The 109765-nt window shown below is 45.9% G+C and overlaps 2 protein-coding genes across 2 annotated transcripts; both read right to left on the bottom strand.

Moving 5' to 3' along the window:
• Nucleotides 1-27785: 27785 nt before the first annotated feature.
• On the bottom strand, nucleotides 27786-68493 carry LOC116978720 (E3 ubiquitin-protein ligase TRIM39-like). The gene is made up of 6 exons (XM_033030042.1): nucleotides 67811-68493; nucleotides 47058-47153; nucleotides 43225-43455; nucleotides 37841-37863; nucleotides 35717-35835; nucleotides 27786-29267 (listed from the first exon to the last, which is right to left on the bottom strand). The coding sequence occupies exons 1-6, from the start codon at nucleotides 68285-68287 to the stop codon at nucleotides 28744-28746; spliced, it is 1470 nt and encodes a 489-aa protein (XP_032885933.1). The 5' UTR covers nucleotides 68288-68493; the 3' UTR covers nucleotides 27786-28743.
• A 3676-nt stretch (nucleotides 68494-72169) lies between these two features.
• On the bottom strand, nucleotides 72170-102640 carry LOC116978719 (zinc-binding protein A33-like). Its single transcript, XM_033030041.1, has 7 exons — nucleotides 102522-102640; nucleotides 95012-95465; nucleotides 85224-85319; nucleotides 81474-81707; nucleotides 77579-77601; nucleotides 75089-75204; nucleotides 72170-73189 (listed from the first exon to the last, which is right to left on the bottom strand). The coding sequence occupies exons 2-7, from the start codon at nucleotides 95423-95425 to the stop codon at nucleotides 72657-72659; spliced, it is 1416 nt and encodes a 471-aa protein (XP_032885932.1). The 5' UTR covers nucleotides 95426-95465; nucleotides 102522-102640; the 3' UTR covers nucleotides 72170-72656.
• Nucleotides 102641-109765: the final 7125 nt, after the last annotated feature.

The raw sequence follows: 109765 nt of genomic DNA, 5'->3' as shown, positions 1-109765 counted from the left end.
AACATAGAAACTGGATTGGATTGGGTGGATATGAAGATGACGTTTCCACGAGTGGGAATAAGTGCAGATGCACAGCCTCGGACTAAAAGACATACCTTTAGTTAGGAAATGAAGAGGAATTTCTTTATTCAGAGGATGCTGTATCTGTGGAATTCAATACCGCAGACGGCTGTGGAGGCCAAGTCATCGGATATTATTGAGGCGGAGATTGACAGATTTTTGATTAGTTTTGATGGTAACGTTATAGGGAGAAGGCAGGAGAATTGGTTCGTGAGAGAAAGATAGGTGAAATATGATTGAATGGCGGAGTACACTCGTAGTGCTGAATTGCCTAATTCTACTTTCATTAATTAGTAATGTATGAATCGATGAACGCACAACCATATACTCACACGAATCTACACACACGCACACACACTCACACATTTACTCACACACGCGCGCACACAACACCGCATAACCATACATATACACGAAACTACGCACACACATTCTCTCTCACACACATACACACGCGCGCGCACACACACATACGCGGGGGGGGGGGGTAGGTGGAAAAAGTGTCAGTGTCGGCGCGATGTGTGTGTGTGGGGGGGGGGGGGTAAGTGGCTAAAATGTCAGTGTCGGCGCGGTGTGTGTGGGGGGGGGGGGGTAAGTGGCTAAAGTGTCGGCGCGGTGTGTGTGGGGGGCGGGGGGGGGGGGAAGTGGCTAAAGTGTCAGTGTCGGCGCGTTGTGTGTGTGTGGGGCGGGGGGGGGGTAAGTGGCTAAAGTGTCAGTGTCGGCGGGGTGTGTGGGGTGGGGGGGGGGTAAGTAGCTAAAGTGTCAGTGTCGGCGCGGTGTGTGTGTGTGGGGCGGGGGGGGGGGGTAAATGGCTAAAGTGTCAGTGTCGGCGCGGTGTGTGTGTGGGGGGGGGGGGGGGGGGGGTAAGTGGCTAAAGTGTCAGTGTCGGCGCGGTGTGCGGGTGGTATTTGATGATATTTGCTTCTTTCAATTCCTGTTGTATCCTAGTTGGGTATTCTGTTGTAAAGTTGTTAACGTGAAACTTTTAAGACGATGCTGTGGCCTCGAGTAAAAATCAAACTGCTGGATGAACTCATGATAGACACAAAAGCTGAAGTAACTCAGCGGGACATGCAGCATCTATGGAGACAAGGAATGGATGACGTTTCGGGTCGAGACCCTTCTTCAATACTTTCAACGTGAAAGCTAATTTCTCTCTACACACGATGCCCAATACGATGTATATTTCTGGGCATTCTCTGGTTTTTAGGTCAAACGTACAATCAAACTTTGATCATTTGAACCAAAATGGATCATCTGTACATAGTTTACAGATATAAAGCTGCTTTTAACGGGAGGCTACATAGAAACATGGAAAATAGGTGCAGGAGTAGGCCCTTCGGCCCTTCGAGCCACCGCCATTCAATATGATCATGGCTGATCATCCACAATCAGTACATTGTTGTTTTTTCCCCATATCCTACTAATTCTGTTAGCCCTATGAGTTCTCTCTAACTATCTCTTGAATACGCTACATTGGTCTAGAGGAATACATTTGCGACTATATTTGCATTACACCCACCCTGTGTGTTTCATCCACTGATTCCCTGAATTCCGATACTGATGGTTCACCTTTGAATTGGAAATGCAGGTTAAGCAAACCATTTTATTATGTCAAATTCCGTTTTCTGTCGATATAAATGCAATAAATGGCGGGTTATATTTGGAATTTGATTGTAGCGAGAGAGAGAGAGAGAGAGAGATCAATGAGCCCGCAGCCTCTTTCACTTTTTACGTCAAACATCCCCCACCAAGGGATAAGTGAAATTACTTCACTGTGCGGAAAGTAACGAGTTTGTTCAAGAGAGTGTGACTAATATTAGGGTTCCGTCATTCTGCGGTCCCCACTGGGGAGTTGGTGCGAGTATTAATGAACATCCGAACTGCGCTATCGTTCCATTGTGTTCCTGACCTTAACTGGGACTATCAGATGGAACGGGCCCCAATTCTGTACGTCAATGAAATTGCCTATCCGATCCTGGCTGCGTTTGGTATCCCTGGTAAGCTGTGATGAGATTGTTTAATGCGTTGTGTTTAAGAAGGAACTGCAGATGCTGGAAAATCGAAGGTACACAAAAATGCTGGAGAAACGAAGGAAATAGGCAATGTTTCGGGCCGAAACCCTTCTTCAGACTAAATTGTTTAATGCGTTGTTGCTTTGTTTCCTGCTGACAGACCGTGAGTATTCTGGCAGCCTGTTCCACCATCTCCCGCACTTTACAGTGATCCGATGTGCGATCAACACAGAAAATGCACCTTCATACGCATTGCATCCGCGTCACCGTGCATAAACGGATAGACGGGGAATATAGGAGATATGTGGACAGATGTCCAAAGCTTGGACAACACGTGGATTTAATGAAGCGTTTTTAAAGGAGGAATGAAAACGCGAATTCGAGTTTCAAGAGCTCATTATTTTGGAATAATTAATTTGATGAGTTTCTGAAGAATGCAGAATTGAAGGAGAATTGGGATCTCGGGTCTGTGGGCTGGATGCTGAGATAGAGATTTTATGAGGCAAACTTAAAGACGGGCTTGGAATGAGAAGTAGGACATTACATTGGGAAACAAAATACGGAAAGCAAAGGGGTCACGCAGCATCTCTGGAGGACACGGATAAGCGTCACCTCGAGCGGTACAATTCCACACTCCCGTCGGCGCAGTATTATTCCAGCACTTTGTGTTCGACAAACTAGAAACTTAACATTTCCACGTCTTCCGTGGAAGCTGCTTGACCCGTTGACTTACAAGAGGCTGCTTGACCCGTTGACTTACAAGAGCACATTGTGTCCTCCGCTTAATTTCAGAACCTACAGTTCTCTTTGTCTCCAACATGACATTGTTTCGAGTTTAACCTGCACGCAAGGGATGGGGGTGGGGGCTGACTGAGGCTGAACGGATCTTAATCGGCCTGAACGTGCAAATAAAACGAGGTGAATTATGATCTTCATCACCTCCCCATTCTATGTACTTCTCTCCCAGCCTGTGCATCCGCCAATAACAAACTTTTACCCTCAACTACCCAACATATGAACCCTCGGTATATTCGACCTCCCCTGTTGTTTGTCCCAGCAGGCACGACTTTGTTCTCTCGCAGGTCATCCCATTTCGCTGCATCATAAAACAGTGAAGTGTTAAATCTGCTTTCCGTGCGTAGATGCAGCCCGAATGGCCGCGTATCCTCCGCACTAATTGATCCAATTTCAGATCCCAAAGTTTTCCCTTTTCTCTACTTTTTGATTGTTTGCCAATCCAAAAAGAGAAATCGCCGCGCGGTGCAAGAAATAGAGTCGGAGCTGCAAGTGCTCTAGCATTAAAACCGAACTTTTGTCAAGTACCACCTGACTTACGGCGGTTTTCCTCAATGTTGTTTTTATGTTATTGATGTCGGGTAAAGAAACAGGGTTAAGGATCAGGTCCACGAGTATTTTGGGATTTACGAATGACAAAAGTTATTTTTAATAGTTGTAATGCAACCCGTCACCAGCGTAAAGTGCTATTGAACGTCATGTGATAATTGCTCTAAAATGAGCCTCGCATCCTTAAGGGCTGCCGCGCTACGCAACATTCAATCGTAAAAAAATGAAACTCCACTTAAATATTAATTTCACTGTACTTTGCTATTCCCCCAGCGAACGTGCTGACGGCTGCGATCCTGTACCGGGGAAAGTGCGGGCTCTCTAAAGGAATCACCCGGTACATGGTGGCGATGGCAATCTCCAACCTGCTCGTTCTCATCGTTCACGTATTAATTCGGGAAATCTACATGTACTACACCGCTAACTCCATCCTCTCCCTCAGCGCAATTTGTCCATCCAACATATACCTACGGGTCGTTACTCTGGATTTTTCAGTCTGGTTAACCATGTCGTTCACCTTTGACCGTTTTGTCAGCATTTGCTGCCCGAAGCTGAGACTCGCCTATTGCACGGATAGGACGGCCGTCACGGTCATTGTGTCATTATGGGCGCTCAGTTGCTTAAAGTATATCCCCTTTAACTTCATGTACGTGCCACGCCTCACCGTGGACAATGTGAAATGGGGGTGCCGACCCAAACGTGCCTACTTCATTTCCGGGTGGTGGTTGGTGTTTTCGTGGATGTGTTCAATCTCTCTCCCCTTCCTACCCTTCCTAATAATTCTATTGTTCAACGGACTGACGGTCAAGAACATCATAGCGGCCAACAGAGTCCGTCGTCGCCTGAAGGCACTGGATGGCAAGGACACTGAGGCGGAGAATCGGCGGAGGTCCATCGTTTTACTGTTCACAGTGTCCGGCGCCTTCATCCTGCTTTGGACAACGGTGGCTGTCAACTTCACCTGCACTCGTGTCGCTGTGAATTTCTTGGGCGGGGATCACACAAGCCCATCTTACATCGCCAATGACGTTGGGGTCTTGCTCATGCACGTCAGCTCCTGCGCCAACACGTGTATCTACGGGATGACACAGAGGAAGTTTAGGCAGGAGGTGAAGAACGCGTTTACACATTTAACTAGTATTGTTCAATCCATGACACCGGCGCGGCAGTTGCCTGGAACTTGAGTTGGCGAATGACGCCGCCCTTCAATCTACTCTTTCATATGATCACGCTATTCCGTGAATTTGGTTCCACCCAGAGCGGGCATGCTACGAAGGGCTCTTCGTGGAATTACATTTTATACTAATGTTCAGTGTATTGTAACTTGCTAACCCCTGTACATTTCCCATGTAGCGCGCTCGCAAAACCTACTCAGGCCGAGTTGATACGTGACCTCGTTGTTCTTCTAGCATCAATATCCACAACATCCCTTTTGCCCCAAATCCATATGATCTGCAACTTTAGGATCAATCTACATGCTGCCCCCTCTCTTTGTTGTACACTACGTGAACGCGCATTCATTTCCTCCTCCCCTTCAAACCCGTGCCCTCTCCATCCCTCCCCCTTCCCGTTTTTCCGATCAGGCTGACTGTCCCCGATTACATCATCTCTTTTTGCTTTTTTTCAGCTTCTCCTAGCGAACAATGATGCATTCCCTTTGATGTCCCGTCCTCACACCTTACACGTCCTTATCTCTGTGTCTCCATCTCCCATGACCTTAAGAAGGGTCTCGACCCGAAACCTCACCCATTCCTTCTATGCCGAGATTCTGCCTCTCCCGCTGAGTTACCACACCATTTTGTGTCTATCTCGGTGTAAACCAGCATCTGCAGTTCCTTCCTATACATTTCCTCTGGCTTCATATGTTTATGCCTCCTGTATCCTTCGCTCTCTCTCTCTCACACACATTTTCTCTTTTAATCTCTGGCATTTGCACCCATCCGACATTCCTTGTTCCTGCATTTACCGTGGCAGGACGGACAACACGGCCGTTGCGTCCTGCTACGCATTGCTCGGGGTCACTAACGGTTCTGGGCAACAGGTGTCTGTATCATTTACCCTCGATCCTTTTTGTTACACTTCTCGGTTTAAATGTACGCTGTAGTGAAATAGAACGATTAACATTGATTAATCTTTGCATTGACATCGATATTTTGAGAGAAAATTTGTATTGTATTAAAATCACTGTATCTGTAAACCTGCCATATTTATTCCCGAATCATATTACAGGTGAGTAATGGCTAAGTTTAAAGTTTACAGTAGATGTGCGGGCAAGTGCGGAAGTGTAGTTTGAATAAGGATAGGTCCGGATGTTGGCGTAATGTACTTAATTGAGGCACAGGCCCATAGATGACGTGTCGAAATCAAAACGCCTTCTGATCAAAGTGCAGGATCAGCAATTACCAGTGAAGAGGATAGATAAGGATGGCAATCTACAAGGTCAGTGGATGTCGGATGGTGCTGTAAAAGCTCACGAAGGGGAAGGATGTCAGGTTTAAGAAGGAGGCATCGGACGCGGCTTTGGAGGAATATCAAGCGAGTCGGAAACTCAAGCGGACAATTATAGGGGCCAGAGGGGAGCAAGAAATGTCCGGTGAGGCAAATTAAGGAACGTCCCGTGATTTCTTATAGGTCCGTTAGAACTAAGAGAATGGCAGGGGTAAACATAGGAACATTCAAAGATCAAGGAGGGATTTATGTGTCGGGTTGGATAATGTAGGTGAGTAACTAAAGGAGTAACTACGTTGGATCTGTATTCACACCGGAGAAGGGCTTGGAGGAGTAATATCAGTGTAGAGAATACACATATACGAAGGCAGTTTATGATCGAGAAGGCGGTGGTACGTAAGATCTTGAAGAACATTAAGGAGGTTAAGGCACCAAAGGTTTGACGGGATCTATCCTAGATTATTGAGAGAGATAGGAGAGGAGATTGCGTTCTATGTTTATTCTCTAGCCCGGTCAGATCCCGGAGGAGCGGACAGTGGTCACTGTTGTTGCTTTGTTTAAGAACTATGTAGTGAAACCCCAGGGAACTCGGTTTTCCGGACCGTTGACCTTCACGTAAATGGTGGGAAAATTATTTGTGGGAATTCTTCGAGATAGGAATTACTCTTATTTGAAAGACAATGGGCTAATTAAGGTTAGTCAGCACGACTTTGTGCGTGGCAGGACGTCTCTTATTGGTTGTGTTTTTCGAGGCGATGACAAAGGAGATTTTTGACGATAGGGAGGCGGATGTTGTATAGATGGACTTTCGTCAGGCTTTTATTAAGGCCCCCATGTAAGTCTGATCTAGCAGGTGTACGGGATTCTAGATGACATGATCTTACGGATTGGGAACTGTCTTATTCAGAGGAAACATAGGGATATGGTGGTTGGTACCCAGTACTCGGTGCAGTAATGCCGATTTTTGCGCATTTAGGAGCTTGATTACCATTTCTACTCTCAATGCGTCTGTGTGACATCAATTCATCCCATTGCGCTGTGTGCCTTCCACTGCCCAGTGCCAGAGGAACACGCACATACATACACACACATTCACTAACACGAAAATTGGGGATAGACTGATTCTGATGCAACTTGCGACTTCCAAATGTTGAATGGGAGGGGCATTTAAAAATGAGAAAGGGAGAGTTCAGGGTGAGCAAATTGCTGTTAATGCCCTCCAGTTCATCTGAGGTCGGCAGTCCGAGAGAACTCTGGCTGACGAGGGACATTGAAGCTCTGGTCAGGAGGTGAAGAGGATACGTGTCAGGTATCGGCAGCTGGTATCAATTGAATGCCCTGAGAGTTACGGAACAGGCCAGGATTGGTGCATCTGTGATGCAAATACGGGGAGCAAAAGGAGAAATGAGATATTCCAGGCAGATATGGTAAAGCGAAGTCCCAAAGGATTCTGTGAGCAATTTACGAACAAAGGGTTCCAACGTACGAGCTAAAAGTGTGGTGATCTGTGTATACAACCGCGGGAGATGGCAAATGTCCAAAATAATTGGGAAAACACAAGTGCTGATCGGTTAAAGTCAGCATGGCCCTCTTAAATAGGCCCAGCAGTTACCGAAACTCGTCCAGTGATAGTTGATCCCGGTTTCCTCTACCTGTCCCTTCCCTCCTTCGTTTGCCTCACCCGAGCCTCAATTACGTTCGTCGTCCAAGCTCCGTTATTCCCACCTGCTTTGCATCTCATTCTAACAGGAACATGCACGTCATCAACTCTAGTCACCACACTTCTAACAACACTCCACTTACCCCAATGTTCCTTTGCCGGGAAACAACCTGGTCCAATCAACTTTACAAGTTATTGTCTAATACCATCAAAGTTAGCCTTGTCCCTGTTCACAATTTTAAATGGTCAGTTCAACCTGTCTCGATCAAAAACTATCCGAAAGCCAATAGCACAGCGATCGCTAAAAGGTTTGGCCAACAACACTTTCGTTACTTACCCTTCCCAAGCTCCAAAGTGTAGATCTAACTATAATAAATGAACAATGTAATTAAGCTAGAGAGGATTTGGAAATATGCAGGAGCACTTATCATAGAAACTACACCTCGTTGACTAGAAACACGCTTCTGAAGAAATATTTCACAAACACGTTTCAGAAAGTTCGTACGCTGGTGTCGCTTAACCTCGAGAAGGACATTCAGGGTAGAAAACATCCAATTGTACGCGCTAAACTCCCTTTGGCGTCGGACGTCGGTCACATACGTCTTGCCTTCTCCCCTTAGAATCCTGCTCTCAAAGTCAACACTTGAAGTCTCCCACTGTAAATGCTTCGATTGTCATCACGTTCTATCTTTCTGCTGCCTGGTAAAAACGCAACAACAAGCTTTTCACTGCACTTCAGTACACGTGACAATGAACTAAACTGAGGTGAACTGAACTGAACTGAACATCTGTACATCTAAGCCGTTTCCAGTATTGTTCAGTATTGTTCAGAATCACCAGCATTCTTATTTGTTGGTTTGGAGAGATAGCACGGGGACAGAGCGCCCCCCTCCACCCCAACATGGAGAAAGTACAGGACCGTTCTACAGCTTCGAAAGTTTTCAACTTGAAATCTCATCTCACTTTGTCGACTGTGCCCGATCATCGAAATATTTTTGTCATTCTCTGCTTTTATTTCAAACCTCCAACAAACGTAGCATGTTTCATTTGCTTTTGAACTAAACTCTGACCTCTAGACAGTGACCTGGAACCAGATTTGGATGTGACACCGCCGTTCACTTTAGTCTTTCACAAGATCGTGCTATTCTGTGCTGTCGATTCCACCCAGAGTAAAGGTGTGTAATGGGAATCTCCACGTTAGTACATTTTACCCATTGTCCAATGTATTCTTATATGCTGGCCCGTATATTTTTCCCAAGCAGCGCGCCTAGCACCTGTTTAAAGTAATCTTCTGGTTCTTACACGTTATTAACAATGACACTTGTATACCGCCTACATCTTATTTACCAGAAACCACATGCTCTATTACTTCCCACTCAATCAACATGCTTTCGGGTCTCTTACCTGCACTCCACCTTTAATGCGCACACATATCTCCTTTTCCCCATCCCACCCCATTCCTCAGTCCCTTTCACCTAAATTCCATCACTTGCTTTTTCACAATTCTACCATTAATATCTCTTTGTGTCACATGTCCTATTGCCCTTTCATCTCTGGCCTTTGTCCACCCATGTCCAAAACACCCATCACCTCCATTCACCGGTCACATACCAGACTTTTCCCACCACACCTCTCGTCCTGCCTTCTCGACCTCGTTCAATTAGACTGAGGAAGGATCGCAACTAGAAACGTCGCCTATCCATGTTCGCCAGAGGTCCAGCCTGACCTGCGGACGTATTCCAGTACTTTGTTTGTCTTTCAATCCGATATCCGAAGTTAGTTGAGGCCGGTTCATTGGCTATATTTAAGAGGGAGTTAGATGTGGCTAAAGGGAATCGGGGGGTACAGGATACTGAGTTGGATGGTCAGCCATGATCATATTGAATGACGGCGCAGGCTCGAAGGGCCGAATGGCCTACTCCTGCACCTATTTTCTATATATCTATTCGTCTCTCCCCGTGTCTACACAATTTACCTGCTTCTGTTTTACGTTATATTCCTTGAGTTTTTATCGTTTCGAGATAAAACACGGAAACTGGCTCTACCGCCCAACGAATCCGCGCCGACCAATGATCACTCCGAATAGTAGCACTAACCTACTGACTGGGGACAATTTACAATGCCATCGAAGTCAATTAACCGACAAACCTGTATGTGCTTCGAGTGTGAACGGAAACCTTTCTTCAGACTGGTGTGATGGGGGGGGGGGGGGGGAGAAGAAATGAAGAGGAGGAGCCAAAGGGCTGAGGGAGAAATGAGAAGGGGTGAGGGAGAACTGAGAAGTGGAGGAGACAGTAAGAATTACCTGAAATTAGAGAAGTCAATGTTCATATCGCTGGGGTACAAACTGCCCAAGTGAAATATGAGGTGCTGCTCCTTCAATTTCCGGTGGGCCTCACTCTGGCCATGGAGGAGGCCCAGGACAGATAGATCGGATTCGGAATGGGAGGGGGAGTTGAAGTGCTGAGTCACCGGGAGATCAGGTTGGTTTTTGCGAACCAAGCGGAGGTGTTGGGCGAAACGATCGCCAAGCCTACGCTTGGTCTCACCGATGTAGATCAGCTGACATCTAGAGCAGCGGATGCAGCAGATGAGGTTGGAGGAGATGCAGATGAACCTCTGTCGCACCTGGAACGACTGCGTGGGTCGAAAAGAACTGGAGTCGAGGGGGGAGGTAAAGCGACAAGTGTAGCATTTCTTGCGGTTGCAAGGGAAAGTGCCCGGGGAGGGGGTGGTGGAGGAGGGAATGGACGATTTGACCAGGGAGTTACGGAGGGGGCGGCCTTTGCGGAAGGCAGACATGGGGGGAGATGGGAAGATGTGGCGAGTGGTGGGGTCATGTTGGAGGTGGCGAAACTGACGGAGGATTATTTGCTGTATGTGACGGTGGAAGGTGAGGACTAGGGGGATTCTGCGCTTGTTACGAGTGGGGGGATGGGGAGAGAGAGCAGTGTTGCGGGGTATGGAAGAGACCCTGGTGCGAGCCTCATATATGGTAGAGGAGGGGAACCCCCGTTCCCTGAAGAATGAGGACAACTCCGATGCCCTGGTGTGGATCACATCATCGTGGGAGCAGATGCGGCGTAGACGGAGGAATTGGGAGTAGGGGATGGAGTCCTTACAGGACGCAGGGTGGGAAGAAGTGTAGTCCAGATAGCCATGGGTCATCATGTCCTTCATGTTGTAGTGTTTCCCGGGGTCGTAATGATTCTACTCGAGTGTCTGCAGTCCGCTCGCCACAAGCATTTAAGTCATATTTCTTAGTTCTGAATGTACGCTGATGTGAAATAAAACTATTAACAATAATTAAATTCGGTATTGACATCGATATATTGAGAGAGAAAAGACATTAGAATGAAATGACTGAATCTGAATACCTACCCCAGTTCTTTTCGATTCACGTCATATCTAACAAATTTTCAGCGTATGAACTTCTTCTTATCGAGTCCACACACAAGAATAGAAGTTGTTCAGCCACAGCAGAACACACTTCTCTGCATACAATGGTGAATATCTTACGATTGGAGGGGCTGCAAGAGAACCTCTGCCTCATCTGCAAAGACTGTCGGGGTTGTTAGACGAAATCATTCGGCAGGAGTCAGGGAGGGTAGATTGTGACCCGTTGTTATTGGGTAAAGGCAAATATGTCACGTGATAGAATATGAAAAGTCATCTGATCAAAGTGCAGGGTCGGCATGTTCCGGTAAGGAACAGGGATCAGGATGGCAATCTGAGGGAATCGTGGTTGACCAAGGAGGTCGTTCACTACGGTTGGAAGAGAAGAAAGCTTATGTCCAGTTTAAGACGGTGGCATCAGACGGTACTTACCAGGAATATAAAGCGAGTAGGTCAGAGATCAAGCCGGCAATTAGAAGGGCCGGAAGGGACCACGAAATGTCATGTACACTTAGGCGTATTGAATACAATCCCAAAGCATCTACGCGTACGTTAAAAATAAGAGGGTGACAATGAAAATGGTGGGATACAACAAAAACAAGGGAGGGAATCTATGTGTGTAGGGGAATCTGTGCGTGTAGGTGAAGTTCTTAATGAATACCTTGCATCTGTATTCGCCGAGGGCTTGAAGGAAAGTGATATCAGTATAGAGCAACAAATATGCTGAGGCAGTTTGAGATTGAGATGGAGGTGGTGCTGAGGCTCTTGAAGAACTTTATGGTGAATACCGTCCCATGCCTGACTGGACCATTCCCTGGTTATTGAGTAAGGCAAGAGAGGACATTGCGGAGCCCTGGTGAGGATGTGTGTTTATTCTTTAGCAGCAGGCGATGCCCCGGAGGACTGGAGAGTCGCCAATGTTTTTCATTCATTAATTGGGGTTTTTTTGAGGAGGTGACAAAAGAGATTGATGAAGGTCCGGCGGTGAATTTTGCAAACATGAATTTTAGTAAGACTTTTGATAAAGCCCCTCGTCTTAGGCTGATCCAGAAAATGTAGAATATATATAAATGTAGATGGGTTGGTGAGTCAGTTTGCTGCCAACACCATCGTTGGAGGAGTTTCGGACAGCAGGCAAGGCTGTCAGAAGTTACAGCGGGATATCATGTCCGGCACAAACATTATACGTCCCAGAGCCCGTTCCCGCTCTCAGTTCTATGAAGACTGAAACGAGCTGCCTAGGGTGGGGGCAGAAAAGATACGATGGTGGCATTTAAGTTGTTCTTAGATATACATCGCGATAAGGAGGAATGGAGGCATGTGGGACACGTGAAGGCTGAAGAGGTTAATTTAACGGCATTGTGTTCGGCAAGGACATCGTGGACGGGGGCCTACTCCTGCATTTACCACGATTATATTAATTTTAACATAGTAATGAAAGATGAACTCATCCACGTTAAAGACGAAAATTGGAGAAGGGCTAATTCAGATGGCTTTACACCAGCGACCTGCGAATGTTGACTGATGGAGGAATTTTAGAGCGAGTTAGAGAGAATTCGTGGTCAGTAAGTTCCTATTCGTGTGCTACATCGTAAGATGAGGTATTCTGGACGCGAGAACACTGGCTGACGTGGCATAGTGAAGCTGTGGTCAAGATACGAAGCAAATATATGTCACGTAACGGCAGCTGGCATCACGTCAATCCCTTGAGAGTTACGCGGGACATAGGATCGCATTAAAGGTGGAAATTCCGCGAGCCAAAAAGGGCACATGGAATATTCCTGGCAGATGAGGTGCAGTAAAACCCTAAGTGATTCAGTAAATAAATTAGGATGAAATGTTTGCAGTGGACGTAACAAACGTGTGCTGATACGTGTATGGAGCCGCGGAATAAGTCCTAGCTCCTAAACAATTATTATTTGTCCCTGTGTAGTTTGCAGGTCATGGAAGCTAGGAGATTCATGGAAGAGACTGAGGATGTCTTGAAATTATTGTTATTACCGGAGAGGAGATTTTTACCGTCTTGAGAAGTATAAGTATGCACAGATCCCCGGGCCTGGCCAAGTGCATTCTCTGGCATTTTGGGAAGCAAGTAAAGCAATTCCGTGTGTTCTGGCTGAGATTTGGTTGCCTTGCTTGGTCGTGCTGAATTACGGGGGAAATTGGAAGATTATGTCATAATTTAAGAACAGCTGCAAGGATAATCCAGTGATCCATATGCTAGTGATCGACAGCCGTTGTGTTACTGTTACATGTGACCTAAGTGCATTTGGAACGACAAGGTCTGATTAGGGTAGTTAACATGGCCTACTGAAGTATGCCCCACGTTTCTCAAAACTCCTCAAGTGGGATATTGTTGGTCCGTTTACCTAGCTCCTTCTTTTTCTCGACCTGAGACTCACCCTCTCTTGAATCCAAGCGTCCACATTCCCATCTGTTTATCCATCAATCTACCAGGATGGTGAATATCCTGAACTCTTTCCACTACAGATTTCAGAACATCCCGCTTACCTGCCGTTCTATTGACGACAAATGGGCCACTTGAACAATGCATAGTTTAATACCATCAGCATTAACTTTGCCATTGTTGCAAAGGTTAACCCGTGGGCCCACACTGTCTTTCTTTATCAATATTGTGAATACATTAGAACAGTGATCGCTCCTCCCAAAAGGTTTGCTCACCAACATTTCAGTCAGTTGCACTTCCCAATATCATGAGTAGGTCCAGCCATAACACAAGAATGATGAAATTAAGGCAGAGAAGATGTGGAAATATTCACGAGGATTTATCCGGGATTGGAGGGCTTGAGTTATAAGTAGAGTGTTGATTACTGGTTTTCCCTTGAACGAACGAGGCTGAGGGAAGATCTTATTGAGGTGTTTGCAATCACGAAATGAAAACAGGTTTATTGTAGACAGTGAAATGGTTATCAGAAATGACAGCAGGCTCTTGATCATTTGGGCAATCGGGTTGAGGAATGTTTAATGGAAATTGATGCACCCACAAGAAAATGTTGCAAATTCCTTGTATGTGAATATACTTGGCCAATAAACATTTTAATTCATCCATCCATCCATCCATTCATTCATTCATTCATTCATTCATTCATTCATTCATTCATTCATTCATTCATTCATTCATTCATCCATTCATCCATCCATTCATTCATTCATTCATTCATTCATTCATTCATTCATTCATTCATTCATTCATTCGTTCGTTCGTTCGTTCGTTCGTTCGTTCATTCATTCATTCATCCATCCATCCATTCATTCGTTCGTTCGTTCGTTCGTTCGTTCGTTCATTCATTCATTCGTTCGTTCGTTCGTTCGTTCATTCATTCATTCAATCATTCATTCAAGCATTCATGCATCCATTCATTCATCCATTCATTCATTCATCCATTCAGGTAGTGTGAGGAGTTGCAGTTTGGGATGTCCAAAAGCCATTCACAACAAATGTGGGGCCTTGGGTGTATTGTCGAACAGGGGGGTCTTGAGCGCTTGTACACGGTTCGCTGAAAGTGGCTTCACAAGTAGACTGCATGGGAAAGCCTATGGTGCGTTTGGCCTTAATCGGCATAAAGAGTAAAGAATTTGGGACGTTATCTTACAGATGAAGAAAACGGTGGTGAGGCAGCATTTGGGAGACAGCAATACCGATAGGGGGAGATAGCCGTCTCTGACATTATTCCTTGGACAGCTGATGACTGATGGTTGATCTCATAGAGGCTTGAGTGATCTCTTGAAGGCTTTCCATTGTTCGATTCCTATTTCGCACGTCAAGCTTGCATTCCAATTTACCCTAGTCGCACCTATTTTCACTGCATTGAAATCGGCATGTTTCCAAATTGCCCCAGAAAGATGCAACGTAGATGCGATGACCGATTTACCCCCATTCTGCGATGCAGCCATTGCCTGACTTTATTATCTTCTTTTTTGTAGTTCGCTATCGCATGCTCTTTTCCGTCACCATATGATACGCCTTTGCAATTTGCCCTCTCTATCCACATGTTCCAGCGACCCGACCTCGTTGACCAGAAACACACCACCGAAGAATGATTTCCTAAACATAGAAACATGGAAAATAGGTGCAGGAGGAGGCCATTCGGCCCTTCGAGCCAGCACCGCCATCATTGTTATCAAGGCTGATCGTCCCCAATCAATAACCCGTGCCTGCCTTGCCCCATATCCCTTGATTCCACCTGCCCCTAGAGCTCTATCTAACTCTCTCTTAAATCCATCCAATGATTTGGCCTCCACTGCCCTCTGTGGCAGGGAATTCCATAAATTCATAACTCTCTGGGTGAAAAAGTTTATTCTCACCTCAGTTTTAAATGGCCTCCCCTTTATTCTAAGACTGTGGCCCCTGGTTCTGGACACGACCAACATTGGGAACATTTTTCCTGTATCTAGCTAGTCCAGTCCTTTTATAATTTATATGTTTCTATAAGATACCCCGTCATCCTTCTGAACTCCAATGAACACAAGCCTAGTCTTTTCAATCTTTCCTCATATGACAGCCCCGCCGTCCCAGGGATCAATCTCGTGAACCTACGCTACATTGCCTCAATCACAAGGATGCCCTTCCTCAAATTAGGAGACCAAAACTGTATACAACACTCCAGATGTGGTCTTACCAGAGCCATATATAACTGCAGAAAAAACTCTTTACTCCTATACTGAAATCCTCTTGTTATGAAGGCCAACATTCCATTAGCTTTCTTCACTGCCTGCTGTACCTGCACGCCAACTTTCAGTGACTGGTGTACAAGGACGCCCAGGTCTCGCTGTACCTCTCCCTTACCTAACCTAACCCCATTGAGATAATAATCTGCCCCCTTGTTTTTGCCGCCAATGTGGAGACCCTCACATTTATTTATATCATACTACAACTGCCAAGCATCCGCCCATTCACTCAACCTGTCCAGGTTACCCTGCAACCTCCTAACATCCTGTTTACAGTTCACATCGCCACCCAGCTTTGTGTCATCCGCAAACTTGCTAGTGTTGCTCCTAATTCCCTCTTCTAAATCAATAATATATATGGTAAACAGCTGCGACCCCAACACCGAGCCTTGCGGCACCCCACTCGCCACTGCCTGCCATTCTGAAAAGGACCTGTTCACTCCTACTCTTTGCTTCCGGTCTGCCAACCAATTTTCTATCCACGTCAACACCCTACCCAATACCATGTGCTCTAATTTTAGTCACCAGTCTCCCGTGCGGGACCTTATCAAAGGCTTTCTGAAAGTCTAGATACACTACATCCACTGGCACCCCTTCATCCATTTTACTTGTCACATCCTCAAAACATTTTTCACAAACTTCGTCAACTAGGGCCGCTTAACCATGAGCAGAAGACTCTGATCAGAACACTTTCAAATACGCGTGCTTAACTCCCTTCGTCGTCGAAGGCGTCATATAGTCGACGTACCTTCGGCCCATACTTTCCTGCTCTCCAAGTCAATGCCTCCCCCCCCCCCCCCATAACCTATGTACATCTCAGCAGCTTCCCTCCAAACATGCACAGCGGAAAGTTTCCCGCTAACTGGAGGCCAAGAGATTGGTTCCTCGAGTGAATCACGACAGTATTATATTTTGTTTGTTTGGAAATACAGCATGGAAATGGAGAATGTTCGGTACCCTTCTACAGAATGAAAAATTTCAACATGAAATCTCATCTCGCTCTGTAGACGGTGCCCGATCAGCTGAATATGTTTTAGTCATTCTGATTTAATTTCTAACCTACCACGGTGTGTTTGTTTTGCTTTTGAACTAAAATGTGTCCCCTTTCCTTGATATGGACAACACACAGATTTAATGAGGCGATGTTACCTGGAACAATAAATATATTGGCGACTGTGACACGTCTCGAAGTCGGACTTGGATTTGGTCGGCATTACTCCCACCGCGTGACTTTCATGGTCTGAATCGTCGAACTCCAATACTGATTATTTACTTTTTGAATTAGTAATACAATTTAAACAAACCATTGTCTTTTATCCCTTTCCCTTTTCTGTGGATTCTGTGCGATAAATGGCGGGTTATATTTCGGATTGAATTGTGCTAACGGTCTCCCACTTCAGCCGCGTGAACCAAGTCAACTGGTCAGTGGTCAACTGACCCGCCAAAAGTCCTTCAAGTTGTAACTTAAGTCGAGAGCGATACATTGATCTACACTTCTACATCAGGCATTCCTCCACCCCGGGATGTGAAATGACTTCATATTGTGTGGATAGAAACGTGTTTGTTCAAGAGAGTGTGACTAATATTTGTGTTCCGTCATTCCCCGGACCCCACTGGAGAGTTGGCGGGAATATTAATGAACACCAGAACCGCGCTGTAGCTCAATTGTGCTCCCCGGATAACGCCGACACTGGGACTCTTCGAGATGGGACAGGCAGCAATTCTGTACGTCAATGAAATCATCTATCCGATCCTGGCGGCGTTTGGTATCCCTGGTAAGCTGTGATTGTGTCTGTTAATGCGTTGCTGGTCTGATTCAACTCTACAGGGCGTGAGTACTTTTTCGTAATCCCCTGCACAACAATAAATTGTACTCCGATCAGAACAGCCAAATCATCCGAATACGCATCGCCGTAGAGTCGCGACGCACAATCAAATGGACAGGGAACAGAATAGAAGATATTCCGATAGACGTAGAACGGTTGGACAGCGGGTTGAATGAATGCAGCTTCGTAAATGGGGGTAAACAGGAACTTGACTCTCCGATGAACGGAATATTGGAATAACTAAACTGATGAGTTTTTCAAGAGGTCAGAATTCAAGGATGGTGGGGTTCACGGATCCGTAGCGCCGGAGAAGGAGACATTGATAAGGAAGTGTTTGTAAAAGACCGACAACATTACATTGGATCCTAATGTACAGGAGTAAGTCAGCGGGTCATGCGACATCTCTGGCGGACATGGATAGCCGACGTTTCGGGTCGGGATCTTTCTTCAAATCCTATGACCGGGTGAGCTACTCCAGCGTGTGCAGTTATTCGTGCTTCCAACATATTGGAGTTGAGAGTTAACTAGTAGGCGAGTGGTGGGTGTGGGGTACAAATTGGTAACCAAGTGAGACAAAAGGACAAAGTGGTGATGGTGCCGCTGATTGTAGGTGAAGGAATCTTAATCTGCCTTCTGTGTACTGTCCTCCTCCACTCTCACCAGCCAATAATAAACCTTCACCCTCGCCCACACAGCACAACTGCTTCCGTCGATTCGGGCTCCCTTGTCGGTTGTCAACGCAGGCACCACTTAAATCTCTCCAACGCCACCCTCTTCACTGCATCGTAAAACGAGTCCACCGAAATGTTGCACCTCGTCTCACACTCCGTCAGATGCAGCCCGAGTACTTTCAGCAATAACTTTCCCATTTCAGTTATCCAGATCCCTTAGTTTTCTCTCTGCTTGATTGATAACGAAACCAAAATGATTATAAAGAACAGAAGGAGAAAGGCTATTTCCAGATTGTTTAGGTTTTTTTTTCTTGTCGTGCAAAGATAGTTTTATTTTCAGATTGATTACCTTATATTGCAGTTTGGAGAGTATTTTGGGACTGGCGACATGATTTCACTGTTTTTTAAATGAAGCTGATAAAATCACTCTGCCGGTGCAAAGTGGTATTGATTGACGTGCGGCAACGAACGCTTTGAACTCCAATTGAGCACCTCTTGTGGTCCGTCTCATTGAGTGTCATCATTCGTAAAGTAATGCAGCACTGAAATAGAGCCTTCGGTCCAATTTGTTCATTCTGTCCAAGATGCCCCATCTACAGTCGTCCCATTGGCACGCTTTTAGCTCATATTTGTCGGAAGTTTTCCTATCTTCGAATTTGCCCAAATGCGTTTCAAGTGTTGTTTTCCTATCTACCTCAAATACCTCATCTGCCAGCCTCAAATACCTCACCTGCCTACATCCACCGGTAGGGAATGGTAAATCTTCATGTTAAGTACGTCCCTTGCTTACGCATATCAGCCCGTGTGCCAACGCGTGAATCTATAGGAGGACCCAGAGTACGTTCAGACAGGAAGTGAAGAACGCGCTTAAATATTTAACCGGGGTTATTAGTAAACACAAGAAACTGGCGCACCAGTGGCCTGGAACCAGACGTGGGATGTGACGCCGACTTCGCTTTATTCTTCCACAAGATCGTGCTGCTCTGTGCTCTCCATTCCACCCAGAACGGACTCGTGGAACAAGACTCCCCATTAAAATAACTCAAGAAATTTAGAGTAAGGAAACACCTCCTAATCCGATTCTACACAGCCATCATCCAAAGCATGCTCACTTCAGCAATTACAGTCTGGTTCAGCAGTTTAGACACTCACTCCCGTAATAAATTACAGCGCATAGTTAACAAAGCATCCAAAATCATCAGCACTCCCCTTCCATCAATAGAATCACTCCATCACAAACGGTCCGTGTCAAGGGTGAAGAAAATCATCTCTGATCCCTCCCACCCAGCTCACCACATCTTCCACCTGCTGCCATCAGGAAGGCGCTACAGCTCACTGCCCGCCAAGACATCTCGATTTAAAAACAGTTCTTACCCACACGCAATCCGAATTCTGAACACACTATGACAACAGCACATATCCTCCCCATGCATGTACTGTATATTGTATGATGTTGTGTTTTATGTTATGTTTGACGGGAATCAGCCTACCTTGTAACATCCTGTACTGAACCTGAATTACACCACCTTGACTGTGTGGTCATTAAATAATCTAATCTAATCTAATCTACTACATTGCCCCATTTATTCTCAACTCTAACTTGATATCACGTGGCTCTTGTCCATTCACCGTATCCGACCCCTCATGCTCTCTTGCAGCCCCCAAACATAATCTTAATTCCATTAAATGATGGTTCCATTGAAATATGAATTCCATTGCATTGTTGTTCTTCCTTCAGCGAACGTGCTGACGGCTGTGATCCTGCACCGGGGAAAGTGCGGGCTCTCCAGAGGAATCACCTGTTACATGGTGGCGATGGCAATCTCCGACCTTCTCGTTATAATCTTACACGTGTTACTCCGGGGAATCTACATTTACTACGTCCCTAATTCGTTCCTCCCCATCAGCGCAGTTTGTCCTTCTAATGTTTATCTGCGGATCGTCACCCTGGACTATTCCGTCTGGTTAACCGTGCCCTTCATCTTTGACCGTTTTGTCAGCATTTTCTGCCCGAAGCTGAGACTAATCTATTGCACGGATAGGACGGCCGCCGTGGTCATTGTGTCCATGTGCGCGCTGTGCTGCGTAAAGTACATCCCCTTTAACTTCATGTGCGCTTCACGCTTCATTGTAAACAGTGTCAAGTGCGGGTGCCGGCCTAAACCCGGCTACTTCACCTCCATCTGGTGGGTGGCTTTCTCGTAGATGTGCAGTATCTCTCCCTCCTTCCTCCCCTTCCTTCGAGTTCTATTGTTTAACGGGTTGACGGTCAGGAACATGGTTGCGGCCAGCAGAGTCCGCCGGCGCCTGAAGGCACTGGATGGCAAGGACACGGAGACAGAGAATTGGACAAAGTCCATAGTTTTGCTGTTCGCGGTGTCCGGCGCCTACATACAGCTGTGGACAACATCAACTGTCACCTACATTTCCACTCGAGTCACTGTGAATTTAGTGGGTGGGGATCACACAAGCCCCTCTGACATCGCCAATGATGTAGGCGTCTTGCTCATGCGCATCAGCTCGTGTGCCAACACTTGTATCTATGTGATGACCCAGAGTAGGTTCAGACAGGAAGTGAAAAACTCGGTTAAATATGTAACTGGGGTTATTAGTAAACCTATAAAACTGGCGCGGCAGTGGTCTGGAACCAGAGTTGAGATGTGACGCTGCCCTTCGCTTTATTCTTCCACAAGATCGTGCTGTTCTGTGACTTCGATTTCACCCAGAGCGGACTCGTGGAATAGGACTCTTCGTTATTTTAATGATTTTACCTCATGGCCCCATTATTCTCACTTGTTCAAAAGCAGCGCGCCTTTCACTTGTTTAAAACCATTCACGCATATAATCTTGGTACTTAGGCTTTGGTAAAAACGAAACACGGTGCCGTAGCGGTAAAGTTGCTGCTTTACCGCGCCACAGACCCGGGTTCGATCCTGACTACGGGTGCTGTCTGTGCGGAGTTTCTACGTTCTTTCAGTGACCTGCTTGGGTTTTCTCCGAGAACTCCAGTTGTCTCCCTCCCACACTTCAAAGATGTACAGGTTTGTGGGTTAATTGGCATCAATATAAATGTTTTCTTCAAAATGTCCCTTGGTTGTAGAGTATTGTGTAGAGTAGTGTTAATGTGCGGGGATCGCTGGTCGGTGCGGACTGAAAGGTCTGTTTCCGCGCTGTATCCCTAAACTAACGACCGCACGTTAGGTGCGTCTACCCGATCTATTCCTCTAATTATTTTATACACGTTTATAAGATCACCCCTCGTCCTGTGCGTTCAAAGGAATAGATTATCAACCTACTCAACCTTTCCCTATAGCTCAGACCCTCAAGTCCAGGCAACATCTTCGTAAGTCTTCTCTGTACTCATTGCAGCTTGACAACATCTTTCCTATAACACGGTGCCCAGAACTGAACACAATACTCTAAATGCTGCCTCATCAAGATCTTATACAACTGCAACATGTCCTCCCAACGTCTATACTCAATAATCTGATTGATAAAGGCCAATGTGCCAAAGGCCTTTTTGACCACCCTATCTACCCGCGAGTCCAACGTCAAGGAACCATGTACTCTCGCTCCTAGATCCCTCTGCTCTACAACACGCCCTATCATTCCTTATCTTCTAATGGTCACACATTTTTATCATTTTCATCTCTGGCCTTAGTCCAACCATTTCCAATCAAACTCTCGTTCACCTACCTCCGTCTATAATTTACCAGACTTTGGCCCGATCATCTCTTGTCCTGTCTTCTCGTAATAACCCTTTGCCTCCAGTACCATTATGCCTGGTGTTTGTTCCAATCATCTGCCTAACAACACCCACCCCCTTGCCGATATCGATCTATTGAAGGGGTGATCTTATAGACGTGTATAAAATAATTAGAGGAATAGATCAGGAGGGAAAAATAGGTACGAGATATTCTTGACAAATGTTAGAGACGACCCCCCAAGCGATTCTGTAAATAAATGATGGGGAAATGATTGCAATCAAGAAGCATTGCATTGCAATTGCAATGGCGCAAAATGATTCCCTTAAACACCAGTGTGGTCATCTGTGTATTGAGCTGCAGGAGTTGAGCGTGGACCCAAAGACATTCTTCTTGTTCCTGTTTAGTGTGGAGGTCACGGAAGCTTGGTATTATGGAAGAGAGCGATGAAGCCCTGAATTATATTGGTATAATGGAAGAGGAGGCGTTTATGGTCGTGAGATAAGCCCCCCCCCCCCCACCCGGAGCCTGACCTATGACGTTGTAGGGAAACAAGAAACAAATGTCGGTGCTCTGGCTGAGATGTCTCCGGTGTACTAGTGACCCCAGTCTGACGAAGAGTCTCGACCCGAAACGTCACCCATTCCTTTTCTCCAGAGATGCTGCTTGTCCCGCGGAGTTTCTCAAACATGTTGTGTATATCTTCCGTTTAAACCAGCATCCGCTGTTTCTTCCTGCACATACGGAAGTGGGCAGGTGCTTCGGTTCGTAGGGCAGCCGCAGAATATGAATGGAAGTAGGATATGGAGCAAAAATATTACACGTGGGGTAGGCCGCAGGCGGAATTCCGTGCGCATTCTGGTCGCCACGCTGAATGAAGATGCAGTTTTGGTGATTTACCAAGATGTTTGCCTCGAGTGAATTATCTCGACTCTGAGGGAAGTTGGATAAGCAGCGGCGTTTCCTTTGGAGTGGATTTTGGAAGGGGAAGCTGTTAGACCTATGTGAAATTGTAGCGGAGCGGGGGTATGAACAGAAGTGGCAGAGGACAGGGATGTATATTACTAGGGAGTAAAGGTTTATAGTGAGGTGTGGGACATTTAAAGGGGATTTGAGGATAATATTTTCAGGCATATAATGTGCAAAATCTGGATGCATTGTCTGAGGTGGTCGTGGATACAGATAGCATGACAACATTTCAGTGTTTCCATAAGCATTGCAAATGCCACGGATAAAACGACGGTAGTATTTGTCAGCTAGTGATATCACCCCACAGGGACAGTGACCCAGTTTCCATCCTGGCCTCCACCTGTCTCCATCAAGTTGGCACCTTCTCTATGTGACTGCGTGGGTTTTCCCAGGAGTTTCGCTTCCGTCCGTCCCTCACAACCTAGAGACATACGGATTAGTAAATTAACAGGCAAGATGTCCTTAGTGCGTGGTTGAATCTAGAGAGCGAATTGATTGTATTGAGGCAAGAATAAAGTGCGATTAGTTTCTAATTACAGATAGGTTCTTAGCGCCGGGAGGATGTTGGGTGAAAATAAAAGAACAAGTTACATGCGGTAAATATGAAATCTGAAATATAAAATATGACACAAAGGTGCCGACCAGGCTGCACCCGTGGGAAAGGAGACAGAACTAATATTTCCCGACATCCTTGCAACTTAATCGGATTCGTTGCCTTTTCCAAATTCTGGCGAACTGGTCTGTTGGTGCGTCCATCACTTCCTCGATGTTACTAGGTGGCGCGAATTAATGTAACTCTTCAATTGCCGCGATTAATATATGAAGAGATCTGAAATGTCAGCCGGCTAACATTGTACTCAACCCGAGAACTAATGGTCACTTCATCTGTTTCTCACAATCCTCCTACGATGCAGACATAATATCAAGCTTTAACTTCTGCAACTTTTATTGTATATTTACGGCATGTGCTGTGTTGATGCAATGATGGGTCTCGACTCTGGATCAGTCCATGTGGACGGGAGGGTAGCCAATGTAAATGCACTTTTCAAAAAGGCACAACAGAGGTACTTCCTACGGCAGCTGAGGAAGCACAATCTGCCACAGGCAATGATGGTCCAAATCTATAAGGCCATCATAGAGTCTGTCCTCATCTTCTCTATCATGGTCTGGTTTGGCTCAGCCACCAAGCACGACGTCCGGAGGCTGCAGCGAATCGTTCCATCAGCTGATAAGATTTCTGGCTGCAACCTTCCCTCCATTGACAAAATGTACACTGCAAGGGCCACGAAGCGAACGGGTAAAATAATCTCTGACCCCTCTCATCCTGGCTACAAACTCTTTGAATCACTTCCCTCTGAAGGCGACTCCGGACTGTCAATGCTCCCACAGTCAGATATAAAAACAGTTTTTTTCCCACGAGCAGTAGCTCTACTCAATAAGCAAAAATCTGCAGCATCCTTTTGCTATGGTATTTTATTTAATTCACATGTGTAATCGATAATGTTTTATTATTAATGTTTAATGTTTTATGTGTTATTCCTAACTGTTACTGTATGTCATGTTGCCACTTGCGGGCAGAGCACCAAGGCAAATTCCTTGTATGTGAATACTTGGCCAATAAACTTATTCATTCATTCATTCACTTTTTAAGAAAGATGGGAGAGAGAAAACGGGGAATTACAGACTACTTCACCTTACATTGGCAGTGGGAATCGATTATTAAAGATGTTATAGTAGCGCATTTGGAAAGCAGTGACGAGATCGGAAAGTCAGAATGGATTTATGAAGGGGAAATCGTGCTTGACTAATCTTTTGGAATTTTTTTGACGGTGTAACAAGTAGAATGGATAAGAGAGAGCCAGTGGATGTGGTGTATCTGGATTTCAAAAAAACTTTGACAAGGTCCCATACGAGAGATTAGTGTGCAAAATGAGAGAACATGGTTTTGGGGCTAGGGTATTGACATGGATAAAAAACTGGTTGGCAGACAGGAAGCAAAGAGTAGGAATTAACGGGTCCTTTTCAGAATGGCAGGTAGTGACCAGTGGGGTGCCGCAAGGCTCGGTGCTGGGACCCCAGTTGTTTACAATATATGTTAACGATTTAGACGAGCAAATTAATGTACCATTTCTAACTTTGCGGATGACACAAAGCTGGGTGGCAGTGTGAGGTGCGAGGAGGATGCTATGAGGCTGCAAGCTGACTTGGACAGGTTGGGTGAGTGGGTAGAAGCATGGCAGATGCAGCATCATGTGGATACATGTGAGGTAATCCACTTTGGTGGCAAGAACAGGAGGGCAGATTATTATCTGAATGGTGTCAGATTAGGAGAAGGGGAGGTACAACGAGACCATGTGTGCTTGTACATCAGTCACTGCAAGTAAGCATGCAGGTACAGCAGGCAGTGAAGAAAGCCAATTGCATGTTGGCCTTCATTGTGAAAGGATTTGAGTTTAGGACCAAGGAGGTCCTACTGCAGTTGTACACGACCCTGGTGAGACCACATCTGGAGTATTGTGTGCAGTTTTGATCTCCTAATTTGAGGAAGGACATCCTTGATATTGAAGCAGTGCAGCGTAGATTCATGAGGTTAATGCCCGGGATGGCGGGACTGTCATATGAAGAAAGATTGGAAAGAGTGGGATTGTATTCACTGGAATTTAGAAGGATGAGATGGGATCATATAGAAATGTATAAAATTATAACAGGACTGGATAAGCTGGATGCAGGAAAAATGTTCCCTATGATGGGGAAGTCCAGAACAAGGGGCCACAGTCCAAGAATAAACTGGAGGCCATTTAAAACTGACATGAGAAAAATACTTATTCACCCAGAGAGTTGTGAATTTGTGGAATTCTCTGCCACAGAAGGCAGTGTAGGTCAATTTACTGAATGAATTGAAGAGAGTTAGATAGAGCTCCAGGGGCTAGCGGAATCAAGGGATGTGGGGAGAAGGCAGGCACGGATTACTGATCGTGGATGATCAGCCATGATCAAAATAAAAGACGGTGCAGGCTCGAAGGGCCAAATGGCCTCCACCTGCACCTATGTCTATGTTTCTATGTCTAAAACGATTGTTCCCAAACTTGAAAACAACGAATGCAACTAATATTGTGCATTTATTGATAAAATCTGTTCATAGTTTACATGCAATTGATGTATTGTTCCTTCATATGCAGACATATGTTTTTTGAATGACAAATGAAATAGTCATGAGGCAAGATTCTCAGTTAATTTTGCACCAATCACCAAATTGGATAACATGAGCAAACGCAAAGAAGAAATTAATTTGTAGATTTATTTGCTGATGTCAAAATTCAAAGCCTTCCTTTGAAATTAATATGCTAAACTATGAGGAGGATTTTGTAACCAGTTTAAAGAGGACATCGGTAGGTTATCAGAATTAACTCAGAATTTACAAGTGAAATATGGAGAAATGTGATGTTTAGATTAGTTTAGAAATACAGCGTGTAAACAGTCCATACAGATCACCATCACCCATACACTAGTTCTATCCTACACACGACAGACTATTTAGAGGCCAATAATTCTACAAACCTGCATGTCATTGAGACGTGGAAGGAGACTGGAGCACCCGTGCGGTCACGGGGAGAATAGAAACATAGAAAATAGGTGCAGGAGTAGGCCATTCGGCACTTTGAGCCTGCACCGCCATTCAATATGATCATGGCTGATCATCCAACTCAGTATCCTGTACCTGCCTTCTCTCCATACCCCCTGATCCCTTTAGCCACAAGGGCCACATCTAACTCCCTCTTAAATATAGCCAATGAACTGGCCTCAACTACCTTCTGTGGCAGAGAATTCCAGAGATTCACCACTCTCTGTGTGAAATATGTTTTTCTCATCTCGGTCCTAAAAGATTTCCCCCTTATCTTTAAATTGTGACTCCTTGTTCTGGACTTCCCCAACATCGGGAACAATCTTCCTGCATCTAACCTGTCCAACCCCTTAAGAATTTTGTAAGTTTCTATAAGATCCCCCCTCAATCTTCCAAATTCTAGCGATTACAAGCCGAGTCTATCCAGTCTTTCTTCATATTAAAGTCCTGATATCCCTGGAATCAGTCTGGTGAACCTTCTCTGTACTCCCTCTATGGCAAGAATGTCTTTCCTCAGATTAGGAGACCAAAACTGTACGCAATACTCCAGGTGTGGTCTCACCAAGACCCTGTACAACTGCAGTAGAACCTCCCTGCTCCTATACGCAAATCCTTTTGCTATGAATGCTAACAAACTTTCTTCACTGCCTGCTGCACCTGCATGCCTACTTTCAATGACTGGTGTACCATGACACCCAGGTCTCATTGCATCTCCCCTTTTCCTAATCGGCCACCATTCAGATAATAGTCTATTTTCCTGTTTTTGCCACCAAAGTGTATAACCTCACATTTATCCACATTATACTGCATCTGCCATGCATTTGCCTACTCACCCAGCCTATCCCAAGTCACCTTGCAGCCTCCTAGCATCCTCCTCACAGCTAACACTGCCCCCCAGCTTCATGTCATCCGCAAACTTGGAGATGTTGCATTCAATTTCCTCGTCCAAATCATTAATATATATTGTAAATAGCTGTGGTCCCAGCACTGAGCCTTGCGGTACCCCACTAGTCACTGCCTGCCATTGTGAAAAGGACCCGTTTACTCCTACTCTTTGCTTCCTGTCTGCCAGCCAGTTCTCTATCCACATCAATACTGAACCCCCAATATCGTGTGCTTTAAGTTTGTAAACTAATCTCTTATGTGGGACCTTGTCGAAAGCCTTCTAAAAGTCCAGATATAACACACCCACAGGTTCTCCCTTATCCACTCTACTAGTTACATCTTCGAAAAATTCTATTTATCGAATATTCGAATGTACAAACTCCACACAGACAGCACCCATAGTCAGGATTAAACTTGGGTCTCTGGCGCTATAAAGCCGCAACTCTACCGCCGCGTCACTGTGCCGCCAATGATTCATTTGGACAAAACCTAGACTAAGTTGCAGATGATTTATTGAATTGAATTGAATGATACAGCACAGAAACAGGCCCTTCGGCCCATAGTTCATGCCGACTTGTGATCACCCGTACACACACGCTTATGAACATAGTAACCTCAATATCAGACATTCTAAAAGAGTTCTTCACATTAACTTTTTATAATTGGCTTCAAAGCCTTCTTTTAACTAGCCTATGAAGTCTCCTTCACGTTAACTTCTAATAATTAGCTTTGAAGCCTATAGATTTGCTGCTCTTTTATCTGCATTCCAGAATTTTGTGCATATTTAAGTTGAGAAAAATAGGCCTCCAATTTTTGGCCCACCTTATTCACCATTGTCCTGCGATGTAAATGAAACAAGTTTCATTCAGATTTATGTTATATTTTACAAGTTATTGACATTTTAAAATGTACAAAAAACACTTTACCACTTGCCCTGCCCATCAGCCGCGTTCGACGTCACAATGTGAACCCAATGGGTCCGTGCCTGCGCAGCTGGCCTGCCGCCATCTTGACATCCCAATTACTTCGTTCGCATTTGCCTGGCCTCACAACGGAGACCCAACGTCTCCACAAGTAAGTTTTGTTCTATTTTACAAGCTGCTCCACGGGTTCTCTATTCACTTTATTAACTTTAACTTAATTTCTGCCGTCAACGGCACAACTTTGAATGCAGCAGTCGCGCCTGCACAGTGCTGCCCGTCAGCCGTGCATGCGCAGTGTGGTGGAATATTGCGTTGGCGGAACGGGACTTTCGTGTGACAGGGACCCAATGGGTCCCCCGGCCATCTAGTAGATATATGGAGTTAAACACTATTAATAACAGTTTACAGGTAGAGATGGTGTTGGAACGACTTATCAGTGTTGGACTCACTGATTAACATTGATAACCGCTGGAAGTAGGCCCGTCCCAAGTGTCTCCCCATAAAGGTTGGTTCCATGTTCACCAATTAAACCTATATATGCAAGTGGACTATTTGCAATGAATCAATTTTGCAACCCGTTAAGAAGAAAGGATAGAGTTTCTCAGTGAATTTGTCCCTGAAAGTGTACAGATGTGACATGTCATCAACATTGTACAGTGTCACCTGGCCAGCCTCATAGTTCAGGTAGATGCCCAATCTCTGGGGTTTGACTGGAACAGGGAGGGCAGTACGTGGTGAAGACGTAGTGGTATATTCCTCTCCCAGACGCCACAATACCCAGGCACCAGATTTTGGTTCCGGTGTGAACTCCGCTTTCCTCAGTACCGATGCTTTTACCACTCCCACACTCCACATGGTGTTCCTTCCGACCTCGACCTCCCAGTAGTGGCTCCCAGTATTGAAGCCCTGAGATGCCAGGACACCGTGCCACTGCACAAATCGCTCTGGTTTGTCAGGGACCTTCTGTTTAGCACCAAGTCTGATGGCTGTCAGGTCACTGGACAGGATGAGTCTCGGATGCGCAGTGTCCGGATTCAGCTTCAGTTTGATTGGGACTGAAGAGGAGAAAAAAGTCTGGATGGTGAATCCACGCGATTTGCCAATCAAACATTTTGACACTTTCAGTGGTTGGTCAATATACATTCATGCACAGTAAATGAAAATGTAACAGGAAACTGCAGATGCTGGATATCTAAAATAAAAGTGGGAACTGTTAGAAGATGCTGTTTCCTTTTTACTCAGTTCTTAACACAGGCCAGCAGATCGGAAACATTATCTGTTTTCTCTTTAATTTAGTTTAGTTTGGAGATATGGCGCTGAAACAGGCCCTTCAGCCCATCGAGTCCACGTTGGCCAGCGATCCCCGCACATTAACACTATCCTACACACATTTGGAATAATTTTACACATACACAAAGCCAATTTACCTACAAACCTGGACATCTTTGGAGTGTGGGTGAAAACCGACAACCTCGGAGACAACCCACGCGGTCACGGGGAGAATGTACAAACTCCGTACAGACAGCACCCGTAGTCGGGATCGAACCTGGGTCTGTGGTGCTGCAAGCATTGTAAGGCAGCAACTCTACCACTGCGCCACCGTGCCGCGCCGAACATATTTAGAACATATCGCAGTACAGCACAAGAACTGTCTACTGTATTCATGCTGAACATGATGCCAAGTTAAACTAAGCTTCTCCGCCTACACGTTATCCATATCCCTACATATCCATGTGAACATCCAACACACCACCGTCAGATCTGTCTCCACCACTGCTAGCACCAGATTCCAGGTACCCACCACCCTCTGTGTAAAACATTTGGCCCACGCATCACCTTTAAATGTTGCCCCTCTCACCATTCAGTTACGCCCGCTGGCTGGAAGAGAGAGGTGGAATGGCACAAAGCCTAGCAAGTGATTTAGTTTAGTCTATTTTAGAGATACATCGTGGAAACAGGCCCTTCGGCTCAACGAGTCCACGCCAACCACTGGTCACCCGTACTGGTTCCATCCTACACACTAGGGACAATTTACACAATACAATTAAGCTACAAACCTGCACGTCTTTGTAATGTGGTTGGAAACCGGAGCACTTGCAGAAAACTCCACGCGGTCACAGGGAGAACGTACAAACTATATACAGACATCACCCGTAGTGAGGGTCGAACCCGGGACTCTGGAGCTGGAAGGCAGCAACTGTACTGCTGCGCCACCATGCAGCCCAGGTGATAGGTGGATATAGGTGAAGAGGGTGGGGTAGTGAGGCAGGGAGGGGGGTCACTACAGATACTTTCAAACTCTTTGATATTTTCACTCTGGTAAAGGTGCTGACTGTCTATCCTTTCTAATCCTAAACTATATGGATGTATAACTCTTCTATACTATCAGGAATAGCCATTATTTATCAGGCATTCCCGCCTGCCTCCCCACTTCCCTCTCTCGAGGCACAACACTTGGAGGTTGGGGAGGGCACTGATGTGACACTATCGCTCACTCACCGACTCACTGGCATAACCTTGCAACAGCATAGAGGTTAAAGAGATACAGCATGGAAATTGACCTTTGACCTGCCGCATCCATGCAGACCATCGATCACACGTTCACACTAATTCTAGTTATCCCACTTTTTCATCCACTCTCTACAAACTCATGGCAAGTTGTAGAGGTCAACGAGCCTACAAACCTACATGTCTTTGGGATGTGGGAGGAAACCTACCTAAAGTGGGTATGGATTCAAGTTTCTGGATCATTGGGACCTCTTTTGGGGAAGGTGCGACCTGTACAGAAAGGACGGGTTGCACTTGAACTCGAGGGGGACGAATATCCTGGCGGGGAGATTTGCAAAGGCTACTGGGGAGACTTTAAACTAGTATGGTTGGGGGGAGGGACTCGAATTGGGAAAGCTAGCAGTCAGTGTGTAAAGCAGGAGGCAGAGAATGGTAGCACTTTGACCCAAAATGTAGGGGAGAGAGAAGAAAAAGACAATAAACAGAGAATAAGAGATGGTGGGTTTCTTAAATGTGTATATTTTAATGCTAGGAGCATTGTAAGAAAGGTGGATGAACTTAGAGTCTGGATTGACACCTGGAAGTATGATGTTGTGGCGATCAGTGAAACATGGTTGCAGGAGGGCTGTGATTGGAAACTAAATATTCCAGGATTTCGTTGCTTCAGGTGTGATAGAATTGGAGGGGCAAGAGGTGGAGGTGTTGCATTGCTTATCAGGGAAGATATTACAGCAGTGCTTTGGCAGGATAGATTAGACGACTCGTCTAGGGAGGCTATTTGGGTGGAACTGAGAAATGGGAAAGGGGTAGCAACACTTATAGACCGTCAAATGGTGAGCGAGAATTGGAAGAGCAAATATGTAAGGAGATTGCAGATATTAGTAGTAAGCACAAGGTAGTGATTGTGGGAGATTTCAATTTTCCACACATAGACTGGGAAACACATTCTGTAAATGGGCTGGATGGGTTGGAGTTTGTAAAATGTGTGCAGGGTAGTTTTTTGCAGCAATACATAGAAGTACCTACTAGAGAAGGGGCGGTGCTGGACCTCCTGTTAGGAAATGAGACGGGTCAGGTGGCAGAGGTATGCGTTGGGGAACAGTTCGGGACCAGTGATCACAATACCATTAGTTTCAATATAATTATGGAGAGGGTCAGAACTGGACCTAGGGTTGAGATTTTTGATTGGAGAAAGGCTAACTTTGAGGAGATACGAAAGGATTTAAAAGGAGTAAATTGGGACAGTTTGTTTTATGGGAAAGATGTGGAAGAGAAATGGAGGACATTTAAAGGTGAAATTTTAAGTGCAGAATCTTTATATCCCTGTTCGGTCGAAAGGAAATAGTAAAAATTGGAAAGAGCCATGGTTTTCAAGGGAAATTAGACACGGTTCGGAAAAAGAGAGAGATCTACAATAATTATAGGCAGCATAGAGTAAATGAGGTGCTTGAGGAGTATAAAGAATGTAAAAAGAATCTTAAGAAAGAAATTAGAAAAGCTAAAAGAAGACATGAGGTTGCTTTGCAAGTAAGGTGAAAGTAAATCCAAAGGGTTTCTACAGCTATATTAATAGCAAAAGGATAACGAGGGATAAAATTGGTCCATTAGAGAGTCAGAGTGGACAGCTATCTGCAGAGCCAAAAGAGATGGGGGAGATATTGAACAATTTCTTTTCTTTGGTATTCACCAAGGAGAAGGATATTGAATTATGTGAGGTAAGGGAAACAAGTAGAGTAGCTATGGAAACTATGAGGATCAAAGAAGAGGAAGTACTGACACTTTTGAGAAATATAAAAGTGGATAAGTCTCCAGGTCCGGACAGGATATTCCCTAGGACATTGAGGGAAGTTAGTGTAGAAATAGCAGGGGCTATGACAGAAATATTTCAAATGTCATTAAAAACGGGAATAGTGCCGGAGGATTGGCGTACTGCGCATGTTGTTCCATTGTTTAAAAAGGGGTCTAAGAGTAAACCTAGCAATTATAGACCTGTTAGTTTGACGTCAGTGGTGGGCAAATTAATTGAAAGGATACTTAGAGATAATATATATAAGCATCTGGATAAACAGGGTCTGATTAGGAACAGTCAACATGGATTTGTGCCTGGAAGGTCATGTTTGACTAATCTTCTTGAATTTTTTGAAGAGGTTACTCGGGAAATTGATGAGGGTAAAGCAGTGGATGTTGTATATATGGACTTCAGTAAGGCCTTTGACAAGTTTGTTGGTTAAGAAGGTTCAATGGTTGGGTATTAATGGTGGAGTAGCAAGATGCATTCAACAGTGGCTGAATGGGAGATGCCAGAGAGTAATGGTGGATGGTTGTTTGTCAGGTTGGAGGCCAGTGACTAGTGGGGTGCCACAGGGATCTGTGTTGGGTCCACTGTTGTTTGTCATGTACATCAATGATCTGGATGATGGTGTGGTAAATTGGATTAGTAAGTATGCAGATGATACTAAGATAGGTGGAGTTGTGAATAATGAAGTAGATTTTCAAAGTCTACAGAGAGATTTATGTCAGTTGGAAGAGTGGGCTGAAAGATGGCAGATGGAGTTTAATGCTGATAAGTGTGAGGTGCTACATCTTGGCAGGACAAATCAAAATAGGACGTACATGGTAAATGGTAGGGAATTGAAGAATGCAGGTGAACAGAGGGATCTGGGAATAACTGTGCACAGTTCCCTGAAAGTGGAATCTCATGTAGATAGGGTGGTAAAGAAAGCTTTTGGTGTGCTGGCCTTTATAAATCAGAGCATTGAGTATAGAAGTTGGGATGTAATGTTAAAATTGTACAAGGCATTGGTGAGGCCAATTCTGGAGTATGGTGTACAATTTTGGTCGCCTAATTATAGGAAGGATGTCAACAAAATAGAGAGAGTACAGAGGAGATTTACTAGAATGTTGCCTGGGTTTCAGCAACTAAGTTACAGAGAAAGGTTGAACAAGTTAGGGCTTTATTCTTTGGAGCGCAGAAGGTTAAGGGGGGACTTGATAGAGGTCTTTAAAATGATGAGAGGGATAGACAGAGTTGACGTGGATAAGCTTTTCCCACTGAGAGTAGGGAAGATTCAAACAAGGGGACATGACTTGAGAATTAAGGGACAGAAGTTTAGGGGTAACATGAGGGGGAACTTCTTTACTCAGAGAGTGGTGGCTGTGTGGAATGAGCTTCCAGTGAAGGTGGTGGAGGCAGGTTCGCTTTTATCATTGAAAAATAAATTGGATAGTTATATGGACGGGAAAGGAATGGAGGGTTATGGTCTGAACGCAGGTGTATGGGACTAGGGGAGAATACGTGTTCGGCACGGACTAGAAGGGTCGAGATGGCCTGTTTCCATGCTGTAATTGGTTATATGGATTATAAACCAGCGCAGATGGAGGAAACGCATGTGGTCACAGGGAGAACGTGCAAACTCCACACAGACAGCAGCCGAGGACAGTGTCCAACCCGGGTCTCTGGCGCTGAGGCAGCTGCCTAAAAGCCCTGTCCCACGGTACAAGTTCATTCCAAGAGCTCTCCCGAGTTTTCCCTGATTCTAACTCGGAGATTTACGGTAATGGCCACTCGTCGGTACTCGGGGCTCTCGTGGACATTTTTCAACATGTTGAAAAATCTTCACAAGTCTTCCCGTGCATATCTGCCGTTAGCAAGTCTTCCCGAGTACCTGCCGTTAGCATTACGAGCCGCTAAGAGACATCCCGGAGCTCAGACGTACCCTCGACGTTCATTCTCCATGCTTACCACGAGTTTGATTTTTTTTAAACTCGGGAGAGCTCTTGGAATGAACTCGTACAGTGGGACAGGGCTATTACCAGCGGCAACAGCGTGAATGTCCACATCGCGGATTTCACCTAATCCGTCATTGCTGGTAAGGCCACATAGCATTTAGGAACCATCCAGACAAGGAACAGCAGATGCTAGAATGTTGACCTGAGCACAGAGTACTGGAGGAACTGAGCAGATGAGACAACATTAGTGAAGGGAATGGATGGGTGATGTTTCAGGAGTGAGAAACTTCTACAGACTGGTTGAATCAGTCTGAATCAGTCTGAAGAAGGGTCCTGACCAGAAACGTCACCTGTCCATTTCCTCCACAGCTGCCGCTGACCCACTGAGTTGCTGCTGCACTTTCTCATTTGAACCACAGTAGTCAGTCTGGCATCACAAAAGCTGGATAAGAATGGCAGATCTACTGTGCTGAGGAGCATGAATGAACCAGAAGGGATTTTAGCACAATCTGCATTTTTTTGTGGTCATCTTAAGTTGTTGCTAAATTCCAAATGATGACAGAATTTAAATTGCAGTTTCCATAGTGTGATTTGAAACTGGTAGCAATGCTTAAAATGATGGAAGGTAGAGAGAGGGTAGAAATTCATAACCTTTTTTCCCGCAGAGTAAAAATGTGGAGGACCACAGGACGTGGCTTTAAGGTGAGGGGGATGAAGTTAAAAATATGTTTGGGGCAAGTTGTGTTTAACACAGATGAAGCCTGGAACATGTTGCTGGGTGAGATGCTGGAGGCAGACACAATAGTGGGATTTAAGAGGCTTTGAGAGAGGCACATGATTATGCAGAGAATGGAGGTATAGGTTTCAGGCAGAGGAGATTAGTTTATCTTGGCTTCATTGACAGCATGGACATTGTGGGCCGAAGGGTCTGCTCCTGTACTGTACTGAACTCAGATCTTTAAACAGTTAGTTCAGGCCCCAGGATTACCAGCCGTGTTACATATCTGGTGTATCGCTATTGAACTGGCCCGGCCCAAATGTGTAGGATGGACCTTCAGGTACTAATTTACACTGAAGATAGACACAAGAAGCTGGAATAACTCAGCGGGTCAGGCAGCATCTCTGGATAAAAGGAATAGGTGACGTTTCAGGACAAAACCTTTCTTCAGACTCGACCAAATTTGTCAATTTTTCTCATACCTCTATCAAAATCTCTTCCATATTTCATTCACCATAATTCCTCGACGCTACCAGAAGATAAGTTTACCTGGATTAATTAGCTTCAGCATCCGTTTCCACAGGTTGAACTGAAAGGGGCCGCTGATATCATCTTGCCTGAGGTCAATGGAAACTATGGCGGCCTTCTGGAACTGCATGTTTTCACACCTGTGTTGGAAATAAAACGTATCGCTGAGATGTAAAAGTAGAATCTCACTTTATATACGTATCAGCACTGCCCACAACTTCTGACTCTTCACAGACTACTATCCAAGACTGAGGTCTGAGGGAAATACGAACAACATATATGATAAATATATAAATCAAGTTATTCTATGTGTTGATTGGGGATAGTTTTTGACCACGGTGTATCAAGGGGAATTTTAATAGTATTCTGCAAGGACTATCTCAGAAAGCAAATGGAGACCTCAACCAAAAATCAGCACTTCTGATAGTATTGTACTCGCTGTACTGCATCCCAAATCCTGGACACTCCACTTGTCACTTTAATTTCATGTTTTATGGATCTTGTGTTTTATGACTGTTGGCAGATCAATTTCCCTCCTGGGATGAGTAAAGTTCTATCGTATTGTATCATATCTCATCCCTTGCACATGAGACATTGGTTTTTGTTATCCATTGCTTCACTGCCACTAGCTATTAACCTTCTCCATGGGTAATGGATATGCCTTCTGAACTGTGTGTGTTAGAGGAATTAAGTGTGAAGATCCTGTTGAAGGTGTGGAAAAGATGTACAATAACAGTGCTTTGGTTACATTGATTAGAAGGACTGGAGCCTCAGGGGCTTTCCAGGTAACGGGCAGGATAGGAGAGAGAAGCAGCCTTTTCCAAGTCTTTCCCAGTGTTGACGAAGGATTATTGACCTGAAATGTTGTCCCTGTTTCCCCATCTTTGGATACTGCTTGATCTGTTGAGTTCTCTGAGCAGTTCTTGCTTCTCCAATTGAATTTTCCATCGTAGGTAATTACCCTCCCTGCTGCCTCCCTCTTCTCCATACCCAACCCAGTACATCCCATTTCTCCCCCCTATTCTTGGCAACACAAGTGGATAGAGTGGCAAACAATGCATATTATACGCTTGTTTTCATTGATCAACTCATTGTGCATGAGTCGTTGCATTTAGTTCATTATCACTTGTACTGAAGTTTAATGAAAAGTTTTTTTGCGTGCTAACTAGTCAGCAGAAAAATAATAGATGATTACAATCGAGCCATCCACAGTGTAGATAAATGATAATGGGAATAATGTTTAGTGCAAGATAAATTCCAGTCGTGACGTCATGATGCAGCTTTATTAGACATTCGTTAGGCCGCATATGGAGTATTGCATGCAGTTGCTCATCCCTTTAACCAGAGGATATGGAGGCTTTGGAAAGGTTTATCGGAATGATGCCTGGATTTGGTGGTATTGGCTATAGCCAAGATGTTTGACACACTTGGATTATTTTCTCTGGAACATCAGAGGTTAAGGGGAGACCTAATAGAATTATATAAAATTATGAGGAACATACATACGTTAGACAGCAAGAACCCTTTTCCCTGGATGTAAGTATTAAATACAGGAGGGCAGTTTTAAGGTGAGAGGGGCAAAGTTTAAAAGAGATCCGCGGGACAAGTTCTTTTTTTACACAGAGGGCGGTGAGTGCCTGGAAAATGCTGCCAGGGGCGGTGGTGGTCGCACATACGGTGGTGGTGTTGAAGAGACTTTTGGATATATAGGGAATGGAGGGATATGGATTATGTACAAGCAGATAAGGGCTTGTCTTGGCATCATGTATGGCATAGACATTGTGGGCTGAAATGCCTGTTCTTCCATCTAGATCCCTCACTTTTGCTTTGCATTTCACCCATCTTCTCTTCTTATCTGATACATGTTTGTTGCCTTTGTATCTCGAGCCCGTTTCGCTTATTCCACTGCCAATCAACCCCTCCCCCCACCCCAACTGTATCCACCTATCACTCACCAGGCTTTGTCCCGCACACTACTCCTTCTCAGCTTTCTTCCAGCCCCTAACGTTTTTTGCTCCAATTAACCAAGTATTCAGTCACTTTGCAGGCCATTAACAGCTTGCACAATGCAAAGGACTACAGGTGGAATGAGTTGTGCTACAGAATATATAATTGTCAGCCAAATATGGACAAGAAAGCACTTACCGGCCAAGAATATTATTAATATCCTGAAAGAGAGAAGACGTTTGTTTTAGTTTTAGTTTTTAGTTTAGAGATACAGCACAGAAACCGGCCCTTCGATCAACCTAGCCCGCACCGACCAGCGATCCCCGCACATTAACACTATCCTGCACACACTAGGGACAATTTACATTTAAACCAAGCCAATCATTTACAAAATTGTACGTCTTTTGGAGTGAGTGAGGAAACCGAGATCTCTGAGAAAACCCATGGAGGTCACGGGGAAAATGTACAAACTCCGTACAGCCAGTTCCTGCTGTCAGGATCGAACCCGGGTCTCTGGTGCTGTAAGGCAGCAACTCTATCGCTGCACCATGTCGCCCTTTATTACAACATTGCATTACAAAGATCTGTCAGAAAATTAAACAATGGTACAAATGCATTTCCAATTGCATTGTGTAAAAACTGCGATTTGATTTTCCACTGATTCCCAAGATTTGGACACAGAATACATTCAATGCCAAACTCATAATGCGAAATTCAATGGTAGCTCTCTCATCAGAAGCCTGTTTATACATTGCATAGATAGGTTTAGTTTAGCTTCGGTATACAACACGGAAACAGGCCCATTGCCCCACAAAGCCCATGCTAATCATCGATCACCCAATTGCATCAGTTCTAAGTTATTCCACTTTCCCATCCACTCCCTATACACTAATGGCAATTTTACAGAAACCAGTAAACCTACAAACCCCCACAACTTTGGCATGAGGGAGAAAACAGGAGCACCTGGAGAAAACCCACGTGGCCACAGAGAGAACATGCAATTCTCTGTTGGAATTCTCTCAATTGGAATTCTCTGCCTCAGAGGGTGGAGGTCGGTTCTCTGGATGCTTTCAAGAGAGAGCTGGATAGGGCTCTTAAAAATAGCGGAGTCAGGGGATATGGGGAAAAGGCAGGAACGGGGTACTGATTGGGGATGATCAGCCATGATCACATTGAATGGCGGTGCTGGCTCGAAGGGCCGAATGGCCTATTCCTGCACCTATTGTCTAGTGCCTATTTGTCAAAGTCTGCACAGACAGTGCCCAAGCTCAAACTGCGAAAGGAAAATGGACAAGCACATCTGGTCAGGCATCTGTGGCAAGAGCAACGCAGAGTTAATGTTTAGTTTAGAGATACAGTGTGGAAACAGGCCCTTCAGCCCACTGAGTCCGCACCGACCGGCGATCCCCACACACTAACACCTTCCTACTGGGGACAATTTACACTGATACCAAGCCAATTTGCAGGTTAATAATGTTAACTCTGTTTCATTCTTCAGCAATATTTTAGGCTTCTATTTTTGATTTTCTGCATTTGCTTGTCAACCACAGCTTGCCTCGTGTGAAGGGGGCACATGTTTTATTTTTACACAGTGGGTGGTGGGTACCTTGAACAGGCAGCAACAGGTGGTTTATTAGTTTAGTTTAGGGATACAATGTGGAAACAGGCCCTTCGGCCCACAGAGTCTACACCGACCAGCGATCGATCCCCGCACATTAACACTCCCCTACACACACTAGGAACAATTTGTGATTTTACCAAGCCAATTAACCTACAAACTGTGCGAGAGGAAACTGAAGATCTCAAAGAAACCCATGCAGGTCACGGAAGAACGTACAAAGTCCGTACAGATAGCACCCGTCTTCAGGATGGAACCCGGGTCTCTGGCGCTGTGAGGCAGTTGTGCTACCGCTGCGCCACCGTGCTGCCCTAGGTGGTGGCGCATGTCGATAAAATAGCAGCATTTACGTAGCGTTTAGATAGGCACATGGATATGCAGGGCATGGAGGGATATGGATCATGTACAGACTGAAGAGAATAGTTTAGCTTGGAATCATATTCAGCTGTGAGATTGTGGGTTGAAAGGTCTGTTCCTGTGCTATGTCCCAAGTTCTACGGTCTATTAACAGAAAAACCGACTGGTAAAATTGAAGCTGTGAGGAAATGGTTCTTTGATGCATAAACCTCTTTTATTTCATGCTCTGACTATTTGGAAATCCTGATACATCCAATTTGCCACATCACGTGCTGATTTCCCTGTTCCTTTTAATGCAACAGGATCTTAGTCACCTTTGATAGACACAAAATGCTGGAGTACCTCAGTGGGACAGGCAGCATCTCTGGGGAGAAGGAATGGGTGATGTTTTGGATCGTGACCCTTCTTCAGATTTAAAGTTAGGGGAGGGGGAGATACGGAATTGTAAGGTGTGAGAACGAGATATCAAAGGGGGTGAAGAGGCAAGAAAAATGTAGAATAGATCATTGTTAGCTAGGAGAAGGTAACAACAAAGCAAACAGAGATAAAATGCAATCAGGACAGTCAGACTGGTCGGAGTTCTGGGAAGGGGGAGGGGTGGAAAGAGAGGGAAAGCTAGGGTTACTTGAAGTTAGAGCAGTCAATCTTTGGTTTAAACTAGCATCTGCAGTTCCTTCCTACTCTTAGCTGCCATTCTTCCTTTAGCATTCTGGTGCTAAACTTCTGCACTCACAGAACAGCACAGCAAAATACTGGAGCAGGCCCTTTGGCCCACAATGTCTGCGCCAAACATGATGCCAAGATAGACTAATCTCATCTGCCAGCATGTGACCATGACGTGCCTGTCTAAACGCTCATACACACCAGTATTGGACCTGCATCCACCACCACCACCCCTGGTCGTGCATTCCAGGCACCAACCACCCTCGCTTGTCCTGCACATCTCCTTTACATTTTGTCTCCTCACCATAAAGCTATTCCCTCTAATCTTTCATACATCCACCACAGGAAAGGGTTGTGACTCTCTACTCTAGAGCTCTCTTAATTTTATATACTTCCATCCGGTCTCTCCTCAACCGGCAGTCCAGAGAAAACTATCCAAGTTTGTCCATCATCTTCGGATACTAATTCCCTGTAATCCAGGCATCATTCTAGTAAACATCTAGTGCATTCTCTCCAAGGCCTCTACATACTTCTTATATTGGGGTGCCCACAACTGCACACAATACTCCAAATGAGGTCTAACCAAAGTGCTAAAAATCAGCATCGTGTCTTCCCGACACTTCTACTCAATGCCCAACTAGTCTTTTCCTTTTCACTGGCTTGCATAACTTGGGTCTGACGTGATTCTGTGTGCTGATTGTGTCTATAAGCTTGTGATGGTGCAGGAATCAAAATTGTTATTGTATCTGTCCCTCACTCTACATATTCATATGACAATCAGCTCGACTTGACTTAACTAGTCTCCCTTAAAACTCACCTGGGGCCCACTCCCCATCCATGCTTCCTTGAAACTTGCTTCGTTCTGCTGCTAGTGCTCTGTTTAAATGTACCTGGTTAACTGAAATAGACACAACAATCTGGAGTAACTCAGCGGGCGAGGCTGCATCTCTGGAGAGAAGGAATAGGTTTTGGGTCGAGACCCTTCTTAAGACTGAGTGTCGGGGGAAAGGGAAACGGGAGATATGGAAGGTACATAGAAGAAATGAATGAAAGATCTGCAAAAAGCAATGACGATCAAGGAAAGGTGAAGCCCACAATGGTCCATTGTTGACTGTGGGATCGGTGATAATGAGCTAACTGGAATGTTTATTGTTATTCTACATATCATCTATAAACAATGATTTTAAAGAGGGGAAAACACAAAGTGCCTGAGGAATTCAGCAGATCATGCAGCATCTGTAGAGGGGGAAAGGATACATGACGAATTGGGTTGGGACCTCCTCTAGACTGAGTCAGACATAATTAGTGGACATAGTGCTGTTATAACTCAGCAGGTCAAGCAGCTTGTTTGATGGTGCTTGACCTGCTGAGCTATTCTAGAACTCTGTATCCTCTTGTGGAAACCAGCATCAGCAATTTCTTGTTTCGAAGTGTGTTGGAGTATGAATGAATATGATCTCCCATGGCTCGTCCAGACTGCGCTACCACATCTAGCAGGAAACCTCTGTAAGAAGAGGTTCCTGCAAGAAAACACAACCTGGTAAGTATTAAAAACTTACCTGTAGGTTTAAACTTACCGCTGGCAGGAGTGACTTGCCTGCCAGTCCGGTGCTTCGCCATGTGAATGACTATATGACACGCATGCGGACTGGTGGGGCTTCTTCACGGAATCACTCACGTGACTTCGAAGTAAAATGTGAGGTTATCCACTTTGGCGGCAAAAACAAGTGGGCAGATTATTATCTCAATGGGGTTAGGTTAGGTAAGGGGGAGATGCAGTGAGACCTGGGTGTCCTTGTACACCGGTCACTGAAAGTTGGCGTGCAGGTACAACAGGCAGTGAAGAAAGCTAAGAGAATGTTGGCCTTCATAACAAGAGGATTTCAGTATCGGAGTAAATGTATAGGGCTCTGGCAAGACCACATCTGAAGTATTGTGTACAGTTTTGGTCTCCTAATTTGAGGAAGGACAACCTTGTGATTGAGACAGTGCAGCAGAGGTTCACAAGATTGATCCCTGGGATGGTGGGACTGTCATATGAGAAAAGATTGAAAAGACTAGGCTTGTATTCACTGGAGTTTAGAAGGATGAGGGGAGGTTTTATGGAAACATATAAAATTATAAAAGGACTGGACAAGCTAGATGCAGGAAAAATGTTCCCAATGTTGGGCGAGTCCAGAACCAGGGGTCACAGTCTTAGAATAAAGGGGAGGCCATTTAAGACTGAGGTGAGAAAAAAAAATTTTCACCCAGAGTTGTGAATTTGTGGAATTCCCTGCCACAGAGAGTAGTGGAGGCCAAATCACTGGATGGATTTAAGAGAGTTAGATAGAGCTCTAGGGACTAGTGGAATCAAGGGATATGGGGAGAAGGCAGGCACGGGTTATTGATTTGGGATGATCAGCCATGATCACAATGAATGGCGGTGCTCGAAGGGCCGAATGGCCTCCTCCTGCACCTATTTTCTATGTTTCTATGATCCAAGAGTCTGGAAAAGCTGCTAGATTGGTTTAGAGTTTAGAGATACAGCAAGGGAAAAGGCCTTTCCGACCACTAAGTCTGCGCCGACCAGCGATCCTCGCAAATTGACACTACCCTACACACACTAGGGCCAATTTACATTTCTATGAAGCCAATTAACCTACAAACCTGCATGTCTTTGGAGTGTGGGAGGAAACCGAAGATCTCGAGATAACCCACGCGGTTACGGGGAGCACGTACAAACTCCGTACAGACAGCACCCATAGTCGGGATTGAACCTAGGTCTCTGGTGCTGTAAGTGCTGTAAAGCGGCAACAATACCCCTGCTCCACCGTGCCACCCATACTGGGACTGGTGCTGCCAAAGTTCTGAATATGGATTGATGGAGTTATCTACTGTATATTGGGTTTTACAATCTGAATGGTAATGGCATCATGTTTCCCATGTAAACAATAGACAATACCTGCATAAATTCTGCATCTTCTAGACTCAGTTTTCCTTGCATGTCTGAGATTGCTTGCTTAATTGACGCATGCTGTTCGGAGATTTTCTTTAGATTTTCATCTTTTTGTTGCAATATGGCATTTTCCTTTTGCTCCAGTTTTGTTTTCAGCGTTTTCTCTTCCTGGTGCAAAAACTGGTGCAATTCTTTGAACTTAAATTCAATGTCCTTCTGCAGAGCGGCAGATTCTTTCTGATGGAATAAACAACAGGTGCATTTACCCAGTACAAGGTGACAAGTGCATGAGTCGTGGAGCATAGAACCGAAAACAGTACCGCACAGGAACAGGCCCTTTGTTCCATAATGCCACAGCTGAACATTATACTAGGTTAAAACTGAAAGCACACACCTCTAGATTCAAGGACAGTTTCTTCCAGCTGGTATCCGGCAACTGAACCATCCTCTCACTACCAGAGAGCTGTTCTGAACAACCATCTACCTCATTGGAGACCCTTTAAACAATCTTTAATCGGACTTTATCTTTCTTTTTATTTTAGAGATACAGCGTTGAAACTGGGTCTTTGGTCGACCAAGTCTGTGACGACCAGTGGTCACCCATACATTAGCTCTACCCGACACACTGGGGACAATTTACAGAAGCCATTTAACCTACAAACCTGCACATCTTTGGAATGTGGGAGGAAACATCTTTAAGGTGAGAGGAACGAGTTTAAAGGAGATGTGCGGTGCAAGTATTTTTATTTACGCAAAGGCTGGTGAGTGCTTGCAATGTGTTGTTGTAAGGGGGGAGGGGGGGGGGGGGTGCTTGAGGCAGATACGTTAGTGGCATTTAAGAGGCTGTTGGGTAGGCAAGTGAACGGTGGGATATGGATAATGTGCAGGCAGATAAGAGTTGGTCCTGTCATTATATTTGGCTGACATTGTGGGCCAAAGGGCCTATTCCTATGTCCCATGTTCTAGGGTAGTGATGATTTGACACCGTGGTGCAGCTTCAGTCTCCTTGTTTACAGAAGGCAGTGTTGTAAAGGTTCATTAACTTGACTCATCATTAAAATTAGTTGTATTATATGGGAAGTGAATAAGATTCTGAGTGGAGTTGTTGACAGGATATGTTGTAGGAAGGAACTGCTGATGCTGGTTTAAACCAGATAGGCACAAAACACATTTCCTTATCTCTATATCTCCCTCTCCCCTGATTCAGTCTAAAGAAGGGTCTCTACCCGAAACGTCACCCATTCCTTCTATCCAGAGATGCTGCCTGTCCCACTGCGTTACTTCAGCATTTTATGTCTATCTTTTTTTATAACCATATAACCATATAACAATTACAGCACGGAAACAGGCCATCTCGGCCCTTCTAGTCCGTGCCGAACACGTATTCTCCCCTAGTCCCATATACCTGCGCTCAGACCATAACCCTCCATTCCTTTCCCGTCCATATAACTATCCAATTTATTTTTAAATGATAAAAACGAACCTGCCTCCACCACCTTCACTGGAAGCTCATTCCACACAGCCACCACTCTCTGAGTAAAGAAGTTCCCCCTCATGTTACCCCTAAACTTCTGTCCCTTAATTCTCAAGTCATGTCCCCTTGTTTGAATCTTCCCTACTCTCAGGGGGAAAAGCTTATCCGCGTCAACTCTGTCTATCCCTCTCATCATTTTAAAGACCTCTATCAAGTCCCCCCTTAACCTTCTGCGCTCCAAAGAATAAAGCCCTAACTTGTTCAACCTTTCTCTGTAACTTAGTTGCTGAAACCCAGGCAACATTCTAGTAAATCTCCGCTGTACTCTCTCTATTTTGTTGACGTCCTTCCTATAATTAGGCGACCAAAATTGTACACCATACTCCAGAATTGGCCTCACCAATGCCTTGTACAATTTTAACATTACATCCCAACTTCTATACTCAATGCTCTGATTTATAAAGGCCAGCACACCAAAAGCTTTCTTTACCACCCTATCTACATGAGATTCCACTTTCAGGGAACTGTGCACAGTTATTCCCAGATCCCTCTGTTCACCTGCATTCTTCAATTCCCTACCATTTACCATGTACATCCTATTTTGATTTGTCCTGCCAAGATGTAGCACCTCACACTTATCAGCATTAAACTCCATCTGCCATCTTTCAGCCCACTCTTCCAACTGGCATAAATCTCTCTGTAGACTTTGAAAATCTATTTCATTATCCACAACCCCACCTATCTTAGTATCATCTGCATACTTACTAATCCAATTTACCACACCATCATCCAGATCATTGATGTACATGACAAACAACAGTGGACCCAACACATATCCCTGTGGCACCCCACTAGTCACTGACCTCTAACCTGACAAACAACCATCCACCATTACTCTCTGGCATCTCCCATTCAGCCACTGTTGAATCCATCTTGCTACTCCACCATTAATACCCAACAATTGAACCTTCTTAACCAACCTTCCGTGAGGAACCTTGTCAAAGGCCTTACTGAAAGGCCTTACTAAAAGGCCTAACTTTTTGACAGGATACTTCCTCTGGTTGGGACCATCTAGAACAGGTATAGATTTGGCCAACGGCTTTACCTACTGAATGGAATGAAGAAATAAATCTGAGGAATGAGCCTGAAGAAATGTCCTGATCCGAAATGTCACCTATCCGTTTCCTCAACTGATGCTGCCTGATTCCCTGAGCTCCTCCAGCACTTTGTGTTTTGTTCAAGATTTCAGCATCTGCAGTTCCTTTTACCTCTAAGGGAAAGAGAAGGATTTTTGTTTGCTCAAAGGTTTGTGAGTCATCGATGAATTGATATAATAGTGAGGTGAACAGTTGTGACTAGAAAGGCAGGCAGGCTTGCTGGAGCACATGGAGTCCCAAGGAAATGCAGATGCTGGAATCTTGAGCAAAATACAAAGTGCTGTAGGAAGTATATGTCGCATGGGATCCAAAGACAGAAAGCTGAATGGATAGAGAAATGGTTTCATGGAAGGAGGAGAGGGTGATGGTGGAAGGTTGCTTTTCAGATTGGACACCTGTGACTAGTGGTGTGCCTTGGGGCTCGGTGCTGGACCCATTGCTGTTTGTCAGGTATAGCAAATATATGGACAAGAACATACATGCAGAGGGGAAAGATTTAATAGGAACCTGAGGAGTAACTTTTTTACACAACGGGTGGTCAGTGTATGGAACGAGTTGCTTGAGGACGTAGCTAGGGCAGGCACCATCACAACGTTTGAGAAACATTTAGACAGGTACATGGATCAGATAGGTTTAGAAGGATATGGGCCAAACACAGACTGGTGGGACTAGTATAGATGAGACATGTTGGTCCATGTAGGCAAGTTGTGTCGAAGGGCCTGTTTCCACACCATATGACTCTATGAACGAATCAGTTCAGGAGCACCCATGAACAGAATGGACAAACAGCCGGAAACATTGATTATCCATTCCCTCCAGTGATGCTGCCTGACCCACTGCATTACTCCAGCACTTTGTGTGTTTATGGAGCACTTGTCTGACTCCTGCTCCCTTCCCTACGCTTCTCATGTTGTGTGGTTGGAGAAAACATTGGGCCTATCAATGAAGGTGCAAGAAATTAAGGATGCTGGGTCCTTCAGCAAATGTTCATTGTGATTTTTGGCGTGGAATCGGAGGAAACAAAATATTACAACAGATCAATTATATAATGGAGTGAAAGGCACAAAAAAAAAATATTGACCTGGTGCTAGATTGAGTCCATGTCCCACATGCATGACATTGGACCACAACACTAGTTGTTACATTAACTGTTTGGTTTCCCATCTCAACTTTGCTTTGGTGTGGGACCTTCAAACAACTCTTCTTACCTTCAGTTTATTGACATCTTCCTCTTCTTCATCCTGACTTTTACAGATATCAACCATTTGTTCATTGAGGGACTCTATTTTTTTCCGTACCATTCCCTGGAACAGAGATATTCGCAAAAATAGTTACTTTGGTCTCCTGAAAATTATAACATTTTTAAAGTCTGTTGTCAATGATCTGGAAGATCAACAATAATAGTTTGGCTCAGCTGGTGGAGCAGCTTCACAGCTCCAGCGATCTAGTTTCAACCTGGTCCACAAGGTTTGTCCATGTGGCGTTCCCCTTGTGTGCATTACACCCATTTCATCATATTTTTTTCCATGTCCCATAAAACAGGCAATCTGGCATGTTTCCAATGGCTCTAACCATTTTCTACAGATGCATCCTAGAAAGCATCATATTAGAATGCATCACAGCTTGGTTTGGCAACTGCTCTGCCCAAAACTGCAAGAAATTGCCAAGAGTTGCGATGCAGCCCAGTCCATCATAAAAACCAGCCTCCCCCTCAACGACTCCATCGATACCCCATTTTCTCAAGAAAGCAGCCAACATAATCGAGGACAACCCTCCCCAGTCATTCTCTCTTCTCACCTGTTCCAACAGTCAGAAGATCCAAAATCTTGAAAGTGTGTATGACTTTCAGGAATAGCTGCTGTTATCAGACTATTTAACAGACTCTTATAAGCTAGTGGTATGGTCCCGATCACCCAATCTATCTTCCTGCAAAGTTTACATTTTTAGAAAATCTGCACTTTCTCTCTAACTGCAGCACTATACTCAACACTGTTTATTTTTCTCTTTGCACTACCTGGTATACTTGTCTATGGGTTATTGTACATAAATTGTATGACTTGATGGATGGCGGGCTGAGCAAATTTTTTCACTGTATCTCAGTACACCTGAGAATACAAAACCAATACCAAAGGTAATTGTGTTCTGTTTGGTAGTTGAAGAGGACACAGTAAATTGCCCCGAGCATACAGGTGAGCGACTGAATCTGGGTAAAGTTGATGGGAAAGTGGAAGGAATAGATTACAGGGAAAATTATTGGGAAATAAGGTCGCCCTCTATGCTGGCATACTCAGTGGGCTGAAATAGCCTTCACCTATATCACAAGGATAAACAGAATTGGAATTTGTGGTATAGGTTCATTAATGTTATGTGTACTCAGATGTAGTGAAAAACTTTTGTTTGTGTTCCATGCAAACAAATCAGGTAAAACTATACATGAATACAATCAAACAAGTACAATAGTAAGAGTGAAGAGCAAATACCAAAGTGCAGAATATAGTTCCCAGCAATGGAGCATAACAGTTCCATAGAAACAGTCCAATGTCAACCATGAGTTAAATTGGAGAATCGGGACTGTATTCTAGCTTAAGACAGGATCTTCCAGAAGTATGGTAACTATGACAGGGGAAGAAGCTGTTCCTGAGTCTCGCTTTACGGACTTTCAAGCTTCTGTATCTTCCGCCTGATGGGAGCGGGGAGAAGAGGGAATGACCAGGATGAAAAAGAACCTAGATTTTGTTGACTGTTATCCCGCAGTAACATCGATGGAGTGTCAGTCATAGAATCTTGCAGCGTGGAAACAGGCCATTCAGCCCATTTGCACTCACCAGCAAAAGTCGCACCTGCTTGCATTTGGCCCATATCCCTCTAAACCTGTCCTATCCATGTACCCGTCTAAATGTTTCTCAAACTTTGCGATAGTACCTGGATCAACAACCTCCTCTGGCAACTCATTTCATACACCTACTACCCATTGTGTGAAAAAGTTACCCTATTAAATCTTTCCCCCTCACTTTAAACCTATGTCCTCTGGTTCTCGATATCACCACTCTGGTCAAGAGACTCTGTGCATCTTCCCAATCTATTCCTCTCATGATTTTGTACACCTCTATAAAATCACCCCTCACCCTCCTGCTCTCGGAAAAAAATAGTCCTAGCCTGCTCAGCCTCTCCCTAAAGCTGAGGCCTTTGAGTCCTGCCAACATCTTCATCATACCTCTCCTCCATATTCACCGACCCCTGCCTAAACCACAGAACCCTCTTCTCCACAGTGGGCAACCTCCTCAAGCCTCGAGCCAACACTCTCCCTACCTCTACTCCGGATCTCTGCAACTCATTCCTCCACTTTTTCGCTGATAAAATCAGCACCATCTATCAATCTTTATCCCCTGTACCCTACTCCACCACCTACCAAGGCCCCTCCTTTCAACATCTCCACTGACCTCCTTACACCTCCTCCACACTGCTTCCTCTCCCAGTTTGACCTGGTCACCCCTACTGAAATCTCCAAACTCATCAGCTCTTCCAAACCCACTACCTGCTCCCTCGACCCTCTCCCCACTCCCCTGCTGAAGTCCTGCCTCCCCGTTCTCTGCCCCTACCCCACTAATCTCTTCAACTCCTCATTGTCCCAAGGAATTGTCCCCTCCGCTTTCAAAACTGCTGCTGTCACACCAATCTTAAAGAAACCTGGTCTTGATCCCTCCTCTCTCATTAACTACCGCCCAATCTCAAACCTCCCCTTTCTTTCAAAAACCCTGGAGCGTATCGTTGCGTCGCAACTTCATTCCCACCTCCTTGCGTATAACCTACTTGAATCCCTCCAATCTGGCTTTCGCCCCCTCCATAGCACATAAACTGCTCTCCTCAGAGTCCTCAACGACCTCCTCACCTCTGTTGACACTGGTTCCCTCAACATCCTCATCCTCCTCGACCTGAGCGCAGCCTTCGATACAGTGAACCATAACATCCTGCTCACCAGACTCAAGGTCCTCGGCATTGAAGGCTCTGCACTCAGCTGGCTCCGTTCCTACCTTTCCAACAGATCTCACTTCATCTCTCTCCACAACCACACCTCTGCTACAGCCACAGTCACTCAAGGCGTTCCCCAAGGCTCCGTACTCGGCCCCCTCCTCTTCATCATCTACATCCTCCCCCTTGCTCAGATACTCCGCCACTTCAACCTGGACTTCTACTGTTACGCCGATGACACCCAGATCTACCTCGGCACCAAATCCCCCCCTCTCCCATATCAACTCCTGTTTGTCAGCTATAAAAACCTGGATGCAACATAACTTCCTCAAACTCAACAGCGATAAGACAGAATTCCTCCTCATAGGCTCCAAAGCCACACTCAGCAAAATCAATAACCCCACTCTCACCATCGACGGCACCACTGTCTCCCCATCTCCCCAGGCCCGCAACCTTGGCGTGATCTTTGATTCCACCCTCTCCCTTGAGCCTCACATCCGCCATGTCATTAAAACCTCCTTCTTTCATCTCCGCAACATCGCCAAACTCAGACCCTCTCTCACACCTCCCGCTGCTGAAAGACCCATCCTTGCTTTCATCTCCTCCCGACTGGACTATTGCAACTCACTTCTCCTTGGCATCAGCTCCACCTACATCAACCGACTCCAACTGGTCCAGAACGCAGCCTCCCGACTCATCACCCACACCAAATCCTGGCATCACATCACTCCAGTCCTCAAACAACTTCACTGGCTTCCCATCTCCCACCGGATCACCTACAAAATCCTGATCCTCACCTACAAAGCCCTCCACCATCTGCCCCCCCCATATCTCACTGACCTCCTCTCCCCCTACCAACCCTCATGGTCCCTCAGATCCACATCAGCCAGTCTCCTCTCCATCCACAAGTCCAACCTCCGCAGTTTTGGGGACAGAGCCTTCTCCAGGGCAGCTCCCAGGCTCTGGAACTCCCTCCCCCAACTGATCCACAATTCCGTGTCCCTCACCATCTTCCAGTCCCGCCTCAAGACCCATCTCTTCACCTCTGCCTATCCTTAGCCCCACGTCCCCCTCCCTTTTCATCTGTGCATTAATTGCCTCATATTGTGTTTTGTCTTTACTTTGTGTACTAGTCATGTCTCTACTATTTATTTAATACCCCTTACATGTTTTTCCTCTACCTGCTAAATTTTTGTAAGGTGTCCTTGAGACTCTTGAAAGGCGCCCATAAATAAAATGTATTATTATTATTATTATCAATCTTCTCTGCACCCTTTCCAACTGTGTATGGTGGGGAATCTGGTCTGGATGATGGCCTGTGTGACGTCCACAACTCTGCAATTTCTTGCTGTTTCAGGCAGAGCTATTCCCAAACCAAGTAGCCATGCATCCTGAAAACCTGATTTCTGCAGTGCATCTGTAGAAGTTAGTAAGAACCCTTGGAGACATGCTGGATTCCTGAGGAAGTAGAGGCATTGGTGTGCTTTTGTGGCTGTAGCTTCAATGTACTTGATCAAGGACAGGATTTCCATTCATAATTATAATAACAATTAAAAAATGGGTGAAGAGAGATGGAAGGGATAATCTGAGAATATAAGAAATTGGGGCAGATTTTGATAACATGGCTCCCCGTGTCCTTCACCTGAGAACCACCCACTTCCCTTCCCGATTCTCATGATCCTCATCTCTCTTCGGGGCAAATTCTCTCTTGAACGCATTTAATGACGTTTACTCCACAACTCTCTGCAGTAGACTATTCCAAAGATTCACCATCCTCAGTGGTGAACCCCCGAAAAGCACCTGGACCTGATGGTATACCCGGTCGTGTTCTAAAAACCTGTGCGGACCAACTGGCTGGAGTTTTTACGGACATACGCCACAGTTGTTACAGACTTCGTAAAGAAATGTGTGGAGGCCTGCATCCCTACAAAAACCTTCCGAGTGTTTCCAAATCAGAAACCTTGGATGAACTTTGAGAAGTCTTCTGAAGTCCAGACACAGGGCATTCACTTCCAATGATACAGTGGCCTACATGAAGTCCAGATACGACCTTGGTAAGGCCATCAAAAAGGCCAAAAGGGACTTCTGCTCCAAACTGGAGGATGAGACAGATGTTCGGCAGCTGTGGCGGGGCCTGAATGCAATCACCTCCTACAAGGCGAAACCAGGAGGCAGCTCGAATGTTGGCTAAACATCACTCCCTGACGAGCTCAATGCGTTTTACGCACGCTTTGATAGGGAGAATACTGATGTGCCTTCCTGAGCCCCCATTCGCTGTGATGGCAGTTCAGTCTCAGTCACAGAGGCCGACGTCAGGAAATCCTTCAGAGGGGTGAACCCCCGAAAAGCACCTAGACCTGATGGTATACCCGGTCGTGTTCTAAAAACCTGTGCGGACCAACTGGCTGGAGTTTTTACGGACATTTTCAACCTCTCACTTCTGAGGTCTGAGGTCCCCACCTGCTTTAAAAGGGCATCTATTATACCAGTGCCCAAGAAGAGTAAGGTGACGTGCCTCAATGACTATCGACCAGTGGCACTAACGCCAGTGGTGGTGAAGTGCTTTGAGAGGCTGATCATGGAGCAAATCAACTCCTACCTCGACAAAAACCTGGACTCACTGCAGTTCGCTTACCGCCACAACAGATCAACGGTGGATGCGATCTCGCTGGCCCTCCACTCCGCTCTGGACCACTTGGACAACAAAAACTCATATGTCAGGCTGTTATTCATCGACTACAGCTCGGCATTTAACACAATCATCCCCTCCAAGCTGGTTACCAAACTCGCGGAACTGGGTCTCTGCGCATCCCTCTGCAATTGGATCCTCGACTTCCTCATTCACATACCACAGTCTGTTCGTATTGGTGGAAATGTGTCAGCCTCGATAACAATCAGCATGGGAGCACCTCAAAGCTGCGTGCTCAGGCCCCTGCTGTACTCACTCTATACTCATGACTGCGTAGCCAGTCACAGTGCGAACTCCATCATCAAGTTCGCTGACAACACCACTGTTGTGGGGCGTATCACTGATGGGGATGAGTCAGACTATAGGAGCGAGATCGAGCAACTGTCCATATGGTGCCAGCGCAATAACCTGGCCCTCAACACCAGCAAAACCAAGGTACTGATTGTGGACTTTGGAAGGAGTAGGAGGGGGACCCACATCCCCATTTATATCAACGGGTCGATGGTTGAAAGGGTCAAGACGTGCACATCTCTGAAGATCTTTCCTGGTCCGTGAACACTAATGCAATTATCAAGAAAGCTCATCAACGCTTCTACTTCCTGAGAAGATTACGGAGAGTCGGTTTGTCAAGGAAGACTCTCTCTAACTTCTACAGGTGCACAGTAGAGAGCATGCTGACTGGTTGCATCGTGGCTTGGTTCGGCAATTTGAGCGCCCTGGAGAGGAAAAGGCTACAAAAAGTAATAAACACTGCCCAGTCCATCATCGGCTCTGACCTTCCTTCCATTGAGGGGAATTATCGCAGTCGCTGCCTCAAAAAGGCTGGCAGTATCATCAAAGACCCACACCATCCTGGCCACACACTCATCTCCCTGCTTCCTTCAGGTAGAAGGTACAGGAGCCTGAAGACTGCAACAACCAGGATCAGGAATAGTTACTTCCCCACAGCCATCAGGCTATTAAACCTGGATCGGTCAAAACTTTTATTATTAATAATCCATTTTCTGTTATTTGTACTTTATCAGTTTATTTATTCATGTGTGTATATATTTATATTATGGTATATGGACACACTTATCTATTTTACTTCGGAGTCACGCGAGTGACTACGTGAAGAACCCGCTCAGTGCGCAGGCGCGGCATTACGCCAGCAGTGCAACAGCGGCAGCAGCGGAAGTCAAACAGCTCCCGCTGCAATTTCAAAGACGGACCGTCAGGTAAGTGAACAGAAGTCGGCTTTCCTTACCGAAGAAGAGCCGGCTGTCTTCTCTTGCAGAATGTCCACACTCAAGACAAGACTTTCGAAGAAATCTGCCCCCCGTCCAACTCCGCAAGAGGAGAAGGGGGGGCAGCAACAGGCGGTAGGAGCGCTATCCGGGCGCTCCGCTATCCCCGACACCGAGCCGAGTCCAGCTCCGCTAACGCCTGAACAGCGGGCTGGAGGCAAAGCCAAACGGAAGAGCAACCGGCCGGTGGCATCCGACTCGTCGGACGGGGACGTCTCTCCACCCAGGAGGGGGAGGGACAGCCATCTGAGCCGCATGGAGCGGCTCTTGGAGCAGGTGCTCCAGCAAGGTGCACCCCAGGAAGGGAGCTCTTGCAGAGGGAGGTCAGGCACTCCCTCTACAGTGCCTCCTGCACTGTCCATTGCATCCTCCTTTCCAGAGGATAGCTTTGGGGACCAGGACTGGGCTGGTCCAGAACAAGGGGTTATGGCTGAAGATTTCGGGAGTATGCAGGGGGTGCAGGAGCAGGAACAGCTGCTTGGTGTAGTGGGCCGCTACGTGTCAAAACCCCGTGCAGGGGAACCGTTAGAGGCCAAACTAGCGGCAAGTATCAATCACCTTTCCAACAGAGCTCTGCAGGAGCAGGTGATTAATGAAGCTTTAGATACCTATACGGCGCCGGAGAACTGTGCTAAAAGTACCAGCGGTGAACAGCCAAATCTGGGGACACATTGGGGCAACCATCCGGCACCACGAGCTAAAGCTGCAGCGGATACTCCGACTATTGACAGCAGGCATCACTTTGTTTGCTCGTTCTATAAACAACACCGAGATGACCACCAATCAACAGGATACACTCGCGTTGTTGTGTAACACGCAGTTTGAAATTAATAATCTGCGGAAAGAAATCATCAAACCTGCCATCAATCCTCGATTTGCCGGGCTGTGTAAAACACCAGCCGATGAGCCAGACAGGCTGCTCTTCGGGAAAGACCTACCTAAACGCATGAAGGACATGGCAAGGCCTCATGAAGGCAGGGTATAAAACGAGCAAACTGAAAACACACACCACCAAGTGGCAGCACCCCGCCGCATCCACCAGTAAACATCCGCCATTCAACACTGGTGAAAGCTCGGGGTCCGCTTACTTTCACCGTAAGTCTTTTTTAGACCAGGGCCCAGAGCGGACCCCATGGAAAATGCGCCAACCCCCAACAAACACGCCACATCAGACACCTCGCAAGCCTCGTCCGACCAAAGGGAATCAGAGGAAATACCCGTAACCATGGAGGTAGGTGGGTCTGGTTCCTATCAACTTTTGTGAGGTGGAGGCTTAATACTAACAGGAGGTAGATTGCACCAGTTTAAAGCAGCATGGGAGTCTATCACGAGTGATCAGTATATACTCAATGGCATTAGTGGATACAAAATACAGTTTATATCAGGTAACTTGCCACCAGTTCAGCATTTACCCCAAAGGGTATTCTCCCTCTCAGTAAAAGAGAGACGAGAAGGACAAGTTGAACTGATGAGACTATTTACAAAGGGTATCATTGAAAAAGCAAAACATGAACCCTTGGAATTTGAAAAAGGGTATTTCTCCCTCCGTCAAAGAGAACGTGAGGGACAAGCTGAACTGGTGAGACTTATCACAAAGGGGGTCATCGAAAAGACCAAACATGAACCTTTGGAATTTGTATCGAATATATTCACTAAAACCAAAAAAGATGGTGGCTGTCGCATCATCATTGACTTAACATCACTAAACAAATTTGTTAAGTATATACATTTCAAAATGGAGACATATATTATTGCCAAACAACTGAATTCCAAAGGACACTTCATGGCAGGCATTTATCTTAAAGATGATTACTATCTAGTACCCATATACAAGGATCATCGCAGATACCTAAAATTTATCTGGATGGTACAAAGCATTGCCCTATGGGCTAACTTCAGCCCCAAGATTTTTCACCAAAATATTGAACCCAGCCATGGCAATACTAAGAAAACAAAAACATATTGTCATGGCATATCTGGATGATATTCTGATAGTAGGGAAAATGATGGAATTGGCTGTGGCAGCAGTATCAGCTACAAAACAGCTCCTCGAAACTCTGGGGTTCGTCCTACATCCAGATAAATCTAAGTTGAAGCCATCCACTATCATGGACTACCTGGGCTTCACAATTAACTCAGTCCAGATAACTGTTACCTTGCCAAAGGCAAAAATGGTTGAATTAGCACAATCATGCAACAATTTAATGGTCAACGAGCGACCAACTATTCGACAAGTAGCAAGAGTAATTGGGGAAATGGTAGCAGCATTTCCGGCTACACAATTCGGACCTTTGCACTATCAAAAAATTTACTGAGAGCAAAGGTACAGGCAATAAAACGACATACAGGTCACTATGATCGTGTCATGAACTTACCCACTGAAGCAATATCAGAGCTACAGTGGTGGGCAGAAAACGTTTGGCATAGTTTCAGCCCTATCTTTATCACTAACCCTACTTTAGTTACTCAAACAGATGCCAGTGCTCAAGGCTGGGGAGCGACTAACTCCATATCCAGCACAGGTGGTAGATGGACTAACCTAGAGTCATCATTACTACTTACACTGGGCATTAACTATCTAGAGATGTTGGGCGCCTTTTATGGTTTAAAAGCATATGTATCTAATATGCAGCACTTGCATGTTCGGTTACAAATTGATAAATACTACGGTGATGGCTTATATTAACCATATGGGTGGCATAAAATCATTATCATGCGACAAATTGGTCAACATGATTTGACAATGGTGTGTCGAAAGACATATTTGGCTATCAGCTACTTACCTACCAGGTAAGCTAAACACCCATGCCATGAGAAAATTAAACGCCTGGGTTGCAAGTTTGAACAGACCTTACCTGGAACTGGGATTGTCCAAACAAACCATCACCATGTCGGCATCCCTTCGAACATCCACCAAGAGGCAGTACTTAACCAGCATCAAAAAAGGGAGAAGTACTGCCAGGAAACAGGGATAACATACGCAACAGCTACAGCCACCAACATACTGGAGTTCCTGGCCTATCTACACCACGATGTAGGGATCAGCTACAGTGCCATCAACACAGCACAGAGTGCTCTTTCTGCTTATCTCAAACCAGCGCCAGGACAACAGGCGATGGGATCCCATCCACTGGTGGTAAAACTGATGAAGGGCATTTACAATATCAAGCCCTAAGCCCAGGTATACCCATATTTGGGATATCAGTGTGGTCCTGACATATCTCAGGGAATGACCACCAGCCAGATCCCCCGGCCTCGAGCAAGCTACACTAAAGACACTCATGTTGATGGCACTTGTATCCGCTCAGAGGGTCCAGTCACTACACCTATTGCGACTGGACAACATGGTCACAGCTCCAGACCAGATCTGTCGTTATCCAGCGAATGATCAAACAGAGCAGACCAGGAACACCTAATCCAGTCGTGGCTTACCCACCAGAACCACGGTTATGTGCCATGACCCACCTACTATCCTACATAGACACAACCAAAATATTCGAGGGAGATGAAAAGCCTTGTGGGTCAGTCACAAAAACCTTATGGTCGGGTGACGAGCCAAACCATTGCGAGATGGCTCAAGCAGGTGCTAGAAATTGCTGGGATAAACACTAACATGTACAAATTTTATTCCACCAGGACAGCATCCATGTCGACGGCTAAAGAATGGACATGCCTATAGACCACATCCTGACTACAGCAGGATGGTGGGGGGGGGGGGGAAAGACCGTTCAGAAATTTTATAATAAGCCGTTGGCAAAACCTGGTTTATTTGCAGTAAAGATTTACGAACTGCAAATATTTAATTTAAGCCCAGGGGAGCAACTTAATTCTTTGTTGTTATTGTTTAAAAAATACCATTGTGTTTTTCTACAAATAGACTCATTGGTTGATTACGATAACACCTCCTCCCTCAAGAACTTCGGCAGTGAGTGAAATGAAACTGTTACACGGTTTGAAATCACAGAGCTTTGAAATCTTCACGTAGTCACTCACGTGACTCCAAAGTAAAATAGTAAGATTAAACGAGAACTTACCAGTTTGAAGTTTGATCTGTATTTTATGAGGAGTTACGATGAGGGATTACGTGCCCTCCGCTCCCACCCTCATTATATGGATCAAACTAATAAATTGATGTCTCCTTATCTTTACTATGTTTACTTCAAATAACTGTGTCTATCTGTGATTCCACACCGCTGCTTGGAAGTATGCCGTGCCTGCGCACTGAGCGGGTTCTTCACGTAATCCCTCATCGTAACTCCTCATAAAATACAGATCAAACTTCAAACTGGTAAGTTCTCGTTTAATCTTACTATTTTGTAGTAAATGCCTACTATGTTCTGTGTGCTGAAGCAAAGCAAGAATTTCATTGTCCTATACAGGGACACATGACAATAAACTAACTTGAACTTGAACTTCTTCTCCATCTGAAAAGAGGAACTGTTTATTCTTGAATAATGACCCTGTTTTTAGATTTCCCCCAAAAGGGAAATCATCTTCTCAACACCTGTCTTGCAAATCCCCTTCATAACCTTCCATGTTTCATCAAGGTCACATCTCATTCATCGAAGCAGCAATGAATACTGAACAAACCTGCTCAACCATTACTCATAGGGAAAACACGTCATTAGAGCAATCAAACAAATATACATTATTCTGGGCTGCCTTCAATGCAAGTTATCTTCTCCTTAAAGGGCCTGTTTCCCTGCTGTATCTCTCAACTCAACTAAACTGCAGATGTTAGAATCTTGAGTAAAACACTGCTGGAGGAACTCTCAACTCAACTAAACTGCAGATGTTAGAATCTTGAGTAAAACACTGCTGGAGGAACTCCGCTGGTCAGGCAGCATCTGGGGAAAGAACTAACAGATGGATTTTCAGGTTGGATCTGAAGAAGGGTTCAGAATGTTGTCTCGATTAGAGGGTATTACCTATAAGGAGCGGTTGTTTTCTCCAGAATGCCGGCGGGTGAAGGGAGACCCCATAGATGTTTATTAAATTATCAAAGGTATTAACCATATAACCATATAACAATTACAGCACGGAAACAGGCCATCTCGACCCTTCTAGTCCGTGCCGAACACGTATTCTCCCCTAGTCCTATATACCTGCGCTCAGACCATAACCCTCCATTCCTTTCCCGTCCATATAACAATCCAATTTATTTTTAAATGATAAAAACGAACCTGCCTCCACCACCTTCACTGGAAGCTCATTCCACACAGCCACCACTCTCTGAGTAAAGAAGTTCCCCCTCATGTTACCCCTAAACTTCTGTCCCTTAATTCTCAAGTCATGTCCCCTTGTTTGAATCTTCCCTACTCTCAGTGGGAAAAGCTTATCCACGTCAACTCTGTCTATCCCTCTCATCATTTTAAAGACCTCTATCAAGTCCCCCCTTAACCTTCTACGCTCCAAAGAATAAAGCCCTAACTTGTTCAACCTTTCTCTGTAACTTAGTTGCTGAAACCCAGGCAACATTCTAGTAAATCTCCTCTGTACTCTCTCTATTTTGTTGACATCCTTCCTATAATTAGGCGACCAAAATTGTACCCCATACTCCAGAATTGGCCTCACCAATGCCTTGTACAATTTTAACATTACATCCCAACTTCTATACTCAATGCTCTGATTTATAAAGGCCAGCACACCAAAAGCTTTCTTTACCACCCTATCTACATGAGATTCCACTTTCAGGGAACTGTGCACAGTTATTCCCAGATCCCTCTGTTCACCTGTATTCTTCAATTCCCTACCATTTACCATGTACGTCCTATTTTGATTTGTCCTGCCAAGATGTAACACCTCACACTTATCAGCATTAAACTCCATCTGCCATCTTTCAGACCACTCTTCCAACTGGCATAAATCTCTCTGTAGACTTTGAAAATCTACTTCATTATCCACAACCCCACCTATTTTAGTATCATCTGCATACTTACTAATCCAAATTACCACACCATCATCCAGATCATTGATGTACATGACAAACAACAGTGGACCCAACACAGATAGGGTGGACAATCAGGTACAACCTTTTCATCACAAAAGGTAGGAAATGTCAAAGACTAGAGGCATAACTTTTAGGTGCAAGATTAAAGGGGATGTGCAAGGCAGATATGAAAGTGGCTTTTATGAGATTTTGCTGAGTAATGCTGAGAAACTATATTCTGCACTCTGGTATCTTTCACTTTGCTCTGGATTTTCCTCGTGTTTGGATTGTTTCGATTATTTTATAGTATATCTGATTTGATTAGATAAGCACGCAAACAAAAGCTTCTCACCGTACCTTGGTCCGTGTGTCAATAATAAACCTAAACCAGCGAGGATTAGTTATACAGCGTCATGGTCAGCACAGATATTGTGGGTCAAAATACTTGTTCCTGTGCTCTATTTTTCTATGTTCTATGAAACTGTGAGCTGAAGGGTCAGTTCTTGCCCTGTACTTTTCTATATTCTATAATATTGTGGGCAGAAGGGCCTGCTCTTCTGCCGAGTCTTTCTATGTCCAACGACACTGGGGGCTGAAAGATCTGCACCTGTGCTGTACTTTCCTGTAAAAAGGCACAAAGTGCTGGAGTCACTCAGCGTATCAGGCAGCATCTCTGCAGAACATGGATAGGAAACCGAATCAGCAACATCGTAGATTAGCTTTGGGGAGGTGCATGTGAACCTCTCTCTCACTTGGAAAGTCTGTTTGGGTCCCTGGAAGGAGGTGACCTTTCTATATTCTTTGACAGGGTTGTAGGGCCTATTTATGTGCTATATTTTTCTACATGTTATATAACAGAAATATACAGCACAGGAACAGTCCGTTTTGCCCGCAGTGTCAAAGAATTGACACTGCGGGCAAAACGGACTGTTCCTGTGCTGTATATTTCTGTTATATAACACTGTGGGTCAAAGGGCCTGTTTCTGTACTATAGACAATAGACAATAGCAGGGCACGAAATTAACGGTTGCCCGGGTGCCATTGACCACTCAAAGCGCCGCCGGGCAACCTAAACACCGAGTAATTTTGCCCGGCTTGGCAACAAGATACTGGTTTGTACCGAAGATAGACACAAAAACTGGAGTAACTCCGCGGGTCAGGCAGCATCTGTGGAGACAAGGAACGCGACATTTTGTGTCGGCGGTGACGGCTGTATTGCGTGGGAAAGATACTAGGTGCGGGGTGATGAAGGGTCGCAGCGAATGACGGCCCCCGAACAGCGACAGCGGCTCATCTCCTCCTCCTCCCGCTCTCCGCCCGGCCTGATAAGGGCCGCTGCTTGCAAACCCGCTGACGGCGCACTTTCAAAACAAACCCTCCCGCAAGCCGAGGCCGGGAGGAGGGAGGGAGGGGGCCTCGGCGTGCGGGAGGGTTTGTATTGAAAGCGGTTATGCCGTTAGCGGGTTTGCAAGCAGCGTCCGCTATCAGGGTGGAGGAGGAGGAGGGAGCCGCTGTCGCGGCGGCTGCTGCCTCTGCTGTGCGGGACCCGTCTTTCGCTGAGCCACTTCTTTTTTTTTTTTTTAAATTTTAAATTTATTTATTAGAAGTAGACATATTATAAAATGTAGTTACATATTATAGTAAAAAAACTTTTCATATACATCAGTCATACATTATTAAAATTTTCCATTATCAATTACTTCTGCTTCTAGTGTTTTTATTTTTTATAGAAAGAGGGAAAAAGAAAGGGTAGAAAGTTACAAATAAAAAAGAAAGCAAAAAAAAAAACACAACAGAAAAACAAGGGAGGTGGAATGGGTTACCTGTAATACATCAATGGAGATAGGTTCGTAGGTTATAAAGTATAGTTTTTCATCTATTCCTGAGTTCAAGTTTCAGCTAGGTCCTCGTGCTGTGCCAATCTATCCCTTCAGATAGTTAATGAATGGAGCCCAAATTTTATGGAAAATATCTTGTTTGTCCATTAAGACAAGTCTAATTCTTTCTAAGTATAGGGTCTCCGACATTTCCGTAATCCACATTTTAATTGTGGGGGTTGTAGGGCCTTTCCAAAATTTTAATATTAATTTTTTTCCGGTTATTATACTGTAATTGAGGAAATTTCTTTGGTTTGTTGTGAGTGTTAAGCTTTGTTCTGATATTCCAAGTATTATTAATTTTGTGTCTGGGTCCAGTTTTGTATTAATAACTTCTGAAGTTATTTCAAAAATATCAGTCCAGAAATGTTTAAGTTTTATACAGTTTGCAAACGTATGTGTTAAATTAGCCTCTGAATGTAGACATTTATCACAAATAGGAGAGATTTGTGGGAAGATTCTATTTAGTTTTATTTTAGAGAAGTGTAGTCTATGTAAGACCTTGAATTGTATTAAAGTGTGTCTGGCATTTAATGAACATTGATGTATTTGTTGTAAACTTTCGTCCCACATATCTTTCGTGATAAGATGACCTATTTCATTTTCCCATTTGTATCTATATGGTTCGGTCGGTGGTACCTCGTTATTTAGTAGGGTGTTATAAATATAAGCTATTAGTTTTTCAGTATTAGGATGCTTGTTCAGACATTCATCAAGAATTTCTGATTCCCTATTCCTGTAGACTTGTGTAATAGATTTAACATAATCTCTAATTTGTAGATATCTGAAGAAATTATTTGAGTGCAGTCCATAATTCTGTTGTAACTCTTGAAATGAAAGAAAAGTACCTTTCCCATAAAGATGTCCTATATTTTTGATTCCATAATTTTTCCATTGTGTGAAACCTTTGTCCATAAAGGATGATTTGAATAAAGGATTATTTACAATGGGAAGGCAGAGTGGTATATTATTCAATTTTAAATCTTTTTTTATTTTTATAGCATTAATTCTCCCAAGCATAGAAATGGGGAGTGTTTTCCAGTATTGAATATTCTTATGTAGTTTATTCAGTAAGGGTGGGAAATTTAGTTTAAATAAAGAGGTATATGTCTTAGTTACATAGATTCCTAAGTATTTAAATTTATCTTTAACTATTTTAAAAGGGGATTGTTGTATTGTATGTAAATTGAATTTTGTTATTGGCATGATTTCGCTTTTATTCCAATTGATTCTATATCCCGAAAACTGACCAAATTGAGTTATTAGATTTAATAGGTTTGGAATACTAGTTTCTAATTTTGAAATATATATTAGTATATCATCTGCATATAAGGAGATTTTATTCCTTGTGTCTCTAGTATTGTATCCAAATATTCCTGGATGGTTTCTAACGCTTTCTGCTAGGGGTTCGATTGCAAGAGCAAATAATAGTGGGGATAGTGAGCATCCTTGTCTACAGCCTCTAGAGAGATTAAATTTAGTTGATAACATTTTGTTTGTTAATATTCTAGCTGTTGGATTAGAATATAACAATTTAACCCATGTACAGTACTTCTCTCCTAGTTGAAATTTTTCCATCACCGAAAATAAATATGGCCATTCTACCTGGTCAAATGCTTTTTCAGCATCTAACGAGATAATTGCTAGCTCTGCGTTAGGGATTCTATTGGAGTATATAATATTAAATAATCTTCTCAGATTATAAAATGAATACCGTTTGGGGATAAACCCTGTTTGGTCGGGGTGTATTAATTTGCTGATCACTAAACTCAATCTATTAGATAGAATCTTAGTTAATATTTTCTGATCAGTATTTAAGAGGGCTATAGCTCTGTATGAACCTGGGTCTTCAAGATCCTTGTCCGTTTTTGGTATGTATGATTGTAGATTCATTTAGAGTTTCTGGGAGTTTCTGTTGAGTATAAGCGTATTTGTACATTGTCTGTAGGCGTGGGGAAAGCAAATCATAATTTTTTTTATAAAATTCCGAATTTAGACCATCGGGTCCTGCCGACTTTCCGTTTTTTAAGGACTTTATTGATTCTTCAATGTCTTTTATCGTAATTTCAGCCCCTAGCAAATCTCTCTCTTTCTGATCTAGACCCGCAAACTTACAATTCTGTAAAAATGTTTCCATTCCCGTTGATTGTTCTGTTATTTTAGATGAATACAATTTTTGGTAGTATTGTAGAAATCTATCATTAATATCTTTAGGCAGTGTTAATGTTTCTCCCTTATCTGTTCTAATTTTGTATATTGTTTTTTCCCCGTCCAATTTGCGAAGTTGACGCGCTAATAGTTTTTGTGGTTTGTCACCAAATTCAAAATTTAATTGTTTTGTATGTTGATAAAGTTTTATAACTTGGTCTGAATAAATCTTGTTTAATTTATATTTCAATACTGCAATTTTATTGTGTTTTATCGTGGATGGTGCTGCTGCATTTTCTGTGTCTAATTGCTTTATTTCCATTTCCAGTTTCTGTTGTTTGGCCCTATTCTCTTTATTAAAAAATGATTGGGAAGAAATTAATGCTCCTCGTACAAATGCTTTAAATGTTTCCCAAAGAAGGGAGGCAGAGATTTCAGGGCTATCGTTAGCCTCAAAAAACATTTTAATCTGTTTTACTAGATATTCATTACATGACTTATCTTTTAAGATTTGGGGATTAAATCTCCATTGTGACTGTGTCACTGCCATTCCGTTTACTTTGATCATAAATGTTAATGGGGCGTGGTCTGCGCCACTTCTGAAGCAGCTGCACCATCGATCCGATAGCTATCGGATCTTTGAGCTGCACCGCTCGAACCCGCACTTTGCAGTTGGCTGGCGGAGGAGGGAGGCGGTGGCGAGGAAATCCCAATGGCCAAGGCAGCGGGGCGATGTTGTCTGAGGAGCGCTGACTCTCCTTCCTCCATACCTCGCCCCCCCCCCCTCTCTCTCTCTCTCTCTCTCTCTCTAGTACGCCCCCTCCATCCCCCCCCTTACCCTGGGACCCCTCCTCTACATCCAGCACTGATCCCCATTCCCGCCTCTATTCAGTCCTCATTGACATCCCCTGTGCTCCACTCCCCATCCCTCCCCAATCTATTCATCCTGCGCTGATCACCCTATCCACCTCGCATTGATTCTCCTGCCCCCCCCCATCCATCCTGCACTGGTTCCCCAATTCAACCTGTACTTGCCCCTTTCCCATCCATCCTGCACTTCTCCTCCATCCATCCTGTACTGATCCCCCATCCATCCTGTACTAATCCACGCATTCATCCCGTACAGACCCACCCTCCATTTACCCTGCACCTTCCCCTCATTCATCCAGCACAGACCCTCCGATCCACACTGTACTGACCCCCCCCCCCCCCCATTCATCCTGCGCTGATCTCCCCCCCCATCCATCCTGTACTGATCCTCCCATTCAAGAATGGGGGGAGCAGTCTGAAGAAGGGTCTCGACCCGAAACGTTGCCTATTTCCTTCGTTCCATAGATGCTGCCTCACCCGCTAAGTTTCTCCAGCACTTTTGTCTACCCCATCCATCCCGTACTGAACCCCTCCATTCAACATCACTGACATCCCCCGTGCTCTCCCCTCACAATTTTACCTACTACAACCAACACGTACTAATTCACCTGCCTCAATCCATCCATTCTGCACCGAATGCCTTATAACCCCCCCCCCCCCCCCCCCCCCCGCCATCTATCCACCCCGCACTGATTCACACACACACCCTCCATGACCCTAATGTCCTGGAAATGTCTTCAGAGCGAACATTGACTATGTTTGTCGGAATGCAATCGGAATGTGTTTTAATTCCCAATGTTATTATTTGTTTTAATCCATAAAGATGGATTAATTAAATTGTGAAGACGTGAAACATTAAAACCGCAGTGTTCGATTGTCACTGCTACCGTTGACACGTTATTACAGAATTCATTTTAACGCCAAATCAATGCTCTTAATATGGAATATCAGTACTGCAGTTATTTAATGAGCAACATTCACAACTATACGTATGCATATATGTTACCATGTTCCAGGATTTATTGACACAGGTTGATCATACGCTGAATAATCCAACCACATTTTTGTTTGGAAGTGGAAAGAACTAATAGGAATTGCATTAATTGCAATGTGTAAAAAGAGTTGAGATACTGTCTTATAATTTTGCTGCATGTCATTGTGGGATATATCATGTCTTGATTGGTGAATGTTTAGTTTGTGACTTTATTTGAAGCAGAAATAATATGTGAATGCTTCATTGAGTATAATTCCGACTGGTAACTACGCACTTCGTCCGAGCACATTGTCGCACGCGTCATGCAAGCCACCTTAAATGACCACCTAAACTGTCATTTGGCAACCTAAAAAGCTGCCAAGGTTGCCCGGCTGGCAACAGGGAAAAAAAGTTAAGCGAGAGCCCTGCTATAGGCCATTTGGCCCTTTGAGCCAGCACCGCCATTCAATGTGATCATGGCTGGTCATTCACAATCAGTACCCTGTTCCTGCCTTCTCCCCATATCCCCTGACTTCACTATCTTTAAGAGCCTTATCTACCTCTCTCTTGAAAGTATCCAGAGAACCGGCCTCCGCCACCCTCTGAGGCAGAGAATTCCACAGACTCACCACTCTCTGTGAGAAAAAGTGTTTCCTCGTCTCCATTCTAAATGGCTTATTCCTTATTCTTAAACTGTGGCCCCTGGTTCTGGACCCCCCCAACATCGGGATCATGTTTCCTTCCTCTAGCGTGTCCAAACCCTTAATAATCTTATATGTTTCAATAAGATCCCCTCTCATCCGTCTAAACTCCAGAGTGTACAAGCCCAGTGACTCCATTCTCTCAGCATAAGACAGTCCGGCCATCCTGGGATTTAACCTTGTCAACCTACGCTGCACTCCCTCAATAGCAAGAATGTCTTTCCTCACTTTAGGGGACCAAAACTGCACACAATACTCCAGGTGTGGTCTCACTGGGGCCCTGTACAACTGCATCTGTATTGATTACTGCTCTGTATTTTATGACACGGTGGGCCGAAGGACCTGTTCCTGTGCTGTATTTATTAGAGAAGATAGACACAAAATGCTGGAGTAACTCAGGCGACTCAGGCAGCATCTCTTGAGAGAAGGAATGGTTGACATTTTGGGTCGAGACGACCCATTTTCCCTAACGATACTGCCTGTCTCGCTGAGTTACTCCAGCATTTTGTGTCTATCTTCAGTTTAAACCAGCATCTGCACTCTACTTTTGTAAATTCTATGATACTGTAGGCCGAAGGGCCTGTTCCTGTGCTGCACTTTTCTATAGTCTATGACACAGTGGGCCGAAGGGCCTGTTCCTGTGCTGTACTTTTCTATAGTCTATGACACAGTGGGCCGAAGGGCCTGTTCCTGTGCTGTACTTTTCTATATTCTATGACACTGTGGGCCGAAGGGCCTGTTCCTGTGCTGTACTTTTCTATATTCTATGACACTGTGGGCCGAAGGGCCTGTTCCTGTACTGTACTTTATTTTATAGAAGATCGACACAAAATGCTGGAGTAACTCAGCGGGACAGGGAGCATCTCTGGAGAGAAGGAATGGTTCACATTTCAGGTCAAGACGACCCAAAACATCACCCATTCCTTCTCTCTAGCGACACTGCCTGTCCCACTGAGTTACTCCACCATTTTATATCTATCTTTGGATAAAACCAGCATCTGCAGTTCCTTACTACACTGTACCTTTCCGTGTTCTATGATACTTTGGGCAGCAGGGCCTGTTTCTGTGCTGCACTCTTCTATATTCTCTGAAAGTGGGCCGAAGGGCCTGTTCCTGTGCTGTACTATTCTACATTCTATGACTGTGAGCTGAAGGGCATGTTCTTGTGCTGTACTATTCTACAGTCTCTAACAGTGTGGGCCGAATGGCCTGTTCCTGTGCTGTAATGTTTTATGTTCTATGAAACTGTGGGCCGAAGGGTTCTGTGCTGTACTTTTTTACATTCTGTGACAGTGTGGGCCGAAGGGCCTGTTACTGTCCTGTACTTTTCTACATTCTGTGACACTGTGGGTCGAAGGGCCTGTTCCTGTCCTGTACTTTTCTACATGCTATGCCACTGTGGGCCGTAGGGTTTGTTCCTGTACTGTACTATTCTTTGTTCTGCATGCTGGGTGAGGACTGGGTGGACAGAGAGGTCTGTTTCCCGCTGTACAAATTTACTGTGAGCGCGGGTTCCTACCTTATAGAGTTCAGCGGCCTCGCCAATCGGGCTGGTGGAGTGGCCCTGGTGATCGCGGGACGTGGCACACACCACACAGATAGGCCTCCGATCATCGCTGCAGTAAACCTTCAGCCTCTCGTCGTGCTCCTGGCAGCGGAGCTCCGTCTGAACCACCGCCTTGTCCAGCCTCAGCTTCATTACATTCTCCACGATGTTGGACACGAACCGGTTGGGTCTGAGCGTCTTCTCGGGCAGCAGCGCCCGGCACTGCGGGCAAGTGGTTGTCCCTCGCTCCGACTGCCAGTGCCGGACGATGCAGGTCCGGCAGTAATTGTGGCCGCAGTCTATCGTTACAGGATCGACAAAGAAATCCAAGCAGATGGGGCAAAGCGCCTCATCTTTCATCGACTGTAGCACGTCTATGCTCGCCATTGCTGTCGCGGGCGGTGAAGTTTCACTTTCGCTCGGATGGAAAAGCGGCGATTTCCGGTACATTTCTTTGCACAAATCTGCAGATTGTAAAGATAGACACAACAATGCTGGAGTAACTCAGCGGGTCAGGCAGCCAATGCCTCTTCTCCCGAGATGTTACCCGGCCCGCTGATTTACTCCAGCATTTGGTGGGGAGAGGGACAGGGCAGTGTTTACCAAAGATCTTATAGCGGAGCAAGATAGGCTACTCCTGCGAAATGCAATGGACTGACGTGTAGTACGCTATGGAGGGGATCATGGGCATTTTTCCACGCCCATTTTAGTAACCTGAGCCTACCTGACCCGACCCAACTCGCAGTGTAATCAATGTTGTGGGGCAACAGTTTGTGTGGGTTAGATTCATAAATCTGTCAGTTCATACTTCTTGTCAACAATAATGTTGATTCTGGTAATTGTCTTTTTTAATGTTTTTAAATCATTTCTTTTTAAATGGTTGACAAGCAGTGTTTGAGTTGATTTTGTAGTAACCGGAACCGACCCGACTCGCAGGGTGATTGACGTTGCGGGGGAACTTTTTGTGCGTGATATATGGTTAGATTCATAATTCTGTTAGTTCATAATTCTGTTAATTCTTGTTAAAGAATAAAATGTTTATAAACACACGTACATGAAAATTATATAAATGTATATAATCATATAACACACACAATTATATTTCTTCTGATCCAATAATGAACTTTATTTCAGACTAGACAAGGGACATTAAATAAGAAACATTGTAAATAAGAAACATTGTAAACCTCCCTGCAACTTCACACACACTAGGCCTTATTCCCCCCCCCCCCCCCCCCCCCCCCCCGGCACTCCCTCGCCTGCCCCCTCACTACAATGTCTCCCCCCCTCCTATGCCCCTCTCCCCCGTCTTGTCATCTCCTTCATTCCTGGGCGTTCGAGTTGCTGAACCAGGCCGTGATGTAACTGGTCAATATGCTCTCTGCTGTACACTTGTAGAAGCTCAAGAGTATTTGTCGATATAGCGATTCTCCTCAATTTGAAATAAAAAATCCCCTAAGGGAAAAAAATAAAACACTCAGAATGTAGTGTGGGTGGTTGCTGGAGTCTGGGCAAGTTTGGGAGAATGAAATGAGATTACTGTAAATGAAAAGCTTGAGTGGAATACTAAGTGCTGGAAGAACTCAGAGGAAATAGACAGGTGATGTTTTGGGTCGGGATCTTTATTCCGACTTACTGTTGCGGGGGGTAAACTGAAAATAGAGAGAGGTGGGGCAGGCCAAAGCCTGGCAAGTGATGGGTGGATGCAGATGAGGTGGGGGGGGGGGGGGGGGGGGGGGTAGATTGACAGATGGGTGGACAAAGGCAATAGATGAAAAGTAGACAAAATGGTGTCCGGGAAAATTAGTGAAATGTGAATCCAGAGAGAGGGATATTGATGGAAGGGGACAGGGGAAGAAGTGGGTCAGGAAGTAATGGATGCAAATTGGCAGTGGGGTCACTGGAAATTGGGGGTGGGGGGGTGGTGGTGGGGGGAGGTTACTTAAAACTGGATAATTTAATGTTCATATTGTTGGGTTTTAAGCTGTCAAAATGGAATGTGAGGGGCTGCTCCTCCAGTTTGCAAATTCCCCCACCCTGGCAATGGAGGAGGCCCGAGACTGAAAGGTTGCATCATGGCTTGGTTCGGAAACTTGAGCGCACTGGAGCGGAAAAGACTACAAAAAGTGGTCAACACTGCCCAGTCCATCATCGGCTCTGACCTCCCGACCATCGAGGGGATCTATCACAGTCGCTGCATCAAAAAGGCTGGCAGTATCATCAATGACCCACACCATCCTGGCCACACACAGGTAGAAGGTACAGGAGCCTGAAGACTGCAATGACCAGGTTCAGGAACAGCCTCTTCCCCACAGCCATCAGGCTATTAAACTCGGCTCGGACAAAATTCTGAACATTGATAGCCCATGATCTGTTTATTTGCACTTTTTCAGTTTCATTATTCACGTGTGTATATATTTATGCAATGGTATATGGACACACTGATATGTTCTGTATTCGTGCCTACTATGTTCTGATGTGCTAAAGGAAAGCAAGTATTTCATTGTCCTATCAGGGACACATGGCAATAAAACTCTCTCTCTCTCTCTCTCTTCAGGCCAGTCTGAAGGGTCTCGATCAGAAACGTCGCTATTTCTTTCTTCCAGAGATGTGGGCTGACCCACTGAGTTACTTCAGCTTTTAGTGTCTATCCTGGAACATACTACCAGGGATGGTGGTGGAGGCAGCAGCAATAATAAAACATAGAAATATAGGAAATAGGTGCAGGAGGAGGCCATTCGGCCTTTCGAGCCAGCACCGACATTCAATATGTTCATGGCTGATCATCCAGAATAGTACCATGTTCCTGCATTCTCCCTATATCCCTTGATTCCGTTAGCCCTATGGCTATATCTAACTATCTCTTGAATACTTTCTGTGAATTGCTCCCCACTGCCTTTTGTGGCAGAGAATTCCACAGATTCACAACTCTCTAGGTGAAAAATCTTTTCCTCATCTCAGTCCTAAATGGCCTACCCCTTATTCTTAAACTGTGACCACTGGTTCTGGACTCCCCCAACATCGGGAACATTTTTCCTGCGTCTAGTGTGTCCAATCCCTTAATCATTTTATATATTTCTATAAGATGCCCTCTCATCCTAAATTCCAGTGAATATAGTAGTACTTAAGAGAGTTTTAGAATGGCACATGGATATGCAGGGAATGGAGGGATATGGATCATGTGTAGGTAGTGGTGATGAGCTTATTTTGGGATAATGTTCAGCACAGACATTGTGGGTGAAAGGTCCTCCTCCCGTGCTGTTCTATTGGATGTTCTTGGGGTAGACACCGTAGCTTTATGCCCCTGTCCCACTTAGGAAACCTGAACGGAAACCTCTGGAGACTTTGGGCCCCACCCAAGGTTTCCGTGCGGTTCCCGGAGGTTTTTGTCAGTCTCCCTACCTGCTTCCACTACCTGCAACCTACGGCAACCACCTGCAACCGCACGGAAACCTTGGGTGGGGTGCAAGGTCTCCAGAGGTTTCGTTCAGGTTTCCAAAGTGGGACAGGGGCATGAAGGTGACAGGAGAGAAGTTTAAAGGAGATTTATGTGGCAAGTTGTAGATTTCGGTTTAGCTTTATTACTGTCACATGTACTGAAGTACAGTGAAAAGCTTTGTTTTCATGCTATCCATTCAAAGTCGGATAATACTACACATAAACACAACCCATACAAACTCAGCTACAATAGGTGGAGTGAAGGAAAAGATACAGAGTGCAGACTACAGTTTTCAACATTGAAGCACAACAGTTTCAAAGACAAAGTCCAATGTCTGCAATGGGGGAGAGCAGAATCAGACTGTACTCTAGCTTATGGAAAGATCATTGAGAAGCCTAATACCAGATGGGAAGGAGCTGTTCCTGAGTGTTGTGTAGCGGAATAGAGTTGTCAGAATATATTTGTTTACACAAGAGAGCAGTAGGTGCCTGGAGCGCACTGTCAGGGGAAGCGAGGGAACAAATACAACAGCAACACTTAGGACACATTTCAAAAGGCACATAAACAGTTAGAGATTTGAGGAGATATAGACGAGGTGAAGGAAGATGTACAGTTTAGATCCTCATCGGCACAGACACGGTGAACGGAAGGGCCTGTTGTTGGTTTACACTGAAGGTAGACACAAAATGCTGGAGTAACTCAGCGGGACAGGCAGCATCTCTGGATAGAAGGAATGGGTGACATTTCGGATCGAGACCCTTCTCGAGACTTTCAAGCCCGGTTGCTGTGTTGTATTGTTCCAGCTTCTACGAATGGCTGAGCCGTGTCAGACTGGAGGTTTCAGAATTGTAGCCATCAGGGGGATGTGGATGGATACAGAAGGCCACATCATGTCATTTGGTGCAAACTTTATTTAACTTCATAAAAACCATTTAACAACTCATCCTCGCAACCCGCCTTAACAACTCATCCCCCTCAAAACAACAAAGTGGGAATATTTGTGTTCACAGCAATATCAAACTGGACCTTGGATCCACACGCTTGTTAACCCCCCCTCACCCGGTGAATGCTTTTAAAGCCGTTATCACCGTACAATACTATGTACAGGTGGAGTTGGAGGGGAATCTATCTGCAAGCACCACACAGCACCCAACATGCTTATTCTACACCGTGAGGCAGTGGGCACCACACTGAGCCCAACATGCTTATTACACACCGTGAGGCAGTGGATCTACCACCTGCGCCACTCTGCCGCCCTCATTACCTTTAATGCTTCAAACCAAGGGGCAAGAGTTAACCGGAAAAGCCTTGGGATTTATCCATCCCAGGTTAGAGTTGTTCCTTGGGAACAGCCCTGCGGGGACCCTCCCAGGGTCAGTGTCAGAAGGCCAGTCTGAGTGGACTGCTACTGCCTTCCTTCTTGTTGTGAGGGTTGAAGAGAGGGAAGAGTGTGTGGGTGAACTTGTGGTGCAGGGTGTAGAGGTGGCACAGGCTGTCGGCATCGTAGAACGACAGGTGCCCCTCCTCGTAGTCCAGGTAGACGCGGACGGTTTGCGGCTTGTGTCGGAGGGGGAGGCTCCGGGGCCCCGGCCCTCCCAGGTTGACCAGGTTGCCGTTGACCATCTCCAGTACCCAGTAGCCGTCCTGCGGCACCAGCGGCCCGGTGATCAGCCGGTCGGCCAGCTCGCTGGCCACCCCCAGCAAGCAGGCCTGGTTGCCCCCCAGCTCCACGTCCCAGTAATGTCGCCCCGACTTGAAGCCGCTGCCTGCCAGCACGCACAGCCAGTGGTTGAAGCGCTGGGGTGAGAGCGAGCACTCACGCCGCTTCTCACCGTCCACCACACTGCGCAGGTCCTCGGACAGGAGCAGCCGAGGGTGAGCTGTCCTGGCGTCCAGCTTCACGGACTCCCGGGCTGAAAGGCATGAAACAGTCGGTCAGTGGAGATTGTTCCTCACTGTGGAACTCACACAGTTGGCTTCATGGAAGGAAGCAGAGGGCCATGGTGGAAGGTTGCTTTTCGGGCTGGAGGCCCGTGACTAGTGGTGTGCCTCAGGGTTCTGTTCCGGGGTCATTGCTGTCTTGTCATCTCTATCAATAATGTTGATAAGAATGTGCAAGGCATGATTAGCAAGTGAAGATAGACACAAAAAGCTGGAGTAACTCAGCGGGACCGGCAGCATCTCTGGAGAGAAGGATGCTCGATGATCGAGAAGGATGAAGAAGGATCTCGACCCAAAACATCACCCATTCCTTCTCTCCATAGACGCTGCCTGAGTTACTCCAGCTTTTTGTGTCTGTCTTCGGTGTAAACCAGCATCTGCAGTTCCTTCCTGCACATGATTAGCAAGTGTGCAGATGACACAAAAGTGGACAGTATTGTAGATAGTGAAGCTGGTTGTCACAAATTGCAGCAGGATCTTGATCGGGTGGGCTGAGGAATGGTTGCTGGAATTTAATGTGGAGAAATGTGAGGTATTGCATTTTGGGAAGTCTAACATAGGCAGGACCTACACAGTAGGCGGGGATCTGGGAAGTGCTGCAGAACAGAGGGATTTAGGAGTACAGGTACATAGGTCTTTGAAAGTGGCATCATAGGAAGTTAGGGTGGTCAAAACGGCTTTTGGAACATTGGCCTTCATCAGTCAGAGTAGTTAGTATAGAAGATGAGAGGACATGTTACAGTTGTATAAGACATTGGTGAGGCCACATTTAGAGTTCCGTGTTCTGTTTCAGTCACCATGTTACAGGAAAGATGTTGTCAAGCTGGAGAGGGTGCTCAGATGATTTACAAGGATGTTGCCACGGGTCGAGGGCCTTAGCTATAGGGAGATGTCAAGCAGGCTAGGACTTTATTCCTTGGATCGCAGGGGCATGAGGGGTGATCTTATGGAGGTGCACAAGCTCATGAGGGGAATAGATCGGGTAAATGCAATCTTTGCCATTAGGCGAATCAAGAACCAGACGACATAGGTTTAAGGTGGGGGAGGGGGAAAGACATCATGAGGGATAACTCTTTTCTTTTACACAAAGGGTGGTGGGTATATGGAACAAGCTGCCGGAGGACGTACTTGAAGCAGGTACTATCAGAATGTTTAAAAGTAATTTGGACAAATACAAGGCTAGGATAGGCTTACAGGGCTATGGGCCAAGCGAGGGCAAGTGGGACTAGAGTGGATGGGGCATGTTGGTCAGTGTGGGCAAATTAGGCCAAAGGGCCCGTTCCTGTGCTGTACTGTTTTAAGTTCTGTGATCAATGATCTATGACCTGAAATATGAACACTCTGTTTCTCTGTGTAAATGCTGCTTGGCCTGCTGATTATTTCCATCATTCACTGTTGTATATTTTGTAAGCCAGGACAAAGCTTGGTTGGTTCCCCATCCACATTGGACTTTACTGGATTTAGCTTGCACTAAATATTATTCACGTTTTTCTCTTTATAATGTGTCTGTACACTGTGGATGGCTTGATTGTAATCACATATTGTCTTTCCGTTGACTGGTTAACACGCAAAAACAGCTTTTCATTGTGCCTCGGTACACTTGACAATAAACTAAACTCAAACTCCCTTCATCATCAGTACAAAGTTGCTACAGTGGTCAAGTTTCTGGAGTGGGATTTGCAACCTTCGAAGAGGCACGTGTGGTACCACTGAATCATAGCGCAGTATAGCCCCCATGTCATGGATGTACGAGCAACACATCCCGAACCCTCAGTCTCCCTGCACCCCCCTCCCCCCCCCACCCCACCCCACCCACCTCTCACCACCCCCTTTCCCTCCACCCCAACTCTCCAAAAAGCAGGACCACATACCTGGAACAAGTGCTTTCAGCTCATCCCAGATTCTAACGTAACGGAAAGGTGTGATGATGGAGTCAGTGTGGAGGTCGGTGGGAAAGTCCGTTGGCGCGATGTATTCCTGTTTGCATCTGAAACATTGGATTGGAAGCTTGTGCACGTGAAGGGAGCTTTGTAAAGGCACAGATACCCACATTTCCCCAAACCCTTCTGCAATCTGAGCCCTGGAACCAGCAGTGGGCCATCTCCCTCTATGACTTCTCTCTCTCTCTATGTAGCTTCAGGCAGCCTTGGGTTGCTTACTGTGCCCATTGAAAGTGAAACAAGAAAGGCTTTGAAATGCACCCTGCAGCCAACAATGTTATTGATATTGTCAGCCTGCAGTCATTTCCCAGTTCCCCATGGAAGTCAAGCAGCCAAATTATTTACAGTGAGATCCCACCGTGTGTGAAAATGGTGATGGCAAAGGAATAAATATTGACCAAAACTGTGCCTTTCGATCTTACACATGAATAGACACAGCAATGTTTAAATGAGCCATCAAGTGGAGTCACACTCAGAGTATTGAGTATAGAAGTTGGGAGGTCATGTTGCAGTTATACAAGATGTCGGTGAGGTCACATTAAGAGTAATGTGTTCAGTTTTGGACACCAAGTTGTTGGAAGGATGTTGTCAAGCCTGAAAAGTGTGCAGAGAAGTTTTACCAGGATGTTGCCAGGGGCCTCAGGGGCAGAGGTTGAGCAGGCTAGGACTCTATTCCTTGGAGTGCAGGAGTATGAGGGGTGATCTTATAGAGGTGTAGATCAGGTAAAGGCACAGTCTCTTGCCCAGAGTAGGGGAATTCGAGAACCAGAGGATATAGATTTAAGGTGAGTAGGGAAAGATTTAATAGGAAACCGAGGGGTTACACAAAGGGTGGTTCTATCTCAACGTGTAAGAAACACAGATGGATAGGATAGGTTTGGAGGGATATGGGCCAAATGCAAGCAGGTGGGACTAGTGTAAATGAGAAGTTGGTGGGTGTGGGCAGGTTGGGCTGAAGGGCCTGTTTCAATACTGTATGAATCTATGACTTTACGACACAAGAGACTGCAGCTGCTGGAATCCAGTGCATCTCCCACCCTTCTCCACCCCAGATCCCACATTCCAAACCTGCCCCATTCCCTTCAAACCACCATTCCTCCACGTGGTTTTATATTTTGTGTCCCAGCTCATCAGATTCCACCAGCAACACCTTTTAATCTTCTCCACTTGTCGCCTCCAGTATCAGTTACAATCTCTACCCTCTCTCTCTCATCCTTACCCACCTAGATCCACCTGTCACCAGCTTCTCCCCTACCCTTCACCCTCATCTCTCCCTACTTGCCTTCTCCACTCTACTCCATTCGGGCCCCAACCCAAAACATCTTGTGTCCATCTCCTTCCACAGATGCTGCCTGACCCACCAAGTTCCTGCACCACTTTATTTGTTGCTAATCCAGTGGAGTGCCTGGTATTCTGTGCTCATATTTCTATGAACTCAAACTTGAAGCACCAAATGTTAAACAAAGCAGAGAACTATTAACCAGTGATGACTTTATGTAGAAACAAGGAACTGCAGATGCTGGTGTACAGAAAAGTACACAATGTGCTGGAGTAACTCAGCAGGTCAGGCAGTATCTCTGGAAAACATGGATCGAAAACATGAAGGGTTGAGACTCTTCTTCCAGCATTTTTTATTCTCTGGACCTTTACCGTGTCTCCCAAGAATGGGAAAAATAGCGACAATTCCCCTACCTGTAGCCCAACGCATCACCGGTTCCTCGCTCCCCTCCATTGAATCTGTCCAAAGCAAGCGTTGTCTGCAGAGGGCGCTCAGCATCGCCAAGGACTGCTCTCACCCCAACCACGGACTGTTCACCCTCCCACCATCCGGGAGGCGCTACAGGTCTCTCCGTTGCCGGACCAGCAGGTCCAGGAACAGCTTCTTCCCTGCGGCTGTCACACTACTCAACAATGTACCTCGGTGACTGCCAATCACCCCCCCCCCCCCGGACACTCCTCCCACAGGAAAAACACTATGTCTGTATACATGTAAATAGCTTTATTTATTGAAATCATATTCTATGTCACTCTTCCAGGGAGATGCTAACTGCATTTCGTTGTCTCTGTACTGTACACTGACAATGACAATTAAAGTTGAATCTGAATCTGATCTTTCCAGCTGTTTTTGTTTATAATTCTCTGGATCTTTATATTTCCGACTGCTCTTTAGATGACTTTACATGTGCTCCAGAGCCATGGTTCATGGAAAGTGAGCAGAAACGGCCGGGAGCCTGCGCACTAAGTCCGCTTCCCTACAAGTGTCTGCCCAACAGGAACTGGGACTGGGACCTGCGATGGGACCAACTCACTCAGGGGAGAGTGAAGCAAAGAACTCCTGGGTCTCTCAGGGCTGTGAACTCCCTGCAAGCTGCCAACGGTGAACTAATCAGCCACGTACAGAAAACTGTTGCAGTCACGTACCTGTCCAACAACTGCTTGATGTCCTAAAAAGTAAAAAAAAATTTAAAAGGTTTAAATTCTCATGATCTGATCAGTACATTCAAATTAAATGAAGGACGGCACATTCAATTAAGGGCAGCACAATGGCGCAGTGGTAGATTTTCTGCCTTACAGGACCAGAGACTGGTTTCAATCCTGACTATGGGTGCTGTCTATATGTTGGTTGCAATGGATGTCCCATTACTATGGGTGCAGTTTATATGTTCTCCCTGTGACCATGTGGTTCTTCTCCGAGTGCTCCGGTTTCCTCCCACATCTCAAGGATGTGCAGGTTGGTAGGTTAATTGGCTTCTGTAAATTGTCCCGAGTGGGTAGGAAAGAACTAGTTTATGTGTGAATGTTGGTTGACATAGACTCAGTGGGTGGAAAGGCCCGTTTCCACACTGCATCTCTAAACTAAAATAAAACAAATTGAGTGTTTTACGACACAAATAAAAAAACATGTGGTGGGATTCTTCTTCCGAGGGATGATAGAAACAAAAATGGAGAAAGATTGTTGAGTTGAGTGATGGGAAGGTGAGGAAAGAGGGGGGAAATGAATAGTGAGTCATGACTCATGTGCAGAGAAGCTGTCAAAGTGTACCTCAGAATGATCAGGGAATTTAGATCAGGGAAGACAAATATCACATCTGTAAATAAGAATAGCTGCTCCTTCAAAAAAACATAATAGATTAATGGGTGTTGCACTCAATCTTGCAAGTTAAACATCACAATATGTAATTAGCTATTAGCCAATATAGGAGCATGATTCTTTTACACTGGCATAGACCAACTATCCCGTTAGTCTTTTAACTTCACCCTCACCTTAGGTAGGGTGAATTGTGTGCTTAGAATAAAGGGGAAGTCATTTAAGACTGAGGTGAGAAAAAACGTTTTCACCAAGAGAGTTGTGAATTTATGGAATTCCCTGCCACAGAGGGCAGTGGAGGCCAAGTCACCGGATGGATTTAAGAGAGAGTTAGATAGAGCTCTAGGGGCTAGTGGAGTCAAGGGATATGGGGAGAAGGCAGGCACGGGTTATTGATTGGGGCCGATTAGCCATGATCACAATGAATGGCGGTGCTGGCTTGGGGCCGAATGGTCTCCTCCTGCATCTATTTTCTATGTCTATAACTCCACAATTCCTTGGGTTATTTCCGTCTTATTGAAAGGGAACCTCCAGAAGTTAGGCACAGTCCGATTCACCTCTACTGCTCTGTGAACAGTGGACTTTGTCTGTGGAATCGATGACTAAATCCTGTGCCCTGTATCTTCCCTTTTTGCTCTACCTATTGTACTTGAGTTTGACTTGATTGTATATATCTGATCTGTGAGTCCAGGAACACATGATCCTAAACCAATGTTTAGTTTCGTTTAGAGATATAGCATGGAAAGTTGTCGCCAACCAACAATCAACCATACACTTCTTCTCTGCTACACACTGGTGACAATTTCAGAAATCAATTAACCTACAAACCTGCACATCTTTTGAATGTGAAAGGAAACCGGAGCAAACCCACGCGGTCACAGGGAGAACATAATAACCCTGTACAGACAGCACCCATAGTCAGAATCGAACCTGGGTCTCTATAAGGTGCTGTAAGGTAGCAACTCAGCAACTCAACCACTCCACCACCATGCTGTCCAATGTGATGGGCTGAAGTCATGTGTAGACAAGACTGGACATGGAAGGTAGATCCCTTCCCAGTCCAACAAGGTAGGATATAATTCACAGAAATATAGGAGCAGGAATAGGACATTTGATCTTTCAAAACTGTCCCCATCATTCAATATGATCATGGGGGGATGGCTGACTTTCCCTGTTTCAATATTTGCCCCACATCCGCTGATCCTACTAACAGAGAAAATATAGAAATCCTCAATGAACAAATGTAATGATTTTGTTGCAACTGCATCCTGCGGTAGAAAACTCGACAGACTCATCTGCCTCATCTCAGTCTTAAACATATCACACCGTATCTTTACACTGGCCTCTGGATTATAGAAATACCCTTCCTGTATCTAACCTTTCCAATCCTGATAGAATTAGAGTCATAGAGTGATACAGTGTGGAAACAAGCTGTTCGGCCCAACTTGCCCAAACCGGCCAACATGCCCCAGCTACAATACTCCCACCTGCCTGTGTTTGGTCCATAATCCTCCAAACCTGTCCTATCCATACACCTGTCTAACTGTTTCTTAAACATAGGCATAGTCCCAGCCTCAGCTACCTCCCCCAGCCGCTTGTTCCATACACCCACCACCCTTTGTGTGAAAAGGTTACCCCTCAGATCCTATTAAATCTTTTCCCCTTCACCTTAAACCTATGTCTTCTGGTCCTTGATTCACCTACTCTGGGCAAGAGATCCTGAATATACACTCTGTGCATGTGTATGGTACATCTGTGAATTCTGCAGGTTTCTGCGAGTTCCACTCTCATTCTTCTAAACTATCATGAAATTAAGCCTTCATTCATCAGTCCTGCCATGTCAGGGATCAGGAAAGCTTCGCTGAACTCCCCCCATAGCAAGAACACCCTTCCTTAGGCATAAAAAATGTATACAATGTATCAAAGGTGCAATCTTACCAAGACTCTGTACACAAGACCATAAAACACAGGAGCAGAATTAGGCCATTCAGCCCATTGAGTCTGGTCTGCTAATCAATCATTGGTGATCTATTTTTCCCTCTCAACCCTATTCTATTGCTATCTCATCGTAACCAATAACAAAGTTCAAAGTTCAAATTTATTTTGGTCACATACACCTTTCGGTGTAGTGAAATTCTTTTTGCCATGCAGCACATAAAAAAAGAATACAACATAACAATAAAAGATAGTTTCAACATCAAAACATCCCCCCACAATGGTTCCCATTGTGGGGAAAGGCACAAAGTCTAGTCCCATCCCTAAGTCCACCCATAGTCGGGCCTCCTTACTCGAGACCGTGGCTTCCGGAGCCGACAGGGCCGCGCCGAATGGAAAGTTCAGCGCCGCCGCCCGCAGCCGCTCCACAGACCCGCAGCTCCGCAACGGACCCAGCTCCAGTTCAGTGAAGTCACCGTCAGCCCCGCAATGGCGCTCCAGCGCTGCACCGCCGTCCTCCGACCCGCAGCTCCGCCGCCGCCGCCACTGCTGAGCCGGTGCTGAGCCGGTGCCGCCGCCGGTGCTGAGCCGGTGCCGCCGCCGGTGCTGAGCCGGTGCCGCCGCCGCTGCTGAGCCGGTGCCGCCGCCGCCACCGATGCCGAAGCTCCAGGCGGTCCCCTCAGGAGACGCCGCTCCAGGCCCGCTGGTAGGCCGCTGGGACGGGTCGAAGCGCAGCCTGGAGAAAAGCTGCATCTCCGACCAGGTAGGGACCCTGAAAATTAGTTTCCCCCTCCCCTCCCCCACACATAAAAAGCTAGAACTCCTAATCAATACCTATCAATTCTGCCTTAAAAATAACCAATGTCTTGGCCTCTATGGACGTTTGTGCCAATTTCCACAGATTCACCAGCCTCTGGCTAAAACAATTCCTCCAACTCCATTTTGAAGGTACATCCTTTTATCCCGAGGCTGTGCCCTCTGGTTCGGGACGCTCCCATTACTGGAAATGTCCATGGAAACCTCCCTGCTCAAGAGAATAACAGTCAGAGTTGGCCACTCGGCCCTCAATCCTACCCCATACATTCAATACCATCATGGGTGATCCATGCTGGTCTGGACACCTCTTTTGTGCAGAGGTGCACCAAGAGTGTCTCAAGGTAAAAAAAGCAACATTTTGATGCAAGCTCTTTCATCGACTGGCAGAAATTAGGTAACAGAAACGCGAAATAATGAAGAGGAATGGTGAAGGTCCATTGCGTGTTTCACAAGTGTGGGCTGCCTGCTGCTTCTTACCTGTAGCATCTCCTGGGGCTCCCCGTAGCTCAGTTGCAGCTGCACATCCCGGATGGTTTGCTCGATCGTGCAGGCTTCCAGGCAGATCTTCGCCAGGTCCTCTTGCAAGGGCTGAACCGTCCTGCACACCTCTTCATCGATCTTCGCCTCCAGCTCCCACTTCCTCGAGTTCAGGAATCGGTAGACGCTGGAAAGATCAACCTCGACCCGTTCCTTCAGCAGTCGGCCCTTCTCCTGTGTAGAACCAGCAAGATCAGTGGGCTTAGGTTTATTATTGACACCATATACAGTGTAAAGCTTTGTTTTGCTGCCGTCCACACACATCATATATGCAATACCAAGATTTCAAGATGGCGCTCCTGAGAGGGCGACGTCGCGGAGCTCTCAGAGTCAACCTGTTTTTTTGTCTGTCTCTTGTTATTTTGTGCCATACTACGGTAACAGCATGGTCAGCAAACGGCGTCTATGACCAGGCGACCCTACTACGGCTGAGAGAGTGCAGTCCTTTTGGACATTTAGACCCGAGCACGTCTAACCCCTACCCTGAGCTAATACGCTACGGCGACTCGACGCTAGGCCGACACCCGGACAACGACAGGCCCAGGCGGAGACGCGGCAGACGGGGAGGGGTCGAACGACGACTCCGGCGCTTGGTTAGCAGTGGAAGGTTAGCCCTCCCGGTCATACTGTTTGCTAACGTCCAGTCTCTGGTAAATAAGATGGATGAGCTCCATGCTCGGATCTCCACGCAGAGGGACTTACAGGACTGCTCCATGCTGTGCTTCTGTGAAACATGGCTGGGGGAAAGGACATCCGACGAGGCGATAACACCAGACGGCTACACGGCCTTCAGGGAGGACCGGAGCGCAGCGGACAGCGGCAAGACCCGCGGCGGAGGAACGGCCGTCCTCGTCAAACAAACCTGGTGTACCGACTGTAAGCTTATTTCTAAATCTTGCTCTGAGAATGTGGAGTATCTAACTGTGAAGCTACGGCCGTTTTATCTACCCAGAGAACTGCAATGTAGTATTGTGAGTGTCGTGTATATTCCCCCTTCCGCCAAAGAAGAGGCTGCACTCAGGGAGCTACACAACATGATCAATGAGCATGAAAACAAATATCCTGATGCTGCTTTTATTATTCTGGGAGACTTTAATCATTGCAACCTCAAGAAAAACATACCAAAACTGTATCAGTTTGTGACTTTCCCAACTAGAGGAAATAAGATACTGGACCACTGCTACAGTAATATCAGAAATGCTTTTATAGCTGAACCAATACCCCACTTCGGCAAGTCTGACCACCTGGCAATTCGGCTCAAGCCCACCTACACCAAGAGGCTTAAGGCACAGCCAGTCACAGTCAGAACTTTTAACACCTGGACGGACAGTGCACAGGCTAGCCTGCAGGGATGTTTAGAGGCTACAGACTGGAACATCTTTAAGGTGGCCACAGATGACATTCATGAATACACAGAGGCTGTGAGTGACTACATCAGCTGGTGCACATCTATATGTGCCCCTCCCAGAACTGTGCGTGTGTTTCCAAACCAGAAACCTTGGTTCAATGGAAACATAAAACAGAAGATCAGGAAAAGGCAGGAAGCTTTTAAGTCAGGAGATCAAAGGGAGTACAAGAAAGCCCGGTACGAGCTACAGAAGTCCATCAGAGCTGCAAAGAGGGCTTATTCCCAAAAACTTGAAAGCTTTCACCTAAGTAACAACACACGCAGTATGTGGCAGGGAATCCAAGCAGTCACAAACTACAAGAAAACAGTACCAACCACAGACCCCCAGGATGTCACCCTCCCAGACAGCCTTAATACCTTCTACACCAGGTTTGACAGACTGAACACAGACACCCCCTCAAAAGCCCCCTGCAACCCCACGGACACTGTCTTTCAGGTGACACCCACACAGGTCCTGAAAGCTCTGAGGCAGGTGAACCCCCACAAGGCTGTGGGACCAGATGGCGTCCCTCCTAAAGTTCTGAAGGCCTGTGCAGAACAACTCACTGGAGTGTATGTAGACATCTTCAATCTGTCTTTAAACCAAGCAGTGGTCCCCCGTATTTTTAAATTTTCCGCCATTGTACAAGTTCCAAAAAAACCTAACCCATCCACCCTGAATGACTTCAGGCCAGTGGCACTCACGCCAGTTGCCATGAAGTGTCTAGAAAAACTGGTTCTCACACACATCAATCACATGGTCCCGGGCACGATCGACCCCCTCCAGTTCGCCTACCGCCCCAACCGCTCAGTGGACGACGCAGTGGCCATTGCTCTACACCACATCCTGCAACACCTGGACAGCAGAGGAACATACGTCAGAACGCTGTTCCTGGATTACAGCTCGGCTTTTAACACCATTCGCCCGGGCAGGCTGACTGAGAAGCTGACAGACCTCGGCGTCCCGACCCCCCCTGCAGCCCCTCATCAAGGGGACTGTGGTGGAGAGGGCTGACAGTTACAGATACCTGGGATTACAAGTAACATCAGACCTGAACTGGACTTTGAACACTGCTGCCACAGTGAAAAAAGCCCAGCAGAGACTGTACTTCATCAGGCTGCTCAGAAAAGCTGGTCTGCACTGTCACCCTCTCACCCAGGTCTACAAAGGACTGATAGAGAGCATCCTCACCACAGGCATCACGGTGTGGTATGGAAACACCACACAGACAGAGAGGAAGGCTCTGCAAAGAGTCATAAAGACTGCAGAGAGGATTATCAGAACGGAACTCCCCTCCATGGACACAATCTACACACAGCGCTGTCAAAAAAGAGCAGAGAGAATCATCAGAGACACACTACATCCAGCTCACTCCCTGCTCAAACACAAAAACTGCACATACAACCTCAGGCACAGACGAGCGGACAGCATCGCCACAAACAGAACACGCTTTTTTAAGAGCTTCTTCCCTGCCACAGTGAGACTCTTGGCCAAAACAAAATGAACTGATGTCCTGACCTACCTCATAGCATATCATATTATATCATATTATATTGTCTCCTGGGCCTGTGCAATTTACAATGCAATCGACACTTTTATATAGTGTTTGTGCAATTTACAATGCTCTCACTTTCCCCTTTATATAGGGTTTTAGGCACTTTCTTTTTTATTTCTAGAGAAGTATATGTTTTTATGGATTATGTGTCTTTCTGTGTGTCTTTTTAATTTGACTTCACTTGACTCTCTGAACAACCGCACAAGAATTCCTATGTGTGTAAGCACAAATGGCAAATAAAGTTTTTGACCTTTTGACCTTTGATATATCAGTAAACTCTCGCTGTAACGGACCACGGGGGGAGATGGTGTCCGTTACAGCGGGTGGGGGGGAGGGAGTAGGGCAGGCAAAACAATATCCTTACCATCAAGCCCTGTGAAAATGATGTCCACTTCAATAAGACCAGCATGTTGGAACAGCAGTAGAGCTACTGCCTCACAGCAACACAGAGCCACCAGTTCAATCCTGACTATGGGTGCTGTCTGTACAGAGTTTGTGCATTCTGTCCATGACCTGCTTGTGTTCTCTCTGGGAGCTCTGGTTTCCTGCCACAGTCCAGAGACGTACAAATTTGTAGATTAATTGGCCAGTGAAATTGTAAATTGCCCCTAGTGGGTGTAGGACAGTGTCAGTGTGCAGGGATCGCTGGTCGGCACGGACTCGATGTTTCCCTGCTATATCCCTAAACTGAACAGTTCAGCGGTGCATAGGTCACTTCAAAACTAAACCTGGTGCAAGAAATCGTACCTTGATTTTATAAATCTTTGCTTCTTGTTGGCTCTGACTGTGACATGCTTGCTCCTTTTGGATCTGGAGAAAATCTGTGGATTTTTCCAACCTGTCCTGGTGAAAAGGTGTACAGTATTAGTGCAGGCACTGACAGATTACTGAGCAGAATAAGCAAGTCAGCAAAAGGCAACACAAACACAGAAAATGCCACAAAATACACGTCAGTCCAGAGCATTTCCATGGAAGTCGTTACTGTCATAATCTTCAGCCACATAGGACAGTTTAAAACACGTTGCTACCTCACAGCCCCAGAGACCTGGGATAGATCCTGACCTCTGCTGCCGTCTGTTTCAGTTTAGTTTATTGTCACGTGGACCGAGGTACAGTGAAAAGCTTTTGTTGCACGCTAACCAGTCGGCTGAAAGACAATACATGATTAATGTGTGGAGTTTGCACGTCCTCCCTGTGGCCATGTTGGTTTCTTCTGGGTGCTGTAGTTTCTTCCCACATCACTAAAACATGTGGGTTTGTACCTGTTTAATCGACCTCTGTAAGTTGCTCCTAGTGTGTGGGTGAGTGGCTGAGGAAGTGGGATAACATAGATCTGGTGTGAATGGGCGATCGATAGCTGGCGTGGACTTAGAGAGCTGAAGATTCTGTATCCATGCTGTATCTTTCAATGATTTAGTGATTCAACTTCACCAGGCAAACTGCAAAACATGAAGTGCTGAAGAAACTCAGCGAGTCAGGCAGCATCAGTGGTGGGAACGGACAGACGACTTTCAGCTCTGGACCCTTCTTCAGGCTGAAAACTGTAAGCATAGGGTGTGTGTGGTGAGTGCTTCTCATTCTTTCTTCTGGATGTGACTCTCAGCCATCTTTGCTCCAGATATGGAAGGGCAGGAGACAATAGCAGCAGCATGAGCAGGCCACTCAGCCCCTCAAGTCCAGCCCACCATTCAATGGGATCATGGCTGGCTATGCTGGCCTCAACTATTCTTATTTATCAACATTATCGTTACCCCTCCAATATTCCTCAGAGCAGAAACAAAATCACATGTATGTTTTCTGGACGGGGAGGGGCTTGAGTTATAAGGAGATTGGGAAGGCGATTGACATTTTTATTTAAACAAAGTTTATAAAATTCTGAGGGACATAAACAGGGTCGATAGTCAGCATCTTTATCCTGAACTTTCAAATATTTTTTTCATCTCCAACTTAAATATGTCTGATGATCCAGCCTCCACCACCCTCAGGCACAGAATTACAGAGATTCACCACCCTCTGAGACAAGGATGGCACAGTGGCAGTAAGATAATTGAATTCTCAATGATACTCCGAGTCCAATGGTAGCATTTACAACTTGTTATTTAGGCATGGTGGTTACATGGTATCAGAGTGAAGCATTCTAATTGGAAAAGTTTCTTGATGCAACTACCAGTTATACATTACAGAAACAAGGAACTGCAGATGCTGGTTTACAAAAACAGTCACAAAGTGCTGGAGTAACTCAGAAGGCCACACAGCACCTCTGGAGAAGTGGCGTTTCAGACCTATATTCAGACTGGACACAAAGTGCTGGATTAACTCAGCGGGTGTGAAGAAGGATCCCGGCCTGAAACAACACCTACAATGATTCAATAATACTTTATTCTCACATGTACCTAGGTAAAGTGACATTCTTTGTAGTTGCACACAATCCTCGTTGTGGAGTAACATTGTTGTTTTCACCCAGAAGGTGGCAGCACGGTGGAGCAGCGGTAGAGTAGCTGCCTTACAGCATTTGCAGCGCCGGAGACCCGGGTTCCATCCTGTAATGTATTCATGCATATTCATTATATGCTAATGAGTTGGTCTTGTATATAAGTAGGGAATGTTGGGTAATAAAACTTTCTTGTGATCCAGCCAGCCTGCGTGTAAGTTATTGTTTATTCTGCTGTCCGGAATATAACAAAATTGGCGACGAGGATGGGATAGAGTTTGTGAACTCATCCTTTAAATACAGTGCATGACTGTTTTGCAACACGCAGGATTGTTTAAAAGTTTAAACAGTCAATACGGAGTTGTGTCGCAGTTGTTTGCGAGCTGGACATGAGAGGCCTGCAGATCCTTCTAGGCAGGGGACTGTAGTTCAAAACAGTAACTGGATGAATTGGCGAGAGTTTGTCAGGCTATCTCTATGTTGTGTCTACGTGGCCAGATGTCATCCTTGGGAGTGTATAACATTTTTGACTGAATTTTTTTTGTCGAATTCCTCAAGCTGAATAATCTTTGTACAGCTAAGTTTTAGGTGAATTGTTACGCCAGAACAGACAGGAATTTGGAGTATTTGAACGGACCTTTTCTTTAAAAAAAAAAGAGAACGACACGATGGCATCGTCCACGGGCTACATCTTTGGCACTTTCGACAAGAGTAGAGAGCCGTTCAGCTCCTATATGGAGAGAGCAAACATGTTTTTCACGGCAAAAAACATAATGGAGATTAGTGGTGAAGGAGAGATAGTGGCTGAAACAAATAAGGCCGTTTGTGAACGCATGAAAGCGATTCTGCGCACGGAGATCGGTCCTGAAGTGTACGGCACATTCGTGAATCTCCTTGCGCCCTTAAAGGCATTGTTTGAGAGTAAGGTCAAGCTGAGAACCAACTCGGGCGAAGTTTTTGAGACTTGTGGACAAATGAACTGTAAAGTTCAGCATAATGGTCAGTCAGTAACACTGTCCATCACAGTAGCCAGCTACAGAAATAAACCAACCCTCCTTGGAAAGGATTGGCTGAGTAGAATAGAGTTAGACTGGAAGAACATTTTCAGCGTCAATTTGTCCAAATCACATATTGAAAACGTCATAAGCAAATATGCAAACATGTTTGCTGACAGTTACACGGTACTCTGCACACATTCGACTTAAGCAAGATGTGAGACCTGTGTATTGTCGACCAAGACCTGTACCATATGCACTAAAGCAATAAATGAAAGTGGAACTCGACAGATTAGACCGTAATTGAGTACTTGTGAAGACAGACCAGAGTAACTGGGCAACGCCAATTGTGGCCATACCCAAGGCTGATAAAACTGTTCGACTAAATGGTGATTACAAAGTCACAATCAATCAAGCCGTTGATGATGAACAATATCCCTTACCAACCTCACAAGATCTGTACGCAGAACTTAGCGGCGCAAGAGTCTTCACTAAACTGGATTTGTCTCATGCTTACGCCCTACTCAATGTCGACAAGGAAAGTCAGCAGTACTTGACTATCAACACACATAAGGGCTTGTATTCATATACAAAGCTGCCCTATGGTGTGAAATCCTCCCCGAAAAATTTTCAGTCTCTCATGGATCAAATATTACAAGGCATTCCGCACTGTGTGTGCAACCAGGATGACCTTCTGATATTCACAGAAGGCATGGTAGAACATGTGGAAATCCTCGAGCAAGTTCTCATATGACTGAACTGCCACAACGTCAAACTGCGTCAAAGTAAATGTGCATTTGCACAGTCAGAGGTGGTCTACCTTGGACTCAAGGTACACGCCAATGGACTTCGCTCTGTGAGAGCGAAAGTTGAAGCAATAGTGAATGCTCCAAAATGTGTCAATGTGTCAGAGCTACGATCATTCCTTGGGATGCTGCAATTCTATGCACGATTCCTTCCAGATTTAGCAACTGTGCTAAAGCCACTTCATCATCTGCTACAAAAAGAAGTGAAATGGACGTGGGGAAAGGAACAGCAACGTGCATTTGACATCTGCAAGGAAAACTTGACAAGTGACAAACTTGTTCACTATGATACGACACGCGAGATGAAACTTGCTTGTGATGTTTCAAGTTATGGTGTAGGTGCAGTGATCTCCCATGTAATGAATGACGGATAGGAAAAGCCTATTGCTTTTGCATCCCGCACCCTGTCATCGAGTGAACGCAACTATGCGCAGATAGAAAAGGAAGCATTCAGCATCGTGTTCGGAATCAAGAAATTCCATCTTCTCGGCAGACCACTCACCCTAGTGACTGATCACAAGCCACTACTAGTGATACTTGGTCCCAAGTCAGCTATACCTTCCATGGCGGCATCAAGGATGCAGCGCTGGGCAATTTTGCTGTCCCAGTATGACTACAAGGTGGAGTACAGAAGCTCCAAGTGCAACGCAGTTGCAGATGCGTTGTCCCGGTTGCCCCATGAGAACTCTGACGTGGGAAGTGAGAACTCAATCCACACACTGCAAGTTGTAGATGAAGACTTTCCAGTGACTGCAACAGAAATTGCAGCAGGAACAAAGAAAGACACTGTGCTGAAGTGGGTTTATGAACAGACATTGAACGGTTGGACTGAAATCGATAGTGGATTGAACTGAGTTCTGAACTCAGCTGAAGCCTTTCCATAATCGACGCCATGAATTATCATGTGAGCAGGGATGCATTAAGTGGGGTTACTGAGTGGTTGTACCAGAATCTTTTAGAAACAAAATTATGAACGAACTTCATGCCGAACATCCTGGCATAGTAAGTATGAAGTCAATTGCCAGAAGTTTTGTGTATTGGCCTGGTATTGACAATGACATTGAGTCACTGGTCAGCAAATGTAGCGTCTGCCAAAATTGCCGGATTAAACCACCAAAAACACCACTGCAACCCTGGTCATGGCCAAGTAGACCTTTTCAGAGAGTTCATGTAGATTTTTGCGAAAAGGTTAATGATCACTTTCTGGTGCTGGTAGATAGTCATTCCAAATGGATTGAAGTTAAACATATGGGGTCAAGCACTGCTACTGAGCGTACCATAGATGAGTTGAGATCAATTTTAGCATGCCATGGTTTACCGGAAGAACTTGTTTCTGACAACGGGCCTCAGTTTCGTTCAGAACAGTTCGAAGAGTTTCTGCAGCGGAATGGTGTAAAACACACACTTGTTCCTACATACCATCCAGCCTCTAACGGGGCAACGGAAAGGTCTGTTATAGTTGTCAAAGATGCTCTCAAGAAACAGGTTTTGCAGGGTAGTTCAAAGCTCAGCATGAAACATCGTTTGGCTAGTTTCTTGCTGAAGTACAGAACCACACCACACACAACAATAGGTTATTCACCTGCAGAACTGCTGATGAAGAGAAGGCTAAGGATACGCTAGAGTCTAGTTCAACCCAATTTGACTTCGAGAGTTGAACAAAAACAATTAAGTCAGAAACGCCATTTTGACTCCCACAAGAAGGAGAGGTATTTCAAGCCAGATGAGCAGGTTCGTGTTCTCAGTCCTCCCAACAAGTCCAGTCGAGACAAATGGGATGTTGGGAAAATAGCGGAAGTGTGTGGAACAAAGAGATACTTAGTTGAAGTTGGAGATAGGATCAAAAGTGTTCATGTTGATCAAATGATTCCAGCCAAAGATGAACCAAAAACTGAACATGAAGTCCTAATCCCTGAGTCTTTATCGGAAAGTGAGTTGGAAGAGCCAACTGTGATTGAAACACAAAGTTCAGTCAATACAGACAAAGAAACAGATTCTTCTGGTCAATGTCAGAGTACTAAAACTGAGCCAAACAAGTCTATAGTTGAGTCAACACCAAAACCTGTTACACCTGTTACTGTTAGACGATCAGGTAGGATCCGTAAACCAGTAGTCAGATTAGGTTTTTAAGTTGAGTAACTCACTGTCTAGGTAGAATGAAAATGTGTAAATATGTAAAATAAATATATTGTGTTATCATTTAAAATTGAATGAACACTGGTTTAAATTAAGTATCATAACTAGAAAATTGTAACTGTGTACTTAGATTTAATACTTAAAAAAGAGAGTGTAATGTATTCATGCATATTCATTATATGCTAATGAGTTGGTCTTGTATATAAGTAGGGAATGTTGGGTAATAAAACTCTCTTGTGATCCAGCCAGCCTGCGTGTAAGTTATTGTTTATTCTGCTGTCTGGAATATAACAGATCCCGACTATGGGTGCTGCCTGCACGGACTTTGTACGTTTTCCCTGTGACCTGCGTGGGTTTTTTCCGAGATCTTCGGTTTCCTCCCACACTCCAAAAACGTACCGGTAGGAAGGTAAAATGGCTTGGTAAATGTGAAAATTGTCCCTAGTGTGTATCGGAGAGTGTTGATATGCAGGGATCGCTGATCAACGTGGACCTGATGGGCTGAAGGGCCTGTTTCTGTGCTGTACTTCTGAACTAAACTAAAAACTAAATCTGGTAAAACCTTACAACACACTTCACCTTGGCAGTACACAAAGAAGTACCACGTATCTGGCACTGACAACGTTTCTATCTTGGTTCTCCAGAGATGGTGCCTGACCTACTGAGTTACTCCAGCACTTTGTGAGATTTTTTAAAAACCAGCTCTACATTCTGGCAATCCCCAGCTATTACTTCCCTTTTCTTCCTATTTGTACCGTGTCATTATTTGAGATTGTGTTTATTTTATGATTTATTGAACTCCAACCAGCATGGAATATGCAGACTCTCTACCACTTCCCCATAAATGGGAATCTCTCTCCTCTATTAGAGCAGTTTTCAGATTGTCTGACCAACCAAGTTGTATTGTTTACACCCAGGTTTACTTGCAGCCATATCTTGGCAACAAGCAATTTGTAGTTCCCACTCCATCCCCCTCCCCCTCCCCCCAGAGGTCACCGTCTCAGTATTAAAGGACATTCATTAAGGAAGGAGATGAGGAGGAATTTCTTTAGAAAGAGGGTGGTGAATCTGTGGAATTCTTTGTCACAGAAGGCTGTGGCAGCCAAGTCAATGGATATTTTTAAGGCAGAGATAGATAGATAGATAGATAGATAGATAGATAGATAGATAGATAGATAGATAGATAGATAGATAGATAGATAGATAGATAGATAGATAGATAGATAGATAGATAGATAGATAGATAGATAGATAGATAGATAGATAGATAGATAGATAGATAGATAGATAGATAGATAGATAGATAGATAGATAGATAGATAGATAGATAGATCAGTTGCTTTACTGATTAAGGAGAACCTAATGGCAATTATTTGGGGTGAAGTTAATAATGATCTTTGGTCCCAACCCCCCCCCCCCCCCCCCCACTCCTCCAATGAATCATGTCCCGCCCCCATTGCCTGCTGACCGACGTCTCTCTCCTCCAATCGGCGCCCTCGATCATCAGTCCCACTCCCACTGTCTTGCGGAAAGCGGAGATTTCACCGGCTTTTAAAATCCGGATTACAAAAACTTGGGGGGGGAGGGGGATGTCCCCCCCCCTCTCAAAACATGGAGGGGACGTGTCCCCTCTGGCCCCCCCGGGTTTTCCGCCCCTGCATGAATGTATATAATCCCTCCCCCCCCCCAACACTCAATGAACCACAATCACCCCGTCACCACTCCCTGCACGACCACAACACAACATGGAATAGATGGTTTGGATGCATAGAATACTTCATCCAGATTAGGGGAATCAAGAACCGGAAGACATAGGTTTCAGGTGAGAGGGGAGAATTTTAATAGGAACCCGAATCAGTCACTGAGTGGTGGGTATATGGACAAGCTATCAGAGGAGGGAGTTGAGGCAGGGACATAGAAATCATACTGAAGGTAGACACACAGTGCTGGAGTTACTCAGTGGGACACGCAGCATCTCTGGCGAGAAGGAATGGGTGACGTTCGCGTTGAGACCCTTCTTCAGACTGATGTCAGCGGAGTGGGTGGTACAGAGATAAAACTGAGACGGTAACAAATGGGAAGGGGTAGGGAATTGGGAGAGAGGGAAAGCAAGGGCTACTTGAAGTTAGTGATGCCAATGTTCATACTGCTGGGGTGTAAACTACCCAAGTGAAATACGAGATGCTGTTCCTCCAATTTGCGCCGGGCCTCACTCACTCTGACAATGAAGGAGGCCCAGGACAGAAAGGTCAGATTGGGAATGGGAGAGGAAGTTAAAGTGCTCAGCAACCAGGAGATCAGGTAGGTTTAGGCAGACTGAGCAGAGGTGTTCAGCGAAACGATCGCCGAGCCTGCACTTGGTCTCGCCAATATACAGGAGTTGACACCGCGAACAGCAGATATAGTATGTGATTGGAGGAGGTGCAAGTGAACCTTTGCCTCACCTGAAAAGACGATCAAGGTCCTTGGACGGAGTCAAGGGGGGAGGTAAAGGGACAAGTGTTGTATCTGCTGCAGCTGCAGGGAACAGTACTTGTGGTGGTGGTGGTTTGGGTGGGAAGAGACAAGTTGAGTAGAGAGTTGCGGAGGGAATGGTCTCTGCGGAAAGCAGAATGGGGTTGAGATGGGAAGACGTGGCCAGTAGAGGGATCCCGTTGGAGGTGGTGAAAATGTCGGAGGATTATATGCAGTATGCGACGGCTGATGAGGTGGAAGGTGAGGACAAGGGGGACTCTGTCCTTGTTACAAGTGGGGGGTAGGTGGAGCAAGAGCGGAGTTGCGGGATATCGAGGAGACCCTGGTGGGAGCCTCATCTATAATGGAAGAGGGGAACTCCCGTTCCATAAAGAAATCATACAGCCTGGTTTGGGAAGAGCTCTGCCCATAACTACAAGTAATTGTAAAGAGTTGTGTGAAGGGCCTGTTTCTGTGCTGCTCCATCCCACAAACCATAAGACATGGGAGCAGAATTAGGTTGTTGAGTCCATCAAATCTACTCTGCCAGTCAATCATGGCTGATCTATTTTTCCCTCTCAACCTCATTCTCCTGCCTGTAACCTTTGACACACTTGGCAATCAAGAATCTATCAATCTCTGCTTTAAAAATACCCAATGACGGCATCCACAGCTGTCTGTGGCAATATATTCCACAGATTCATTACCCTCTTGCTAAAGAAATGAAGACTAAGCTCCCTACTAATGACTCCATCTACACATCACACTGCCTCGGGAAAGTAGACAACATAATCAAAGAATTTTGCACCACCCTCTTTCCTTCTTCTCCTCGTTGGGTCGAAGATACGGAAGCTTGAAAGTACACACGACCAGACTCAGCAAAGTTTATTCCCATATGGTATCCGGCTTCTCAATGGCCCTTCCATAAACCAGGGTACAGTTTGATTCTGCTCCACCTCATTGTAGACCTTGGACTTTGTCTCTGAAACTGTTGCGCTACAATGTGGAAAACTATACTCTGCACTCTGTATCTTTCCCTTCGCTCCACATATTATACCCGAGTTTGACGATTGTATTTATATGGAGTATTATGTAGGCAGCACAATGGCATAGAGATAGGGTTGCAGCTTTACAGACCCAGAGACCCAGGTTTGACCTTGACTACGGATGCTGTCTGTACACAATTTGTACATTCTCCCTGTGACTGCGTGAGTTTCCTCCCACACGCCAAAGACGTACAGGTTAGTAGGTTAATTGGCTTTGGTAAGTTATAAAATTATCCTTGGTATGTAGGATAGTGTTAGTGTATGGGGTGATGGCTGGATGGCACAGACTTGATGGGCCAAAGGGTCTGTTTCCGTGCTATATCGCTAACATCTAACGTAAATCTGATTTTGATTGGGCAGCATGTAAAACAATATTTTTCACTGTACCTGGGTACTTGTGACAATAATAATCCTAAACCTAAAACTCAATTTAAAAGATGGTTGGACAGGTTTTGAGGGATACAAAACATGGGCAAATGAGACGAGCTTGGATGGGTTATCGTGGATACATTGGACAAAGGGGAAACATAAACAACTGGAGTAACTCAGCGGGCCAGGCAGCATCACTGGAGAGAAGGAATGGAGGACGTTTCGGATTGAGACCCTCCTTCAGATGTAGGACCAAAGGGCCTGTCTCCATGCTGTATGACGATTTGAAGACACTTACTTTGTATAGGATGTAAGCCTCCTCGATGGGGATGATGACGTGGCCTTGGTGCTCACTGGAACAAGAGCAAACCACACAGATGACACCCTGGCACTCCAGACAGAAGAGCTTGTGCCTCTCTTCATGCCGCTGGCAGTAGAAGGCCGATTGTCCCTGGCGGGGCTCCAGCTTCAGCTCCCTCACGCCCTCCACAATGTTGGCCAGCATGCGGTTGGGCTTCAACCTCTTCTCCTTGAACACCTCCCTGCACTCGGGGCAGGAGTAGAAGGCGTCACCCTTCTCCCAGCTCCGTGAGATACACAGCCGGCAGAAGTTGTGGTCGCACTCCAAGGCCACTGGCTCCTGGAAGAAATCCAGGCAGATGGAGCAGGTCACCTCGCTGAAGAGTCGACCAAGGGGTGGTAGGGAGGCCATTATTCAAGGTCCAGACTTCTCAGCAAACCTCCGTCAAAATCTGTGGAGTAAAACATAAACATGTAAATGTAGTGTCTTCCTGCATTGTTTCATTGTTGATTAGGTGGAACCTGTGGTGTACATGTCCTATTTGCTCCCAGTACAAATGTTCCTCTGGAGATCAGAGCATTCAACTTAGGCCAAAGCTCCAGCATGAAGGGAGTGGCGGCACAGTGACGCAGCGATAGAGTTGCTGCTTACAGCACAAGAGACCCGGGTTCGATTCTACGTGTGTAATCTGTGCGGAGATTGTACGTTCTGTCCAAAGATCTTAGAGCGGAGCAAGATGGTTTACTCCGCAAAAACGTCGTAGTATGTGATGGGTAATTCTGCTAAATCAGACTGAGAGATTAAAGGATAGACACAAAATTCACCCTGCAGACACATAGCAGCCTCCTTGCAGCTCACAGTGCCACACAGCACTCCTAGATCCATCTACTCTAGAACTTGCTCTAGTAAGTTCCTGTCTAATACCATTAAAGTTGGCTTTGCTCCAATTCAGAATTTTAGCATGTGGGCCTGCCCTGTTGTTTTCCATGTCAACTTTAATACTCATAGAACAGTGGTTGGTGCTCCTAAACATTTTGCTCACGGACACTTCAGTCACTTCCCCGATCCATTAACCTGTTCAAAACTTGGAACAATAAACCAATTCCCACAAAATTCAAGCTTCGGATTTTCCCTGTGGCATAATATACTCTGTTCCCACAAATTTCAAGTAAATTAATTTCCACTGCATCAGAGTCAGAATCATATGGCACGGAAACACTCCACATGTAGGAAGGAAATGCAGATGCTGGTGCACACCAAAGATAGAAACAAAATGCTGGAGTAACTCGGCTGGACAGGCCCATTTCTGGATTTAAAAAATGGGTGACGTTTGGGTCGAGACCCTTCTTCAGGGACCAAAGCGTCACCCATTCCTTCTATCCAGGGATGCTGGTTGTCCCGCTGAGTTACTCCTGCATTTTGTGTCTATCAAGACGGAAACAAGCCATTTGCCCCAACTCGTCCAAGCCCAATAACTTGCCTCATCTGAGCTAGATCCATTTATTTGCATTTGACCCATATCCCTCCAAATGTTTTCTATCCATGCACGTATCAAAATGCCTCCTAAATGTTGTTTCTGTACCCGCCTCAATCACTTCATCTGGAACGTCCCACCCTCGATGTAAAAATATTTCTCCACAGGCTGCTATTGTCTATCCCCTCACATTAAACCTACAGGTATGTCCCTGTTTCTTCATTTCCCTAGCCAGGGAAACAAAAAACTGTACATTCACCATTTCTATTCCCCTCATTATTTTAAACACCTCTATAAAAGATCACCCCTCAGGTGACTACAAGGAATAACGTCCCAGCTGACCTAATCTCTCCCTGTAGCTCAGGCCTTCAAATGCTGCCATTAACCTTATCAATGTTCTAGTTTAGTGATACAGCATGAAACAAGCCCTCTGGCCCACCGAGTCCATGCCGACCAGCAATCGGCCATATACTAGTTCTATCCTGCACTCCAGGGTCGATTTACAGAAGCCAATTAACCTACAAACCTGCACGTCATTGGAATGCGGGAGGAAACTGGAGCACTGGGAAAAATCCCACACGATCACAGGGAGAATATACTGTACAAACTACGTGCAGACAGAACCCGTAGTCAAGATCGAACTGGAGTCTCTGGCGCTGTAAGGCAGCAACTCGACCGCTGCACATCTGTGCCACCCTCTGCACTCTTTCCAGCTCAACAACATGTTATGGCTTCATTCTTACAAGAGTGACCAAAACTACTGCACAAGTTATCATACTGCTCCAATTATGTCTCAGCAATGTCTTGTATAACTGCAGCAATTGGTCTGCATAGTTTGCACATGCAAGAAACCAGACGTAAATACAAAAAGGGTGGCATAGTGGTGCAGCAGTAGGGTTGCTGCCTTACAGCGCCAGAGACCTGTAATTTGATTGCCACTCTGTGTGCTGTCTGTATGGAGTTTGCACGTTCTCCCTGTGCCCGTGTGGGTTTTCTCCGGGTGCTCCAATTTCCTCCCACATTCCAAAGACATGCAGGTTTGCTGATTAATGGCTTCAGTAAATTGTCCCTAGTGTGTACGGGAGAACTAGTGTAGGAGTAATCACTGGTCGGCATGTACTCGGTGGGCCTGTTCCCACCCTGTATCTGTAAACTAAACTGCTAAAAAAGTGCTGTAAATGGGCAGATCAGGCAGTAAACGTTGAGAATGAAATCCAGAATTGATGTTAGAGAAGACCTTCCTTCATGGAAAATTGCAGAAATCAAACCTTATCATAAATTGCAGGAAAAATAAAGTGGGTAGAGAACAATAGGGATTTGAAAGGGTTTGCAGAGAATTGTTGGGGTTAGTTTATATATAAAAAAACATCAACTGTGTGAAAACAAGTCTGCGGAACACAGAGACAAGGAATAGCTTGTGATCTCAAGGTCACTACTGATAAGAACCTAGACAGAACTGTGAACAATTAGCGCTACATCTTAGGTTGGTACTTAATACATCCTAATCATCGTGTAGAGATAAAGGAGCTGCTTTATCAGCTGTGTGTTCACAGTGCGATCTGTGTGAAAGATTTTAGTCGAGTGGTCAGTGACTTTCGTCTGTTGGTTAAGGACCTGTCCCACTTGCCGAATTTTTCAGCGACTGCCGGCTTCATATCAGTGTCGCCAAAAGGTTTTGAACATTTCAAAATCCAGCAGCGACAAAAAAAATGTTGCAACACTGTTGTTATATGGTTATATGCAGGCCGGTGGGACTAAGGGAAAAAAGTTGTTCGGCACGGACTTGTAGGGCCGAGATGGCCTGTTTCCGTGCTGTAATTGTTATATGGTTATATGGACACTTGAAAAAACACCGTTTCATACGTCATCACGCCGCATCACCACCGCATCATACGTCATCACGCCGCATCACCACCGCATCATACGTCATCACGCCGCATCACCACCGCATCATACATCATCACGCCGCATCATACGTCATCACTACCGCATCATGTCATCACGCCACATCATACGTCATCACCACCGCATCATATGTCATCACCACCGCATCGTACGTCATCACCACCGCATCGTACGTCATCACGCCGCATCATACGTCATCACCACCGCATCATATGTCATCACCATATAACCATGTCCATATAACCATATACGTCATCACGCCGCATCATACGTCATCACGCCGCAAATTTTTCAGTGACCTGATACGTTAGTCAATGATGCCGGCAGTCGCCGAAGAAATCGCCAAGGGTGTCAGGCCCATTATGTTCAGTCTTTAGTCATTTAGTTGTTCAGTTTAGTTTATTGTCACGTGTACTGAGGTACAGTGAAAAGCTTTTGTTGTGTGCAAACCAGCCAGCGGAAAGACAATACATGATTACAATCGAACCATTCGCAGTGTATAGATACACAATAAGGGAATAAATAATGTTTAGTGCAAGGTAAAGCCAGTAAGGTCTGATCAAAGATAGTGCGAGCATCTCCAATCAGGTAGAGAGTAGTTCAGGACTGCTCTCTGGTTACGGTACTTGTAATTCCAAAGTCATTTTTGTTTTGTTAGTTATGATATGTTCAGTGTTTAGTTTAGGTCTGCATATCTTTAAATGCTTTGCTCCGATATCGTATAAACCATTGTACCTGAATAAATGTTTTAAACGCTAATACTGGACTTGGCAAATTATTGACAATTCAGTTATCCTGCAACTGTGATTAAAGTAATTGCCTGTCAATTAAATTCACCGCCTCATTCTTGATCTTTGGCCTTTCACACGCTTCCAAACACAATATAAATTTGTGGAACAGCACGGCAACATTCAACTTGGGAAATGTCAGTGTTCAGACGTCAATGTTAAATTCAGGAATTTCAGATAAACAGCCTGTCCAGTTCGTGCTGGAGCCGACCAGAAAGGTCATCCTGTACATGTCAAAATCTTGGGCAAAAGCACAAAGTACGAGAGGAACTCAGCAGGTCAAGCAGCATTTGTGGAAGGAAATGGACTCTTTCTGTCTGAATAAAAATCCAGACACAAAACGTCACCTGTACAGTTTCTTCTACAGACGCTGCCTGACCCTCTTACCTCCTCTAGCACTGTGTTTGACACTAAAGTCTGAGACATCAGAAGACAGACACAAAAAGGTGGAGTAACTCAGCGGGTCAGACAGCATCTCCGGAGAAATGGAATAGGTGACGTTTCGGGTCAAGATCCATCTTGAGACAGGAGCAGCGCAGTTCCTCCCTCCATAGCTGTTTCCTGGCCAGTTTAGGATGTCCGGCATTTAGAAACAAAGAACTGCAGATGTTGGTTTACAAAGAGTGCTGGAGTAACTGAGTGCATCAGGCTGGATCCCTGGATAACAACATCCCTGGAGAATATGCGTAGGTGATGTTTTGGGGTTGGGAACCTTCTTCAGAATTATTCATCCAAAGAGACAGAATAAGTCTGTAGAAGGAGGGTGGGACGTGGAGCGGGGGGGAGGGGAGAGGTTGGAGGGGAGAGGATGGAGGGGAGAGGATGGGGGGGAGAGGATGGAGGGGAGAGGATGGAGGGGAGAGGATGGGGGGAGAGGATGGGGGGGAGAGGATGGAGGGGAGAGGATGGGGGGAGAGGAGGGGGGGGAGAGGATGGAGGGGAGAGGATGGAGGGGAGAGGATGGGGGGGAGAGGATGGAGGGGAGAGGATGGGGGGAGAGGAGGGGGGGGAGAGGATGGAGGGGAGAGGATGGAGGGGAGAGGATGGGGGGGAGAGGATGGAGGGGAGAGGATGGAGGGGAGAGGAGGGGGAGAGAGAGTGGAGGGAGGGGAGAGGAGGGGGGGAGAGAGTGGAGGGAGGGGGGAGAGAGTGGAGGGGGGGAGAGGATGGGGGAGAGGATGGAGGGGAGAGGAGGGGGGGAGAGAGTGGAGGGAGGGGAGGGGAGGGGGGGGGGAGAGCGGAGGGGGGGGTGGATGAGGGGAGGGGTGGGCGGGGGGAGGATGGAGGGGGGAGGAGGGGGGGAGAGTGGAGGGGGGGGGAGAGGAGGAGGGAGGGGAGAGGAGGGAGGGGAGAGGATGGAGGGGAGAGGAGGGGAGGAGAGGAGGAGGGAGGGGAGAGGATGGAGGGGAGAGGAGGGGGAGAGAGAGTGGAGGGGGGGAGAGGAGGAGGGAGGGGAGAGGAGGGAGGGGAGAGGAGGGGAGGGGGGGAGAGGAGGAGGGAGGGGAGAGGATGGAGGGGAGAGGATGGAGGGGAGAGAGTGGAGGGGGGGAGAGGAGGAGGGAGGGGAGAGGAGGAGGGAGGGGCGAGGAGGGGGGAGAGGAGGGGGAAGAGGAGAGGAGGGAGAAGAGGGGGGGGAAGAGGACAGGATGGGGGAGAGGAGAGGAGGAGAGAGAGGAGAGGGGGGAGGGTTGAGAGGGGGAGAGGGAGAGGGGGAGAGTGGAAGTGGGGAGAGAGGAAGGGGGGGAGAGAGGAAGGGGGGGGGGAAGAAGAGGGTAGAGAGACACAGATAGAGAGTGTGTGTGTAGCGGGGGGGGGGGGGGGGGGATCCTGCTCATTCAAGAAAGGGTTCCACAGAACTGAAAAAGCATGAACCAGTCATGTTTCAAATCGCGGAGATGGAATGCGGACGGAACGTGGGGAATGTGATTGGGTGAAGGACAACATTGATCAGGAAAGTTAATTTTAAACTCGGCAGTTTGAAGAAGGGTCTCGACCCGAAACTTCATCCATTCCTTCTCTCCAGAGATGCTGTCTGTCCCGCTGAGTTACTCCAGCTTTTTGTGTCTATTTTCGGCAGTCTCTGCTGCGTCAGAGTAACATGTAAAAGCCTGAAACAGAACAGTGTCGTGACCTGTTTACAGAGAAGACACGTTTAGACTGATGGGGGGTGGCGGGGAGAAGAAAGGTGTACCTTCGATTTGTGTACCTTCCATTTTCCAGCATCTGCAGTTCCTTCTTAAACACTTTGTCTACTCCACTGTGAAATCTCCTCAAGGTATACCTACTTTGAAGAAGTTCTCCTCCTCTCTCCGGAGACAGTTTCACAACCTCCTCTCTAACTGCCCCCTCTCTGTGATCCCAATTTTGTTAGCCCTTCCTGTCTCCTCCCATCCCTCAGCCCTCGGGCGCCTCTTCCTCCTTTTTCCTTTCTTCTCTTCCCCCCCCCCCCCCCCCCCCCCCCCCCCCCCCCCCCCAATCAGTCTGAAGAAGGGGTTCGGCCCGAAACGTTGCCTATTTCCTTCGCTCCATAGATGCTGCTGCACCCGCTGAGTTTCTCCAGCATTTTTGTGTACACACGTTTATACGTTTTGCTCCGTGAGGCAGCATAGTGGAACAGCTGATAGAGCTGCTGCCTCACAGCGCCACGGTCCCGGGTTCGAGCCTGCTCTAAGGTGCCATATGTGTGACGTTTACACATTCTCTCTGTGATTGCGTGGGGTTTTCTCCCATATCCGAAAGCCGGGTTTGTGGGTTAATTGGCCTCTGTAAAGATAGCTCTCTAAACTTATAACACAATTAGCGTCATCTGAAAAGTTCAGCGCCTGTATCCATTCAGGCTTGCTATAATGATCGTTTTATACAATGGGATCCGCTTTCTACCAGTTCCCAGAGAACTTTGTCCTGGACTGTCCCGGGTCAGTCCGAGCCCAGACTTCATGTTCAAACACCGCTTTACAGTGTGCGGCCGAGTTACTATTTAAAGCGCCATTTTACACAAGGTCGTTCAAAAGTTACAGAGGCCTTTGATTCACTTTGGCCCGCCGCCCAATTTATGCAGTTTGATCGCAAAAAAAGACGATCTTTGAACGTGTAAAAAATTATCGAGGGTTGAATGAACTCACTGGATATTGCAAATAAAATAACTTTTCTCGCTGGAAGCTGCAAAGCGCTCGGGTGTGCATTTAATGTAATGCAACTGATTACTTCTAATGCAACTGACTCCTTCTCATGTGAACGCGTGTATTTAGGTAAAGACTTGTGTACACGCCATGTTTACAGCTTGCAAGTTGCAGCTTCGGAACCCGCTATATATCCTGACATGTGTTGGGTCGCGCCGTACCTGAGTGGGGGCGTTGAGGCGAGTTGCAGTACGAGTCGTTACAAAACCGCCCCTCAAGTTGCCTTCATATGTGGCGAGGTTTCACTCGCTACCGGCAGCTTTTGATTCTGCCCAAAGATCCTATAGCGGAGCAAGATAGGCCACTCCTGAGAAATGCAATGAGCTGACGTGTAGTACGCTAGGGACGGGATCGTGGGCATTTTTCCCCGCCCATTTTAGTAACCGGAACCTACCCGACTCGCAGGGTAATCAACGTTGCGGGGGAACAGTTTTTGTGTGTGATTATAGGGTTAGATTCATAATTCTGTTAGTTCATAATTCTGTTAATTCTTGTTAAAGAATAAAAGTTTTAAATATTTTGCCTCTGGTTAAAAAAAAATTTAAATGTTTTTAAATCATTTCTTTTTAAATGGCTCATATGCTGTGTTTGAGTTGATTTTGTATTACACTTGCACTCTGTAATTCATTCATCTAATCACATTAATGTAATCACACTGTTCACATCTGCAGTATTTGGGAAAATAATAGCAATATGAAGATTCCAGTTGCTCTAGCCATGGAACGTTACTTCATGTTTTTGTGCTTATTTTCTATTTTCTATGGTGTTGTTTCTCCACAAATAAAAAGGGGTCTGGTCTTCCCAATAGCCAGAGAGTGGAATGAGATCTGCCTGTAATGGTGGGGTTATCTAAATGAAGAATTTCACAAAATTAAATTTGTTTTGAGCATGATGGTTTTATTCCATGAGCATACAACTGACTAGATTGTGCTGGAAAGAACACACATACATGAATGTGATATAGAAGTATATAATCATATAACACACACATTTATATTTCTTCTGATTTTTATATCCAATGATGAACTTTATTTCAGACTAGACAAGGGACATTAAATAATAAACATTGTAAACCTCCCGCAACCTCACACACACTAGGCCCTATCCCACCCCTCAACTCTCCCCCCCCCCCCCCCCCCCCCCCCGGCACTCCCTCGCCTCCCCCCACACTACAATGTCTCCTATGCTGTAGTCCCTTAACCCACCAGCCCCCAATCCCACATCTCTCCCCATGCTCTCTGCACCCCGGCCCCTGCCCCACATCTCTCTCCCAAAGATCTTATAGCGGAGCTCCGCTAAAAGATCTTTGCTCTCTCCCTCCCCCGGCCCTACCCAACCGTCCTGCGCCACCGCTACCCCACTTGCACTACTCCCCTCCTCTCTCCCCGCTGCCCCGGGCCGTGCATCCCCTCTCCCCGCTAGGCCCCAGGCCTCCCCGCTGCCCCAGGACCGCGCACCCCCCTCTCCCTGCCTAGGCCTCAGGCCTCCCCGCTGCCCCGGGCAGCGCAGCCCCTCTCCCCGCTAGGCCCCAGGCCTCCCCGCTGCCCCGGGCCGCGCACCCCCCCTCTCCCTGCCTAGGCCTCAGGCCACCCCGCTGCCCCGGGCCATGCACTCCCGCTGCCCCGGGCCGCGCACCCCCCTCTCCCCGCTGCCCCAGGCTGCGCACCCCCCTCACCCCGCCCAAGTCAAAGACCAAAGCGAAGATACGGGAGCGGAGGCAGAAGCAAAGATCCGATATTTGGCCGCAAGCAAGATGGCGGAACAAGATGGCGGAGGCTGGTTGCTAAAATGGGTCCTATAATCGCCCATGAATCTGCCCATGACCGTACTACGTGTGTTGCGTAGGAGTAGGCCATCTTGCTCTGCTATAAGATCTTTGATTCTGCCCGCATGGAGACGGTGTTGTTTTCTCTGGAAGTTGAATGTATTGCACCACCGGCCACAGCCGACAGTGTCGCAAATGGGAGAGTTCCGTGGCGGGCAGCGCTGCAGTGCTCGTGAAAGAATCATACAGAATGTGTAGGAAGGAACTGCAGTTTAAAGCGAAGATATATTATGCCCCTGTCCCACTTAGGAAACCTGACCGGAAACCTCTGGAGACTTTGTGCCCCACCCAAGGTTTCCGTGCGGTTCCCGGAGGTTTTTGTCAGTCTCCCTACCTGCTTCCACTACCTGCAACCTCCGGCAACCACCTGCAACCTCCGGGAACCACACGGAAACCTTGGGTGGGGTGCAAAGTCTCCGGAGCTTTCCGTTCAGGTTTCCTAAGTGGGACAGGGCAGTAGGACACAAAAAGCTGGAGTAACTCAGCGGGCCAGACAGCATCTTTGGAGAAAAGGAATAGGTGACATTTTGGGTCAAGACTTTTCTTCAAACTTAACACCTCTTATTTGTGTGTCTATCTTCGGTTTAAACCAGCATCTGCAGTTCTTTCCTACATGTTTTTTATTTCATTGAATTTGAATATGAAGCACTGAAACAGGCCCTTCGGCCCATCTCGTCAATGTTGACCAAGATGTCCAATCTACCTGGCCGAGTTTGGTCCATATCCCTCTAATCTGTTCCTATCCACGTCCCTGTCCAAATGTATTTTTAAATGTTGTCACAGTACCAGCCTCAACCACCTCCTCTGGCAGCTGGTCCCAAATACCCACCATCTTCTGAAAAACCTGGCCCTCAGGTTCCTATTAAATCTTTCTCTTCTCACCTTAAATCTATGTCCTCTGGTTCTTGTAAAAACAAGGAACTGCAGATGCTGGTTTACGCCACAGATAGACACAAAGTGCTGGAGTAACTCTGCTGGTCAGGCAGCATCACTGGATAAAAAGGATAGGTGACTCATCTTCAGACTGAAAGTAGGGGGTGGGGTGAGAGCCAGAGGGGAGAGAAGACCAGAACAAATCAGGGGTCGCAACAAAGGACCTAAAGCAGGGTTGGTCTATCGTTGGCTGGGAAGGTGTGATCTCAAGAATCTCAACTGTAGAACTGGTGAAACGACCAGGGTGGTGACCAGGGTGATGGAACATTTATCCAGTTCCTGGGAGACGTCTGAGGCAGGATAAGTACCCTGCACAAAGGCTCATCGGACAGCGTAACTGGGAGGGAGCTGGAGTCATTGCATGATGTGAGGAGCGTGGGCAGGTAGGAGGGTGAACCGGGGTATTGCCTCCAGCACCTTAATGGTCGGCTGCAGGAGCCGCCCCTGTGCCACAGAGATGTCCAGGAGAGGAGAGGGATGTTGGCTCGTGGGAAATGCTCCAGTACATCGAGCGGACGGACCGACCGGACTTTGAACATTGAATAATGGCGCCAAAACATGGTGGCGCCCGCTTGTGTAATATATGCAAAAAAAAATCATTGTGCAGTTGCACATGTGACAGAGAAAATAGTATTGATCCCATTGAACTATTGAGCATCTCCTTTCTTGATCTCTTCTTCTCCATCACAGGCGGCAGACTATCAACTGATCTGGCTGATCTTAGTGGAGCATCACAAAGGCTGGGAAGGCGGATGAAGGCTGTAGCAGAAAAGCGTCTCCAGTCATCTTTGACTCCATGCCACGGGATCCTGACCCAGATCTATCAAGGACCGTGGGGGGGGGGGCTGTCTGTGCGCCAGTCTCCCCACGTTAAACAATGTCATGCACAGGCATCCTCCATATACGCTATAGCAGCATGGAGACATGCATGGTCAGCCATGACCGAAGGGGCCTAAGACAAAAGACTGCATCTGATGTCCCCGCTGTGACACCCTGTGCGTCAACAAGAGCAAATGTAGACTAGGCAACTGTTTCACCGAACACCTGCCAGAACTACCCGAGGAGGTAGTTGATGCAGGGACTTTTTAGAAACAGTTAGACAGATAGATGGATAGCACAGGTTTGAAGGGATGTGGACCAAACGTGGGCCAATGGGACTAATGTGGCTGGAACATGTTGGCGGGTGTGGGCAAGATGGGCCGAAGAACCTGTTTCCATGTAGTCTCACTCTATGACTATGAACTGCTAGGTCTCCTAACCACTGACAATTTTAACATCCCTTCACTTTCCCATATTGACCTTTCTGTCTTGGGCCACCTCCATTGCCAGAGTCAGACAACTGGAGGAACAGCACAACATATTTTAGAAACATAGAAACATAGAAAATAGGTGCAGGAGGAGGCCATTCGGCCCTTCGAGCCAGCAGCACCATTCATTGTGATCATGGCTGACCGAGTAGCATGCTTGGGTAGCATGCAACCCAATGGTATGAATATTGAATTTTCAAATTGTAGGTCACTAACCTAAAACCGGCCTACTCAACCTCTCCCTCTTGGTCAAACCCTCTAGTTGTGGCAACAACCTCGTAAATCCTCTCTGTCCTGGCAATATCCTCGTAAGTCATCTGTGCACCATTTCCAGCTTGACAACATCTTTCCTGCAACATAGAACTGAACACTATACTCTAAATGTGGTCTCACAAACATCTTATACAACTGCAACATGACCTAATTTCTATACTCAAATGCTTCTGACTGATGAAGGCCAATGTACCAAAAGCCTTTTTGAACACCTTGTCGACCTGCGACTCGTAATCTTGCCATGTATGTATTGTTCTCAATCCAAATCATTGATATACAAGACAAACAGTAACAGGCCCAGCACCGAACCCTGAGGCATACCGCTAGTCACAGGCCGCCAGTTCGAGAAGCTACCTTCCACCCATTACCCTTGGCTATCTTCCATGAAGCCAATTTTCTATTCATTCGGCTATCTCTCCTTTGATCCCATGCAATCTAACCTTCCAGAGCAGCTGACCATGATCCATCTAATAATGACAGACACAGCTATCTCAACTATATGATCGCTGCATTAAGAGACTTATAAAAAAGCTTTTAACAAGGCACGTGGATATGTGTAGAACGGAGGGCTATAGGATCATGTGCAGGCAGATGCAATTAAGTTTTACGTTGGCCATAATTTCAGCACAGACATTGTGGGTCGAATGGCCTGTTCCTCTGCTGTACTTGGCTGTGTTATATGTCCACCTCCTCCCAACTGCTTCCTCTAATGAGCCTATTTTATTCCCCCAATGTCATTCTCTCCATTGTATCTCTAGTGATGGTGAAACTTTTCTCGTGGGGAGGAAGAAAGTTGCCATGCGTTGGAGCAAGATGAAGGGTTGCAGAGAAGATTAACAAAGGATGCTGCCAGGACTCGAGGACCTGAGCTATAGGGAGGGGTTGAGCAGGCTAGGTCTCTCTTCCTTGGAGCGCAGGAGGATGAGGGGTAATCCTTTCAAAGAACACAAAATCAAGAGAGGAATAGATTGGGTAGATGCACAGTCTCTTCCCCAGACTAGGTGAATCGAGAACCAGAGGATATAGGTTTAAGGTTGAGGGGGGGAAGAGTTAATGGGAACCAGATGGGATAACATTTTCCATACAAAGGGTGGTGGGTGTGTGGAATGAGCTGCCAGAGGAGGTAGTTGAGGCTGGGCATTATCACAATGTTTAAAAAACATTGAATGTCTGTGTTAGACAGGCAACAGACACACTATGTGATACCAAAGTCATCTTTAATCAGTACTGAGACTTTAACAGCATAAAAGATGGTTAGTTGTCAGAACATCCTAACTGCTGCTCGAACTGAGCAGTGCCGGAAGTAAGTGTTATTATAAACATTACAGTGAGGTGGGGTTAGTGATGCTAACTTATATGTGATTGGTTGACATCCCTGGGAACGTTCTTCTCATTTTGCACTGTACAATTGTTGCTTTGCAAGATGACAATAAAGATTGATTTGATTTGATTTGACATGCATAATCAATCTACATCCTTTCCCCTAAAGACTAAGTGTAAAAGGGCACCCATGCCATGGAGTTAAACATACTCGTCAATCTATCTGGCGGTCTACTGACACGGCCCGAGCTGCGTTGCGGACCAAACCTTTTCCTCCCTCTCCTGAAAGATGATGCGGAGAGCTGGAGGTGAGAATGGCGCGGGAGAGGTTTGTGGTGACCGAAAGGGGAACATGCAAGAGGGGAGGCACGACGGACGCGGGACATGGAGGGGTGTGAGGCATGCTGGGGACAGGTAGGAGACATGGCAACAGACGGCTGGAACTGGAGCAGTGGAGCATTAAGGGACCGGCTGGTGGTAGGCGAGGCTCCCCGCACAGCAAGCAGGTGTGTTGAATTCTCTGGTATACCGCTCCCTCACAAGTCCACAGGTAGGATCGTGGTTCGTCAGCAGGGTTAACAATGGTGCCCAGACGGGAATGTCCAGTTGAAGTTTGTAAACGGACGACCGGGCCGGGCAGTAGAGGCTAAGAGGGTTGCTGTATCTGTCGTATAATCGTTTATGGATGTCATGCTTTCCTGGATGCGTTTTGGACAGTAGAGGCTTCAGCACCCGAAGACCAGCTGTGTTGTGCGATAAGGAATGGAGGTCTCATCGATCTGGACATAAGTCGCCTTGCTGGCGATCCCAGGGTTCCATCTCTGGCAATATTTCTGAGATTCAAGAGATCGAGATACACGTCTGACTTTGAAAGACGCGCTCGCTCTAACAGTTGCTTGGCGCTTCTGACGGCACGCTCAATGAGTCATTACTCTGGGATACTCAGGGCTGCTTGTGATGTGTTGGAAGTCCATTGGGTCTTGCGAAGCTTGATCTAGTGGCTGGCGAACTGTCTACCGTTGTCGGTTGCAGCGCGGACGGGTGAGCCGAAAGTAGAGAAGGGTCTCTTTAGTTTCCGGATGACCATCTCAGATGTGAGGGAGGTCACGGGTCAAGTTCAAACCAGTTAGAAAAGGAGTCGAATAGAACGAGATGGTAGTGCTTCCGCACAATCGAAATGTCGGCCGCCAGCGACGTCCAGGGCAGTGCTGGTGGTCGTTGTTTGCAGACGGGGCTGCCGCTGCTGATGAGGCGCTAGGTTGTTGCAAGTGGGGCAGGAGGCTATGCGGTCCCGGATGGACTGGCCATACTGGCCAGTAGAACAGACCACGAGCGCTTGCAGTGTGGCATCGGCTCTGGGTGACCGCTGTGTGCCTCTTTGAAGTATCATCGCTTAGTGATGAAGGTATCACCACTTGTGGCCTTAACAACAACACCATCCTGAACCACCCGTTCATCGTGGACTAGGAAGAACGGCTGCGCCTCTGTTGGTGTGTGGATTGTTTGTCTGGCCAGCTGTTTTGATGATTGATGAGAGAATCTGGTGAGTGGTGTCGGCTGGGCAGTATGTGCGGCAAGCTGCGTAGTTGCTTAGGTAAGACAAAGTCGCCGCCGAGGAACCGTAAAATCACCCTGGTCGTAGGGATGTTGTTCGCAAGAGGCCTCCGCTTGGAGGCGTGGTTGCGAATCCCACATCTGCAACATGTAAACATGCAACAGACGCACTATGTGATCCAAAGTCATCTTA

The sequence above is a fragment of the Amblyraja radiata genome, chromosome 11, assembly GCF_010909765.2.
Source record: "Amblyraja radiata isolate CabotCenter1 chromosome 11, sAmbRad1.1.pri, whole genome shotgun sequence".
Classification (NCBI taxonomy): domain Eukaryota; kingdom Metazoa; phylum Chordata; class Chondrichthyes; order Rajiformes; family Rajidae; genus Amblyraja; species Amblyraja radiata.
This window is presented reverse-complemented; position numbering and strand designations above follow the sequence as displayed.

Coding starts and splice junctions, on each gene's coding strand:
- LOC116978719 (XM_033030041.1), bottom strand. CDS start 95,425: ATGGCCTCCCTACCACCCCTTGGTCGACTCTTCAGCGAGGTGACCTGC. Junction 75,205..77,578: donor ATCAAGCAGTTGTTGGACAG/GTACGTGACTGC, acceptor CCAATGTTTCAG/ATGCAAACAGGAATACATCG. Junction 73,190..75,088: donor GCTGAAAGCACTTGTTCCAG/GTATGTGGTCCT, acceptor CATGCCTTTCAG/CCCGGGAGTCCGTGAAGCTG.
- LOC116978720 (XM_033030042.1), bottom strand. CDS start 68,287: ATGTACCGGAAATCGCCGCTTTTCCATCCGAGCGAAAGTGAAACTTCA. Junction 43,456..47,057: donor AAGATGTCAATAAACTGAAG/GTAAGAAGAGTT, acceptor TTATTCCATCAG/AAAGAATCTGCCGCTCTGCA. Junction 29,268..35,716: donor GCTGAAGCTAATTAATCCAG/GTAAACTTATCT, acceptor TCTCCTCTTCAG/TCCCAATCAAACTGAAGCTG.